The sequence below is a fragment of the Hevea brasiliensis genome, chromosome 15, assembly GCF_030052815.1.
Source record: "Hevea brasiliensis isolate MT/VB/25A 57/8 chromosome 15, ASM3005281v1, whole genome shotgun sequence".
In the NCBI taxonomy this organism is placed as follows: Eukaryota; Viridiplantae; Streptophyta; class Magnoliopsida; order Malpighiales; family Euphorbiaceae; genus Hevea; species Hevea brasiliensis.
In genome coordinates, this window is record NC_079507.1 from 65755070 (window position 1) to 65859537 (window position 104468).

A 104468-nucleotide genomic window follows, 5' to 3' on the forward strand; every position below is an offset into this window, starting at 1 on the left:
AAGAGAAAAAAAGAGAGTACCAATGAAGAAGAATTCAGTTTATAAAATTCAATTGACACCCTTATTAGGTTGAGAATTCGAGTTATACCAATAGTCTTTCTTAATTAACAATCTATAAACTCCATTGTAATTACTTAATGAGGTTAATAATATATCTAACCTAGACTAGAAGCCTTTCCTCACTTAAAACTTTTATTTAAAAAAAAAAGTGAGTAATTTAAAATTTTTTGTAAATTAAGATTTGCACCTATCACTAGGCTAAGGCTGTGGTGGCAATATATTCAAACTACCATGTAGTGGGTTGTTTATTTTATTATACTAAGAGATTTAAACTTTGAAATTTCTGTTTTATTCATGTACTTTGCATTTGAATGGAAAATTTTATATGTAAATTTGATAATATATAGATTTTTCATCATTAAATTAGTAACTTATCAATTGAATATTTGTCACACCATATACAAATCAAGGATTTTAATTCAGTATCTTCAGATACACTTTTTTTAAAAAAATTATATAAAAAATATAAATGTTATTTTAAAAAATAATAATAATAATAATAAGCAGCCTCCACCGACTGTTCAAAAGTGACGAGGGTGGTTAAGACAGGCCAGACCAATTGGGTCAAGTAAATCGGCCCAGCAAAATTTCACCTTTCGCTCTCGGTGACTGCAGGGCCGCAACATTTGTACTAATTTTATTTTTTTCGTTCATAAAAGAAACACAAAGGATTGTTGGAAAAGATTGCATATAGATGATAAATGAAATTTTTTAGAAATGGAATTCTATTTAATTTTACAAGAAGAGTGGGAACGCAGGACTCAATTTAGACCCCAACAGCTCAAATACATGACCGTTCTAAGAGACTCCTCAGACTTTCTAATCTTGTCATCTCTGGGCTTCTTAGACAATAAGGCAGAAGAAGGTCCAGAGAGCTTCATAGCTTGAGAGTAAGATCTGATATTAGTCTTGGCATGGTGTTGAAACGATCTTAAGGCATAATTCCATCTGCACAATCCTTGATCTTTCATTGCCTCCACTACTCCTATGCTTGCTGCTACTAGCCATGCCCTGCTCGTTGAACTCATCTTTCCTTGTTCTTTTTTAACTAGGAATCTACGTAAGAGTGAGAGATGTTGTTTAGCCCCTAGGAAGAGAGAGATGTGTATATTTCTTGGTGTTTTTTGCTTTGGCTTTGGCTAACTGGATGCGAGAGATCTCTTATATATAGAGAGAGAGTGTTGATCAAGAAAATGACAAAGAAGTTAGTGGTTTGGAAATATAAACCAGCGATGGTTTTACTGATATAAAAGGGAAGCCAATTGTTTTATATTGCCTTTTTGGTAGTGTTTGTTTTTTTTATTGGACCAGCTAATTTGTGACATTGAATCAAGAAAAGGGTGAGACTCTCTAAGAGAGAGAGAGAAAGAAATGGACAAAATGGGAGGTGATAACAAGGAAAATAAACAAACGTAGAAGAGACAAGGTAGATGATGTGGGTTGAGATTAGCTATTATTGTCGTTTAATTTATTGGAGAATGCAAATTAATCGAGCACTAATTGGTATGTATTAACACATGGATGGTCCCTTAATTCTTTGCTCAAGTTGCCTGGGGAGTTAAGGGACTTGTAATCAGTTTGTAAACCCAATTTCATATAAATTTTATTAGCATGGAAAGAAAAATAATGTGCACAAATCAGAAGGGACTTTAGGCCCTAAAATTTACAAAATAATTAAGGGAAACTTTAGACTGTAGTCCCCCCAAAAAATTATATGGTGTCCTGCTGATTCTATAAGGAATAATCTATATAAAATGGTAAGTATAAAAAAATATATAATTTTTTCTCAATTTGAACTTTATAAATTCAGAAATATTAGTAATAAGAGTAAATTACATCAATCTTCACTCAACTTATATATTTATAATTATATTATTTTATTGAATTTTACAAGTATTTTATATATATATATATATATATATATATATATATATATATATATATATATTTATTTATTTGGACTATGGGTGGGTTTGTGAGATATGCCAGTGAAGGTTTCAGTTTAGTTTTAAGGAGTGGTATTTCTAAAAAAGAAGCGCATCGAGTATCATTGAAGGGGGACAAGGACAGGGACAGGAACAGCAGTAGAGAATGGTAGGGTTGGGTTGGATTTGCAAATTGTTGATTGTTCTTATTCTAAAGCTTGTGTATTTTGCCTGCCTGCGACATGAATAAGCTAATGGTTTTCTTATTCTATCCGAGCTCCACTGCCGTCGTTTCACATTAATTTCTTAGATTTCATCTGTCACAAGTTGAAAATTTACGCTGGTTTCCCAATGTATTATAATTCGTAAAACCGTGGATAAGTTTAGTGGCCCGCCTAAGTTTGAGGGACTAAAATATGTTCATATAAAAATTTAATTAAAATAATATATAATATTATATTTATCAAAACTTTTTAATTAAAATAATAATAAAATAAAAATATAACAATACATATAATTTATTAGTATTAATATTTTAAATTGTGTTTATCACTTTTTTTCTACATGAAATGAAATGATAATTAAATTAATATCAAATCACCAAGTAATGTCATTCTCAATTTAAAAAGCCACACGAATTGCCCGCGCAACTATAATTAATAATATATTTCGAATGCCGGGTTAGAAATGAATTTTTATTTAGTAAATTTGATATATAAATAATTTTATTATAATAAAATTTATATAAAATTTATCATAATTAATTATTATAATAAAATTATTGTACATACATTAATTTTATAATTTAATTTTTCTTAATAAAGCTTCTCTTCAAGTTTACAACATTTTCATTTCATTATGAATGGATTCAATTAAGCTTTTGCCATCGCAAACATCAAGATTGACTATTATTTTTATTTTTAGGGATGACAAGTGTTTTGAACTATATTAATTAATTTTCTCCGATTTTGTCTTGATCCTAATATTATGCGAAATAAAAATAAGATGACATTTTATCGTTCTAAATTCCCACAATTTATTTTGATAATAATATATTAATTATATATATAATTAAAATTTTATTGAAAATTTATATTTTTAACTTATTATTTTTTAAATACATAAATTTTTATTTTATAATGATATATTAAAAAAAAAAAAATCTCTGCAGCAAATCGACTCCATCCCACTCTCTGACGGAAAAGTTTCTACTCTAATCTTGATCTTCTATGAGCAGGCATGGGGGGGTGCGATCCCCACCCGCTACCATTCCTAATTATTTTCTTGCCACTTAACGGTGTTCTTGCTTCTTAGCAAGTCATTTGCCAGCTATTACATTGTTGTGCTTGGACGTGCATTCAAATTATTTATTAGCCTTTTCCTTATTCATGTAGTCCTTTAAGCATCGATTCTATATATAGTCCATGCACTCATGCACGGTAATTCAGTTCTGGCGCAAAATCTGCAGCTAAATTGCACAAAATTTCCACTGGTGCCATAATGATGAGGTGGTATAGGCTGTACATTGTAAACAGATATTAGTTCTCCTGGCCATAGTAGACATAATCAACCATTGCCAAAGCAATAAGCTAAAATGCAAACAAAATCTAAGGCTAATCAACTGATCAAAAATACAGATAATATGTTTAATAGCTCAACTAAGTTGAGATATATCAAAATCATCTGGAAATTTGAAAGTGTCAGCAGCTCCAAACTTCCTTCTTTCTTCCCAATCTTCAGCAGATTCATCTTCTTCATCAGTGTTTTCCTCTTCATCATCATTATCATTATTGGGTGAAGCTGGATCATGTATACTTCTGGCTCGGCATGATGTGGTGGCAAGCATAGTCACTTGACCATGATTAGAAATTTCCACAACAACTGTATCATCATCAACTGGGAGTGGTTGTTTCCAAGGCTCCCCATCAATTCTCATGAATGTGTGGTCAGCTGCACCCTTCCGGAACTCAAAACGAGTTCTACTTGCCTATATATAATTGTGAGAAAAAAAAAAAATCACCTTCTCGCAAAAGCAATGTGAGAGAGAGTGTCGCTGTTAAAATGGACTTCAATCACTCGTAAAAAGTCGATTACTACAAAGATTACTCATCGGCACTTATATGTTTCAGAATTACTTTAATCAGTTCAAGACAGATTTGTTAATGTGTATGTACTACAAAGATTCTATATTCCCTTAACCTCACTCTGGACCCATATTATCCCTAACTCAAAAGGACAAGGAAAGAAAACTAAATTTTTGCCAAGAAAATTGAATAGTTCCATTTCATACCTGTGCAAGACGAGTCCCATGTCCATTTGGAGCAAGCAGAACAAGCCCATGCCAAGCATTCCTAAAACCAACAACCTCAATAAGGCTATCATCTACGTAAGGAGGTGTTAAGTCCCGCTGTAAAAGAAAGATTTATCCAGTCATTAAGACAAAAGTATTGATAAGAAACGATCTGATAGGGAATGGAAGACAGCAATCCTAGTCAAGTCATGCAGCCAATGTGTATCCACACATGAGGAATTGAGGACGCATGAACAGAATTTGTGTATTATAAATGTGTCTGTGCATGTGCAGAGACAGAGCGAGAAGGAGAAAAGGAACTAACATCACGCAGTTTCTTCCCACTGGGCTTTCCCCAGGGATTGAGTCCACCTGAAAAACTGGGCAAGTTGAGGCAAACAATGGACCGGATGCTGTATGATAAAGACAAAGTATCAATGCAATGAGGCATCAAATTTTTTTATAGGACTTTGGATTGGTTTATTCGTGTTATATGATTAACAAAATAAGGCAGGAACACAATTAAAGAAAGAACAGGAAGAGAAAAAATACAAACATGAAAAACATATACAACGAACAAAATGCAGAGCAATCATATACGATTTATTTTTGCTACTAAATCCAATAATGATCCTTGGTCCATCTATTGACCAAAAGATAGCGAATTATGCAAAGGCACAGTTTGACAGAATAATTATTCATAGTATTGGAAAGAGGGAATAAAGTAGGTATCTATGATTAGTCTGCATTTTAAGTAGGCTATTGTTCCGGTGATCTGCATACAATTGAAATAAGCATTTTGACACAGTTTACTTTAAGAAAGCTCTACGTTCAAGCTTAATCTATGTAATTAAATTAAACAAGTACAAATGAAGCAGCCATGCATGGAAAAATGCAGTTAACAATCCAAATCAAATTTAAATTTGAATCTAGGACCAGAGTGTTATTGAAAAGTATCAAACTGGAAAGATAACATTCCCAAACCATTACCATGCTCAGCCAGCTACTTAAAAGGCAGTAGCTGAAAATTGTTTTTGATAGTGCATATTTTTAAATATCCCATTCATAAAATATGAAGCCCCATTTGATTCTCCAAAAGAAAATCAAGAGTGTTGTTCCCCTAACTACCACAGAAAACCAATTAAGTTGCACAAGAACTCTGCAGCTCCTTTAATCAAAGCATTCAATTGCACAATTAATACTACCAATTGAAGAGAAAGAAGGTTAAGAAGAAAGTGCACAGCATAAAGACTATTATGTGTCACCTGCTAGGTATGCTGAGGTCCTCCCATTGACCTTTGCTTTTCATGACTTTAACCTTTGTAAGCTGTGCTATGTTCCTGCGTTGGCATCAAGTCAATCTCAAAGACATGCAAAAGCAAATATATAGCCAGTAAATAAGAACACCGGGCAAAATGAACAAAAATTAAAAATGAAGCACCCAATTCTTCAAATGATAACATTTAACAACTTATAGCTTGAGTAAAGTGGAATGGCACAATTCATATTGCTGATCCCATTTATTTGGGATTCGGCTTAGTTAAGTAAGTTTGGCAATGTATACGCTAAACCACCGGATACCTCATGATGGACAAGTGGAGTTGAGGAGATGGGAAAGGGAATTAGGTTTTAGGAAAACAATGTATATATATTAGTGAGAGCTACTTCCTAGAATCTGATATCATTACTATAGTAGGCAGACAGGAAAAGGAAAGCTATCACTGTACTTGTAGAAGAATCTTTCAATCATTTAACAAGAGACTCACCGTGAAGAGGGATGAAAAAGAGAGGCACAAAACCATCCTTGAGTACATCCAAGCTTTAAGTAAGTCCTCTAATGAACCCAGAAGACAAAATAACAGCAATAAGCAATATGATTTGGACAGGGATTTTAATCAAGGAAAATTAGCAGATACACATACAGTACAAAAATTAAGATTAGTACAGTTATGCAATATCAAATTGATAAAAGATCCAAGGGAAAGGTGGAGTAAGGATCATAACTAATAATTACATGTGCTAAAGTTACATACTTATAAGTGCTTTATCTCAGATGTTGGCTATTGCAAGAAAATCAATGTTGCATTCATTGCCACTTGTTGAAGACTAACCGAAAATTGTACATCTTCAAAATGAAAGTTTAACTCACAGTGGCAACTGTTCCTCCTCACCAACACCGTAAACCCCACCCCGCCTCTCCCCCACCACCCCCCCCCCCCCTCCCCTCTTTCCCCTTCTTCTCTCTCTTCCCAACTCACCTTCTAAGGGACTTGGCTGTATAACTAAGATGAGATAAAAGATGAATCCAATGATTGGTTATTGATACTCACACCCAACAAGTAATCAACTGAGATTTCAAAGATATTGGAAAATTCTGAAAGTGATATAACCGATTCTCATCTGAACAAAGAGCAACATGTTAGACAGCAACACTTCTGAAAATGTATGCTGGTGAACCAAGTTTGGAAAATCTAATTCCCTCTCTCGTCTCCTCCAACTCTACTTGTCCATCATGAGATATCTGCCAACAATCCATCTCAATAAATTTGTTGTGACATTGCACCAATTGCTACTAGCCTATGTTCTTTACAATGATTACTACTTTAGCATCCAACATATTACCAGAAACACTGAATGGTTACTCAAAGAGAGAGAATTAACAATGAAGTCATGTTAACTCAATGTGAATAGCTTAAGAATATTACTGCCATTATTTTTTCATTTGGGTAGAGGCATGAATAAAATTAGTAAGAGGATACTTCAAGTAATTATTAACATTGTAGATTCTTTAAATATGTTCAATCCAATTTTCACCAGAATCAACAAAAAGGAGTAAAACAAAGATAATAAAGGGCAAGTTCATGCCAAGTTCTAATCCTGCCCACTATAAATGCATAACATTAAATATGTGGTATGATACCTGATTTACTATTTGGTTTTTAAATTTCTCTGGGTGTAACTTCCTCTCAGAGTGAAATGCGTATGATACTTGAGCATCCATTCCTATAGAAGATAAAACATATCACTCAAGGAAGTTAGCAAGAATAATAAAGCAATACCAGTTGCCACAAGCAAGAATCAATGTCAACTTTTGCTGTTACTGAGGAATGCTAGTGTTAAAAAATAATATTTAATATCTTTGTTTTCTTTTTCAGCATCATAAGCCATATATATATAACTATGGTGAAAACTCTGATGATAAATATAAAAACTTCATCAACTCTTTGTTGTCAAAGAGAGAACTATTTAGCTAAATATTCTTTGTTCTTTCTCTGCCATTTGTCTTAATTTTTTGCATCAAAACTGTAGTAACTAGCCTCAATTCCTATTAGTAATTTCAAGCCCTACCACCACAAAGCTCAGAAACGTGGAACTGCCCAAAGGTGGCTACATCTTTAGGAATTGGTAGCAATAGTAGTTCACAAAGTATGATGTACGTATCAAAACATAAATTGATCATGTGTATGACATGATCTTCTAAATCATAAATAAGGTTTCAAATTCCACAATTGTCCATTGCCACATTGTCATAATAAAGATATCACTGCTGGAGTTAGGGTTCGTGGGCTAAAAATCAAGCTATCTATAACAGTCTCCCTGCAAATACCATTACATTGATGCTTGAAGTTTTTTATATAAGTTGGATTACTGAATCCAATAAGTTTGGACATAAGACCTTATAGGGTTAAACAATGAAGCAATTTACAGTTATGCCCTAAATTATCTAGCATGGGACGATGTAACTATATATAATCTTTTTAAATGTATTAATTAAATAAAAAATCCTATTTTATTTTATTTTTTTTTATTTTTGTCAAATAAAAACTCCTATTTTCCATGATATTTTGATGTTAGTTTTAGATAGTTTCAAATTTTAGTTTTAGATAGTTTCAAATTTCCCTTTCCCAAAACCCACCTTGCCTCAAGGATGAGTGGATAATTATCATTTTTAAATGCAGATGGAAATCTATGAAACGCTTGCATAAATTTCTTACCCATACTGAAATAGTTCCAAAAGCCCCCACGAAAAGTGTGGTAACCCTCCTGATAACAGGCAAAGCAAATTTGAAAATAAGCAGAGAGTTATCCCATGTCAAGCAAAACAAACATCAGAAGGGAAATCAACCAATAGAACAAAGACTAATTGTATGTCAGAAAAGTTAAAAATTGCTATGGAAGTCAACCAATTGTAGAATAACTCGTGGGAAACAAAAGTAGAAGCTATGAGTCTGAGATTTAAGTAACAAGCCTCATGTCATCACAAAAACTGTCAACAAGCAACAATAAAAGTGGACTATATGAGCTCTGAGATTGACATTAACTATTCAATTCTTTTCCTTCCACTAAGAACGAGTTGCAGTTGTTGACTGGCACATAAATCCACTATATATAAATATATCTGTTTTCATTTGAGCCCGATGGCTGATACCATTATAGCAGTGAACATCAAGAACTATTATCTTCTGCTTTTGGAAGTTAAAATTAATGTATAACTTCAAAAAAATAAAAAAACTGCAGATACAGTTACACATGAAATGAAAATAAAAACTCACCATATTTAATGAATCTGATTCAGAGACGCGATGGAACGCATGCAAAGAATGGGGTAGTTCAAGAGGCGCAACAGGGTCACAAGAGCCTTCTTTTGGGCATTTCATTCTCATGATAATATGCCAGCTGTTTGGGAAAAAAAAAATAATCCACATGAAAAATTAAAATCAGAAAGTAGGTTGGAGGCAAGGAGAACAAACATACAAGCAATGAAACTATGTTAGGATAATGAAGAAAAATGGAACTATATAAAAATTCAAGGAAATGAAAGGGATAATAGGTGCAATGTCATTAATCCAAATCTATAAGTCGTTCATTAACTCTTCTACGCGTATAAACTTGCCAGGACCTCAATAATAAATTTGCAACATCATTATACTTAAAGAAAAGAAATTTAACTCAAAGAAAAGAAATTTAACATGTATTAACTGAATCAAACCATTAACCAAAAATTTTTGCCTCATTATTACTATTATTATTTTCCGGCAAAGTTTGTCAAAGTTCATGCCTATACAAAATTTTCACTGATTTTCCATTATGAATTAGCTTTTCGATCAGAATTCACTCAGCCAGAGGATAATAACACATTCCTGCGGGAATAACAAAGTCAAAAAGGTGAGGGGCAAGACAGGTAAAAGAAAATATGGGCCACATACCTCTATGAATAGTTTTACTAACTCCCATGAAGTCACAGAAGAGGAAAATTCTAATGTCCAATTCAATTGTGTCTTAACAGCTAATATCATTATTTCATCAAGTACTGATTGCATATACATCTGCAGTTCAGTTTCTACTTAGCCTCGTGATCCGCTGGTGTGATTGCTTGTGTTTATCTATTTATCAATAAAGGGCCTAGAACATAATTGTTTTCTTACCTGTCGATTTTCATTTCCTTGGCAGCCTTTACTTGTTCCAAAAATGACTCTACAGACAAACGGTCTGTGCCTGGGTTTTTCTTTCCCTGTGAATCAAGATAGATAATATAAATTCTAGCTCAGAATTCAACAATGGCCTCCAGTACTGAACCTCCACAGTTAATGGATTTAACAACTTCAATAAACCAGATATACATGAACAGGAAATTTGGTTCCAGTTCTGTACTAGCTAAATCGCCCAAGTATCAAAACTAAGCTACAAGCATACTGGAGTTTTTATCAGGGCATTGCTATTGACATTAAAATGATTTCTTTCTATGCTATATATTAATTGGATGCGAAGCATGTATGTGTGTGTTCAGTCCAAATAAAAGCAATCCATGATCTACACATTACTGACAGAAATGGCCAGGGTTAATTAGAACAAGAGATTAAAGGGGTAGATATTATCATAAAACGATGTGGTAATAGTCAAGTGCACAAGACAAGATCAGCAAAGCATACCCAACCAAATGAAAATGGGAGGTTATTTCCTGTTCCCAATGGTACTGTAGCAATCGGTGGAGGTTGAGGTAGTTTGAGATCACAAACTACACCAAGGAGCCAACCAGCTGTACCATCTCCACCTGCAACCTGATGATCGGGGTATATATCAGTGAAAGAAATCTGCGTCGCAGTGGGTAAACGGAACAGAAAATGCACGTACATCAAAACGGAAAAAAAATAACGATATGCTAGAATTCGTCATATAACTAATTAACTCACTATAATTCTTAGACGCTTCTCAATTTCAGCCGCCAATTCATCACCATGGTTCTTTAGTGTTTGCAGAGTGGCATAAATTTGATGGAGGACCTTATCAGGAGTCTCTTCTCCAAGATCAATAACCTACAAAAATAAGTCTCCATTAGAAAACATTCGAAAGTATAGAGAAAGGGTACCCAATCCACAATTTAATGCCTAGTCAAAAAATCCAATTCTAGATTCACCTGGTTTTTGTTAAGAAGGTTGCGATACGTAACAAGAAGTTCCCGTCCAAGCTGTCCCCCACTTTTTGAGTTGATGAACACAATAACAGGACAGGAAGGCGTATGAGACTCATTATCGACCTCTGATCCAGGCACAAGAATATACTCTGGAATATAGAAGTCCTTCAATACACTCTCAGATTTTACACCATCCGCGACTGCTTCATGACTGAAGAATTTTTATCCAGCAAACAAAAATATCTATAAAATCAGCTTCACAATTGATAACGCTTCATAAGCAATTAGCAAAAGAGGAAGCAATGTCTCACCCCCTAGACACGAGATGACGAAAGGAATTCTTCAGTTCTTTCAATCTCCCAGAACGAGGCGAAAAGCTATTACGAAGGTCCATTTTCCTCATGAGAATCAACTAACAAATAACAAATATTCCTTGGGTTTTTTCACAGACCAATAGAGCAAAAAATGTGAGATTCCTAGCAAAGACACAGAAATTTATAAAGCTTCAGATTCAGATGAATCATGGAATTATCTAAAGGTCGCAATCGAGCGATTCCAAATGCTTCTTCGAAGAAGATCAGATAATGATTAAGGTCAGACTGTGGAAATAGAGAAAGCAATATAATATTTTGTTTCCGTTGTTTTACCATTTCAACAGAAGCGGGGGCTTCGAAGCGAAGACGGAATGGCTTTCCTCTCTCCTATTTCCCGAGTAAAGCTTAGCGATTCATTTTACCTGCTTCAGCAAACAGACACGAGACGAGAATCTGTAGTTGTTGGTTGTTATTTATTTCGTGTGGGTGACCTCACGGTTTTATGGTGGATTAGGTGAAGGTAACGCTTTTAATCAGGAGAAAAAGTTTCGCTGTTTGAGTCAAAGGAGATCAGGCGGTCAATGATTGTATAGGTTGTGGGTTTTGCAATTGGGTGATGGCCTCTTGACAGAACTGAATTGACATTAGAAATGACGTGGAAGCTTCCCATTTTTGTACGCGTGGAACACTGGGGTTGCCTAGCAAAAGGCCTAAATAACTAAAGTAGGCCGAAATTTCTTCCCTTGGCGCCAACATGAGCAAACTAGCCAGCTTCCCACTGAAGATCATCTACCGTGCTAATTTTCTTTTTAAAAAAATGTAGCAATATGTAAAATTATATTTTATTTTAATTTGCATCGTCATATAGGAATTTTAAATAAATTAATATTTTAAATAAGTTAAGTAATGTGTAGATTACTAATTAGTTAATATTGTAATTATAATTTTAATAAATACACTCTAAACATCCTACAGTTGAAAACTTCATTAAAACTCAACAGTTTTACCCCCCAAAAATGACGCAAATGGGTATTCTTTACAACATGTAGACTATCCATCGAGACTGTTGTCATTCCTAGAAGAGTTTATTTTACTGATGAAGACCTTAAGTACATTACAAAAGGTAAGCTATAGATTCTTCTCTGTTCTCTAATGTCGTTTCTTTGAATACAAGTTACTAACCTTTGATTAGCCAAACGGCGAATCCAAGATATAATTTTAGGTGACAAATTTGCACATGCTAAACGAGAAAAATAAAAATGGAAAAGGGTCAAGACATAAACATCACAAATGGGCCTTGTAATGCAATGATCATTTGCTAAAATGTAATTGGATTGTTTATTTTCTGAAGGAACTTCGATCTATCTATTTTGTATCTAGATGTTCTTGAGGATATATAATGCAATGATCATTTGCAATTAAAAAAAAATCACAAATGGGCCATGATTCATGAATAAAATTAACTCTAAATCCAATTAATTATAAATATGAGTAATAGCCCATGATAATTAAGGTTGGTGTGATAGCAAAGGCTTTCCTTTTGAGTGGGGTAATAACAAAAATGTAATTGAAATTTTATTGTGGCAATGGTAGCAAGTGCCCCATGTATATTTGACCCTGATTGGCCATTTGCAGACCTACTTTCTGAAAATATGGGTTCTACCTTTTTATAATTATGCAGAAATTATTTTATTATATTTAAAGGAGTACTATTTTTTTAGTGTTCACAGTGTAACCAATAATTAACCGTAGGAAGAGATAGGGATGTCAACGGGTAGGATATTCACGAATTTTAGGATATCCGAATCAGAACCCATATAATATATGTTTTACATGAACTCATCTCCAACCCGAATAAAATATATATTATACTACTCAAATCCATTTCAAATTCGATTACTAATACCTGCATATCACCCAAACCCGTTATTTTTTTATGCATTTTTGCTGGAAAAATGAAAAAGAATAGCTTACCCGAACCTAAACCCAAACCTGAACATTGCAAATTCAGTCAATAAACAATATAATACTAAATATTAACCAAAGTTTTCATAATTCAAACAAACATAATACATAAAACATGATAAAAATATCATCCCATTACATGCTAAATGATAATAAATTAAATAAAAAATTATAAAAACAAGAAGTTCAAAATTACAACACTTTTAAAACAACTCATACAACTCATAGAAACACAATCTTAGAACTTCAAAATCTGAAGGCTTGATGAGAATTCCTTCAATACCTTCAAAAATAAATTATAAAAAAAGATTTAGAATATTACACTTTATAAATAAAAAATTATTAACAAAGATTATATTATAATTTAACATATCATTCATCTATTATAATTTAACATGTCATTGAAATGGTTTAGAAATAAGTCCCCAATCTAGATTTCAAACACTGTCCAAAAAGAACTCATGGTATACAAATACATGTTATTAGATTAATGAATGCCAAGAAAAGATTTTCTCCAATTATATAAACTAAAACTTTTGCCTATTATAAAGGCATGCTCAGAACAACCATGTTAACCTATTAATTCTTAACTATTTAGAAAGATCAATGCTGTATGAGAACAACCAATTGCTTAAAGAGATGGAATGTTGCACATAAATTAACTACAACTTTACCGAGAATAAATAGTATACAGTACATAAATACCAACTAGCAAATCAAAATGTGATTATGTCCAATTCAAGTTGAAACATATCAAGATAACATAAATTCTAATCCAAAGTTTTTTTTTTCATAAAAAAAGGCACTGAACAATTGAAATCCACATTTACAAGAAGCTCACCAACCAAAATAAAATTAATGAATATTATGTCAGTATTTGCAACAAACTCACTTACCAGAACAATTTTGTATATTAGCAAACATTGAGCTAGCCTAAAAGTCAATGTTAGTAAAACCTAATCATACACGTTGTACTAGCTTGAAAGTCGATCTAACAATTAAGTCAGAGGGCTTATGGGTTAGGTGGCACAAATAGAGAGGTTGAATAGAGCCAAGACTGAGAGAGAGGGCTTATGGGTTGGGCAATCGGTGTAAGGTGAGAGGTGAGTGAGATCTGGGTTGGGAGATTGGTGTGGGTTTAGCTTGTTAGGTGGCAACTTGGCAGAATGAAAGAGAATAAGAGATGAGAGTGTGATTTGAGTTATTTGTGATCTTGCTTCTTTTGAAACGACGTAGTTTTAAAGTAATAAATAAAATTTTTTTTATTAATTAATCATGATATTAAAACTTAATAAAGATAATCAATGAGTCATGCTTAGCTCTTTAAGTTTATAATATAAAAAGTTTTTAAATTATTTTTACATTAATATAGTTTAATTTATCATAATTATTTAAAAAATTAAATTTTAAATTATTTAATTAAATAAAAATTATTAACAAATATTATATTATAATTTAACATATCATTCATCTATTATAATTTAACATATCATTGATGCATGCATTTATATCATCATTTACGTGTAATTTTTACACATAATTTATTCTTGTTCATAGCTATTATTATAGATATTAACATATATTTAGTCAATTTTATAATTTTTACACTTCTTAGTTTAATTTTTAGAATTTATTTATTTTGTAGGTTAAATTTGGAGAAATTTGGTGTATTTTGATCAGAGTAGCCATTTGGAGGAGATTAGAGTTAAATTGCAAAAATTTTTGAAGTTGAGTAAAAAATGGCCGAGAGCTTCACAACTTGCAGCACAACCGATTTAGCTTATGTCGCAGGTTGTGTTGATCGTCAGATATTCAGGCCGAGAGTTACACAACCCGCGATACAACCGATTCAGCTTATGTCGTTTTTACTGGAAATGGCTGACGTGGCATTTTCGTTACTCTGATTTTATACCTCACTTTCTCTGGAATCTTTCACCTTTTTAACCATTCTAGGGCAGACCCCTAACCCATATAAAACCTCCTTTATCTATTTTCTTTCAATAAGGAGGAAGGGAGGCATTTTTGGCAAGAAAGGAGAGAAAAAGTGAAGCACGTGAAGGCATTTTTGCAGTAGTAGCAGAGGCATTCTACAACTCTCCAGCAGCAGATTCTGCAGTATTCTTCTGGGTTTTTCTATTCCTTAACTTAGATTTCCATTATTTCTTCATTTCTACACTTGGGTTTGTCTTTAAACTATGATTTGTGAGTAGTTATTTGAGATTCTAGAGATGGGTTTGTAAATATTGCTTTGTATTATGATTTTGAACTAATTTAGTCATTTAAATGAGGTTTGTTACATTTTGATTTATTGCTTGTGAGCTTGTTGCCTTGCTTGATGAATGGGCCCTCATTAAGTTAAGTTTTAATCCTTAATAGATGGACTGAAAAGTGAATATTTGGGATAGATAATCTTGCAATAAACTTAGTTTTCTTGGTGTTAGAGATAAGCTAAGAGGATTAAGGGGACTTTCCAAAATCAATTAAAGCTTTAATTGGGTTTTTGTGAGGTTTGAAATACCGTGAAAACAGGGTTTGATTTAATGAAAACCAACTTTGAAATGCTTGAAAAAGGTTTCAAAAATTTAAGAATTGATTTCCCTCAAAATTGCAATTCTCATATGTTTGGCTAAATTAGGGATAAACCACATGCAATCAATATTGAAAATCCAATCTCTAGAATCACTTTAATTTTTATTGAATTTAGATTTAATTCCTCTCAATTTCATAAATAGAAATTTCAAATTAAATTTTGGTAATCTAGTTTAATTAATTTAGTTAATTGTTTGATTTAGTTTAAATTCCTCAAATACCAATTTTAATTTTTAAATTTCATTTTTAATATCTTTAAATTTTGCCATTCTAATTAGCTTATCCTTTTATTTCCAATTTAAGCACAATTCTCTGTGGGATTGATATCATTTTTAAAACTATACTACTGTGACTCGTGCACTTGCGGACACAACACCAATCATTATAAGGGTTTAGATAGTTATGATAAAGTAATGATAAATTGAGAGAAAGATAGAGATTATGATATAGGGAGGGAGTAATAAATTACTAATACATGCAACTATATATATATATATATATATATATATATATATATATATATATATATATATATATATATATATTGATAGGAGAGGAGAGAGAGGATACATATAGAAACTAATTATACATACAGAGATAAAAAGATTGATAGTATAATAGTATTAGTAATATAAGAGAGAGAGAGTAATAATACATTGAGAGAGAGTAACAATAAATTGATAAAGAGAGATAGAGTATTAAGTATAAGATTAATTATAAATATATGGATAATAAGTAAAGAATGAGATAGTGAGAGATTTCATAAAATATTACTTAAAAATATTTAGAGAACTTTTAAAAATTTTATTCATTTAATTTAATTTATCAATGTTGAAATTATATAATGTAAAGTATAGTATGTAAAATTATAAAACCTTTTTATTTAACACTGATAATATAAAATTTGATGTTTAAAAAACATATATATACAATATAATTTTTATACAAAAAAATATGAAGGTTTTATATATACATACACACATATAAACAATTAATGTAAGATGTAGCCTAGTAGTAAACTATGGTCCTTGTACTTTTGGAGGTCTAAGGTTCAAGTCCCACTAAAGGCTCATAGTATTTTCCACTTTCACAGGTAATAAAATTGGATACCTACAGGTACCCTAAATCTGCATAGCTAAATGGGTTTGGTATGAGGGTACCCTAAATTCGTTACCCGATTAGCTAAGCAGGTTTCGATAGCAGGTACCCATGGTGCAGAATCCGAAAATGTAACGGATAATTTTTTTAAACCCGAACCCACCCAAATCCAAATAAAATAAATTCAAACTCGTCCTATTATGGTTTGGACGGGTCGGGTGCTCGCAAAAACCTGCTCGCCTGCCATACGTAAAGAAAAATTATTAGGTGCATTCGGTACATATGCACACTCTCTCTGAAAGTATGGGTCTTGCCTCTCTATAATTATGCACAAACTATTTTATTATATCAAAAGAAATATTATTTTTTAGTATTCTCAGTATATTCAATAATTACCTGTCACAACCCAACCTATGGGCCGGACTGACACTAGGACCTGGGCCGGCATAAAGCCTCCGAGGCTTGTAGTAAGCCTTACTGTTCTTAAACCCATGACCAGGCCCACAATTTAGGCCCAATATGCATATAAAATAATTTAAATTAAATTATTATAATTTTATTTCGGGTCAACTTAACCCAGTAATTATCAGAAACTAAAATTAGGAGAGCCCAGTTCAGCCCTGTTACATAATGTACAAATTATTTAAAACTCATAAAAAAATTTTATTTGTTAATACAAAAACTTAAATTCATGCAGTCCCTGATAGGATTAATGCTACTACTAGTACATGCAGAGTTCTAAATTACAAATTTAGATAATAATAATACAGTTAAGTAATTTTTTTATAACCTGCGAGGAAAGGAGCATGTTATTTTGAAAAATGTTTCCTCTTGTAGTCTAGAAAAATATGGTGAATAGGAGTGAGCGTTTGACTCAGAGAGTAAAATACCAATTTTAAGTACAATTTCTATAGCTATCTAAAGCTAATGCATCCTAAAGAGTGGAATGCAACACTATCAAAATTTTTATACACATCACATCATAATAGCAAAAAAGCAATTTGGAGCACTCACACACCCAACACTATTCAAACAGTACATATATGAGAGTTGATCCCCCTATACAGCTCTCTTAATCCAACCTCTACCAGCGAGTGTCTCTTAAGCCGGACTTTCGCTTAACAAATCAAATGCGGGGTCCCAGCGAGTGTCTCTCAAACCTTATCTATTCTGACTTACCCATAAAGGACCGGGTCCCAGCGAGTGTCTCTCAAGCCGTGTCTACCCGTCCTGTCCATATCCAATACCATACCACATGCACGCCAACGCACGCACACTGCTTCAAATTACCACAAACAACATCCATGGCACTTCATCAATTATGAATGCAATATAAAACCTGTCTAGTGTTTAACTACATAGATACATATTTATAAGCGATGCATGGGCATGCTTGAACATATAATAATATCGAAATTATAATTAAAATTAATATTTTACTCACAGTATATCATATACTACTGTAGAGATTGGGTGAAGAAAGATGATTGACCCTGATTACCTACATAATTTTATTGTGAATTTATTAGTGCTAATTCCAATAAAAATAAATTTAAAGAGGCAAATGCATTCTAATTTATGCCGAAAATTCGGCAGAATTTCCTCTATACCTAAGACTTACCCAACCTGTAAAAAGATTCAAATAACACTTATAAATATCAGTTTCTACAATCACATCTCATTAACATTATATGGCCTCTCTGGGCCCTCCAAATCAGACAATAGTCATAAACTTAAAAAATTACGTTTTAGTCCCTATAATTAACATTTCATAAAAATTCACTCAGACAAGCTCTAAAAATTCTAAAATTTTGCCCCGTAGTCCTTAATAATATTATAAGACTATTGCAAAATGAATCATAATTTTCTGATCATCCACGAATATTTTATGAATTTTATTCTAAATTAGTATTAGTCGAAAATGAGCAACTTGGAGTTTGGGTTTACCTATGCCAATTTTGACACCTGAAACGTGTCCAAAACGTTTGAAAATGCTAGGATTGACTATAATATCAACCGCGTTCTGAGACGGGCTACCGGGCAGTCGGATCTGGCTGAAAATGCGGTCCCGGTGCCGGTGAGCTATCCTTGATCCGATTGTACCTAAATTAATTTCAAATTTTGTTAATAATTATCATAAAATTATTTTTAAATTGGAGGAATCGAAAAAGTTTAAAAATCTCACCAAGCAATCAGGACTGTCTGATTATCGCCTTTTTCAAACGGTGTCCGATCGGAGCGGGACTGGTCCTATCTCGAAGATTTCGCTATCCTGAGTCCATCGGTGGTCTTGGATTTTTGATTCAACAGTCGGATCGCCGAGAAAATGGCCGGAAAGCCATTGTCCAATTTTTCTCTCTCCTCTTTCTCTCTCTTTGAAACTCGCCGGAAACCTCAATGGAACAGAGCACCGCCAATCGAGATGGGAAGCCCGTGGTCCCAGGAGTCGAGCGCCACCCTCCCCATTCCGGTAGGCCGCCGAAAACGGTTAGAAAATGGCCTAGATCTCTCTCTCTCTCTCTCTCTCTCTCTCTCTCTCTCTCTCTCTTCTTTTCCTTCCCTTTCTTCTCTCTCTCTCTCTCTTCCTCCCTGTCACCTGCTGCGTGGCTGCCACTGCCTGATGTGGTCTTGAGGTGGGGGAGTCCCATTGGTGCCTCGCTAGTGCTGGTGTTGGCTGGCTGGCCGGAAAACGAGAGGGAGAAGGTGAGGGGGAGGGGTGACGCGAGAGAGGAGAGAGAGGGGGGGGGGTGCTGCTAAGTTTTTAAGTTTTTTTTTAACTTTTAATTTTATTAAAATCCCTAAACTTTTCTTATTTGTTCACGTAGATCCCTAATCTCTCTTTAATACATTTAAATTGATAATAATAACAATGTTAATAATAATGATAATAATAATTAAATTAATGACCACTAAATCAATTGTTAATAATATAAAATAATATTTTATTAAACATTTAATATGGATGTTTAAAACTAGTCATATAAATAAATAATAATAATAATGAAAATAATAATAATACATGTAAAAATAATACCCATTTAACACAAATTACCATTGTAAAAATATTAATTTAAATTTATGAGTAAAATATCAATAAATTATTAGCTCAATAAAAGAGAATTTATAAAAATATATTTATTAGGAAATTTGGGTTGTTACATTACCCATTTTGTAGTACTAACATATGAGTTTCTTGGTCTTGTAGTTTTATCATGCCACATCTCATACAAGTTTTGTGGGTGGCAATATACTTTGTTATTTTCTTCCTAATTCAATAAAATAACTTTGCTTATAAGAAAAAAGCGAAGGAAATCACAGTGTTTATTATTGTTTTGTGTTTGATTAAATCGTTTTGATATTACGCATAGGTTTAGTTTAGCTAGAAAACATGGGATTTTTTTTCCTTATTAATCAAGGTTCAATTCCATTAAAATGAGACTTAATTTTGATGTATAAAAGCTGATTTAGAAATACTCTGATTGTAAGCATAAAAAAATATTATTATTATTTTCTATGCCAATTTATACATTTGCAGTATTAGGATTATATTAAACTATTAATTTTAATTTAATTATCAAATTCAGCGAACAAGAAACTTATTTAAAGGTGAACTCGATTTAGGCTTCAACTTAAAATAATAAATATAAATCAAATTTGAACACCATAATGCTTGACACGATTATAATCCCACCTAACTGAAAATAAATAGAAATTGACATATAGAAAAAAGTGGAAGCTAATTAATACATACTTGAATATCCTTTACTGGAATAGTATGGTATGGCTTTCCTGTGCTTCTGCGATAAACATGGCTACATATTAACGTATATATTTTTGGTTAACAAACAAAGCAGCCGTGCTATATAGTTCTATTTTCATTTTCTTTTTTTGAGCATTTTACTATAGAGTTTGACTAGAAGATGATTAGCTTTCAGCCTTCTCTTATCTCCAGAATTCAATATTTAATAATTAGCCACAAATATGGAATAAAACTACAGATCTTATATATGTCATCCTATACGATGGCATAGTGCCCCATTTGAAGCTGTAAGCTTTAATAAACAATTCGTCAATTCCATTGCATCACTGAAGGTTTCTCTCTTTGGAAACTTCTTGAAATCGTGATTGAATCGATCCAAGTGTCCTTTCTTCTTTGTTTAGCAAAATTACTAGCTAACAAAAAAAAAAAAAAAAACAAATGGGTTGGAAGCATTCAGTTCTATATATGTTTTATAATTCATAAGTTTTAATTTGTGAATATACATATAAAACATATTCAAAAGACACTCAGAATCAAAGTCTTGAATATTATATCATAAAATCACTTCAAATTAAGCCAATCATATGAGTCATATGCAGATAACTAACAACATTAAAAATGATTTCATGGTTTCTGTCTATTAATATTATAAGCTCTAAAAAAAAATTGATAGATGATTTCTTCATGCATAAGATAACATTTGAGATATATAGTTCGTGAAGCTACTGCACACATCATCATATAATTACAGAATTTAATAATGTTTTAGGTAGACTACCAAAATTGTGTACACTATTGAGACAAGCTAGCTTTAGAGTGACTGAATTGTTAGAATATTTCTGCAACAAAAAAATCTCATTAATTTAATGCAAATTAAGTGCTTACCGCATTGAGTATAAGATGTGATTTCTTCAATAAATTGTAAGTTTATGCTGAATCTTGTTTAGGAACCTCATTACCATAATTAGTATGAGGAATTATGCCTTTACCCAATTCTAAGGCTTAGATATTCTTAGAAAATTCTGGCATTTACCAAACATAATAACATGATGCTGAGAGAGTATGGTATAGATTTTCTTTTTTCATTACTATTATTCTTTATTATTATTGGTGTTACAGATCTTGTTTTAAGACATAAGATAAATCTTTATTTGATTTGGATTCCAAGATTGGTAAATTCTCATATTAAGTTTAATTCTAAACTATTTTAACGTTGCTTAGGTCTAATCGTCAAATTAGACTTTCAAAAAATAAGAATGATTACAAAGAGCAAATCCACTTGATTATTAGGGTAATTTGTCAGTTTAGATGCTTCTTTTATATAGCAAGTGGCAAAACAAAAAAAATAATGATTACAAAGAGAACAAAATCACTTGATTATTAGGGTAATTTGTCAGTTTAGATGCTTCTTTTATATAGCAAGTGGATTATTGAAATTAATTTTCTTTTTTTGGATTCAAGATTGGTAATTTCGATTTTCATTATTATTATATTATATTATTATTATTGTTGTGATCTTGTTTTAAGACATAAGATAAATCTTTATTTGATTTGGATTCCAAGATTGGTAAATTCTCATATTAAGTTTAATCAAATTAGACTTTCAAAAAATAAGAATGATTACAAAGAGCAAATCCACTTGATTATTAGGGTAATTTGTCAGTTTAGATGCTTCTTTTATATAGCAAGTGGATTATTGAAATTAATTTACCTGGTATTAAAGTAAATTTTGCAAACATATTATGCTATTTAGAGAATTATCTTATGGAAATTGATGTGATCTCGAAAATAATGGGTGAGAAATTAAGGTCAACAAGCAAATGAGGCATAGAGTAGGATTATTCAAGATTCCATTACTCTTGGTAAGCCACTCATTTGATATATAAGCTTAAAAAATTGATGCAAAGGGTATCAATTATCAAAGGTGGAAATTTCCTATGTCATTAGTAGGGGTGAGCATTCAGTTCAAAACGAACCGAATTGGATCTAACTGTTAAAATCGGATTAATCAAAATCATAAATTTTACAAACTGAACTAAACCGAATAACTAAGAAAACTGAACTAAATCGAACCACACTGATTCGATTCCGTTTGGTTCGATTCAGCCAATTTCTCATTCAACGATTCCAATTTCCACATTCAACGTCACAGACATCACAAACACAAATACCAATTATACAGATTCAATTTATTCTAAAATTTATAGTTTCAAGAACAAAAAATTTCAACAAATAACAACTATATAGATTTACATTTGCAATTTCATAATACAATCAACATAAAAATTGAATCTAAATTAACAAAAAAAAATTTTATACCAAATTTCAATAAACAAACCCTAAACATAACAATTAAAAATTCAAATCAACAAACCCCAAACATACCCAAAAAATTCATTGAAAAAGAATTAACTTGTGTACAGATTGATGTTCAAAACCCAAAAAAGTAAAATCAAGATTGTCCTTTGAATACCCAAATCATCAAATTCAAAAGACATTTGCCCTTTTAGGATTTGAGGATGAAGACTGAAGATGAAGCTCATGCATGAAGACCGAATGGTATTGTCACGTGGTTATGGTGCTGCATGCGAAGGAGAAGAAGAAGAAGAAGAAAGAAGTATGAGATGGTCGCATGGCTTGGTGATGGTGATGGTGATGGCGTGAGAAGAAGAAGAAAGAAGAAGGTGATAGTGACTGTGTTGTGATTTACGGAAAGAAGAAAGGTAGAGGCGGCTGGAATGGGAAAGAAGGAAAAGAGGTTGATTAGGGTTTATTAAACTATTATATATAGACTGCCCCAAACGCGACATTTTAAGGAGAAGAAAAAAAATTGATTCGGTTCTATTTTTGTAAATTTTTCACTCCAATAATTGAACTGAACCAAAAAATAAAAAATATTTAAAACTTAAAATCGAACCTAACCATCTAAATTAAAAATTGAATCGATTGAACCAAATTGACTAGATTCGATTCGATTTGAACCAAATATTACATAGCCCTAGTCATTAGAAAGGGAAATAAACAAATAAAATAAAAATGATTGCATCATTATTCACGACAAAACCTTAGAGTATATATCTGTTAATGATATAAATATTATTTGACAAAACACCCTTGTGTTATTGGTAGTCACTTAATATGGGCATATGTTGGCTCTGACTAGTTATACATGAAGATATGTGTTAGTTAAAATAGGATCCGTTATCCTAAGTAAATAGGGATAAAATCCTATATTTATTTAATTGTTCTTAATAAATTCAAGTTCTTGGCTAAGACAGATAAATTCAGTCAGAAAAGAGTTTTTGACAGGATAGTCTTATTAATCAAGAATTGGAATTAAAAGAAGGAAATATGATTCTAAGTATAAGAGTTTGACATGAAACCATGAAGCTAGCTGGAATCAGGATTTGGTAACTAAGAAATTTTAGTACATGGTACATATGATCAAGGTTCATGAATTAGAAAATTAATTCAGAACTAATTGGGCAGTCATAGCAAATTATATTAGATGTCAACTATAACTTATGAGAATTCAAATGAAAAGAGAATTTCATTTGAGTCTGGAATGGTTCCAATAAAATTAAGAAGTTAATATTATTCTCATTACCAATTAGTAATGAACCTAGTAAGTCACATACATAAGAGCAACATAATCAAAGTAATAATTAATTAAATTAATTAATTGAATTAATAAATTTATTTTACAATTAGATTGCAAAGTTACTAGCATGACTTGAAACTAAATTTATTTATGGAAGTATTCAAGTTAATATTTAAAGTATTAAATATAAACTTGATTAAATTTGCCATGAAGGTAGAAAATCAAAAATTGATTTGTTTGACTTTTCAAAGTTTGAAATTTTGACTTGGTCAAATGCTTATATGACAAAGGTTGACTTGGTCATAAATGGGAGGAAAATTTAATTAATTAAGGGTTAATTAATTAAATTAATTGGTATTTAGAATATTAATTAAACAAGTTTAATTATCTTAATTAAAATTAAGAGCTTGACATGTGGACCAATGAGAATTAGAAAACTAAATTGTTTAGTCAATCAAAGTTGTCATATTAATTTTAATTACGAAAATTAAAGCATAAATATAAAAAGAGAAGGAGACAAAGTTGTCATATTCCTCCTTCATTAGGTCGAATTCCTTCCTCCATCGAAGAGGAGTTTCTATCTTCTTCCTAGCCAAATTCAAGATATTTAAGTGTTAAATACTTGAATTAAAAGCTTGAGAAAAGGTTTCTCATCACTTCCATAATCAAGAAAGAACTCCTCCTTCTTCCATTCTCTATTTGGCTGAATCATAGGAGAGGAGATTCAAGGAGCTTTACTTGGAGCAAGGTATCTTGATCAAGGGGCTTGTGTGGACAAGCTAGAGAGCAAACATTTGGGGGCTTCACTACCCAGATTAGGTGGTTAAAATGTGATTCTGCCTCTATTGGGTGGGTTTTTCTCCAAAACCCTAACTTGATAAATTTGAGAATTTTTTTTCCTTATGGCAAATTGAATATGTTAGCAATTGATTAGGACCTAAATTGTCATGAACCAACCTATGGGTCAGACTAGCACTAGGACTTGGGCTAGCCTAAAGCCCCCGAAGCCTATAGTAAGCCTAACTATTCCTTAACCTAATCCTAAGGCCTATATTGAGCCCAATTTCAAGAAATCAACTAGAAAAAATACGACCATAACATAGATCACCTAACAGGGAGTTTTTGACTCACCCGACCTGTAAACACAATATATATCAATTTAGGGAGCTCAGCTCACCCTCCACATACTCATCATGTCATAAAATCAAATGAGAGCTCAGCTCTCTCATTCAATCCAATCATACATGCATTTAATAGATTTACAGATCTAATATAGTATTATATTACAGACCCAAATCAAATAAGATACTTCTAACACATGCGGAGTTCTAGAATTTAGTAAAGTTTTACAAAACATAATAGATATTACTAAATGACCTGCGAATAAGAGAGGCAGGTTAGAACTCAACAAGAAATCTCCTGTATCCTGGAAAAATAAGGTGAACAGGAGTGAGCGCTCGACTCAGAGAGTAAAATACTGATTTTAAGTATAATTTTTATAGCTATCTAAGGCTAGTGCACCCTAAAGGATGGAATGCAACACCTTCAAAGATTTCATACAAGTCACATCACAGACAACAAGAAGGTAATTTGAAGCACTCACACACCCATATATTATTCAAACAATATATATATATATATATATATATATATATATATATATATATATATGAGAGCTGATCCCCTAAACAGCTCTCTTAAATCTAACCTCTGCCAATGAGTATATCTCAAGCTAGACTTTCTCTTAATAGTCCAAATGCGGGAGCCAATGAGATCAACTCAAGCCGTGCTTACCCGATCTTAACCACAATAGGATTGGGTCCCCGCAAGTCAAGCTCCAGCCGCATCTATCCGTCCAGTCCATATTCAATATCACACACCACATGCATGCCAACACACGCACACTGCTCCAAATTACTATAAAACAACATCCATAATATTTTATCAAATAAAGATACAATATAAAATGCGCCTAGTATTTAACTACATAAATATATATTTATAAGTGATGCATGGGCATACCCGAATATATAATAATATTGAAATTATAGTTAAAATCAATATTTTACTCACAGATGTAAATCGAGGTCAATGTGGTGGCTGGGTGGAGAAGGAAGATTCTCCCGACTCACCTGACAATTACATTACATTTATTTAATATAATTGACTCAATATAAGTTTAAAAAGAACCAAAGACATCCTAAGTTGTGCCGAAAATCCGACAGAGTTCCACCTATACCTAGGACCTACCCAACCTGCAAAAAGGCTCAAAAATACACTTCTATATCCATAAAGTCATACAACCATATCTCAATCACATCAAATGGCCCATCCAAACAGTCAACAATCACAATTTTAAAAAATTATAATTTAGTCCCTATAATTAGTCCTTTTTGCAAAAACTACCAAAATGAGCTCTAAAAATTCTAAAATTTTTCCTCGCGGTCCTTAGCAATATTACTAAGCTAATACAAAAGGAATTATAATTTTTTAACTATTTATGAATATTTTATGAAATTTTATTCTAAACCTAGCATTATAAAATTGAAGAAACTTGGAGTTTGGATTTACCCATGCCAATTATGACGCTTGGAATCCGTTAGAAAATGGTGGGATAGCCTATAACTTTGACCTGGTTTCGAAGTGATTCAGGTAGCTTATCTGCTAAGCCCAAAATTATAAATCTGGGCGATGATCGAATTGCCATGAAATGAATGTACCTACACAAAGCCCACAACACCAAGGGTTAGACTAAAATATTTATATTTACATATAAAATAATTATTTGAAAATTATGGGTGTTACATTCTCCCCTCCTTATAGAAAATTCGTTCTTGAATTTTATATAAGACAGAATAAAGAATTACAAGATTACACAGTGGACAAGTATGGGTACTTGTTGCGCATTTCCTGCTCTGACTCCTAGGTACACTCTTCTACCGATTGGCTCCTCCACAAAACTTTAACCATAGGGATCTGTTTTGACCATAGCTGCCTCATCTAAAAGTCCACTATGGCTATTGGCTACTCTTCGAATGTTAGGTTTTTCTTCAACTCCACTGTATCGGGTTGTAACACATGGGAAGGATCAAGTATGTACTTCCTAAGCATGGAAATGTGGAATACTGGGTGGACCTGAGAAAGGCTTGGTGGTAACTCCAATTGGTCAGCAACTATTCAAACTTTATCAATGACCTCAAAAGGTCCTATGTATCTAGGTGGCAGCTTGCCTTCCTTCCCAAACCTCATGACTCCTTTCATTAGGGAGACCTTTAGGAATACATAATCATCCACTGCAAACTTTACATCCTTTCGCCTAGGATTCGTATAGCTCTTTTGCTTGCTGTAGTATCCTAGTTATCATCGTCATTTCACAGCGAAACTCATACCTCAAACCACCCCTTAATCTTTTTCTGACATTTTCAGTACTCACTATACCTCCACTGTGTTTGACTTGATATCTCATAACTTCCATCAGCTTTGGTGCTTACCTCTCCGTCATTGTGCCCTAGCGTATCTCTTAGTGACTTCAGTCCCCATACCTCTGTTTCAACAATCTCTACTTCCTACAGACATGACTTATATTCTTTATTCTATAGTATTGTATGAGATGCTTTCCCGTAGCACCTATCATAGGTATCTTGTTTGATATCTTTACTTGTCCTATGGCTCCATTGGTCAACACCTATGCATCTTCTCATTCCGATGATACTTCGAATTCCCAATTTACTTGTGTAATTACTAAGGTTCTCAAATCAACCCCTGTCCATCTTATGTAACTAGTTATGTAGAGCTTTATCCAAGTGTTGAGCGTTTATATTCTATCTATTGATAGTAAAAAGTGGGCTGGGCCTCTTCTCTAATTTAACAAAAGTCTACGTATTCCTAAGCCATCCAGTCAAAACAACTTATCATATCCTAATCCTTTTCTGAAAAGAGAGTTACTTACCTTCTGCTTGAAATTTCTTAATATTTGACGTGCTTCCTGACGCATTGGTACTTAAATTGAGGCTCCATTATTCTTTTATCTTACCATTTCACCATAATTTGTTTTAAACATCCCTTAGTGTGTCCCTAGCGTACTTATTCCTTTTTATTCTCATCATCGTAACCAACTCTACTGAGCTTTTCACCTATCCTTTGGATCTTATCTTTTTCTTTTTTTTTTCTTTTTTTTTTTCTATTTCTGCTAGTGCTGATATCTTTCCAACTTATTGTACTTATTCTTTAACCTTTGTCCTCTCTCACCCTTATGCCTTTCCTTTAAGGATATCCATCCCAACAACTACTTTGACTTTCTTTTTATCTCTTAGTCCTATCTTGATTACTAGTTCCATTACTTTTGGGATTCTAACCTTACGATTGGCTTCTATTAGTACATCTTTCACATTATGTAACACTTGTAATTGACCCTAGAAAATTCTTTTTGTGCCTTCTTTCCTAACTTAACTATTAGAACATTATCATTCCCTACTATCCTTTATAGGAAATTGCTCATCATAGTTAGATAGGAGCCCTTAAAACTAAAAGTTGCAGCTGAACTAACATGATTGTGGGAAATGTGTGCTAGGCTATAATTTCGGTCAAGATATTTCACGTGTTTATTCTCCTTAATACAACCACACATACTGCCCACGACTCTTTAGACTTCAACCTTAAAGTTACCCATCAGTAACAATTTCATCCACTAAAACTTATTCACAACTAGCTCTTCCTCTAGCTTATAGTTCAGAAGGTTGCGAGCCCTGGTGACTAACTCGATTTAATTCCTGTCACTACTCTGATTGTCCTTTCATACATAACATCAGGTACACGCTTATCATCATTTTCTTTTTAAGAAGAATGTGTACAGACTGGTGCCTATCAGGTTCTTAAATACTAGGTCATCACAACATTATTTCCCTTGCTTATGTAGACTTTTGGAGCCACATGTACGATCTAAACTTGAAGAGAAGGAGAAATCTCCTCCTATTGACATCAACACACTATTCATGTCTCTTGGCCTTCTCCCTGAAATTTCATCATCTCTATATAAGATATCAACTACAGTAATCCTTCTATTGTACCACTGATTTGCCTAATATATCATCTTAAGATTTTCTATCTCCCCTTGTACTCCATTTCTACCTTTTTATGCCTACCTTAACTCTTTTGCATCCCTATATTTTACTATATTCAAGAAGATACCTCTCACTAATAAACTCTTTCAAAATGGATTCCAATCATGCTTACTGTCATAACTCTTATTCTTGTACTTCTCAGTGACCTATGACTGTCACTCATACATATCTCTTTCTACTCTATCTCTTTTTGTCATTCTGTCACTCATTTTCATTCATGTTTTCTTATAAAGTGATCCTATTGGTCATACTAAAAATGCTTAACTAATCCTTGATCGCAGACCCCATAATTGCTATCTCACCACCTCTACTCAGGTTCTGAGCCTATGTGCTATTTTCCACCATCCTTTTTGTTCGTCATGCCTATTTGAACAGTTAGGTTTACTTTTATTTAAATTACTACTTATTAATTCACTCCTTTGCCTGATAGGACAGTTTAAGATACCATTGCACATCTTATAAATTTTACTTGCTCTGGTTGCATTCCTCAACTAACTTTCCTAATACTATTAGAAGTCTAAATGGACTTATCCCATTGCTACCTACTCCATCTTGGAAATAGGAATGGACGGAGTTTGATCTATATCCTGTAACTCTAAACCCTATGTTTTGGCTCCTGACACTGCTCGAACTATGACCTACTCTAAGTTCTACACTTTTGGATTCTATATCATGACAGTTATACTCACTCATGTACCCTCGTTCTAGGTTTTCTAATATTACTTTTTAGTTCATCCTATTTACCTTGCTCAGGATGACACTTTATATAACTTATATCACACTTTGATCTTCCTGGCCTTGTCCTATTTTTGGCTATTTGGTTTGCTCTTTAATTCATCTCTTTTATCTTACCCAAAGTAGAACTTAACTATTTTATTCTTTAGTGCTACTCTCTTTCTTTATCTGACTATCATGTGAGGAACTTATATCCCTTCACTGTCTCTATCAAGTTATTAACACCTTGATGTTACTCAAAATTGGTGCTTTAATCACTCTGGTTGATACTTCCACTGTCATTCGAATTTCTCTCCTGTTGCATCTAAAACCAACTATCCAAATTTTTATTTCTATATTTCCTTTTATCTACTGATATTTTATGACTTATTTTCGCTGACTTGCAGTCATTGTCCTTTCCTCTGTTTAACTCTAAACTACTCTCTAATACCTTAAGGAGGGAATTTACAGTATCCTTTTTTTTTTCCCTTACTACTTTAAAGCTTTGCATCCATCATGATCCGATCTCTTATGATCTTTACAACGAAAATTGTACTCTCCCTAAAGGGATACCGAAGCCACCATTTCCTATCACACTACAGTCCCATTTAGGACATCATTCCATAGATCATTATATTAGTAGTACTCTTCTGTCTCTCCTCAGAAAATATTACCATACTCTACAGTATAACTGACTGCAAGAGAGTTACTACCTCAACCCCATTACCACAACTATATAAAGCTGTCTACTCTCTTTTTATATTGTCAACCTTCTTAGAATGTCATTTCGCAGGCTACAAATATTATTCATAAACTCCAATCTCCTTTAGGGAGTAGAGTCGTACTTACGCTCCAATGTCACACGAAAGAGGTGCTATCTTCATTAAACTTTAGGCAATACGTCCACTGTAATGCCAACACTGCCAACGATCTCATGCCGGAGATTAGATGATCCCACCAAGTAGGTGTCACCATTACACTACAATCATGTTAAAAACCTCTAGTCTTGTGCCACTTATGCTCTAACTCTGCGCTCAAAGTAGGATAACTGAGTCACTGACTTTAGTTATCACCCAACTGCGACCTTTGGTGTTCAATCTCTAGGGTCTTAAACCCTGACTAGGAGTTTTCCTAACTCCTATACAAAAATAAAACTCTATCTTGACATAACTGTACTAAAACAGAGGTTGTTTACAAACACCCTAATCATGGTGCACCACGAGGAAGCACGTAGCTTTACACAATAATCTCATGTTAGTACTGTAATCTGCAGCTTATAGCACAAACATCGAGAATATTATATAGTTACTACGGTACGTCCCATATACCAGAATTCTCGATCTTCTTATCTCTCTTGAACTCATTAATACTATACACTTACTCTAACTAGGCTATCCACTGATGACTGTTAGCAGTGGTACCCTCACTCCCATCTAGGGCAACTATGCTGTCATAACTCACCTTTAAATACTAGTACCTTGCACTAGATAGGCACATCATTAGCTTTATACTAACAAAAACATAGCATTTTTTTTGGAGTACGTATTCCCATGGCAGACCTCAACACGTCTGCTAACTCTACTTCACATCTCTATGTACTCCACGAAAAATCAAGACACTAACTGAAGTACTCTTATATTACCCAAGGTATAACACAGAAGCTAGAAACAAGGAGTTATAGAAGAAGATGAAATAGGATTCTATACTCCGCATGTGAACTCCTAACCAAACTCTTCTTAACCCTTAGATATGTACTTCCCATGAATCTGGAGCCTAAGCTCCGATACCATAATTGTCACGACCCAACCTATGGGTTAGACCAGCATTAGGACCTGGGCTAGCCTAAAGCCCTAGAAGCCAGTAGTAAGCCTAACTATTCCTTAACCCAATCCTATGCCTATATTGAATCCTGTTTTAAGAAATCAACTAGACAGAGTTTGACCATAACATGGACCACCCAACGGGGAGTTTTTGACTCACTCGACCTGTAAACACAATATATATCAATTTAGGGACCTCAGCTCACCTTCCACATACTCATCATGTCATAAAATTAAATGGGAGCTCAGCTCCCTCATTCAATCCAATCATACATGCATTTAATAGATTTACAGATCCAACACGGTATTATATTACAGACCCAAATTAAATAAAATACTTCTAGTACATGCGGAGTTCTAGAATTTAGTAAAGTTTTACAAAACATAATAGATATTAAAAAATGACCTGCGAATGAGAGAGGCAGATTAGAACTCAATAAGAAATCTCCTATTTCTTGGAAAAATAAGGTGAACAGGAGTGAGCGCTCGACTCAAAGAGTAAAATACTGATTTTAAGTACAATTTCTATAGCTATCTAAGGCTAGTGCACCCTAAGGGATAGAATGCAATACCTTCAAAGATTTCATACAAGTCACATCACAGACAACAAGAAGGTAATTTGGAGCACTCACACACCCATATAATGTTTAAACAATATGTATATATGGGAGCTCATCTCCTAAATAGCTCTCTTAAATTCAACATTTGCCAGCGAGTATATCTCGAGCCGGAGTTTCTCTTAATAGTCCCAATGAGGGGGCCAGCGAGATCAACTCGAGCCGTGCCTACCCCATCTTAACCACAATAAGATCGGGTCCCAGGGAGTCAAGCTCCAGCCACGTTTACCCGTCCTGTCCATATCTAATATCACACACCACATGCACGCCAACACACACACACTGCTCCAAATTACCATAAAATAATATCCATAACATTTCATCAAATAAAGATGCAATATAAAAAGTGCCTAGTATTTAACTACATAAATATATATTTATAAGTGTTGCATGAGCATACCTGAATATATAATAATATTGAAATTATAGTTAAAATCAATATTTTACTCACAGACGTAAACCGAGGTCAATGTGATGGCTGGGCGGAGGAGGAAGACTGTTCCGGCTTACCTGACAATTACATTATATTTATTTAATATAATTGACTCAATATAAGCTTAAAAAGAACTAAAGATATCCTAAGTTGTGCTGAAAATCCGACAGAGTTTCCTTTATACCTAGAACCTACTCAACCTGTAAAATAGCTCAAAAATACACTTCTATATCCACAAGTCATACAACCATATCTCAATCACATCACATGGCCCCTCCTGGGCCCATCCAAACAGTCAACAACCACAATTTTGAAAAATTACAATTTAATCCCTACAACTAATCCTTTTTGCAAAAACTACCAAAATGAGCTCTAAAAATTCTAAAATTTTGCCCTACGGTCTTTAGCAATATTACTAAGCTAATACAAAAGGAATTATAATTTTCTAACTACCCATAAATATTTTATGAAATTTTATTCTAAACCTAGCACTATAAAATTAAAGAAACTCGGAGTTCGAGTTTACCTATACCAATTCTGAAGCTTGGAACGCGTCCGGGGCATTTGAAAATGGTGGGATAGCCTATAACTTTGACTTGGTTCCAAAGTGATTCAGGCAGCTTATCTGCTCAACCCGAAATTGTAAGTCCGGATGATCGTCGAATTACCACGAAATGAAAGTACCTACGCAAAGCCCACAACACTAGGGGTTAGACTAAAATATTTATATTTACATATAAAATAATTATTTGAAAATTAGGGGTGTTATATAAACTAAGTGATTTGCAATAGTATAAAATATTTATGCGTGTTGCATGAAACTTAGGGTTTTGAAAATTTTTCAAATTGCTAACCAAGCACCTATTAGTGAATTGTTCTAAAGTTTGGTGTAAATTTCCTTCTCTATATAGTTCTATTTTCCTTATCTTTTTTTCAGCATTTTATTACAGAGTTTGACTAGAAGATGATTAGCTTTCAGCCTTCTCTTATCTCCAGAATTCAATATTTAATAATTAGCCACAAATATTGAATAAAACTACAGATCTTATATATGTCATCCTATACGATGGCATAGTGCCCCATTTGAAGCTGGAAGCTTTAATAAACAATTCGTCAATTCCATTGCATCACTGAAGGTTTCTCTCTTTGGAAACTTCTTGAAATCTTGATTGAATCGATCCAAGTGTCCTTTCTTCTTTGTTTAGCAAAATTGCTAGCTAACAAAAAAAAAAAACCAAGTGGGTTGGAAGCATTCAGTTCTATATATGTTTTATAATTCATAAGTTTTAATTTGTGAATATACATATAAAACATATTCAAAAGACACTCAGAATCAAAGTCTAGAATATTATATCATAAAATCACTTCAAATTAAGCCAATCATATGAGTCATATGCAGATAACTAACAACATTAAAAATGATTTCATGGTTTCTGTCTATTAATATTATAAGCTCTAAAAAAAATTGATAGATGATTTCTCCATGCATAAGATAACATTTGAGATATATAGTTCGTGAAGCTACTGCACACATCATCATATAATTACAGAATTTAATAATGTTTTAGGTAGACTACCAAAATTGTGTACACTATTGAGACAAGCTAGCTTTAGAGTGACTGAATTGTTAGAATATTTCCGCAACAAACAAATCCCATTAATTTAGTGCAAATTAAGTGCTTACCGCATTGAGTATAAGATGTGATTTCTTCAATAAATTGTAAGTTTATGCTGAACCTTATTTAGGAACCTCATTACCATAATTAATATGTGGAATTATGCCTTTACCCTATTCTAAGGCTTAGATATTCTTAGAAAATTCTGGCATTTACCAAACAGAATAACATGATGCTGAGAATATGGTATAGATTTTCTTTTTTTATTACTATTATTCTTTATTATTATTGGTGTTACAGATCTTGTTTTAAGACATAAGATAAATCTTTATTTGATTTGGATTCCAAGATTGGTAAATTCTCATATTAAGTTTAATTCTAAACTATTTTAACATTGCTCAGGTCTAATCGTCAAATCAGACTTTCAAAAAATAAGAATGATTACAAAGAGCAAATCCACTTGATTATTAGGGTAATTTGTCAGTTTAGATGCTTCTTATATATGGCAAGTGGATTATTGAAATTAATTTACCTGGTATTAAAGTAAATTTTGCAAACATATTATGCTATTTAGAGAATTATCTTATGGAAATTGATGTGATCTCGAAAATAATGGGTGAGAAATTAAGGTCAACAAGCAAATGAGGCATAGAGTAGGATAATTCAAGATTCCATTAGTCTTGGTAAGCCACTCATTTGATATATAAGCTTAAATAATTGATGCAAAGGGTATCAATTATCAAAGCTGGAAATTTCCTGTGTCATTAGAAAGGGAAATAAACAAATAAAATAAAAATGATTGCATCATTATTCACGACAAAACCTTAGAGTATATCTCTGTTAATGATATAAATATTATTTGACCAAACACCCTCGTGTTATTGGTGGTCACTTAACCCACAGAGTTATCTGGAAGGTGAAAGAGATTGTGGGATTGTTACAGGTTAATACAAAACTTATTCTTGGGAACGCTCTGTCTGGCCACTCACACATCTCCTCCATGCATGGAAAACCTTGGATATCTATCTTTCAACAAATTAATTTTTACGCATAAGATAATCAAAGTTTGCTTTTTTCCATGAATTACTCACTAGTGAAAAACGTGGCTACATAATTTTAAAATGATCGATTTTGTTATGGCTGACCTTAATTTTAACTGTTTGTGGGATTTTCCAAGATAAACCCTACTATTGTATTCTCAATGATTTGATGATGATTGAAATAATTATAGGGTGGTGGACCAACCCTAATTTTAGTTTGAAGATTTTGAAGAGTTCAGAATTTAATATCTGAAATTTCTTTATTTCAGACAATGAACTTTTTCTAAATAACTAAATCAAGGTTTATAGCAGACTTGATGATTAGATAAGTTTCTTTCTGAAGCTTGCAGACAATATATATTTTTTTTCATGTAAATATTTAAGCTTGAAATTTGACAATTATAGGTGTTCCATGCATGTTTGAATAAGATCTGGCAATTAAGGCCTCATGATGTTATTTTGCATGCTATAATGTTTCAAACTTATCCCAAACTTTCTTTTCGCAAGAAAATTATATATACCAAACATTGAAATACCTATATACATCGCTAAAAAAAAACCTATATGTACGTAATATTCATAGGATAAAGATGGTGGGACTAAAACAATATGCTACTATCTAAATCATCAATCAGATGTAACTTGGAAATGACTACTAATTCATTGGGTATCCACTGAATTGTGAAACAATTATAAAAGTATTTTGGGTATCAAATAATTTTCTTAATTATATATGTAATTTACTGCATGTATGTTCACCACAGTTAATTCACTGTACTTGAATTATATGAATGAATGAGCTATTTACCCATCAAATTAATTAATTAATTTAATACTATAACTCAATCATTTATATTATACTCTTTTACTATGTTTATTTTCAATGTAGAATTTCCCTAACAAATTTCGAGAGCGATTCAATTTCAAAACATGGTCATGCATGGTAGTCTAATGGCTGACTATGAAAGGCAATAGCACGTCTCTAGCATGTGCAATTTAAGAAGTTGCATTTCCCCTACCCCAAAAAAGTCATTTGTCATAATAAATTGAGTGAACAGAGCTCACAGTGGTCAATCCGCAGCCTCTTTTTTCCGTTTGGATAGAACAGCTGCAAAAGCAATCTAGCTAGCCACAGCTGCCTGCCAATTCTTTACTGTACTGTTGGCTGTGAGAAGGTTGAAAATGAATTAGACATGAGTCTATAAAGGGAAATTCAGCTTTAATTTGCTATTGTCAATTCAAATATTCCAAAGGTGTAAAGTTAGGTTTTTCTTTAAATTGTACGTGGTGCCTTCTCCAAGATAACCCTGGAAAATAATGCATGAATTTATTAATTAACCTGGAAAATAAAGGAAAGGAAATGAAAGCCCCCCACCTTTTTTGGGCAAAAATAATGTATGATTTGATTATGGATACGCTATATTTCTAACATTTCTATGTCAATTAATTAATTGTAATTTGCCAACAATCAGAAATCAGAATTAGACCATCATTTTTTTTAGTAAAGAATTGAAAAAGTGTGAACTCGAACTTAAATTTGTCAGGTGAGTAATCAAATCATGCTAAATAATAATTTTTTTTTAATCAGAGTTAATTTTTTTTAAAAAATTAATTATTAATTAACCTCAAAAATCTTCTTAATTATTGTCTTTATTTATCACTTCCACCATGCTGCCACAAATTTAAATTTAAAATCGTTTAATGATTTTTCTTATTTTGAGATAATTAAAGATAGTATAATAGATTAACTTTCATATATTATAATAAATCTAATTTTCAATTTGGTCAAATATAAATTATTCATACAGAAAGAAATATTTAAATAATTAAGATAATTTGAATATTATAGAAAGAAACCAAGAAAAGTTTGTGGTGCCACTTCCATGTATAATTCTAGTGGAAGATTGCTTCCCATTTTGAGATTAATTAATTAATTACAAAAAAAAAATTAACCAACTAATTAAGATATGGATGAACTGAATTGAGGTCGGATTGGATGAGCTAGCCATGCACATTGCTGCATGTAGGGCCGGTCATGAAACCGAAGTAGTGGTTTAATTATAAGCCTATGACAGAATTGAATCAAAGGGCTTTCACTTTCACTTTTAATTTCAATTTGATTTAGTTTTAATCAAATTTAATTATTATTATTTTGAATCCAAACTATGCCACGTCTAGCTGCAATGTGGTGATCCTGTAACACAGTCAAAGCCTCAATCCAAAATACTGCAACAGAAGGTAACGTGGCAGCGGCAGTGACAGCTGCTGCCTACCCTTAAAATCTAAGAGCGTAGCCCCACAGACAGGGATTTGTTTTTTCTTACACACAGCCGCTGTAGAACATGAGACATAGAGATCCAACATCCACTCCTAGTCTTGAATTCTGCAGCAGTCAATGGCTGCCACGTTAATGATCAAGGGTATTTTTGTAAATGTGTAGGTGACTAAATTTGTCTTCCTACATGAACAGGATACGTATGCTTTGTAAACGAAGGGCGGCACCAAACCTAATTGACTTGCCTTACTTGCTTAGCTTGCTCGAATTTCCCTGCTATATATATTCACTCTCATATGCTCTTACGTACCCAACTTTCCATTACTGTAATTAATAAACCTTTCTATTTTCTCTTTGTCTCATATTTACATCATGGGCAAATCTGCTTGCTGTGACAAAAATGGATTAAAGAAAGGTCCTTGGACTGCTGAGGAAGATCAGAAGTTGATAGATTATATTCAGAAACATGGGCATGGCAGGTGGCGAACCCTCCCAAAGAATGCAGGTTTTTTTTTTTTTTTGGGCCTTTTTATTGGTTTATGATATAGAATTGTTAGCTGTAAGAGAATTTAAGTAAGTTTTGTATTCATCTTGTGTTAAACAGAACTTAAAAGATGTGGGAAGAGTTGTAGACTTCGCTGGACTAATTACCTGAGACCTGACATCAAAAGAGGGAAGTTTTCTATTGAGGAAGAAGAGGCCATCATACAATTGCATAGTATATTGGGAAATAAGTGAGTTCTTCTTTCTATTTTTCTTGGTTTTTGGCTTGAAAAAATAATAGTCTCAATAATGGATTACCTACTTCATAGACTAATGATTTTTTTTCATTTTAGATATTTGAAATGTATCTAGCTGATATATAGGCTTATTCATGTCAATGCTATTGCAAGGACTGGTAATTGAGAACGATTAATATATTATATATCTGTTAATGGACTTATAGACTAGTAGTCGAGTGTCTTGACATGTAGGGTAGGAGGTCACGGAAGAAGATATGTTGGTGTCTAAATTTTCTTCTGTTCACTTTCTTTTAGGTGGTCTGCTATTGCTTCTCGCTTGCCTGGAAGAACTGATAACGAGATCAAGAATTTCTGGAATACCCACATCAAGAAGAGGCTACTGAGAATGGGAATTGATCCTGTGACCCATAAGCCACGCCTGGATCTTCTTCAACTCTACTCCGTTCTCAATTCATCTCTTTGCAACTTATCTCATCAGATTAATCTTTCAAATTTGCTTGGGATTGAATCCATATTGAATCCAAATCTAGCCACTTCTCTCCTGTCAACTCAAAGCAACAGCCAAGATATCATTCCTAAAAATTTTCAAGAAAACCAACTTGACAGTTCCTATGTTCAAAACCAATTCCAGAGCGTACAGCCAAACCAAATTCAAGCCTGCATAGACTCAAGTACCCAATTTATGAATGAAACCCAACTCTTGCAAGCCAATTTGGAGCAACTTTCCACCAGCCAAACCAATTTCAACTGTCAAAATTCTTTACAAGGTTTATGGCAAGAAACTGGAAAATATCCTAATATGGGAGAGAGCTTGATGCCAAACTGTGCATATCATGAGATCAGTAACCAAGCCATGATGAAATGTTCATTTGAAAATCTATCAAATTTGGGTTTTAACTCATCAATGATATCTACACCTTCATCGAGCACGACTCCATTGCAGTCTTCGTCAACAACGTATGTCAATGGTGGCACAGAAGACGAAAGGGATAGCAACTGTAGCAACATTTTAATGTTTGATATTCCAAGTAGCTTGGATGTCAATGGGCTCTTGTAATTAAGTTTAATTAAGTAGCTAGATGTTTGCCTTTTATAAATTTCTTAATCATCAGATTTTTTTTTTTTTTTTTGAGATTTTGATTATTGAATGTGAATACTTGATGTATGGAATGGTAGCATGCTATATATATATATATTTTTTTAATGATAAAATATCAAAGAAATTGAATAAATTATACAATATATCAAAAATATGTCTCTAACCAAGTATCAAATAGCAAAATTATCGAACAAAAAACGTAATTAATTAGATGCCAATACTGGATTATTTCGTTTTCCATGGAGAATCCGTCTGTGCCAAGGGTAATGTAGGGAGTTTCCATATCTTTATGTGACTCAACCCATCAACCCCATGCATTTGCCATCTCAGGTGTTTTCAGTTTTTCTCCTCGTGAAACCAACTCTGATACTGATGCCCTTGCGAAACAGGGTCATTGCAGTGGCAAAATCAAAAATTGACATTAGGGGGTAAAAATTTTATTTATTTTTTTAATTTATAATTTTTTTCCTAATCACTTTCGATTGGAGTTAAAAAAAAAATAACTTCTAAATTTTAAAAACTTCTTTTCATAAAATATACATCAATAATTTTATTTTTACTGATGATGTTAACTTAAAATTTTATTACTTTACCATTTAAATTATAAAGTATTACTTTATAAGTTCATAATTTATACATGAATATAATTACTAAAATAAAATATAAGTTGTTAAAAATTAATAAAAATTTTCATCAAAATTTTCATCCGTCTATACTTAAATATCAAAGTTAATAAAAATCTTATAAATGAAATTATCAATTTTAATTATGAAATAAAATGAAAAGGAAAAAAAAATAAAGAATAGTATTAGAGAATAGATATAAAAAAAAATTGAGTTTTAAGTCTTGAGGTCTTGAGCTTGTAGGGTATGTATATAAGTATAAATAATTATGATTTATTATCTTAATGGACTAAAATATTTATTTAGTTATTAAGAGTTTAAATCATGAAATAAGTTAGATTAAGCTTTGACAATAATTAAATTTAAATATTAAAAAGAAAAAAATTTGAGTTAAAATATGAGTGTAGTTAGGGGACAGAATAAATCCACACAAAAAATAATATTTATAAGCTCTTAAATTTTGCTGGGGGACGGTAGCCCTGCTTGCCAACCCTAGTTCCGCCATTGGTCATCTGCGTAACGAAGACTTCATTGCATTCCTTTAATCTGCTGTGTGTCTCGAAGAACCTGACTGCTTTTATCTGCTCTGCTTAATCTGGAGTGGCCCGTAGTTGTATGGGCCGTGTTGTGTTTACTCTGGCCTGTTGTGTTTTGGGAGATGTTAGCTCAACTGGCTGAGTCGGTTGGGTTTGACCGTTTCTTCTACAATTGTTCAAAGGTGGTTAAAATTCAAAAAGCATCACCCTGAAAGAAAAAAAAAAAAATCCATTTTATTGAAGGATGAGAAAATTATTAAAAAAAAATTAATTAATAATATAATATATATAAAAAATACAATCATTTGTATAAAATATAAACCCATAAAACACCATCAAACATACAAAAGATTTAACATTTAAATTTGTAGTCATACTCTAAAAATTTTTACTAGATTTTTCATTAAAATTCTCAACACTGTCATTCTCATCTCAAAAATAAAATCTATTTCTACCAAAATTGTCATCTAAAATCAGTTTTAACATCTTTCAACATTAATCTTAAAGTTGAGGTTTTTGGTGCTTTAAGCAGAAAAAGCTCTCACTTTCACTGAATGTGCTTCACTTGACACGTGTAAAAATACTTTCTTTTTTGTCACTGTGCTTTTGTGCTTTAGCGAGAGCTTGTCGTTTTTTACTGCAAATGTCTGCTGTGCTGCGTACTTGCTAGTTCGAGTCGGATCATGATTCTTTAAGCTAATGGCTACTGAGTTGATGACTTTGTGTGCTTCCTCGCAAATAATTGATGTAGTATTGAGGGTTTATCTATGTCATCCTTGTGTTCATATTATTGAGGGTTTGTTGGAACTGCCTTGTGGGATGATTGATACAATTTATTGTATTTTGACGGGCTTCAGAGAGTATCGTGGTTTATATATGTTAAGGTTTTTTACTAAGCATGCCTCTCTATAAATTAGTAATTTGGAAAGATACGATGGTTTATGTTAGTTTTTTTTTAATTAATAAAATTATTTTATTTATCAAAGAAATCAACCCCATTTATTTCTCTTGCTCCCTTTTTTTTATTATGATAAAATATAAAATGCATGGATAATTTTATATAAAATAGTTTATATAAAATGATAAATTAATAAATATATATATATATATAATCACTAATTTACTATATAATTACTCATTTATTACCTCTTATATCATTCTTCTCTAACTAAAACCTTATCTCCTATATTTTCTCAGCCAAATTTCCATTTTATTTTTTTATTTTTTATTTTTTTACATTTTCTTGATAACCAAACAAAGTTCTAGTCCTTATTCTTATATTAGACTTTGCGCAAAAATTATAAATTTTTATAGTGATGGAGATTGGAGGAGAAATGAAATTTTTATCAAGTTAAAAATGAGAGAGAAGATATATGATAGAGAGGGTTAAGGGAGAAAAAGGAAACATATGCATGGAATATTGTCCTTTCAAGGATTTGATTTGAAAAAGTAAAACACCGAGGACAAACGAAGATATGATATCAAGGTGATTTATTTCTCAAATAAACTCATAATTTTCTTTTTTTTAAAAAAAAAAAACCTTCATTAATATTAATTCATTAACAATGTAGACTCCTATGAAAGAAAAAATCTAACCACACAATTCAAAAACAAAAGCAACAATGTCTGTGCACCAACATTCCAATAAAATCATATGCAAATTTCATTCAACCGCTAAGGACCAAAACGAAGTTTCCTCACGTCCAACACTTCATGTTTCACTCTTTTTTTTTTTTTTTTTTTATAAAGCCAAATCTTAAAATTTCCTGATTGTAAAATGAAATTGAAAATGAAATCACGTATGTAATGTAAGAGAGAGAGAGAGAGAGAGAGTATGCAAAGCACAAACTCGCCATGAGCAAGGCAATGTTCTACAGCCAAATTTAGAAAGAAAATACAACATTCAATCTATGTCATTTTTTTTTTTTTTTTTGACGAATGGAACATAAAATGGCAATTTTGATATGTGATGTTGCAGACTGACTAGTCAAAGGGTTGAGGATTGCTATTTAAGAACCACAGAGGTCACAACACTAACTGACTGCTAAGAAGAAACTCAATCACTCTGCTATTAGATGTTTTCCTATCTAACAATGAAGATAGCATGCAAATTCTAGCTATCAAACCTCTCAAAAAAGTACGAATACCCCATATCCTTGGGAGGGTTTACAGAAGCTCCAACCTTGTTGTCTTTGAAAATAACCCATCTTCCATCCTTCAAGACGTGAACAACATAATGGCCGCACTGCGTAGAAGTTCCAATATGGCTCACTATTCCAAAGAGCCTGTACCCTGCAATAAATTTACATAACCGACCATATTAATTTAATATGAACAGCAACGGGATTTTGTGTGAACAGTTAAAGAAGGGATTTCATAGAAAAGGAATATGTAATTCACCATTCTAAGAAACACAACAAACAGAATAGACAAAGTTTGGTCATTTATGACAAACTGTTATAGTCTGTTTTAAACTTACAGGAAAAAAAAAAAAAATTGTCACAATGAACGAATTTGCATTCATTATTAAGCAATCAATATCTTAACACCAAGGCAAACTAGGTTAGTGCCTATTCTTTAGTTATGTTCACATAGAACCAGAAAATGAAAAGACACACAGAACCAATTTTATGAAAATATATATTTTACATGACAACAATAAGTTCCAATTTTATCAGTGGCACTTTGAATAGGTACTAAGAGCAATCACAATTCACAGAATAGGAGAACTAATCCCAGCGGGAATATAAAACCATGCCTAAGAAATACTAATATAAAGTCAAAATAATATCTTGCATTTTTTTCCCCTAAAATAAGAGGTTCTAAAGTCTTTAACCAGCAGTCTCACATCATGTCTGAATAAAAACAGTTAAAATGAAGTAGAAATCCGTATGTCACTAAAAATTATTTTAGCAATCCTCTTAACTGTATGCAACAGCCAACTATATAGTTTTGCACACTTTTAGCCTGCTTAATCTTGGTTGGGGCCAAACAGAAACTTTTGGAAAGGGAAACTAACCAAACAAAGCCAAATGGAAAGTGATTCAAGCAAGATTAGCCAGTAAACATTAAAAGTTCATCTCATTAAATAAAGAGGAAAGTAAAATCATCCAAAGAAGAATGGATATCACAAGCATATGTTTAAAGACGATACAATCAAATATAGGGTCAACAGAATTACTCCCTCCTCCATCAGGTAGTCCAGTATCATCAAGGGTTGGTGTGATGCTTGATGTGGTGGCGTCCATATCAGATGAAACAGAAGCATCAGCATCGTTGAATATCCAATCTGTTGCTTTCTCAATGTCCCCACCCTGTGAAAATTTACACATTCTAAAAACAATTAAAAAAAAAATTGAAGATACTTTATCTATAGCACAATACAGTCAACTGTAGTGTAATCCCTTTTATGTCCAAAAGAACAAGCAGGTATAGAATCTTTACCGATGCCTTCAGTGCTTTTCGAGCTATTTCTTCTTGAAAGCCAAATGAGATCAAGGTGTCAATTTTTGATTGGTCAACAACTTCAGTATGTTGTGCCTCTTGACAAATAGGAACATCTATGTCTGAAAGAGGACATACCCATATTAATTTACGACACATTATTACTACACAGCCCACACCACACTCTTGAAGATGAATGTCAATAACAGGAAATTGATTTCCAAAGCAATGAAACCTCTTGTCAAGTAACGGGTATAAATACCTGGATCATCCATGTGAGAAAGTAACCAATTCATTGCCTCTTCTACTCCATTGTTCAAGGTATTTATAGCAGCTTTCTCACAATGAAGATGGTTGAAACCCATTGAGACGAGCTGGGAAACAATATCCTCATTAGCCAGAAGCTTATTTGATTTGACCCCACCCTCAGGAACTGTCCAGTAAATAACACACAGAAAGAAAATCAATATAAATCCCTCCTTGAAAAGAAGATTAAAACGATAATAGATTAACACATAACATCATATAAAAGGAGAACAATATAAGCACATACATAGCGCACATCATAGACAATACCTAAACAGTCCACAATACAATTCAGAGACTCATAAAATTTTATATTATGAAAATGAAAATCGCAAGGAGATGCTGAAAAGGGCAGATTTTCAATCCCAGAGAATTGATGCCACCTGTGGAAAAGCTCCAGTCTCCCAGAGTCTAAAGATCCCCAGCAGCAACAAGAATGCACCAGAATAACTCACAAATGCCAATTCATGTGAAAGGTCTCACACTGCATTGAACATAATCAGCGCAGCTGATGCAAGTTTTGCAATCAACTAAAAAGCTCAAACAAGGTTTTGGATGTTATAATGGTAACTGAGATATGCCACAATCTTAGCAGTGCTGATCTGCTGGATGAGACCAATATCAAAATGAATGACAAAAAGGAAGTCAGACTACTTATTCTACTGCAACTATAAAATCCCACCAAAAGTACAGTGGTTGTCAGATCATAGAAGAAAGAACAGAACATCAGGGAGTCATCACAGTTGCACTTAGCACATATTCTCGTCATGACCAGAGGATCAAATTGATGGTCCTGGTGACTGGTGAGATATGCACCAGTTGCACTCATAAGTCATAGCACATGATCTCATCATGACCAGAGGATCAAATTGATGGTCATGGTGACGTATACACCAGTGAAAATAAAATAATTTCATAAAAGTTCCATCATAAAACAAGAACTATACATTAGTGAAATGTCCCACATATGCACAGGCTCCATCCTTCACACCCCCTCCCCCTAACCAACAAAATAAACTCTCTCTCTCTCTCTCTGCCATATCAATGGTTGCTGCATAGACAACCATGGCTTAATATTATTCTATAATTTGAGTTAATTATCATACAAAACATAATTATGGACCTAAGAACTTTTTTTAGTCTATTTTGAATAGAAATAACCAACAAATTCAGCAATTCTAGAGGGCAACATACCACCATCTGGCAACAATTCCTCCCCTGGTTGAAGACCTCTGCTTCGCATGTGATTGATATCTATGATATCAGGAACATCTATATACACATCTGGATAGGAAAATGGATGAACAAGAACAGCAAATCAATACAGTACCAATTTAGGACAACCAATGAACAGCAAGGAAAACAATAAGGGCACAACATTGGTTACCAAGCTTTTTCGGCACCCAGCCCTCCTCCATCAAAAATTTCCGCATATGCAACACCAAATAATCAGGGAATGAAGTTAGGCCAGCAGTCCTGCAGGGGTTGTTAAATGCACATCAGTTTACCCCCAGACCCTCTTATAAAGTGTGTTTTCCATACCTTTTTCTTATTGAATTTACAATAGGGAGAGGAAAACAAAACCCCATAGCAATTTAACCAAGTGGAGCCTCAGAAACATCATAGAGCTTACTTTTTTGCAGTTGTCTTAGCCTTCAAGGCAGTGCTATAAAATTCCTGTATCTGCTCCAGAGCTGAAAAGCTGGCAAGGCATGCCTCTAGGGGTACCCTTGGGCATACAATTTCCTCACTGGATCTGTTTGAAGTAAATATGCTAAGCAAAAACTCTGATGACTAATATAGGACAAAACAAAACAATTGCACTTACATAACTTTCCCTTCTGAAACCTCTCTTGCTTTCAATTTTTGGAACGCTTCATGTTCCTCTAAATTCCCAAATACTTAAATCACCACATAAAATTAAAGAAATATGTTCCAGAAAAGAAAAGAGAATTAATAAATATACCTTTATTGTTAGCTTCATGTAATGAAATATTCAAAGAAAGAATATAGTCCAGCCTCCTATTATAAGTAACCTTTCCAGATGGACACAAGATACGTTCCTCAATACCAAACTTAAAACTCCTTGAGGGGTCCATTGTAGGTTTCCCACCATTCACACGTTCAACTTGATCAAGAAAATGTAGGAAGAATTCCAATGCATCCTATATAAAAGTTGATGTCAAATATTTGCCAAAGCGGTTCCATGAGATAATAATGATTGCATGTTACATATCCCTACCAAACTAATGCCTTCAGAACTTTGCCATAACTGTGCCAGTACCATCTACACATTCCCAAACATTTAATTACTTAAACCTAAATTCCATTAAAATGGAAATCACCCTCTCTTTCTTAACTACCATAAGCAGTATCTTTAGGCCACAGCATCAAATGGCATAGTTCCTTCCTGGAGGTTTAACACCTTTTTCTAGGAACTACAAAAATTAAATATCAGGAAATTTAAATGTGCCCATTTTTTTTTCATTTTTCCAATCCATCGCATGCATTGATATAAATATAGTGTCAAATAAAACCATCAGATTAATAAATTATATTATGTCTTTTATTCCTCTCATTTTTATTTAATGGAAAAGGAAACATAAATATTTGGTGGGGAGCAGGGAAGAAAAGAAAGAAAATTTCAAGTTGGATATCTTCTATATAGCTTAATCCTTTAGGCATTTCATTTATTTTTATCCGACTTTTAAAAGTGATTCACATATATAACAAGCAACCAAATTATGAGTTTATGCTGGAAAAAAAGTTTTAGTATTATAGTGAATGTACCTGTTGCCTCAGAAAAAAACTCAGGATGACTGGCAGCAATAACTGCCTTGAACATTCGAGGAGGTATTCCTTTCCTGTTTCTAATGCTTGCAGAAAATGGACCCAAAGAAGGGGGAAAAAGAACATCAAATAAGGTAAAGAAAAGAATATTCGATTTAAAAAAAAAATGTAAATCTATATTATATATAAAAGTATGAATGAGTGTGTGTGTGTGTGTGTGTGTGTGTGTAAAAGACTTGCAATAGAGATGAAAATGTGAATTTCAATGGTTAAACCCAGGTAATTACAAAAAGACTAAAGTTTCCAATAAAAATCATATTAGATTATTCATCACAAACCCCCATCATGCTATTGAAGGATCGCCAAGAATGAATTACAGAGCCAGCAACTGGACAAAGAATTCAAACAGAAAGCTTACAGAGTTTGTTGAGGTTGCAGCATTTGCATTATCATCTTTCTGGATGACAAATAAGAAAAATGTAAGCTAATCTTAAAAAAGAAAGCATAGTTATAAAGGACATCAAATTGCTCCAATTCCATACCTCCAGGGCCGGAACCGATTATTTACCAGATAGCATACCATGTGCCAGCCTGCTTCTGCCATTTGAAAACACAAGCCATAAGGATTTACATGATTGATGCATATCACCTTGTTTCTTACCAATACAACTGGATAATTTACTGTATTATGTATTAAGAAATTGAAGGGGAAAAAATAAAATACAGAAGAATATAAAAGCTACCTGTACAGAACAGAATGAGAAAATAAAAGTCACAACAGTACAGGAAAATGTTTGGGGGGAGAAAAAAAGGTTCTTGTTTTTAACAAAGAATATGTACAAAAATTAGGCAATTTATATGCACCGACAGGACTTAATCTTGGTCACACGATTAGAGATTTATGGAAAAGAATTGGTTTTGCAATTAACAAAATTAACCAAACATGATCATCACTAAGTACTTTGCATAAGAAACATTAACAAAATCAATGTGCACATCACTTACAACTGCTTATTAAAGTCCACAGTTGGATCAGCAGGAGCCATCTCAAATGCCGTTTTTAAGCTCTGGTTCATGTAGTATCTAATAAGCATGATCACAAGCATAAATGAGCAGATATAAATAAACAGTCACTGATCTCCAAGCTACACATGCACATAATTACAAATACAACACAAATGCTTATGCACATGCGTATGCATATATTTACATGCATGTGCATGTAACCTAAAGCATTTCTAGGCATATGCATAAAAAAAAAAAACTAACCGTGAGTAGAAAGAGCATGTTGAGAACACAACTTGCATTGTTGCCGCCATGTAGCAACTGTAAGAAAACAAAATTAGGAAAAAAGAGAGCAATTAATAAAAGCATCGTTCACACCCTACACAGACCAATATTACCTGTTTCCAAGATTCACAAGTCCTGTATAACCTGGTCCAAAAATTGGTTCCAGTTCCTCTCCACTTTCTTGAATTCGGTTCCAATCAAAGTTGATATTCTGGTCAAGCTCCCTTTCAGCAGTTGTCATTTCAGTCTGAGAACAAGAATGTTATGCTAAATTTTCAGTAAAACATCCTAACACGATGAATCAGCACAAAAAAAAATATTTACAAAGTCCTACTCAAGAAGAGGATAAAGCTTTAGAAATTTCATAAATATATTTAAAAATTTAACATAGATTAAGGAGGGAAAAAAGACAACACGGGCAAAATTTTTTGTATTTCAAATGTAGCCACCACAACAATTTTAACTTTCATTTATAGCTTCATATTTTAATGTTGGCTTCCCTCGGTAGGGGACTAGGGGTGCGCATTGGTTGGTTCAGTTCATTCTAAAACCAACAAAAACAAAAATAACTGAACTGAATGATGGCACAAACTTAACTGAACCGAACCTAAATAGGGAATATAACCGAACCAAACCAAACCAAAATGCAAACTGAACCAGTTCAGTTTGATTAATTGGTTTTGGCTTTTTTTTTTCTACTGCACAAACAAATTAAAAAATAAGATTAACCCATGCAATGCTACTGAAAATGCACCAAGTACCTGACATGATAGCTGGCACCACAAATACTATATTTAAAAATGTGCCACAAAAAAAAATTACAGAATGACTGACGTTCTGTAATGATGAAAAATCAATGCCAAAAAATGCCAGATGTTGTGCTAAAAGTGGATCCAAAACACTATCATCCTCTGGATAAGAGAAAACATCTGAGCTGCCACAATAAGCAACTCATGGTAAGTTCTGAGAACACATACTACAAGTTCCCCAGAGAGAGCTAAAAAAGAAATATTAAATCATCAAAGGCTTGTTTAGCTTTAATCCCTTTTCTTCAAGTTGAAAAGATCACACATCCATGAAAACATATTGAAAGGGAAGAGCAATCAAACTTCCAAGATTTTCTCAGCTCCATCGTGACATCGCCAATCTCAAAACATTGATTTTGTGTTTTGTTTATTTTCTCATTTAATTTCTAAGTGTCATCTTTTTCTCTCTATGTTCAAGAAGAGGATTTTCCTCCCTTTAATTAATTGCAAATTTGTAACACCATAAAATGGGTATAAAAATTATCATCACAATATAAGAATAATTGTTGAACTCTATTTCTCTACAAATTTCATTTCCTAGTTAATTCATCTTCACGATATTTTAGCAAGTGTGCTCAATGATTATTATTTGTTAGATAGCTATCAATTAACTCTTCATACCGCCCAAACTCCACTGCCTGCTTGTCTTTTTATTCCTTCTTTCAGACAATTAAAGACAAAATAACTAATGAACAGAGATCAAACTTCAAGCTTATTACATGGAGAACTATAAATGTTTTTCATGAGGCAAATCATCATTCAAACGGGCTAAACAAAATCTATACCCTCTCAAAGATGATGGACTAATATTTATAAGCTGTCAAAGACTTCTGAATAGATCAAACTTATATTGAAAAGATTCCCTTTTTCTCAAGCTCCATAAATAGGTGTGCAATACTGTCTAAATATAAAATGGCGCACACCCATTCATTTGTGTTATATTGTTCAATGCATATCACAATCACTTTGGCCCAGGTCCCAGCTGATACTATGGTGGAGAATCAACTCATTAACCATGCAGCTATTTTTAGCAAATTGAAAGATGCATATAAGCATTTATCAATATAAAGTAATACTATAAACTGATCATAATATATTCTAGCATAAACAATTACATATCTTCTTAACATTTTTTAAGGCTCAAAACTTCTCACATCATGCATTCACAATTCAATTCATGTAATCCAAAAAATTCATTGCATTTTTTACCATTAGCACAACAGTAAATAATTATTAAATATTTTGCAAAATTCCATTTCTTCCTAATGCAAGGTGGCATTACCTGCTGCTTCCAGATCAGCAGTAATTGTCCCAAGTTTTACGGCTAGAGGATAACTTGTCTCCTTGTAGTGCTCAATGGCATGGTTATTGCCACCACTGATATCCCAATTTCTATGTCCGCAAAGTATCATTCCATCAGTAACATTCAACCACAAATTCTCCTTTTTCTCACACTTTGAGCATTTCCACCCAGATGGAGGAACAATAACACCATTGTCAATCTGTTGTAGATTCATTGCATATGCACTAATTTGCTTCTTATCAGTTGTCCAAGCAGCAAGTTGTTCTTTTCGCTCTGCACCTTCAGCCATCAAGATGGCATCAACTGCCAGGCTTACCTGTATTCAAAAGAAATAAAAATCGTATTGAAGTATTCTTTTGTGTTTTGAAATTTTTTCAAATTAAAAAGTTTAAAATAAACAAATAAAGTATAAACTAACCTTCTCTGGCAACTCTACAGAAGGAAAAGGAAAAGCAACATAGTCAGGTAATATCACTATACTGTGAGTTTCTTCATATTTAGGTTCATTGTTGTCAAATCCTCCATCAACACCTACAAAACAGAAAATGCATGTTAAAAATATTTCTCAGCTAATGATTACTGGAAAGTGGCATATATATATATATGTCACTAGTAAAGAGCAGCAGAGAATATTCTTGGGGTTTACATATAAGCAAAATAAGGGTGCAGGGGGTTTGGGGGATAGACAAGATGATAAGTAAATTATATACTCGATAGAGTTTCCTTTTTATTGCAGCAATTTTTTGCAGCATCACGTGAGCAAAGTAGGGACTTGTGATCATCAAAGTCCATGCACACGGAGGAACCACAACTAACCAAAAAACCCAAGTTAATGGGCTATGGGCCTTTTCATATACACACCTCTAATAATCATTTTCTATATGGTGTGTAGAAAGCCAAACTCACACAATCAATCATCCCATGCAATTTTAACTAGTGATGTTTGATTGATTGATTGATTGATTGAGAGAGAGAGAGAGAGAGAGAGAGAGAGAGATTGTTGAAATACAAGAACCAAACTCCATCATAAATAGGAAAATCTGTCAAATACCATAATGATTCATCAAAACACAAGCACAGATCATAATCAATATTTAACAACCTATAGCCAACAAAGTCGGTTTTTTTGAAGGCCTATCTTCAGGAACCAACTTCTTTGTTTGCTTTATTAGCAAATAAACAGAGTTTCCAGTCTTCTCATAGTTCCAACGGACACAATCCTTCCCAAATGCAAGAAATGTGTTCATGTCAACAAATAGCCCACCTTCCGACCTCTGCAATTTATTACAATAACACCCAGCAAGTCAGTGATTACATTGCATGAGAATGAAAGTATGAAAGGACGTTACATTGAAAGTAGATCACGGAAGAAAAAGAAAAAAAAAAAAAAAAAGTAAGTCAGCAGTCTTTATCAGCAGTCTTTACTGCTTCTTTCAACATACCAGGAAACTATCTACAATTTGAATTCAGCCAGTTACTTATCTGCTACATTTATCTCAAATCAAAACACCTAATGTATGCATTATAGTAGCGCTATTTATTATATGATAATCCTATCACATATTTGGCCAACAACAACAATAGAATAAATAGTAATAACATCACCAATCAATACCTTCTATCCAGCTTTAGCGAAAACATAGTGAAACTTAGCTAAGAAAAATAACAGAATGGAACCCAATACACCATACTTTATTGCTTTGTGACAAACCTTGAATTCGTCATTTCCCACTTCTCAGAAATCAGTAATGCTGAACAATTAGATTTCAATAATCCATACACTTTCCTCTTTACTAATACAAAAAAAAAGGTAGGACGATTACCGGAGTGTCAAATGAAATGCAGCATTCATGCTTATAGATGCGATTGGTGGGTTCGGGAATCCGAACCCGACAGAGATTGGATCGGAACAGGTCCATAGGGTTTATCTCTGAAAAACACCAATAATTGTTGTGGTGTTTGGCTTGAAAGAGTTATAGAGAGACAGAGAGAATGGCTGCAGACACAGAGGAATTATGCTTTGGCAAAACCGAAAGGAGAAGCAGAATGTGGGGGAGGGGTGAGGCCAATCGCAGCCGAGAGAAGGCTGTTTTCCAGGTAAGTCTGGGGTGTTTACTACTGTCAAGGTCCAAGCAGGGTTCAATTCTCTGCGACTCCTAAAATTTCGCTCCTCCACATTATTTTTATAAATTTAAATAATTTCTACAATAATTTAATAAAATATTATTTAAATATATAATACAAAATAATATATTTGTGTTAAAATTTAAACACTCAATTAGAATCATAATTCACCCTAATTAAATGTTATAATACTTAAATTTGACTCAATTCGTATTAGATTTACTATATTTGAAATAATTTAATTAAAATTATTATCAATTTGAATTTTTGGTGAGTCTAATTTAAAAAATTTAATTTTTTTTTTCGTTTATGAAATATTTAGATAATTAAGTGCTTTATTCAGAAATGTCATTATTGTAATATCATTTTTAAGATGAAAAAAGTGAAAAAAAATAAGATCGGGTCTCACTAATTATTTATTCTAAAATAATTAACTTTTATAACGAGAAGAAAGATTATTACCTTTCGTTATGTAGCCTACTCATTATTATTTGATCCATTTGATCTCTATTGAATAAAAAATATATATTTTTTATTTTTTATAATATTTTTTTATTTTAATAATTTAATTGTGTAAGTATAACACATTTTATAAATTTAAGAAATATACTAAATAAATATATTAAAAAATAAAAATATATGATTTTATGACTAATAAATAAAATATAAATATGTCTTAAAAAGTAATGTAAATCATTTTAAAATTGTATAAGCAAAATTGTACATTATATCAAATTTCACATTAAAATTATTTTTTTAAGAGAGTTTCATTTTTAATATATTAAGGAATATGAGATGAGCAAAGTTTGAATATAACCAAATCTAAATATTATTTAATAAGAATAATATTTAAGACATGATATTTACCTAATGGTTAAAATTTATTTAAATAATATTCATAGATTATTTAAATTTTATTTTAAATTAATACATATTTATTATAAAAATTTATTTCTTATATAATTCACGTTATTTTTCTAAAATTAATTATATTTTTCGTTGATGGTTAAACTAATTTCATTTTATTAATAACCATTTAAATAGTAGAAGTCATTCTCATTTTATGAAAAAAATAAAATATTAAAAAATAAAGCAAGAATAAAAAGCACCAAAGAACATATGAATTTAAAGATCGGCGGAAGGAAATGAATCAATGATAGAAACTGGTAATGCCTTATAAAGCAAAAGTCCGAGTCAAAGTCGTCTCCGGTCAACAAAATAAATGGAAAAGTTATCGGCTCCCGAACGGCACGATCAAGCGCTTACTTTTTTTTTCTTAGTAATTTCAAACAATCACTCTTCACTGTTGAGTATTTAGCATTTGTGTTGTATGCTTATTCACGGAGCAAACAAAGCGGCAAAAGGCACCAACGGCCATTAAAAATGGACCTTCCCACTCCTTATATAAACACATAACACAAACACCACTCTTTCCGAATTCGTTTTCTCAGATTTCCCCACTATTTTCTCGCCCAACAAACGCTCCCTAAATCCCCGCCAATACACACATCCGCTCCAACCGCCGGCGTCCATCCCTTTTCTCTATTTAATAGGAAGACTGCCATGCATTGTACTAAGACCCATAATACCAACACCAACTAGGAAGATCAAGAATCTGATGATAGAATAAACAAAGGTAACAAGTTTACTTACGTTCTAGACCGGTGGTTGTGGATGGCTGGGAGCTTTGTAAATGGTGCCAGGGGAAATTCAAATTCCGTTGTCAATTATATTAAGATGGAACATAAAGATGGAGTGGTGTTTCCCCGCTTCTACACGGCTTTACCAACATCAACAGCATCCTCGTTCTCGTCAACACCGGAGAAAGATGCCGCCGGTAACCGGAAAAAGAAAAGTAAGAGGAAGTTCTTGCGTGCAGTTAAGGCTGTACTCTTCGAGATATCATTTGTGAGTTTTTTTTTTTTTTTTTCAATATATGCAGTTTATATGTATAAATATTGTTGTTGAGCTGTGATTTAGAGATCGATTGGTGCTCGGTTTTTGAATTTTTGGGTGTTGCATACTGATCATGCCTTGTTATTTGACAGGCTAAGAAGATCAAGAAAAAAGTGTTTCCAAGGAAGACGAAGCAGTCTAATGTTGATCCATCAGCAAAAGTTGAAAAGCATTTGAACCATGTGAAGGGAAACTCATCGTTTCAAAAATTTTCCAAGAAAAATGACGGAACAAGCGTAACTTTTGCTCCTTCTATGAATTCTTCTGCTTGGTCTTCACGCAATTCGCCAACGAATTCAACGAATTCCAATCCATTCGGGGACAATAGACTTCCATTTGAATCATATAGTTCATTTGAGACCCAAAAGAAGCAAGACATGGAACAAGAGAATAATGGAAAAGGGAATTATAGTTCCAATACAGGGTTGTTCTTGCTTCTCGTGACTCTCTCGGTTCTGGTCTGCTGGGGCAAGGTATATGCTATCTTGTGGACTTCGACATGGCTTTTCTTTGTCCCTAACTTGAATGCACGGAATAAATTACTGAGAAGTAAGGCTAATTCTCGATCCATGGATTTAGCGGAGTAAGAGAAGAAGATCTTTATGGAAGGGTTGCTGGACACGAACCGCAGCCGTGCTCCATAGCCCTTGTGAGTTGAGACAAGCTAATACTATAGGATTTTGCTCTGCCAAAAGACGTAGGAGGTTTAAATAATTTTGTAGTTTTTCTGCTGTCTTCAAGTGTATATAGGTAAAAATATTCATGCAGGTTTTTTTTTTTTTTTTTTAATTTATTGGAATATATGGCTAGTTGCAGACATGCATTAATGCAAAGCTAAAGGCTCATTGCTTTTGTAATTTGTTTTTTTTGCCAAAAATTTTGTGCTGGCATCAATTTTCACAATAGTGTGTACTAATTTTGACAAGTACACGAAAACAGAGAAAATCATACATATGAACTTTTCAAAGCAATGATTATGTAAGTTTCTCTCTTGTAGTTTAGAAATTGTTGAATCGACTTAATAATCTATTGATAAAATGTTTAGCTTTGTCATAGTTAAAAAGGAAAATTTTGAGCTTGAACTCTTACCCATCAAATGAAATTTGTGGTTTGCCAAAGATCTCAGGTGAGTAATGCCTTCTTTTAGCCATTCATTTGTCTGGTAATTTCTGAGTCTTATCAAATTTGTGGTTTTTAATTAGGAGTTCATTCTCCTAGATCATTAATCAAGCTTTGTGTCATCCTTGGCTAGTATTTGCAGCGTCAGGAGCCTTAGGATTCAGGAAATCAAGTGGAGATTAAAAAAGTTATCATCATTTAGCTAGGCAAGCACTCACTTAAAAAAATTTGAAGTCTTGACTACTATGATTCATGTGATCAGTTGGTACGGCATCTGAATATTTTTCGCTTCAAATTGTATTAATACAATGCAACATTTTTCACCAGAGACTCTCCAACCCAGATTGAGCTTTTGCACACTCTTTTGCTTATATCTTCCACTTACCACTGAAATTTGATATATTTATTCAACTGTCAAAAAAAAAATTATGGAATCAATAACATTATCATTAAAAAAGTTCCAGATGTGTATTTTAAAAAATCTGACTTTTTTCTTAAGTTACATATTGAAGTGTTCTATACTATAATAATTCAAGAATTATAGTTCGATTAAAATAAAAATTTCTAGGATTAAAGTTTCATATAATTTAAAGAATTAAGATTAAAAAATTTATTATAATTTAAATTTATTAATAAATCTCATAAACTAAAATTGTTAATTTAAAATACGTAACGATGACTCCACTACTTGAGGTTGAGGAAATTTGTATACTATTAACCCAAAAATCAATAGGGAAAAACACCCATCTTGGAAGCCCTCGTTGCTATTCAAGTGAGCAAAAACCCGGAGCCGCTAAACCCTTGCACGAGAATGAAAAACACTCTTCGGTAGCTAATTGCTAACCACATCCTTCATCCATGGTCACCAAGTTCTTCCTCAGACCCAACTCTGTTCCCCTTACCGTCGTCTCCCCAACCCATTTGTTCCTCTTCCCTAAACCCCTTCTCTCCAAGTTCACCATTAGTTCTCTTTTTTCGACAGCTACTCAGGCAATAATCCCAAACCCAAAAGCCCTCCCCTATGGACCCTCTCTTCTCAAAGGAAAAATCCCATTTCAATACTCACAACAACAGCAGCAACAAGAGCAATACTGCCAATCCCAATTTGGTATAAAACTGCTTAATGTGGACAAACAAAGCCAGGACGATGATAAACAAGAGGACCATAATGATGGTGATAACATAATGGACGAGGAAAAATTCACTCGGGTCTTTGACATAGCTGCGCTTCGACTCCCTGCCAAAGATTGTTTTGCTCTGGAGAGCAGACTTCGTGGCCATTTATTGAATTGGCCGCGGATTCGCAACATTGCTAGAGTGCCTGGAGATGAAGTGGAAGAAGAGCTCGTGCCTTTCTTGGGAGCCACCCAAAATGGGAACACAGATGAGGAAGGAAATTTTGATGCATTGAATCGAAGGATCTACGGGAGAGCCGAGGGAGATGGTGAAGAATTAAGTCCTGTTTTGTATCGGGAAAGATTAGCAAAGGAGTTCAATTCAAGGGGGTTTGTTAAGTTCAGGAATTTAGCTAAGATTTCGAGGCCGCCAAGGAAGAAGAGAAAGGGAGGAGAAGGAGAGGAGACGATGAAAGAGAGAAATAAGAGGAAGGGGAGAGATGAATTTTATATGGTGGAGGTCGTGGAAGAGGATGGCGGAGAGGATTGGAAAGGGTTATTGGGGGATGAGTTTAAGGGAAGAAGCAAATGGAGGGGTTCAACAAGGTTGTTGCTTTTGGATGAGAGCTACGCAGATAAGGGAGTGGAGGATTTGCCTCAGGCTATCAAGGTGGCTAATCCAAATGCCTTTGGAACTTTGTGATTCAATTTCATGTTTTTTTTATTTTTTATTTTTATTTTTTTATCTTAATAGCATTTGTATTGCTCTTGTTTGTGCCTTAGGTGTTATATTGTTTCTTGTCATAATTCAGTAATGTCAGTCCCTTTTCTTATCCAATTGGCTGTCCGAAAAGTTCACTTTTTGTTATTATACTTCAATGTTGCTTCATTAGTTGATTTTGGTGTATTATAGTTAGGTAGCATTTCTGTTGTTCTACTTAATACTTTGTGTGTTTTACAAAAATGTAGGATGATAATCAATAATGTGATTATATTTTCTTACATTGTTGAAAAGAAAAGATAGGTGGTTCAATGATTTGTTTAGAAAATTGTCTTTATTGATTGTCTTATATACACCCTTGCCTTGCTTTCCATGATCTCTGATCTTTCCTTTAGTGTTTTTTGTGATGCTCTGCAGGCTCTGTAAGGTAGTTAAATGTTGTTCCTTTAGTTATCTGGGTAAAGTATTGTCAACAAACTTGTAAGGATGTGATTGGCTATCATACAGTAATTCACATGTTGCCCTGCTTTTAGCTGGAGAGTCGAGGCCTTCTATTACTTGAAAATTCTGTATGAATAAGTAATTTTTCTATACTATATTCACTTTGCCAATAATATTAAAGTGGCTGATGCTCTTTCCCTATCTTTTATTGTGCACCATGTTGGTGTAGGAAACACTGGGATTGGTATCATCCTATACCTTATAGCCTTAATTGCAGTTGCCCCATGGAGCTTAGTCTGAATGACCACATCATCAATGCTCCTTTATATAAGTGATCATGATAAGCTTCATTGTTATATCTTTTTGCATTACAGCTAACGTGATCATCCTGTTCTTCAGGTGGCTTTAAAAGAATCTATGAGAGAAAACTCAACTTCTACCTTTGAGCTTATTAGATGCAAGCTGATTTTGTTTTATGATTACTGGCAGATGAATGAGGTATTTCTCGCCAAACTACTAGTACCCTTTTCTTGTGTGTCTGCCCATTTGTTTTGACTGTTCATATTTACCTCTACACTAGAGGAGGTAGATTGATTCTTTCAAGTGAATTTTGAACTCATCAAGCTGATACTATATTGTCCTTTGATGAGAGAGTAGCAAGGTTCTGTAAGTTTCTCAGAAACTTCAAATTTCCTCATATTTATGCAGCTCTTGTGGGCCTTCAAATGAACTGAGTTATTAACAAAGACTTTGGGCTTGTTTTGGCTGGTTTATATGAAAATAAAGCAAGTTTAGAGATCTCTTTTGGGGTTGTTTATCTTTATTCTTGGTTTGATATAGGCTTGTGAACAGGATCAACAGGAACCTGATAACAAAATTTTGTATATTATACTACTGTTTAATTTTTGTTTGTATGATTTTTTACCTGTTTATTTTTAATCATTTATCTAAAAGGTATATTTTTAAGTAATTAAGGCTATCTTTAATTTGAAGTTCAAATTATGATGTTAAATGATCGAAACTTGAGCATGCATGCTTAAGGAAGTTGGAGTCAAGGTCAAGCTGACTTAAGCTTGAGCAGAGTCTGAACATTGTTTGAATAAAGCTGCTTGAATTGGAGAGATCCATTCATAAGCTGCAGCACTACACACTAATCCTTACCTAACTTCTTTTCATTGCCATTGCCAGGTCGGTTGTTGTAAAGGTGTTCAATAAATCACACCTGTAAACTATGGGGTCTTGTTGCTTTGAGAATTGCTGAAAGTTGCAAAATGACTGTGACTTCTAATAACTTTTGCAGGTCTTGGAGGGCTTGCTACCACAAGGTATGATTGTTCCATCAGCTTTCGAAACAATTGGGCACATTGCACACCTGAACCTGAGAGATGAGCATCTTCCCTACAAGAATCTTATAGCAAAGGTGCTTATTTCTTGATATTTGTAATTTTTACCATCTTGAAAATATACTGTAGAACTGAAAAGCATGTATATAAGTTGTTTAATAATGGATGTATTATTCTTTTACAGGTAGTTTTGGATAAAAACAAGCCAAAGATACAAACTGTTGTAAATAAGATTGATGCCATACACAATGATTATAGAACAATGCAGCTTGAGGTTTTAGCTGGAAATTGCTCCCTTGTCACCATGGTAGTTGAGAATGGATTAAGATTCCAGGTTGATTTAGCAAAAGTGTATGTATGCTTTGCTCGCAACCTACTTTGGAATTCAACTGAAATATTCTGATGATTTGTTCTTATGTTATGTATCAACCAGATGAGGGTGCTTCTCTCTCTCTCTCTTGTTTAGTTTTAAGTTGGAACCTCCAACATGCATCCTGCAGTTGATGCTGTTTAGTAACTATCATTCTTTTGAAGTTCAGGTGGACCCATCGTTAGTGGTACTTCAACAAATTTTGTTTGTGATTTATAGCCCCCAAAAGTCATTTTATAGGGTTTTTTTTTGTGGATTTTAGTTAGTTTTACATCATAAAATCCAAGTGCTCTAACCACATAATTATTCAACCTCTTAAAACAGTGGCTGTACTGTAGAGGTCCACCCCTTAGGCGCCTAAAATGCTCTGTTTAATTTCTCATGTGGATATCTAAAGTTTCTTTTGCAACCACTGATGCCTTCTGATTTATTTTATCAATTTCTCAATACATAGAATGTATCCTGGATTGCCCATTTTATAGAATTATCTGATGCACGTCTCATGTTAAACTAAGGGTGAAACTGAGAGTGGACTGTGGAGTAAAAAAAAGGAAATAAGTGGACTTAGGTATATTCCTTTGTGCAGGTATTGGAATTCAAGGCTTGCAACTGAAAGACAAAGGCTTCTGAATGGCTTTACACGCAGTGATGTTGTTTGTATGTTGAATGTTCACCTTATTTGAGTTCATACGCATGCAGATTTCTATTGTTAAGCATCTATCTAGAGTTTTCAGCTTATGGATTGTCATATTTGATCACTAGATTAGTCCCCTGAGCCCTCGTGCCCTCCACAAATAACAGCATTATCATTTGAAAGACCTTTTTATGGTTGTTCTCCAAAGCCATGCCAGTTATTTGGACAGTGGCTCTATTAATGTGCTCACTTGTTTCTTTTTATGATCTGCTATTGAAGTACTGAATTGTTTCTTTTTGATAATATTTTTCGATTGATAGGTGATGTTTTTTCTGGTGTTGGTCCGATAGCTTTATCTGCTGCCAAGATAGTGAAACGAGTATATGCCAATGATTTGAACCCTCATGCAGTTGATTATCTGGAGAGAAATAGTGTTCTCAACAAGCTTGAGAGGAAGATTAAAGTATGATGGAGTGTCTCAGAAGTAAAAAGTTGGTGTAATCATCTCTTAACAATTCTGCTTTATGTTAAGGATCTTGTGTTGTCATTTTATAGGTCTTTAATATGGATGGAAGGAGGTTCATTAATGCTGTGTTCTCAAGTGAGAAAGCTCAGACCATTACACAGGTGGTTATGAATTTGCCAAATGATGCATCAGAATATCTAGGTGTGTTATATTCTCTTAATTCAACTCTTTCTTTTGTTCTTTTTAGCAACATTTAGATTCTAAGGTTGATCAAATAATGTAGTAATCTCGATTCAAGTAGAACATATACTTCCAATTTCCATTTCATGCTTTATTGTTATTAGGACTCATGAATGTTCTGGTGTTTTGTTATTTTTGTTTTGGACATCAAGAGTTGCATGAATTGTGAGAGAGAGATATATGCACCAATAATTTCTTTATTTTGTCTTGATTAGAACGTTTGGTTTCAAAGCAAGATTCAAGAAACTCAAGTTTCTTGTATAACCTATGGTAGGAAAGTTGTACTGTCAGACATTACTAATTCTATCATTCACATAGGTGAATGGGAGAATGACCAGGATAGCTGTAGCCTAGAAACCTGACAGTTTCTTAAGAACAAATTTGAGAACTCTCTCTCACTATATTGTTGCCTCTATTGGCAGATGTGTTTAGGGGAATATTCAAAGATAACCACAAGAAGAGAGAATTTACTTTGCCAATGATCCATGTTTATGGATTCTCCAAAGCACGAGATCCAGAATTTGACTTTCATGAGGTATATAGCCTAAATCTTCTAAGGAATTTTTATATTTCTTTTTCCCTGATGGCAAGCTGAACTTAGTATACACATTCTGTTTACATCTCTCTTCTGCCCCTGATCTTCTGTTGTTTTTTTCCCCTTTATTTTTCTGAATTTGTTTTCTGATCAATGTAAATGTAGAGGATAAGAATTGCATTGACAGAGGTGGCAGTTGATGTAGAAATGCGTAGGGTACGCCTGGTTGCACCTGGAAAATGGATGTTGTGTGCATCATTTAGGCTTCCTGAGAGTGTAGCATTTGCAAATACTATGTTAAGTAAATAAGTCAAGTTCATTGCTATGAATCATTTTTGTCCAAATATATAACATGGCTCTGTCAGTTGTTATAGCATAATCAATTCGGATTCAGTGCTAGCATCTTACCATGAACTCAGTTTTGATTTAATTAACTTACAACCTCTAAGAATATTTGGGTGAACCTATGGACCAAAAATTGGCAGTCTTGTTTTACACGTGCGGCTGTGCCAATGTATACAAGATTGTCATCATACATGATATATGGTTTTGATGGTTTATTAAAACTGCAACAATTTACCTCAGAATTTGGAGTAGTACTGTACATTTTCCTCAAATTCCCAAATTTATTGAATTGCTATTCCTGTATGCTTGCTTGTTTCAAATTATCAATTCAGATTGAACATGGTTGGTATCTTCAATAACTCGGCTCCAAAGAGTGAATGCTTTTATTTCTTTTTCCTTTCTTTCTTTTGATTAATTGTATCAAGTGTCCAAGAGAGATATTTGCTGTAAAATTTCCACTTGAAAAGGGTACACATTTTACCCAAATCATGGATCCATCTTGCTGTTCACGAATGCCATGCTTCAAATACAAAATATTCAGTAGCCCTGCTCCATAATTGTGCAAGATCATACATGTACAAGATTTCCTGCAGAACCCAAGTGCATCTCTTTGAAGAATATGTTTCTTTCAAAGCCAGTAAGGAGGCATCAATTGGCTTTTGCCCTTTCTCTGCTTAGAAAACAAGGATTATACATGAGAACAGATCAATTAAGCTTAAGGGAGATCGCTTATTTTCTTTTTCATTGGTGAGTTGCATTGCAATTTGCAAGTATCCTTTGTTCTATGCGCTAGACATCTGAGAGACATAATTTGCTTTGATGTCTGAGTCTTTATTTTGTACTGTCTTTTTTTTTTTTTTTCAGTCCCAACTCAACTAACAAATGACAGCGACCTCTTCATGGATCAAATACACAGAAGTGTACATAAATGCTAGAGAAACATGAATATTTGATGCACAGATCTGTCCTCTTTGGACGGCCCAGATCTATTCCCTCAAACGTTTGCATGCCCATTGATTTTGTCCCTTCAGAAACAGATCTTTCTGCAAGACACGTTGCCCTGACTGGCTATGTCATATGGAGTTCTATTTAGGACTAAGGTCTGGGACAAGATGGTCTATGTGGGGTTGATGGGTAAGGGCAAAAATGGCAGGAGAAGGCAGAGAAACAGTCGGAGGAAAAAAGAAAGCAAATCTCAGTTCAGATTGAGATCTAAATAATTACATGCATCTGTGTGGTCCTTAATTGAGTTTCATTTGGGGATGGAGAGATGTGAGAGGATCTTTGGCTATTTTGTCCTAAAATGGTTAGATCTTTCACAAGTTGCATAAAGCCAAAACTAACAGTTACTTTAACTTCAGGCTTTCTTGGGGCAACCTCCAGGAAACCAATGGAAAACATCAATGCTTGCCGCCTACCTCACTCTCTCTCTCTCATTTATATAACAAAACCCTTTCTCCACCAAAACATGCCCATTAATGGAAATGGTTTTCCAATTATCATCTGCATAATTAAGCTATAAATGGCCAAGTGATGGGGGAAAGGAGAAATTGCAAGTGTGGAAAGTTCTCAACAGAGAAGGCTAACTATGTTTACATCAACAAGTTGCATATGCCTCCTTTTCATATTTCTTATTTTAGAAGCAAAGCAAGGGCTTTTTTTCCTAGTTATACCACACAACTTGTAGCTGGCTTACGAATTCAATATCTTAAGAGTTGCAGATTTTTAATATCACAGCTTGAAATTGGTGGCATATTGAAATCTTATGATTTTATTAAAGAACTCTCTGAGTTTTAATTTATAAGTTATAGTCATTAGTATATTATTACATAGAGCTACGTAAAAGTGTGCTATAAATAGAGTAAATAAAAAATAAAATGATCATAAAAATACTAATAAATAAAGTTTAATTAGTAATTGTGAAACTGATCCCCAGTCCCCGCTCATCATCATGGAAGAAAAACTGCATGTAGCAATTGGCATGTACATAACACGCATTCACAATAATAATGCGCAAATCCCAATGTATTCCATGCAGGGCACAATCTGCTTCTCAGAACCCGAGAATCCACCGTGTCTGCCTATACCCAGCAAGGCAGTAAACCCTTACACGTGTTCCTTCGCACGTGCCAACTATCCCCTCCCCAGCCGCCTCCTCTTCTCCTTCTCAGTTCTCGTCTCAGTACCACCAAATATAATCCCATGCATACATTTACGCCGCTAGCACTAGCATCCCAAAAGGTTTCCGCAGGACCACAAAATCAAACCATCATTGTTTTCGGTCTGTGATGATCGACTAATGGCCAATGGGCTTCATGGCCTCCAAAATCTAAATGCAGTGGAGGAAAAAAAAAAAAAGGAATCAAAGATCACTATCATACGTGGCGAGACGTGATTGGCCGTTATGACTTGGGAGGACGGCGGCAGTAAGTACACCCTACCACCACTACATGCGTTTTCATGGCGATTAAGATCTTCTCCCAGACCCATGTTTCAGCACTTGTTCGTTTAGTCACGCGGTTTAGAGTTTTTTTTTTTGGGAACCCAAAATGCAAAACTACTTTCATAATTTACATTTCGCATGTTGTCAATGATTTGGACACCCTCCCCACAAAATTCAAAAAAAAAAAAAAAAAATTTACCGTTAGAATATTTTCTTAGAAACATATTATGTATGCCACAATGTTTTGTTTTTTAATTTTCACTATATATGTGTGAATTAGACTTAGTAATGTGATGTCTTTGGACTTAGTTCGATTTCAAAGTATGTGAATCTATAAATTAATGTTTATATACAATAAAATTAGTAAGTTTTAATTCATTAATATTAAAATTTTTGCCAACACAATTATTGTACTGTTACTCCTCCATTAACATGGAGGAATAATAGCTGTTTCAAGTGTGGCATAAGTTTGTTGGATACAATTATTTATGGTATATGGGGTTGAGATCCTTGGTTCTTTAATTACGTACATCAATCTCGTCTCTCTATGGCATGTTAATTAATTTGTAGCTCATGATGAGAACGTGCTTAAAGATTGATAATTTGAAGTGGGTATACCAAGTAGTAATGAAAGACATATTCTAAATATATAGGTCGACATTTTGGATTGCAATTAGCATCTAAAAGACCCTTTATTAAGTGTACTGTTCTATTAAGTAAATACAGGTAGGTAGATGATTGTTTATTTGTATACATATAACAAAATCCACATATAAAAAAAATAAAATATATGAAATTCGTATATTTTTATCTTGTGTTTATGATAGATAAATTTAGATAAATTTTCGGCGTTAAATTATTTATGCTTGTAAGAGGGTGCATAATTTGCTATTCTATTAACAAACAGATTATGCAATAAGGCAATGAAATTTGGAATTCAATCTAAATTAGGATATATGATAAGAAAAAGTGTGTTAGAATTCATCAAATTAATGATTAAAAAAAAATACATATGGCTGTAGAATACCTTTTCTGGTGCAGATGGTGCATGTGGTGGTATCTATATATGCTGTGAAAGGATTCTGTGGATGTTAATGATAACTATATGCTGGTAATCATTTCCATTAAAAGATTGGGATGCAGTGTGAAAATCAAGCATATCTGCTCACTTACTTGCTAATTTGGCTTCCTGTTCTTTGATAGCTCGGGCTTCATGCATGTGTTTTGACACATTCTTCCATTACCATTTTGTAAGTGCTTCTTCCTTACATTAGTGCATGCAAGCGTGTTCAATCTACCATCTGTGTTGTGTAATTTAAAATTCGATAAGTATGAATAGAATAATAAATTCAGTGATTAGTTTGTAAAAAATTTAGTCAGATATATGAGTTGTACATTTAAATTTAAGTCGATACTTAAGGGATAAGAGTGTTGAACCACTTATATTAAACACCCATCCATTAATAGTGTATATGTAAATTTATATATATATAAAATAAAAAATTATAATTATGTTGCAAATTTCATTTTCTTAATTTCCTTGTATTTAAAAGAAATTAAAATAATATAAAAACTTAATTGGTTGAAAGAATATAGATAGGTAGGTTACCATATTAGAATGTACCACATGGAGTCAGCTTTTTGATGTTTCCAAATGTGAAGAAGGCATCATTGCAACCCTAGCTATACCATAGCCAGATTCATATATTCAAGACCAAATCTTACTCTCTATGATTGCCCATAAACTCCACTCCCTCTTCTTTTTAATGCTTCATCTCCAAACACCCCTTTGATCATCACAAGATCACCACCATTGAAGTGACAGTATCCTGCAAAACATCAACTAATCTATTAGTTTTTCTCTTCTTTCTCTTCCACATAAGCAAGAAAAATATATATATTTTTTTACCGCAAAAATTAAAAAAAGAGCCCTAATCAGAATTTCCCATTTTGAACCAAACTGACACTGTGCTACAATACAAATCTGCTTTCTTGTTTTTACATTTTCCCCACAAGATAATACCGCTCATGCCTCCGACCGTGCCTGGTACAATTGGCTAATTATCTCAGATCGTAACACGTGTCAATGGGCCCAGGAGAAAAACAAATTTCCTCTTGTAGGGCCGTGTACTACAATCTTCAGTGGACAGTTCACTTCAATTTGGGGAGTGCAATGCACGAGCAGTAACTGAGAATCGGATTACTCATTTGGCATTGTGTATTGAAAAGCAAAGGAGCTATTTCCACGATTATTTCGCTGTTTCCAGGGAGGCGCTTTTATGGAGGAGGAAATGTCACTGACCACAGTATATCTGGAAATAGCAATCACCTGTGACTGAACCATGGCCTCATGGCTTTTCGCCCAGGCTCATAACAGGTGCTTGTGCTAGTGCTAGCTTAACCGCTTAACCCACTTCTTTCCTCCTCCTCCTCCTCCTCCCCTCCTCCCTCCCTCTCTCTCTCTCCACAAGATATATATATATATATATATATATATATATATATATATATATATATAGAAACATAGAGATAGGGTAAAAAGCACCATTTGTCTCTCATCAATCTCTAAAAATCCCAAGCTCTGTTCAAAACCAAACTCTTCTCTGTCTCTTTCTCTCCGAAAGGATCAGCCCAGACTTCAATGGCTGCTTCACTTCCATTCTTCCTCATGGAGCAAAACCAAGGACCCACCAAAATCAACATTGAATCAGGTTCTTCCAAATCGGAGCCTGCAAGTAACCGTGGCAGAAAGCCCAACAAAGGTCCACCAGCTTGCAAGAAGCAACCCCAAAGAGGTATGGGTGTAGCTAAGCTAGAGAACCTAAGGTTCCAAGAACGATTGAAGCAGATGAAGGAAACCCAACTCGAGTCTTTTAATGTTCAATCCGCTCAGTCTATAGTGCCCGATCCGATTCACAGTGTTCCGATAAGTAAGCTGGCAGTTATGGTGTACCCATGTTTAATGGTGGTGGGTTTTGGGTTTTGACCAGGGTCTACTGGTTAAACGGATTGGGAATGGTGGGTTTGCTGAGTTGGAAATGATAGTCCTGGTTCGGTCAGTTCTTGGTGAATCCGTTTTTAGAGCTCCAGATATGAGTGTTCGTGGTGGGACTACTGCTGCTGTGTTAGGGACCTCGAAAGAGCTCTCTTCAATGCCAAAGCTGATGCAGCATCACGAGCACAGTCCCTCTGATGTCTGCTTTAAGGTTTGTGTTTGAGGCTTTTCTTCTTATTCTTCTTCTTCCTCTCGGGAGGCGATGGGCGCTCAATGAAATGAGTCCTTTCTGTTTGTTTCCGCAGAAATTATATATAAAAAAGAAAATGGAAGGAAAACAACATTAATTTTGTGTTGCTCAAGCCTCAAACTTAACCATGTCATATTCACTATTGCCGTATTCTCGATTGAGTCTGAGAGATCTCTGTTCTCCCATATTTTTAAATACCTTTTCCAATCCTTATGTCTATATTGCTCCTTTTTGTACAATTTTTTTTGGATATACTCGTGTGTCAGATTCCTCTGGTGCCTGCCTAATTAATGTTTGACAGTTTCAGTGGTTTCTGTTTGGCTTCCCAGAAAGTGAGGAAAGTATAATAAAATAAAAGTTTTGAGTTTTCATTCTTCTTTCCTAAATAGATCTCAATTCTTAAACAAAGTAAGCCACATGGGTGGTTTTACGTACCAGACTGATCACTTGAGGGTTCTTTCATGTCCCGAATGAAAAAGCCTCAGCATTTCTGGTTAAGTTATTATGTCTTTTATCTATATATTCTTCATGGATATATAGATTTTATCGTTATAATATTTGCTATCAATTGCTAATGTAAATCAATATTTGTCGCAGAAGAAGAGATTCAATGAGGAGAATATAGGATATAATAACGGAATGAGAGAAAAGTTTGCAGAGATATCATCAACAATCAATGGTTCTGATTTTCTGGGACTGAATCCTGAAAATCACATCGACCTTAATGATCAAATGGGGGGATTTAGTACCAGAGCTGCAAGAAGTGCCTTGTACGCCAGTCATAACGACAGTGAGGTAAATATAATAGCCCAAGCAAATAATTTTTATTTTCTCTTTGCGACTTTCACTGATGAATGTTAATTAATTTGTTTGGTTTATGTGGGTTTTGCAGGGTGTAGAGGTAGTGGCAATCCACAGGAAGGGAAACCCAACGAGTGGAAGTGTGTTGATGGAATATGAGTTTTTCCCAGGAAAAAAAAGTGGGAAAAGCAGTACGCGTTTCGAGGAAATGGAATTTCCTGCAGAAGCTTCAGTTGCATTAGCGGGAGGTGGTGAAGCTTCCTGTGTTACAACTTCTGATTACAGTGGTTGCAGTGCATCTAATGCTGCTTCTAATTCTGTTGATTTGTCCCTCAAGCTTTCATATTAGAGACAAAGAGCAATGTCTGTTTTGGTGCTTTTTGATATCCGTGTCACTGTGTGTGTGTGATTACCCTATACCCTATAAACCCAAACCTTTTGTCTTCCATTTTGTCCTGGAACTGATACACCTACCAAAGGGGTGCACCATATATGCTTTCTCTCTTCAAGATTGTCAGAACTGCTTAGCTTTTTGTAGTCTTACCATTGTTTCGCTTATAATCTATATCTTACTCTTCTAAATCTCTATTAATTATTTATCACTAAGCTAGAGTTACTCTTATCAAGTGTTCATAGAATCTACAGGATGAGTAGCTATCTATATAGATATCATATTTATGTAAATATTTCCAGATCCGACAAGTAACAAAACTTTTGGCTACCCATGTTTGGTGCTGTACCAGTAACAAATATACGAAAAGAATTTTTAGCTGGATGCATCAAATTAATGTTGTTTTTCTTGTTTGTACATACTTTTGAAATGCTGTAACTGTAATCTTGCCCCATAGCATTAATCACAGTAACTATATAGTACTCTGCTACTTGCCTTGTACTATGCTTATCAAAAGAAAAAAAAAAAATCACTCTGCGTATAGCTTGTCATGCATTAGGTTGTTTAAACCTAATATCAGCATAAAAATAAGATAGCAAACATGAAAATTTATTATGAAGATGAGAAATAATAATAATATAACAAGAAATTAATCTGTACTACCTTACGTAGAAACAACTCTTTGCCTTTATATATATATATATATATATATATACACTTCAAGAGCTTTTGGTGTGTGGCACAAACCACAAACTCTCCGTCACTTCGTTTTTGGGTAGAATTTAAATAGACAGAAGGATTTGTGGTTTCTGTTATAGAACAAACACATCTAGTGGGGCTGAAACACAGAGAGCATCTCTCTTACTGTTTATGGGAGTCAAGCAAACTTTTATGGAGGCTTTAAGAACGTGAAAGATAGATAAAAAGCATGGCCGTAAAGACAAAGTTAAAATGTAAACCCTTGTTTCTTAACAGACATACTGGTGACTAGTAGCTGTGTAACAATGCTAGAAATTAGCTACTGATGAGAACTTCATTACAGATTATATATATATATATATATATATACTATATATATATATGTATATCTATATATATATAAGTAGATATCTCTGTGGGCACAGTATAGTACTATACTACCAGCTAGGTGGTATGCTGTGAGAGAAATGAGTAGTCTGTGTGTTTTTGTTGGTGGCATTTTTTAGAGAAAGGCTGTGTAGGCTTTTTCTAATTCTAGTTTATTAGTTTGTTTGTTTGTTGCCTCTGTTTCAACCTCAGTTTTGTGTTTATTCTTATATTTCTTGTTCATTGCCTCTCTCTTTTTCTCTCTCTCATATTTGTGTTCTTTGTTATTTCCACATTTTTTTTGGCAGGTATTGGCTGCTTAGAACTCTCTTTTGTGATTCTTCTGTTATCGGTGATGATCTCTTTGTTGATGATATGAACATATTTTTATGGAATTATATACATTGTATCTAAAGTATCTCCTAGATCTATGCAGTCCGTTACCCATATTTGCCAACCTGCTCCTAAAATCATAATTTTTAGAGCTCTAAATTTTAAAGAGCTGAATGACTTGGAATGTAGAGATGCTCTGGAAAGGAAATAGAATCCTGGAATTGACATATTGATCAATCTGCAAGCTTGGAGACGTGAGGGGCAAGAAACGAACCTGGCAAAATTCGAGAAGAAACGTAAAAAGCCCACGCGCGATAGATGGGCAAAGCCGTGATATTTGAGAATGCTATAGGCAATCCACGACGTATGAAAATAGAAAATATGTATGAAAAGTATATGATATATAAATAAATATGATGAAATAATTATAAAATGATAAACAAATTAAAAATGAAAATTATAAAAAAATAAATTGTTAAAAAAAAAAATATGAATAAATAAGAAGTGAAGAAAAAAAGAATAATCAAATTATTAAAAAAAAAAAATTATAATTAAATGGAAAAAAATTTTTAAAATGAAAGCTTTTAAATTATTAATGCAATTAATAATTAAAAAATTTTTAAGATAATTAGAGTAAATTTCACTAAATGTCTCAAATATTTTAATAAAATAGGAATATATTTTAAAGATAATTAATATATTATCAAAATTAAAATTAAAATTTATTTAATAAATTATGTATTTAATATTATTTAAAAATAATTAAAAGTTTAAAAATTAAAATATAAATAAAGTAGATAAAATAAGTAATAAATTTTTGTGGAATTAGTAATTAGTTTGGGTGTGTTTAGTTGAGGAGAAGTGAATAGACTGGGCTAAAATTGTCCATCTTTTCGAATAGTTTGGGCACCTCTAAAAAACAAAGGGATGTCTCCTTTCCTTTGTGCTACTTCTTTTGTCTCATCCTTTGACTCTTCTTCCTCTTGCTACTTTCCTCTCGCCGCCTTGTTCCTCATTTTCTCTTACCCGATCCCGACCTTTTTCCTTCCAAAAACTTTTCCTTTCAAAAACCTTTCTCAAAAAAACCCACCATCACGCCACCCTCTGCCCACCATCGCCACCCACCTTCCTCCACTTGCCACTCCCACCCCACGCCCTCACCACGCCGCCACCCCACTCCACCCGCTCGCCCTACCGCCACGTTAGCTCGCCGGCTCTCCTCTCCAGCTGTCCGTGGCTGCCTGCGCTTCCTCCCCGCGCCCCGTCGTGCTGTCATCCCGTCCTCCACCGCAGGTCATCCTCTCATCCACGTCCCCTCCCAGCCTCGTCCCACTACCTTTGCCTCACCAGCTAAAAGGAGCCCTTCACAAACCCTCTCCACCACAAACAGCCTGACCTCAATGATCAGTTCCTCGAAGAGCACAGCAGAAGGCATCGTCAAAAACAGAGCAAAAGAGCGGCTGCGCAAGGGCAGCTTCGGAATGATTAAATCCTCGAAAGTGGCTCGGGAGTTGTGACCCTATGAAATGGAATGAAAGATCCCTTAGGGTGGAGACATAGTGAAAGGACCATGATCATGGGAGGAGAGGGTGTGCTGTGTTTGGTGCATTGTGTTGTGCAGGGGTGGGAGCTCGCGGGGGAGGGGGGGCGCTAGGGTGAGGAAGCGGTGGTGGTGGTTGCGCAGTGTGAAGTTGCGTGTGTGCATGCGTGCTGGGTGCTATGGTCCCAGATATCCCGCAAATGACAAGTGACGCTGAAATGGTGAAGGCAGAACGTTAACGGTAACGAACGTGCCTTTGGAGGAGGAAGACGAGAAGGACACCAACCTAAATTTTTAGATTTTAATTTTTTAAATTTTAAATGTTAATTGTTTTGGGCTTTCTGATTATTTTCTATTATTTCTTTCTTGATTTTAGCTAGTTGATTGCGTCTGCTTATAATCTTTTTTGCTTTTTTTGATGATGCTGTTATTGTTGGTTTTTTTAGATTTTTGGTGGATTGTTGTTGGGTTTTGATTGATGCTGATTTTTGTCTGTGGAGAGGATGTTGATAATGTTAGAAAATGATGAATGCGTCATGGAGAATGAGAGTGTTGCATCTGATAATGTCGTGCATCTTGTTGACATGATAATTAATTAGTGCAACAAACTTGGTTTTCTGTTTGATTTTCTTGCTGTGATCATTGTTGAAATTCATCAAGACGAGTCAGTCTAAAAAAAGGAATTACTAAAATGCAAATTGGTCTCTTCAATTACGGTCATGTGAGGCAAGCTTCCAAAACTTCTAAGAAAGTTGTCTTATTGTTCATGCTCCAAAATTCTTTCTTGATTGCTTTAAGTTTGCTCATATCTGCTTGGTAGGATTGGCAGTATTAATAATTTTGATTGCAGATCTTGTTGATTGCTATGTACTTGTTGTTGGTTCTTTAAATGTGCATTTTTTGAATATGGATGGAGGAAAGTGGGTGCCCATGGAAAATTATAAAATTGATGGAGTGCGCATTGTATCTGCCCCTATGAAAACTAATTAAGAAAATTGAGAATTGATCATGAAAAAAAGTTGGAATGCTTGAGGTTTCTTATGTTGTATAATGTCATGGTATTGGAGTTATGGCACAAATGTGGCCTAATCTGTCCTTTGTCATCCACAAAATGGGCTCATCTTGTGTGATTTGTCACTATATCATCTATAAAATCGGTGTGTGATTACTATCTGTTTCAATGGTTATCTGATGAATGGTGCTTGATCGAAGATTGTTACCAAGAACAGTGCTAGTAGTGTCTAACCTTTTTGTTCTACTTCCTTTCCTTTTAGTCTTTTCTAATTCTCCTTTCTTATATTAAACTATACTAAATCCAGAAATATTCATGTCAGCTCAGATCTGACTCAGATCTTTATCTTTTTTATGGAACCGTTATTTCCATTGGCTTTTACAATCTAGATTTTTCTCTTTTTTTTTCTCTTTTTTAGGAATACTAATCGCACTTGCAAGTTTATTCTTCGTTTATTCTTCTTTTTTTTATTTTTTTTCCTATTCTGATCTCTAGACACTATGTACAATTAAATGATGTGTTCTTTTGTTTTATACATGTTAATTTATAACAACACATGTGATATGGTGTGATTATTTTTGAGACATTTGAGACACTTGTCTTATTATAGAGAAAAGGATAGAAGCTAGTCTGGTAAGCTAGTGAAGAAATTCAATGTGTTAGGTGTCATGATGAGATGAGGCCTATTATGGTAAACAGAGTAATGATGACATATATAAGGATTTCATATATTGGCATGTTATATTGGCTAATATGACCAAATATAATGTGTTTGACTGAAATATGGAAACAGTACAGCGCATATGAAATATAATGGCAGGTAATTAACATTATATTATCTTCATCATAATGTCAAACAAATTTTAATTAGTTGACTTTATTGTGTGTTTAAATTTTTTTTTTTCAATTTTTTTTAATTGTGTATAGGGTATTATTTGTATTGTAGTCATTTCTCAGGTATTGTTCTGTTTGTTTTTTTTCTGCTTTTCAGAGTTTGTTTAATGTTGCTGCTTTTTTTTGTTTGTTTAATGTTGTTAGTACAATTGTTAGATTATCTGGCTTTGATGATCTTTTGTCTTCAATCTGTATCAATATGTTTGATCTTTTGCTGCCTCATTCTATCTTCTGCCATTCTGATTAGGGATATGTGCTGTTTTTCTATGTTTCATGCTTTAACTCCTTTGCTCTATAACTCTGTGGCTCAATCATTTTTTTTTTCTTTTTCATTTTTGTCTCATTGTTTGTCTCTTTGTTGTTGTGTGTGTTGTATATTGATGTGTTGTATTCCTGCTCTTAATGCCTTTTGTTCAATTTTCCTTGCCTCAATGTGTCAATGGAACCTAATTTTGTGAAATTTAATTTTGAAACTTACCTTTGGAGAATTGCTTTAGATTTTTCAAAATTTTTTTGGCATTTTATGTCATAAATAAATTAATACTTCTCCTCTTCCTAGTCTCAAAAATAAGAGATTCTGAAAACAAACTAGAAAAAGAAAAATGAAAGCGAAATGCATGCCAATGGCATTCATAATATAATAATATAACACAATAATGTTATATGAAATTTCTTTTCATTTCATTGCGTAGATTTGGAGTCTGAGTCTTGGCATCTATTGTAGCGTACTCTTAGCAGCTTGCTGTTGCCGTATGCTCTTCATAGCCCAAAAATCTCAGCTCTTTCTTTTCTTTGCATTTGAGTGTTGCATTTGTTCTTGGAGTGATGTTCTCTTGCTTGTCTTTTTTTGTTTCTTTTTTTTTCAGTTTATATATGCTTACTTTTCATCATAATATTTTCTCATCCATCCATGGCACATCATTAATTGCTATAATTGCATTTCTCCCCTTATTAGATCCACTATGCACCTAGGCTATTGTTTTATCTTATAGATAATGCAGCCGCCAATCAGCGTGCGTCAAGTGTGCATGCTAAGAGAGTGCGGGCTGTGTTTTGTTTGGACTATCTGCAATTCTTACAAAATTGAAGAATGTGATATGTTTCTCCCTATGTTTCAGTTCCCATGGTTCCCAAAATATAGAGAGAGCTTGCAGTGATATGTGTTGTATGTGATGAATGGATTTTCAGATTTTCTGCTATGCCTTTTTAGAAAAGATGCTTTTACTGGATTGTGATGTACATCATTTTTTTTCTTGAAGGATGCATGTGCTCAGCTTCTTATGCTACCAGGGACACATTCTTCCATTACCATTTTGTAAGTGCTTCTTCCTTACATTAGTGCATGCAAGCGTGTTCAATCTACCATCTGTATTGTGTAATTTAAAATTCGATAAGTATGAATAGAATAATAAATTCAGTGATTAGTTTGTAAAAAATTTAGTCAGATATATGAGTTGTACATTTAAATTTAAGTCGATGCTTAAGGGATAAGAGTGTTGAACCACTTATATTAAACACCCATCCATTAATAGTGTATATGTAAATTTATATATATATATAATAAAAAAATATAATTATGTTGCAAATTTCATTTTCTTAATTTCCTTGTATTTAAAAGAAATTAAAATAATATAAAAATTTAATTGGTTGAAAGAATATAGATAGGTAGGTTACCATATTAGAATGTACCACATGGAGTCAGCTTTTTGATGTTTCCAAATGTGAAGAAGGCATCATTGCAACCCTAGCTATACCATAGCCAGATTCATATATTCAAGACCAAATCTTACTCTCTATGATTGCCCATAAACTCCACTCCCTCTTCTTTTTAATGCTTCATCTCCAAACACCCCTTTGATCATCACAAGATCACCACCATTGAAGTGACAGTATCCTGCAAAACATCAACTAATCTATTAGTTTTTCTCTTCTTTCTCTTCCACATAAGCAAGAAAAATATATATATTTTTTTACCGCAAAAATTAAAAAAAGAGCCCTAATCAGAATTTCCCATTTTGAACCAAACTGACACTGTGCTACAATACAAATCTGCTTCTCGTTTTTACATTTTCCCCACAAGATAATACCGCTCATGCCTCCGACCGTGCCTGGTACAATTGGCTAATTATCTCAGATCGTAACACGTGTCAATGGGCCCAGGAGAAAAACAAATTTCCTCTTGTAGGGCCGTGTACTACAATCTTCAGTGGACAGTTCACTTCAATTTGGGGAGTGCAATGCACGAGCAGTAACTGAGAATCGGGTTACTCATTTGGCATTGTGTATTGAAAAGCAAAGGAGCTATTTCCACGATTATTTCGCTGTTTCCAGGGAGGCGCTTTTATGGAGGAGGAAATGTCACTGACCACAGTATATCTGGAAATAGCAATCACCTGTGACTGAACCATGGCCTCATGGCTTTTCGCCCAGGCTCATAACAGGTGCTTGTGCTAGTGCTAGCTTAACCGCTTAACCCACTTCTTTCCTCCTCCTCCTCCTCCTCCCCTCCTCCCTCCCTCTCTCTCTCTCTCTCTCTCCACAAGATATATATATATATATATATATATATATATATATATAGAAACATAGAGATAGGGTAAAAAGCACCATTTGTCTCTCATCAATCTCTAAAAATCCCAAGCTCTGTTCAAAACCAAACTCTTCTCTGTCTCTTTCTCTCCGAAAGGATCAGCCCAGACTTCAATGGCTGCTTCACTTCCATTCTTCCTCATGGAGCAAAACCAAGGACCCACCAAAATCAACATTGAATCAGGTTCTTCCAAATCGGAGCCTGCAAGTAACCGTGGCAGAAAGCCCAACAAAGGTCCACCAGCTTGCAAGAAGCAACCCCAAAGAGGTATGGGTGTAGCTAAGCTAGAGAACCTAAGGTTCCAAGAACGATTGAAGCAGATGAAGGAAACCCAACTCGAGTCTTTTAATGTTCAATCCGCTCAGTCTATAGTGCCCGATCCGATTCACAGTGTTCCGATTCAGTTTGGCCAAGTAAGCTATGGTGTACCCATGTTTAATGGTGGTGGGTTTTTGGGTTTTGACCAGGGTCTACTGGTTAAACGGATTGGGAATGGTGGGTTTGCTGAGTTGAATGATAGTCCTGGTTCGGGTCAGTTCTTGGTGAATCCGTACGTTTTTAGAGCTCCAGATATGAGTGTTCGTGGTGGGACTACTGCTGCTGTGTTAGGGACCTCGAAAGAGCTCTCTTCAATGCCAAAGCTGATGCAGCATCACGAGCACAGTCCCTCTGATGTCTGCTTTAAGGTTTGTGTTTGAGGCTTTTCTTCTTATTCTTCTTCTTCCTCTCGGGAGGCGATGGGCGCTCAATGAAATGAGTCCTTTCTGTTTGTTTCCGCAGAAATTATATATAAAAAAGAAAATGGAAGGAAAACAACATTAATTTTGTGTTGCTCAAGCCTCAAACTTAACCATGTCATATTCACTATTGCCGTATTCTCGATTGAGTCTGAGAGATCTCTGTTCTCCCATATTTTTAAATACCTTTTCCAATCCTTATGTCTATATTGCTCCTTTTTGTACAATTTTTTTTGGGTATACTCGTGTGTCAGATTCCTCTGGTGCCTGCCTAATTAATGATTGACAGTTTCAGTGGTTTCTGTTTGGCTTCCAAGAAAGTGAGGAAAGTATAATAAAATAAAAGTTTTGAGTTTTCATTCTTCTTTCCTAAATAGATCTCAATTCTTAAACAAAGTAAGCCACATGGGTGGTTTTACGTACCAGACTGATCACTTGAGGGTTCTTTCATGTCCCGAATGAAAAAGCCTCAGCATTTCTGGTTAAGTTATTATGTCTTTTATCTATATATTCTTCATGGATATATAGATTTTATCGTTATAATATTTGCTATCAATTGCTAATGTAAATCAATATTTGTCGCAGAAGAAGAGATTCAATGAGGAGAATATAGGATATAATAACGGAATGAGAGAAAAGTTTGCAGAGATATCATCAACAATCAATGGTTCTGATTTTCTGGGACTGAATCCTGAAAATCACATCGACCTTAATGATCAAATGGGGGGATTTAGTACCAGAGCTGCAAGAAGTGCCTTGTACGCCAGTCATAACGACAGTGAGGTAAATATAATAGCCCAAGCAAATAATTTTTATTTTCTCTTTGCGACTTTCACTGATGAATGTTAATTAATTTGTTTGGTTTATGTGGGTTTTGCAGGGTGTAGAGGTAGTGGCAATCCACAGGAAGGGAAACCCAACGAGTGGAAGTGTGTTGATGGAATATGAGTTTTTCCCAGGAAAAAAAAGTGGGAAAAGCAGTACGCGTTTCGAGGAAATGGAATTTCCTGCAGAAGCTTCAGTTGCATTAGCGGGAGGTGGTGAAGCTTCCTGTGTTACAACTTCTGATTACAGTGGTTGCAGTGCATCTAATGCTGCTTCTAATTCTGTTGATTTGTCCCTCAAGCTTTCATATTAGAGACAAAGAGCAATGTCTGTTTTGGTGCTTTTAGATATCCGTGTCACTGTGTGTGTGTGATTACCCTATACCCTATAAACCCAAACCTTTTGTCTTCCATTTTGTCCTGGAACTGATACACCTACCAAAGGGGTGCACCATATATGCTTTCTCTCTTCAAGATTGTCAGAACTGCTTAGCTTTTTTATGATCTTACCATTGTTTCGCTTATAATCTATATCTTACTCTTCTAAATCTCTATTAATTATTTATCACTAGCTAGGTTACTCTTATCAAGTGTTCATAGATCTACAGGGATGAGTAGCTATCTATATAGATATCATATTTATGTAAATATTTCAGATCCAAACGAAGTAACAAAACTTTTTGGCTACCCATGTTGGTGCTGTACCAGTACAACAAACATATACGAAAGAATTTTTAGCTGGATGCATCAAATTAATGTTGTTTTTCTTGTTTGTACATGCTTTGAAATGCTGTAACTTGTAATCTTGCCCCATAAGCATTAATCACGGTAACTATGTAACTAACTCTTACTAACAGCCTTGTACTATGCTTATCAAAAGAAAAAAAAAAAAATCCTCCATAGCGTATAGCTTGTCATGCATTGGGTTGTTTAAACCACTAATATCAGCATGAAATAAGATGGCAAACATGAAAATTCAATATGAAGATGGGAAATAATAATAATATAACAAGAAATTAATCTGTGCTACCTTACGTGAAAACAACTCTTCTGCCTTTATATATATATATATATATATATATACACTTCCAAGGAGCTTTTGGTGTGTGAAGCTGAAAACCCTAGAAACTCTCCGTCACTTCGTTTTTGGGTAGAATTTAAATAGGCAGAAGGATTTGTGGTTTCTGTTATAGAACAAGCTTACATCTGTTAAGGGCTGAAACACAAGAAGAGCATCTCTGTATTACTGTTTATGGGAGTCAAGCAAACTTTTATGGAGAGCTTTAAAGAACGTGAAAAAGATAGATAAAAAGCATGGCCGTAAAGACAAGTTAAAATGTAACCCTTGTTTCTTAACAGACATACTGGTGACTGGCTGGCTGGCCAGCCAACGGCTGCTAGGGGTGGCTACTGATGAGAGCACAGTACAGATTATATATATATATATATATATATATATCCTGCAGGGCACAGCATACTATACAACACACAGTAGTACTAACCTGCAATAAGTATGTATATGCAGAGAGAGAGAGAAACTGGTAGTCTGTGTTAGTCTCAGAATAGTATAAGTAGAAAGGCTGTGTGGAAGCTTTTTCTAATTTCGTTTTTATTGGTGGGTTGTTTCCTGATCAGTGATCAACCCTTGCCCTATACTTACGATCACTGATCAGCTTCATTGCCTCTCTCTCTCTCTCTCTCTCTCTCTCTCTCTCTCTCTCATACATCCCATGTTTGTTGTTATTTTATTTTATTTTTATTGGCAGTAGAACTCTACTTTCTGGAATCTTTTGTTCTTTCTTTGTATCGGTGATGATGATGTGAACATGTATATGAACATTTTCCTACCTTGTATGCATCCGTTCTCCTAGCTCTATGGTGATTGAAGACTGCCGTTACTGCAAAAGTTTCAACCATACCCTAAAATCTAAATTTTTTAAGAGCTGCATGCATGGATCCTGCTCTATATTTCCTATATAGAGATGCTCTGGAATTGACATATTGATCAATCTGCAAAACTGCGAGGACTGAATAGAAAACTTTTGAGCACAAAAAAGGATGAAGAAACGTGAACGGCAGGATTCGAACCTGCGCGGGCAAAGCCCACATGATTTCTAGTCATGCCCGATAACCACTCCGGCACGTCCACTTTTAAGCGACGTATGGCCTTAGAAGAAATATATAGAATAGTATTGATGTGAAACAGTGACCGAACTACAAATTCAATTGAAGAAATCCAAATTAAAATCTGTAATTTGTAAAAATAATATACATAAATAAATATAAATTGATAAAAAAAAAAGAAGGATAGACGAGGTAAAGGTAAAAAATTATAGAAAAAATGGATTTCTTCTTGTCAACAGAACTATGAAAATGAGTAATGCAATTATTTTAAAAAATTTTTAAGATTAGAGAGTGAAATTGTTAATATGCTCTCAAAATTTTTAAAAATTTCAGGGCCAATGCCCTCCTTGGCTCTGGCTTCGTCTATAATGCAAAAGCGAGAGATTTAATATATTATTAAAATTAAAATTTATCAAAAAAATAATTAAAATTAAAAATTCGGAAAATATATTATTTATATATTTAAATAAGTACATAAATTTATTTGTAAAGATTAAAATGAGGATGGTGTGCTCAGTTTGTGGAGCAGATAATTGACTAATTAGTAATTGCATGATAAAAGTGAATAGTTTGGGCTAAGGTCCCACTAAGGGAAGTGGAGGCCCAACCCAAATAAAAAACAAACCGATGTTTCCATCCCTTTGGTGGGTTTCTTTTGTCTTTATAACTTACTCTCGCCGCTCTTGTTCTCTCCTGCCTACCGAAATCGCCACCATTTTCTCTGCAATTATTATCTCTTTTTCTCCGTCTTTACCTTTCCTTTCAAAAATGAATCCTCAGCAAAACCCTGTAGATCCCGACCACCCTCAGCTTCCCACCATCAAGATGCACCACCCTTCCTCCCCTTGCCACTCCCACCACCACCACCACCTCGCCGCCACCCCTACCCCCACCGCCGGCGCTCGCCGCAAGATTGGCGTGGCTGTCGACCTCTCCGATGAGAGTGCCTACGCTGTCCGCTGGGCCGTCCACCACTATATCCGTCCAGGTGATGCTGTCATCCTCCTCCACGTCAGCCCTACCTCCGTCCTTTTCGGTGCTGACTGGGGTCCACTTCCCCTTCCCAGCCCCACACAAACCCCTACGCATTCCTCTCAGCCTGACCTCAATAAAGACGGTTCCAATTCATCTCATGAAGAGCACAGCAATGGCAATAGTCAAAAAGAGCGGCAGCTTGAGGATGATTTCGACGCCTTTACATCCTCGAAAGTGGCTGATCTCGCGAAGCCGCTGAAGGAAGCACAGATCCCTTATAAGATCCACATAGTAAAGGACCATGACATGAAGGAGAGACTGTGTTTGGAGGTGGAGAGGTTGGGGTTAAGTGCGGTGATCATGGGGAGTAGAGGGTTTGGAGCTGCTAAACGAGGAAGCGATGGGAGGTTGGGTAGTGTGAGTGATTACTGTGTGCATCATTGCGTGTGTCCGGTGGTGGTGGTTAGATATCCAGATGACAAGGACGCTGGTGGAAATGGTGAAGGCGAGGCCATAGTTAACGTTAACGTGCCTGTGGAGGAGGAAGACGAGAAGGACACCAACCGCAAAGGTTAGATTTGGCTATTTTTTAAATCATAAATGTTAAAGGTTTTGGTTTTGATTTTGCATTATATTCTAGGTTTGCTGTAGACCTTCTGATTATGATTGGCAGTCTTGTTTCTGTCTTTATTATGAGCTTGGATTTGTCATATGATTATTTAAGGTTTTGAAAATCTTGTTGGTTTCTAGTTGGATGCTGAGATTGGTGGTTGGTCTGTGGATGTTTTGATGAGGCTGTTGAAAATGATGAATGCGTCAAATGATGGAGAGAGTGTTGATACGAACTATAATAATCGTGCATCTTGTTGACATGATAATTAATTAGTGCAACAAACTTGGTTTTCTGGAGATGCTGCTTATGATCATGAAAGATGTTTCATATCAGCAAGACGAGTCATACTAAAATGAGGATTGTTATCTTTGCAAATTGGTCTAATTGCATTGGTCATGTAAGGCAATATAGATGAAACACGAAAGTTCATGTTATTGTATTCATTCCTAGACCTTTTCTTAGCGTTTCAAGTTGCCTACTTCTCTGCCAAAACAGTTAATGGATATTACTAATAGCTTTGGCAGAGGATGCTTATTTGATTGCTTACTGCCTGTGGTAACTTTGTTGGTCTTGTTTATTGAATCTATATGGAGAAGTGGGAAAATGTTTCCTTGCAATTGATGGAAAGTGCATGGTGTCTGCCCTAATGCAAAACTAAGGAAAGGAATATTAAATTAATTGATCATAGAAAAGTTGGAAAAATGCTCAAAGGGCTTCATTGGATGGTTGCCTATGGTATTGGGTTTATGTTGGGATTGATGATGTGAAAATTAAAAAACTTGAGCACAAAATGGGCCTCATCTTGTCCTTTGTCATGGTTAATTACTTATAAATCCTATGTGATCCTATCTGTTCAGTAAACCTTATGGGGTGAAATGGATCGTATATTGTTAACAAGAAGAGTGCTAGATCTGTCATGCTTAGTGACCTAACACAATTGTGGTATAGTGAACTAGTTTTCCTTTCTTCTACTTCCCTTTAACTCTTTCATGTCAGCAAATATAATAAATGCTGACTAGCTCAGATCTGACTCAGATCTTTTGGTGCCTTTGGAACTGTAATTGAACCGAATTCCGTTTTATTTCATGCATCTTCTCTTCTTTTTTTTTCCCCAATCTAGAGGAGTATCACTAATGTTGCTTCTTGCAAGTTTATTCTTCTTTACTTATGCATTTTTTTTTTCTAAAATACGTCTCAGGACTATATAGACAATGATGTGAATCAAGAGTTTCTGGTTCCTGTTTAATTTTAACACGTGTTCAACATCAACATGTGATATAAGGCACTTGCATTTGAGACACTTGGAATATTTATCTTAATGGACAGACAGCTAGCTGGTAAGCTAGTGAAGAAATTCAATGTGGATAGGTCATAGATAAAGGATGAGGCCAATTAGTTGAAACAGGTAATGTGTGGAACATCTTCAAGGATTTCATATGTTAGCATGTTATATTGGCTAAGCACCAAATATAATGTGGTTTGACTGAAATATGGAAACAGTACAGCGCATATGAAATGCAATAGATTATGTTGGCAGGTGATTAACATTATAAATTCTTCCAAAATTTACATCGTTAATTGCAATCTGGTTATTGGACTTTTTTATTAGGTGTTTTTCAATTGTGTTTAGGGTAGTATTTGAGCATTTGACATTTTAGTTTGATTCAAGGTATTGTTCCTTACTTCCTTAGCATCTCTGTGTAATTTCTTGACTGCTTTTTTTAAGAGTTTGTTTAATGTTGTTGCAACAATTGTTAGATTGTCTGGCTTAGTTAGCTTGTTGATGAACATATCAAAATGTATGCCTGATCTATTGCTCTGGAAAGTGTTCAATCTGTACTCTGCCCATTCTATCTAATACATTTTGATTTAGGGATGTGTGCTGTTTATTGCGACCCTCATGCTTCTCAACTCTGGCTGAAAAGGAGATAAATTGTCATATCATTTTTTTTTACTCTTCTTTTGTCTCTCTGATTGTAATATTGTTGTTTGATGGTGTGTTGTATATGGCAATATTATTTTGACCTGTTCTCCTTGCCTCTTATAAATAATTGAACTGCAATTTGTGTAACAATAAGGTCATGGGAACCTAATTTTGTTGAAATCCTTGTCAGAAATGCTGCTTTGGCATTCATATTGGAATTTTTTAAATGTATTTTAGTCATAATGGGCCAATACTCTCCACTCTTCTCACAAACAAAATAAGAGATTCTGAGCGGAGACGAAGAAAGTAAAAATGAAAAACCAGATGCATAATCTTGGCATTCATAATGGGTTTACATAAACTTGCATGTTAAATGACATCAATTTTTTCTCATTTGACAGATGCGTAGTCTGAGCATTGGAATCTATGGTTAGCTCCTCTTCATAGCCGGTATGCTGGCTGTTGCTTGAAATCTCATAGCTTCTTCTTAAAGATCTTTTCCCTTCTTTGCATTTGAGTGTGGAGTGATGTTCTTCCGCTTGTCTTTGCATTTGCTTGTCTTTTTGTTTTCAGTTTGGATAGCTTTATACTATTCATGCTTTTGCACATAATATTTTCTCATCCATCCATGGCAAACATGTAATTGCTTGTATTTAATGCATTTCTCCCTATATAGATCCAATTATGCACCTAGGCTGTTTTTTTATCTTATAGATAATGTAGCAGTCGTCAATCGACGGAGATTAGGTGTGGCATGCTAAGAGGGACACGGTGTTGTTTTGTTGGACTATCTGCAAAATTGAAGGTTGTAGAATGCTCCATATGTTTCTCCCTTGTCAACGGTTCCCATGTATGAAACTAGAGAGAGCTTGCAGTGATATTTGTGTAGCTGATGAATGTAAGGTTTTCAGATTTTCTGCTATGCCTTTAGAAAAGATGCTTTTACTGGATTGTGATGTACATCATTTTTCTCTTGAAGATTGCATCTCTCCAAGTTTATCTGCCGTTTTTAGAAATTTGTTTAACCATTCCTTTTAAAACTGAGGATTGTTTCCATCTGGATGTTGGGTGTGGAATGGCATGATAGTCTGTTTCACCCCTGCTGCGGCTCCAAAGGGAAACAAAGGTGCAAATTACTTGCTAACAACTTTCTTAAGTAATTTTGGTTATTATGGTTAGTCAATGGCTTTACACTTGAATAATTATAGTTTTTCATTCTATGCTAGTCTTTAACATTTTAGTTTACACTCAAAAAGTTTCTGAAATTTAAAATTTTAATAATGTTTTTTACTCAAAATTTAAATAGCAAAAAATTTTTGTAACTTGTGAAATAGAAATAATTGAAATGTATAATATATCCAATTTTTTTTTTCTGGGTTTTAATATTGCCAATTAGCTTATAGGGGATGTGCTTCAAGGTGAATTATATTTTACATATTGAACAGGAAGAAAATTTATGAAAATATTATTTAAGTTCCTGGAGTGGTAAATTTCTTTTAAATGTGATGTTAATATTGATATTGATATTAAAATAATTAAATACAATTAATAAATAAAAAATAAACAAAATAAAATTTTGAAATTCAGTGGTTTTCTTCCACTTCGGAAGTGTGATTGTTTAGTTAAAAGATGGGAGAGAGGGGATATTACTTTTTATGTACATTGGGAGTATTTTATAATTTCTTGGCTAAAGAATTAAAACATAGCAATGCAAAATATTCAAAATCAATAGCTATAAGCAGTCGGAAAAAAATAGTGGCTGGGTAAGCCAGCAAAGCAATGTTCCGGAGCAAACATCCTTTATTTTTGAGTCTTTGACGTGTTTTGATAGAGTTCGTTGGAGTACCTCTTTGCATATTTGAATTAGCTGGTGATCAGAAGCAATAATGAATTTTGATTCAGTTTTAATAAATTTTCTAATGTTCAAAAGAAATAAATCAATAAAAAATTTAAATCTTAATATTTACTCTCTATCCTAACATGTAAATTACTTGTTTATAACATCAAATAAAATAAACTAAACAGATATCTTAAGCTTATCAATACTTGCTTTTCTTATAAATAAAATTACTTTATGATAAAATTCAAAATTATTATTTGTATGAGACGACAATTGATTGTGTGTTGAAATTGATTTTTTTTTTCAAAAAAAGAAAATAAATTCTCTAATAATTCATACTGATGCATAGCTTATTTAATCAAATGTTAAATTAGTTAATAGATTATACACCAATTCTAAATTTAATTGAGTGATGTGATCATATTATAATGGTAACATTTTAGAAAGAATTCTTGTATTACATGTAGACAAGACAATGTGAATGATGGCTTCTCTAAGAAGAGGCTTCATTCAACAAAATGGATTGAGCCGAATCCTTCACATAAACATCACCATCTGATTATCAAGTAATGCCGCTTTTCAACTTACCAATTATTCATCCCTACCATCTCGAGGGTGGCCTCTGTCTCATAATCCGATCCAATTTTTTAATTTTTTAAATACATGTTAAATTTATATTAGAATAAATTTAATTATCATTAAATTAAATATTTATATGAAAATATGTATAGAACTAATTAAATTATATATATAAAGTGCATGAATGTATGTATAAAAATTTAATCTAACGATGGATACACTCATTTTCATAGAAGTTCTAATTCTCTATAAATAATTTTTTTTTTTACAAAAGTTAGAACTAAAATTGAACCCTTTAGTTCCGCGATCATGATTATTCCATTCTTAATTTCAATTTTTTTATTCTCAAAATTAAAACTATATTTTTTTATGTAGAATACTATATATTATAATTCAATAGATTTTTCCATTAATAAAATAAATTTAATTTTTATAATATCTTTTTTTTTTGTCACGATCCGATTCTACGGGCCGAATCGACACTACGACCTGGATCAGCATAAAGTTCTCGAGGCCCGTAGTAAATCTTATTGTTCCAAAATCCATGACTAGAGCCAAAAACTGAGGCTCAATATGTGAATAAAATATAATAGAATATTACATTTTACTCGGGTCAACCCATCCCGAGAACCTGTAACACCCCAAATTTTATTATTTATGAGTATTTTTGATATTTTAATTTTATTTAAATTTTAGGAATTTTTTTGAGATTTTAAAATATAAACTTTGATGATTTTTAAAAATTAATTTAAAGACCACGTGGCAAAACTAAAAATATATTTGATTTTCGAAGTTTTCTGAAATTTTTCCCTCTCTTTTCTCTTTCTTTTCTCTCTCCAAGATTTGCATTAAATGAGCAGTGCTTAAATAGGATTAAAAATCCATAAAATATAGAAAATTACGATTCTTTAAAGTTTTATAATTTTTAGAGCTTGTTTGATCAATAATAAGGACTAAATTGAAATTTTGTGTATTGTGATGGATGATTGATTTTCTTTTTCTTTATTTGTATTATTAAATAAATGTAATATGATTGAGTAAAATATTAATTTTAATTGTAATTTCGATATTATAATATGTTTATCATGCACATGCATCACTTATATGAATATATTTATTTAGTTAAACTATAGTCACGATTTATGTTGCATTATGCCATGGATGTTGTTGTGGTAATTATATGTTATGATTGATACTACAGGTGTGTGAGTGCTCCAAATTACCTTTTGATGTTATGATGTGAAAATGTTGTGTATGTTGCATTTCACTTAGTTATAGAGATTATAGTTAAGATTGATATTTTACGAGGATATTTTGTTAGGTTAACCTACTTTTCTACCTGTTGTTTATCAATATTGTGTAATTTTAATTACTCGATTTATTTGAATTAATATTTTTATCATGTTGGAAAACTTAAATATGTTATGCATGTTAATGGATTGTATTTATTTTATGTTGATGAGTATGTGGAGGAATTGAGTATTTATTGTGTTTACAGTCGGGTGAGTCAAAGAAATTGGGCCTAAATGGGCCTTAGAGTTGGGTTAATGAATAGTAAAAGTTGTCTAAAGTGTTGGGAAAAGTCTAATAGGAGTCACATGCGGAAAAATAGGGTCCATATTCATATATTGTGTATAAATATGAGTCTAGAATTTTGTGGGCTAGGTCCCATGGACGAACCATCGATATGATGGCCAAAGATATGGTCCACCGAAGATTGATAGAATGTAGCAATGGATGAATGAGAGACTATGAAGGTGAAAAGATTCTTTTGATGTGGTGGTTGATCGAGCGCACAGATTGAGATTAGCAAGAGGACATTCGGACCTTGTTTGAAAATGTTCCTCATTTGTCTCCGTGTTTGCCATGAGGTTGGGTAGAAACCCTACAACTTTAGAGTGCCCTTTAGTGACAACATAGAAGTAGACATGGTATTATGGTAGTGGATGGAAAGATCCTCATGTAATCATGGGGATGAACAAAAGGTGTATTTCCACATACCGTGTGGAAGAGTTTAGTTTTGATGGTGGCGTGGCTCCATATAATTTGAATTAGTGCTAGAAAAATGTTGAGGCGTGGATGCCAAGGGTATTTGGCATTAGTGAGAGATACAATGGAAAATGTTAGAATTTATGGATGTCTTCGCATTGATGTTATATATCCATGCCACGATGGCACCAGAGAATTGAAAGAGTTGAAGGAGCAAGCTTTTGGACAAGGGTTTCAGCACTTCACTTTATTTGTGAGAAAGAAGGATGGGTCATTGAGGTTGTGTATCGACTGACAGACGGTGAACAAGGTGAAGAACAAGTATCCACTTCGATCGATGATTTGTTTGATAGCTAGATTCTTTTCAAGATATACCATCAATTGAGAATCGGGAATGAGACAAGATATGGTCATTATGAGTTCTTGGTGATGTCTTTTGGACTCACTAATGCACCGACCTTCATGGACTTGATGTGTTCAAGCCATTTTATTCATAGATGACATTAGGAAGAACACGTGTGGCACTTGAGGATGGTGTTGAAATGTGAATTTTGGCTAGAAAGCATCTCATTCTTGGGACACGTGGTTTAGTGGATCCCAAGAAAAAGATTTCTAACTAAGTTGACCAGAAGAATGTTCCATTCATTTGGACAAATGATCGTGAGGTGAGTTTAGTGGTGAAGGATAGTTGGCCTAGGTGTGTTTTGATGCAGAATGGAAAGGTAGTGGCTTATGCTACCCATGATTTGGAAATGGTAGTCTTTGCACTTAAAAAGATATACACCGACCACAAGAGTTTAAAGTACATCTTCCAACAGAGGATTTAAACTTGAGACAGAGGAGATGGATGGAGCTGACTATGATTGCACCATCGGAAGGCCAATGTTGTGGCAGATGCCTAAAATCTTCCGGCGCACATTTGTCAGAGAAAAGACCATTGATTGAAGTACATGAGTTGATGGATCAAGGTCTAATCCTAGATCTTGATGAGGGTATTGTTGGCTCACTTTGAGTTAGAGTTTCCCCACGAGAGACCAACAATTGATGAAGATCATAGAGAAGGTGGTGAGTTTGGATTTGCCAATGATGGCGCCTAGTGCAAGGTTCTAGGATATGTGGATGTGGACAATCTGAGAAATGAAATCATGCAAGAGGCACACTACACACTTAGTTCCACCAAGATGTACCATGATGTGAAAGATAGCTATTGGTGGAATGGCATGAAGAGAGACATCGCAGACTTTGTGTCCAAGTGCTTGACTTGTCGAAGGTGAAGTTTGAACACTGGAAGTGGGAAATGATCACTATGGATTTTGTATATGACTCGATATGGGTAATTGAAGACTACATACTGTGGCACAAGATGGCATGGAGTTCCGCCCATAAAAGACATGCTTCGCATGAGTGTCTTGGATTTTGTTGGCACCCTATGAGGCATTATATGGAAGAAAGTGTAGGTCTCGTGCATGATGGTAGTTCCTTTATGTATTCTGAAGGTTTCTCCAATGAAGGAAGTCATGAGATTTGGAAAGAAGGGCAAGTTGGCACCTCGGTATATCGGACCTTAGCTACCACCCAACCTTTCTCACGTTCATCGTGTTTCACATCTCCATGCTCGGAAATACATTCTGATCCTTCTCATGTATTAGGATGTGATAGAGCTAAAAGAGAACTTGACATTTGAGGAGCAGCCATAGTGGACTACCAAGGAGATCCAAGCAGATCCCTATGGTTAAGGTTTTGTGGAGGAAGAGTGCATTACTTGTTCAATGCATAATCATGTGTTTTATTTGTGTAAAAAAGAATGTAACACCCCAAATTTTATTATTTATGAGTATTTTTGATATTTTAATTTTATTTAAATTTTAGGAATTTTTTGAGATTTTTCTGATTTTAAAAAAAATATAAACTTTGATGATTTTTAAAAATTAATTTAAAGACCACGTGGCAAGACTAAAAATATATTTGGAGTCATTTTAATTTTTGAATTTTTGGACCTCGTTCCGGCGCAGTAAAAATTCAAAATTTTGTATCGAATCAAACCGGCTCCCTTTCCTTTTTCTTCTCGTCGTCCCTCTCTTTTCTCTTTCTTTTCTCTCTCCTCCGGTCTTGTGTCTAAAATCATCTAGAGCTTTCCATAGACACCAAAATCCATTGAAGATTTTAGCCCATTGACATAAATTTGGAACCGCAGGTGTAATTTTGAGCATTAAATGAGCTTAGAAAATGAAAAATTTATGAGGTATCCTCGATTAAAAGTCTAACCTAGTTTTTACGTAATTTTCTAGTACTTAAATAGGATTAAAAATCCATAAAATATTCGTGGTAGCTTAGAAAATTACGATTCTTTTGCAATAGCTTAGTAATATTGCTAAGGACCAAAGTTTTATAATTTTTAGAGCTTGTTTGGGCGTTTTTGCAAAAATGATCAATAATAAGGACTAAATTGAAATTTTATTGTGATGGATGATTGATTTGATGGGTGATATGATTGGATGTATGGATTGTGAGTATAGAAGTGCAATTGGTCTTTTCTTTATTTGTATTGAGTCGATTGTATTAAATAAATGTAATATGATTGTTTCTTCCTCCGCCCACGGTAATTTGTCAAGTCCGTGAGTAAAATATTAATTTTAATTGTAATTTCGATATTATTATATGTTCAAGATGCCCATGCATCACTTATATGCATATATTTATTTAGTTAAACTCTAGGCACGATTTATGTTGCATTCATAATAATATGCCATGGATGTTGTTGTGGTAATTTGGTGATGTGGTGTGGACTATGGATAGGACCTCGATTTGGTTATTAAGTGGAAGTCCGAGCTTGAGTAATTCGGCACCAAAGTTGGATTTAAGAGAATATGTTATGATTGATACTACAGGTGTGTGAGTGCTCCAAATTACCTTTTGATGTTATGATGTGAAAATGTTGTGTATGTTGCATTTCACTTGCATTAGTTATAGTTATAGAGATTATAGTTAAGATTGATATTTTACTTCAAAAATTTAGGATATTTAGTTGTTTATCAATATTGTGTAATTTTAATTACTCCTAGAATTTCATTTATTTGAATTTAATATTTTTATCATGTTGGACTGTAAACTTAAATATGTTATGCATGTTGATGGATTGGATGAGGAGCTCCCATTTATTTTATGTTGATGAGTATGTGGAGGGTGAAGGCTCCCCAATTGAGTATTTATTGTGTTTAGCGGCTCGTGAGTCAAAATGGAAAGTCCATTTTTGTTTTCTTGAAATTGGGCCCAAATGGGCCTTAGAGTTGGGTTAATGAATAGTTAAGGCTTACTACGGGCCTCGGGGCTTTAGGTCCTAGTGCCCATAGGTTGGGTCGTGACAGAACCATTAAAAAACTAAAGTCAGGGAAGCCCAGCTCAACTCTTATGCCACCATTTGTAAATATTTTAAATATCATAAAAATTTGCATTTAATAAAATACCAAAACTTAAATTTATATAGTACTTAATAAGATTATTACTACTGCTAATACATGTTGAGTTTTAGATTATAAATTTTAAAAATAATAATACAAATAAATAACTGCTAATAAACCTGTGAGAAAGGAAGCAGATTATTCTGAAAAAGAACTCCTCCCGTAGCTTGAAAAAATATGGTGAACAGGAGTGAGCATTCGACCAATAGAGTAAGATATTGATTTTAAATATAATTTCAATAACTATCTAAAGTTAATGCATCTCTAAAAATGAAATGCAGCATATATCATCACATTCAACCAAGTTCAAATAATATTCGCGCAAAAAATAATTTGGAGCACTCACACACCCGTGTATCACATCAATCATATATATATATGGAAGCCGATCTCCTACATAGCTCTCTTAATTTCAACCTTTACCAGCGAGATCAACTTGAGCCGGACTTTCTTTTAATAATCCAAATGCAGGGGTCAATGAGATTAACTCAAAGCCGTACTCACCCCGACTTTCACAAAAAGGACCGAGCCCCAAGCGAGACTAGCTCAAGCCAATTTGTCTGTCCTACCCATATCCATTACACTATACCACACGCACGCCAACACATGCACACAGCTCCAAATTACTCTAAGGTGACATCCACATCCATTTTTGCAAATAAGAAAATGCAACATAAAGCGTGCCTAATATTTAGCTACATACATATATTTATATGTGATGCATAAGCATGCCTTGAATATATAATAATATTGAAATTATAAATAAAATTAATATCTATTCACAAATTAACTACAGGTCACTGCGGTGACTGGGCGGAGGAAGAAAGCTGACCCGACTCACCTAAACATTATATCAAAAATTTTATCAATATTTATTTAAAACAAAACTTTAAAAAGTCAAAGGACAGCCTAAGTTTTACCGAAAATCCTGCAGAGTTCCCCCTATACCTAAGACTTACCAACCTACAAAGTAGTCCAAATAATACTTCAAATATCACAAACCTCAAGCTCACATATTAGCAACATCATATGGCCTCTCCTGGGCTCTTCAAACCAGACCAAACTCATACAATCCGATAATTTAATTATAAGGTTTAAAACTGATATTTTTCAAAAACCATCCAAACTAACTTTAAAAATTCTATAAACTTGCCCTATAGTCCTTCACAATATTATAAGGCTGTTGCAAAAGGAATCATAATTTTTTGATCACCCACGAATATTTTATGAATTTTATTATAAACCCGATATTAAGCAAAAATTGAGCAACTTGGAGTTCGAGTTTACCCTTGCCAAATTTGACACTTGGAACGTATCCGAAACTTCTGAAAATGCTAGGATCGACTATAAACACGACCCATTTCCGGAACAACCCACCGGACACCCAGACCGGGTCAAAAACTCAGTCTCGAGGCCAATGAGCTATCACCTATCCGATCGCACCTAAATTAAGCTAAAAAATTATTAATAATTATCATAAAATTATTTTTAATTTTTAAAAATCTAAAAAGTTATTTGGACCTTCCGATGATCGTCTTTTTCAAATGTTTTTCGATCGGAGCAGGGCTGGTCCCATCTTAAAGATTTCATTGCCTTGAGTCCACCGGTGGTCTCGGATTTCCGATCCAACAATCGAATCGCCGGAAAAGTGGTCGAAAATTGGTGAAACCCATTTGATTTTTCCCCAACTTTCCCTCACCGGATTTTCTCTCTTCGGCCACCATTGGAGGCGCGGCTGGTCGAAAATGAAAGCTGGCTGTGTGAGGAAGCCATAGCCACCCAAGGCCAGAAGTGTGGTCACCAAAAACGGCCACCAAAGTGGGCACGTTGCGCGGCCCTCTCTCTCTCTCTCTCTCTCTCTCTCTCTCTCTCTCTCCTCGTTTCTCCTCTCTCGCAGCCCATTGTTGCTGCTGGCCGGTGCCTGGAGGTTGTCTACAGGTGGGAGAGGCTCACCGGGGTCTCATCGGCTCTGGTGTTGGTCAGTCAAAGGTGACACGAGGGGGAGAAAGTGAGGGGGAGAGAGTGACACGGAGAGAGAGAGAGAGGGGGGAGTTTTCTGGGTTTTTTTTATATTATATAATAATATAAACTTAAAATATCTCATCTCTAAAATAATATAAAATTAACTCAAATAACTATAAATAAAATACAATTAAAATTTTCATTTAATATATTTAACTAAATGAAATAATTAAACTAAATTTAATTTAATATAATAATAAATAAGGCCTTTAAATTTAGTCTTGATATGAAATAACAAAAAAATAATAATAATAATAATAATAATCATCATCAAGTTAGTAACAATTTCATCAACCCCAAAAGATCAAGATTAAAAATAATGAAATAATATGATTTGATAATTGATTTATCATAAATTTATAAAATCAACTATTTCAATTAAAAATTTGACTATTAAATAATTTATTAAATATGTTTAAAAGTAATATTAAAACATAAAAATGGAAGTTTTACAATAATAATAAAAAATTATAATTAATATTAAAAATAATATTAAAATATTATATATAAAAATATAAAATTTATATTTTAAAATTAGGGTTATTACATTTTTTATTTCAATTCTTTATGATTCAATTTCGGAGAACCATAAATCATATACACCTAACTAAAACTCATAATTTCAAGAGGAGAAAAAATTGGTCAAATTATTCATCCAATTCCAATGACTCACAAGTTCCAAACAACTTGACAGTTGACATTTTCTTAAGAAAGAAACACAGTGGACTTCCAACGGTGGCCAATGTTTCAACATTTTATTTCATCCACACAAATATTACTCGTATTCTTGTCATCGTTTGGACCTCAATTCTCGACAGGTTCCACCGGATGAGTTCATTAGATCATATCAACTTATCTGAACTGTAGTTTTTTTTTTTTTAATTGACATTTAATTAATCTTTTGGACCTTCCCAAGATGCTTAATCGATGAACAAACAATAATGGAGGAGCCCAATCCCTCGCTTTTTCCTTGATCATTTGGTTGTTTGATCTTATCAAAGCAACCCTACATAATAATTCTCATTCAATTTTATACCCAACAGGAAAAAAAAATCTTCCATAACAGTGAAGTGAAAATAAGAAATCAGATTAAAGCAGCCTAAAATATCATAACAAGAGAGGAGAGAAAAAAAATTAAATAAAGAAATGAAGTCCTACCAGAAGCACATGGAGTAACGCAAGTGGACATCTTTTCAGCAATATTTTATACTAAATTTCAGTGGGGTTTTGTTTTCTATCAACCATACACTCCATTTCCATGTCCATTGCGTGCTGCCACGAAAACCACATATTCTTAAAACCTAAAAATTTTGGTCCATTCAGTAACTCCCATCCTCCTCACACGTTTACTACTCCCCCTATGGCTTACATTCGTCCCACCCACATAACTATACAATGCCACACATAGTTTGTTTTTTTCATTCAAATATGGCAACTATGACATAGTGTGGATTATACCATTCCATATGTGTCAAAGCTACAACATATTCGCATTTTGTGGTGCAAGTGAAATTAGCATTTGGTTATATAGGCCCTCATGGCCTTTATTGCTTTGACACATGCCATTCCCATTACAACTTCTTGAGAAGATGCAGAGTCATGCTTTCTCAATGCATTGCACACAATTTAGATATTAATAGCTTTAAAAAATAAACTGAGAATTTTTTCAATGTTCCAAAAATGTAGTAGAACGCATTCACGCGATATCAACCAGATACCCTCTCAGTTACACACGATTTCACACAAAGATAGTGTATTTATAAAAGGAAAAATAACAACTTGGATTAGCTTATAATAATAGCAAAACGAATACTAATTAATACCAGCATTACTTAAAACTAATCACGAAATGCATGATTATCAAATGGGGAAACAAAGAGTTAGTTGGATTGAAATCAGCGGCTGTGATCTCCGCTCAATCTGCTAATCGCAAGAATGGTTGCAGATGTACTTTCTCTGTTTGATACCGTATCACTTTGGAGTCTGTTGAGGGAGTCAATAATGGCGGTTGATCTTGACTCTGCTTGACCAGGATCGTCTTCTACTTCACCGCCTACACCTCCACCGCTTGTTCTTGCTTGCTTCAATGGTCTATATGAAGCCATTGAATCCCCTTCATCGTTGCTTAGTCTTCCACGGCCCGTATGACAAGAGGAACATCCATTCTCATCCTGCATTCGTTTCAGGTCATCATTAATTTTGAATAATTGCATAATTTATATAAAAATGAAAAATTATCAGAAAAGCAATGAAAATTTATTACAATTTTATATCCTAGATCCACCACCTCTTCAGAAAATGCAATTCAAGAACAGCAAAATCGAAAACGACAAAAAACATATAGCAAGAAATAACAGCACATACATCAGAATCAATATCAGCACTATTCTCTCGCATCCGCTTCAACGCCGCCGCACTTGCACCCAAAAATCTACTCGAAATCTCCTCTTCGCTACTCGAGGAACTCGCCGCCGGAGGTGAAGGAGATGTAACCGACCACGGCACCACCTGATTTTCCCCATCTTCATCCTCCTCTTCCTCTTCGTCTTCCTCCTCATCATCCTGCTCATCGTCCTCATCATCATAATCATCACTATCATCTAAAAATTCATCTTCCTGCTCATTTCCTCCGTGGCTCTCGTCACGATCCACACCTACTTCACCTTTCTTTCCGTTATGCAAGGAAAAACAAGATTCACAAATGGAAACAGTAGGCCCAAGCTTAGGACCGGAGGCTTTCCACGGCGTCGGAGATTGACAAACTTGGCAAAGAAGGGTTCTGCAATGCTTAGCCACAAGAAAATTAGCACAGTGAACCTTCTCATCGCAGTCCCAACACAAGCTAGCTTGGTCTGATTCGCAATACATTCTCGCAGTACCACCACATAGCTCGCACCCTTTCATGTCTCTCTCTCACTCGGTTCTCTGCCCCTTCTTTTTTTTCTTTTGGGGTTTCAAGACTCTGTTTCAGAAGAAGGAGAGGGAGAGGAAGAGGAAAGGTAAAAGCTGCAGAGATTTATGCAAACCACCCTAAAATTCCCCATATAATTACGTGATATTTTTTATGCTTATGAATGGTGGGCTTTCAGTGGAGGTCTTTTTGGGAAATAACTTATTAAATAAATAAAAATCTTAGCGGCCGCGTGCCTGCTTTGCTTCGTGCTTTCCGTTTGCTTTAGCTTCCTTCGAAATGACTCTGCTTTGAAGAATTCAAAATTCCCTACGCTAGAGACCACGTTTACAAATAACAATACTCCACTAAATACCTGTCACTTTCCTTCCGTCTGAAATTTGTGTGTCTATATGTGTACATTGTTGCAGTGGATAGAAGCTCTGGCTTTATCTGATGAATTAAATATAAAACGGTTTTTTTGGTGCCACGCGGCCCATGAATTATGGCAGCAGTGTTTTGCGGACTTTCAGCAGCATTTACTTTGTGGATTAAAAAATAATAAGAAATATTTATCAATGTTTGAAGTGATGATGTGTCGCAAGACTGTTGGGCTGCAGATTCCGTTCTACCCTACATGGACAAATTTGGTCCACAACTGAAGCTAGCCCACGTGATCACCACATGACTTTTCCGTCTCCCTATTACGTGTCATGCGGGACCCTCTGGTACGTTTATCCATGCTTCCGCTTCCCAATCAAATCTCGCTATCCCTTGATCAGTGTTATTTGAAGGGATCATAATAAATTAATTCAAAAAAAAATTTAATATATTATTTTTTCCTTAAATTGATAATTTCAGATTTTTAAAAAATATTGTTTAATATAATCAGCATAAAATTTTTAGATTAACCATTTTTTTTTCTCTTCTTAGTTTTTTTTATAATTTATATATAATGGTGTGAAAGAAAATTAACTAAAGAAGTAAATAAAAAAAGTTTTTCCATGCAATGCACGTTTAAAACTTAAAAAATAGGAATGGAGTAATCTAATCCCAGGTTTTATTGATTCAAAATCAATTTGCCTAATGGTGGATGGATATGTTTTTTTTTTTTTTTAATATTTGGAAAATTTTTTAAAATATATTTTTGTTTGTTTGAATAAAAAAATAGGAGAGGTCCCGGGGAAAGAAGAAAAGTATGGGCCAGAAAGCAGAAGGTGATTTTATCGGACGTGGTGCAAGCCGGAACCATCACCCTGTCTGATGACGTTGATCCAATTTGGATAATATTATCATATTGTTTTTCCTTAATAATGATATAAAATTTGGATATATTGTGATGACTTGGCAAGTGGTCACGTGAAATGTCCTAGGTGGCAGGGAAATCAAGGTTGTTTTGTTGATATTGGAGCCAGTGGCGTGGCAAGAAGTGAGAGGAAGAGAGCGAAAAAAAAAACATATTGTAAATTGAATAAGGGTTAATTTGTCTCGTGTGTTTTTTGGTAGTTTAATTTAATTTATTTTTAATTTTTAATTTAATTTAATTTATAAAATTTAATTTTTATTTAAATTAATTTAATTGATTAATATGTATTTTTTTAATATTTATTTTTTAATATTAAAATATTAATTTTATATTATATAATTATTTAAATAAAAATAAAAAAATATTATGTTTATTATTTAATATTATTAATTAAACTATAAATATAAAAAACATTTTTATATTTTTATATAATTAATTAAAATTAAAAATTATTACTATAATTAATTTTAATTATTTAAATAAAAAAATATAATTTTATATTTCATACTTTCAATTGAAAATTACAAAATTATAATTAAATAAAATTAAAATATAAAAATATTATTTTTTATTTCCATATTATTAATTAATATTAAAAATATAAAAATAATTAATTATAATTAAATAATTAAAATTAAAAATAATTAACTAAACTATTAATATTAAAAAATAATTAACTTTAAAAATATTTAAAAAAATTAAAAAAAAAGGACTACCTCGTACATCAAAATAATAAATGAGTTACATTTTTTAAAATTTAAATTAAATTAAATATAAATTAAAAATTAAAATTAAACTGAAAAGGAGGAGGGAAAATTAGACTTTATTCTTATTATAGATTCGATAAGGTTCGTCGAACGAGGACTTCTCCCGTTTGAGAAGGGTATGGAATTGAAAAAGAACTCAAATGGAGATGGCTGGATAGATAAAGAGAGAGCGACGGATGGATTATAGTGATGCGTGGTGCAAAGGCCCACACCCACGCGTAGGCGCCTAGACCCATAAGCCGCAATTACGTCCGTTGAAACTCTAGCTTTCTGTGGGAACAATAATTGTGCTTCAAAACACATTTTTGATATGGTTGTTAAAATTATTATTAAATAAATTTATTTTTAAATATATTAATTAAAAAATATTAAAAATAATTTAAAATTAAATTTAATAAATTTTAATTATAAAAATAATAAAATAAAAATTTTAAATTATTTTTTTAATAACATTTAAAATAATATTTTTATTAAAAAAATAATTTTAACCTTTCAAATTCAATACTAAACAATTACTCAACCTCTTCCTTTCATTGATTGCATCCCAAATTTTTTTTTTTTTAATTTTTATAAACCAAATAATTTGAGAGAGCAAAGGAAAAACTAATAAAAGTATCTCTTAGGGGTGTAAATAAACCGAGCAGCTCGTGAGTTATTAGATGTTTGACTCGATAAAAATTAGGTTCGGTTCGACTTGATTTTTAAACTAGCCAAACTCGAGCTCAAATTTTAAATTTGTTTAATAAATGAGCCAAGCTCGAGCTCGAACTCAGCAGTATTTGGCTCAAGCTTGAGTTCGAACTCGGCTCGTATATAAGTTCGCGAGCTGGCTTGTTGAACATGTTCGCGAGCTGGCTCGTTGAACAGGTTCGTGAGCTAGCTCGTTTACAAAAATATTTATATTAATTATTACAATTTTATAATATTATAAATATATTTATTTTATTTATAATTATTTTTAAAATAATATATTCTTTAAAAATATGATATAAACAATATATAAAATATATTTATAATTATATAGTTATTCATGCTTTAGATTTAAAAAAAAAAAGTTAATTTTTATATGAGAATAAATTTAGAATATTGGATAATAAATACATAAAAATTATTGTGAACTATTTTATCTATATTAAATTACTAAAAAATTTAAAATTACATACTTTTTGTGCTAGTGTGATTTGAAATATGAAACATATCTCTCTCTCTCTTTTCATTCTCTATTAAAATTTTAAAATTTTAAAACATTAAGTTTCAAAATTAACATTAATATATCTAACCATTATTATTACTTTCTTTCTATATGTAGGCTCACTTTCAATCTCTTTATTAGTTTTTTTATGTGAATTTTAAACTTTTAAGTGATTAATATTCAATTTTAATACTGAACTATTTATCCATTATCGTTATTCTTCTCTCTCTCTAAGCGCTTTCTCTTTATGCATACTTTAAAATTTTATCTCTTCTAAATCTTTTTCTACTTAATATTATCCACTTATTCCCTAAAAATTAAATTATTAATATATTAAATTTAAATTATAATACTATTGAGTTTAGTTAAGAGTCATAAAATTAGATTATGTGTGTGTGTGTGTATATATATACATATATACATTTATGTAATTGAGTTTATTATAATTGTCATTAATATATTGATATCATATAATGTATTGTATTTATATTACATAGCAATCTTTTTAATTAAATCATAATACTATTGAGTTTAGTTAGGTGTCATGAGATTAGATTGTGTGTGTGTATACATACACATGTAATTGAGTTGATTATAATTATAATTAATATATTGATATCATATAATATCTTGAATTTGTATCATATGGTAATCTTTTTAATTAAATCATAATTCTATTGAGTTTAGTTAAGACCCATGAAATTACATTAAGCATGTGTATAATGTAAATATGATTTTTAATTAAATTTAAACCTTAAAATTTTATAAACGTAATAATAAATATGATAAAATTTTAATTATACATTATATTGTGCCATTAGGCTTTTATTGTAGCAAATTATTTATATAAAATAAAAGTAAGTTAAATTTTAAAAATAAAAAGTTAATAAATTAAAAAAAAAAACAAAAATCGGATGTGGGGGGTTGAGTGGCTTCCCTTAACTTAAAGCCACTCACACCCCTTCTCCCCCACACCACCCCCGTCCCTCCCCCCCCTTGGGCTCATTAGTATTTTTTTTTTCAATTCTAAATTTATTTTAATTAATATTAAATATATTTTAATTATAATTAATTTAATTTTTAATTTATTTTTATTTAAATTAAATTTTATTTTAATATAATAACATTAACGAGCTTGAGTCGAGCTCAAATTCGAGCTTGAGTTTAGTTTATAAAAGAGCCTAGCTCGAGTTTGGTTCATTATAAATGAGTTTGATACGAGCCGAGCTCGAGCTTTAATATTAAAGCTTGAATCGAGCTTGAGCCGAACTTGAGCCTGAAAAAAAATATAACGAGCCGAGCTTGAATTATTCAAAGCTCGGCTCGGCTCAGTTCCTTTACACCCCTAGTATCTCTCACTAAATAGTAATAAAAAAATTATTTACTCAATATAAACAAATATAAAACAATTAAAGAAAATGTAAGGTTTTAAATAGTAGAACAGATAGTAGAACAGAACACAAGATAGGCATAGAGAATAATAGAAGATATCATAGAAGGAGATCAATTAGGAAGAAACAGGATAGGAGGAGAATCAGGGTTGGTACGTGGAATGTTGGATCACTTACAGAAAAATTAATGGAGCTTGTGGATACCTTAGAAAGGATAAGGGTGAATATTGCTTGCATTTAGGAGACTAAATGGGTAGGAGAGAAAAGCAAAGAAGTGGGTAATTCATGATATAAATTGTAATTTACCGAAAAGGAGAGGAACAAGAACGGAGTGGGCATAATCATAGACAGAACATTGAAAGATGCTGTAATAGCTATGAAAAAAGTAGGAGATAGAATTATACTAGTAAAGCTAGTACTAGAAGGAGAAACAATAAATGTAGTTAGTGCTTATGCTCCATAAATAGGACTAGATTGTGAGAATAAACAAAGGTTTTGAGAAGATATAGATGATCTAACGCAAAGCATACTGAATGAGGAGAATGTTCTTATCGATGGAGATTTGAACGGACATATAGGAAGTGATAGGCAAGGTTATGAGAATGTTCATGGAGGTTTTGGTTTTGGTAACTGAAATGAGGAGGGAAAAAGCATCCTGGACTTTGCCATGGTGTATGACCTTATACTAGCAAATATCTACTTTATAAAAAGGGAGTCACATTTAGTGACTTTCAAAAGTAGACAACATAGAAGCCAAATTAACTTCCTTTTAACCAGGAAGACAAATAAAGCTCTATACAAGGATTGTAAGGTTATTCTAGGAGAGGCTTTAGAAAGTCAATATCGGTTAGTGGTATTGGATGCCAAGTTTAGGAACAATTCAAGTAAGGCTAGAAGAAATATTGTAGCTCGAACAAAGTGGTGGGAGTTCAAAGGAGTAAAGCAAGTGAAGTTCAAAAATGAGCTTCTCGAGTCCGAAGCATAAAAGCTAGATGTGAAAGCCAATGGTATGAGGATGCAGATAGCATCAAAGATTAGAGAAGTAGCTAAAAAAGTACTTGGAGAGTATAGAGGACATAGACCACCCTCAAAAGAGAGATGGTGATAGAATGAGAAAGTATAAAAGGCATTGAAGAGAAAGAGGGAATGGTATAACAAATTACCTAAGTGTGATAATAATGAGGCTTATGAACAGTACAGTATAGCAAAGAAAGAGGCAAAAAAAAGCGGTTAGTCAAGTAAGAGCGCAGACCTTTGAAAAGTTATATGAGAAACTTAGAACTAAAGAAGGGAAGAAAGATATTTATAGATTAGCAAAGAGGAGAGAAAAGAAATATCAAGATCTCAATCAAGTTAAGTGCATTAAGGACAAAGAAGGGAAAGTGTTGATGAAAAATGAGGACATTAAAGAAAGATAGAGAAATTATTTTGATGATCTAATTAATAATAGTCAAAGTAGTAATAGCGTGAATATAGACTACAGAGTAATAAAAAAAAATGTGAATTACACTAGAAGGATTAGATCTTTAGAAGTAAAAAAAACACTTAAGAGAATGAAAGTAGGTAAAGCCTGTGGACCCAATGGAATACCAATTGAAGTGTGAAAGTGTTTAGGAGATGTGAGAGTGATATGATTAACTAAATTATTTAAAAAGATTCTAAACTCAAAGAAAATGCTTGATGAATAGAGGAGGAGTATTTTAATACCTATTTTAAAAAATAAGGGAGACATACAGAGTTGCTCAAACTATAGGAGAATTAAACTCATGAGCCATATTATAAAGTTATAGGAGAGAGTTGTGAAACATCGACTATGTCATGACACTTCTATCTCTCTCAATTAATTTGGCTTCATGCCTAGTTGGTCAATTATGAAAGCGATATTTCTCATTAAAAGGTTGATGGAGAAATATAGAGATGTAAAGAAAGATCTATATATGATTTTTATTGATTTGAAGAAGGCTTGTGATAGTGTTTCAAGAGATGTCTTATGGAGAGTATTAGAACAAAATAGGTATCTATTAGGTACATACAAGTGTTGAAAGATATGTATGAAGGAGCAACTACTATGGTGCACACAATGAGAGGGGACACAAGAGGTTTTTCTATTTCAGTTGAATTACACCAAGGTTCAGCTGTGAGCCCTTATCTTTTTACATTAGTTCTAGATGAATTCACAAAACATATACAAGAGAGTATCCCTTGGTGTATAATATTTGCAGATGATATAGTTCTGATAGATGAGATGGGAGAATGAGTCAATAGAAAGCTATAGCTTTGGATAAGTACTTTAGAGTCAAAGAGCTTTAAGTTACGTAAAACGAAGACAGAATATATGCATTGCAAGTTCAGTGAAGGCCGAACTGGTGATAGGGAAGGAGTTAGTTTGGATGGAGTGGTATTGGCCCAAAGTAATCACTTCAAATATCTCAGCTCATTCTTTCAAGTAGATGGGGGATGTGAAGAGGATGTTAATCATAGAATTAAAGCCAGATGATTGAAGTGGAGACGTGCCATGGGAGTTTTATGTGATCACAAGATTCCTAATAAGTTGAAAGGAAAATTTTACTGTACAGCCATACGATCGGCCATGTTATATGGTAGTGAGTGTTGGACAATGAAGGAGCTGTATGTGTCTAAGATAAGAGTTGCGGAGATGAGAATATTAAGGTGGATGAGTGGTCATACTAGACTAGATAAAGTTCGTAATGAGAGTATTAGAGAAAAGGTAAGAGTGGTGCTAATTGAGGATAATGAGAGAAGGGAGATTGAGGTAGTTTGATCATGTGAAGCATAGAGACACGGAGACTTCAGTTAGACAAATAGAGCACATTGGGTTAGAGGATAGAAAGAACAGAAGGAATAGACCTAAACTAACTTTGAGAAGATTAGTATAACATGACCTAGAAGCATTATACATTTCTGAGGATTTAACCCAAAATCGTTAAGAGTGGAGAAAGAGAATCCATATAGCTGACTCCAAATAAATTTTTGGGATAAAGTTTAGTTGAGTTGAGTTGTAAAGTTTTAGATATTTTTTAATCATTAAATTTATTTTAATTAACAATATTCAAAGTTAAATTTAATTTTAGTTGCTATTTTTTCAATTGAACAAATCAAAATCTTCACTTTATTCCAGGAGCAGAGTCAAAAAAATTATTTTTGATAGGGCCAACATTATTAATGCTGCCAGTAATCTTTTTGATCATGACCTAGACGACAACGTAAACCTACAATGAGAAAAAGTGATGAGGTAGATGGCCTTCTAGTGGGCCACTCCGACGCTCAAGTCAGTGATTTCGATCTTTTCAGTGAAAGATTAAAGAATTCTTTTGTAATGGAGAGTAATAGAGATAGTAAGTCTATCTGGGTCTCCCTTTTGACCGGTATTTATAGGCTTTTAAAAGAAATAGTCATTACTCTATTTAAGGAGTAAGGTTTTGATCACTGTTTTGGGCGATCAAAACTATTGTTCGGTCCTTATTTTTTGTTTGGCTTATTAAGTCTCTGTTTAGATTTGCCACG

At 33.6% G+C, this 104468-nt stretch overlaps 9 protein-coding genes, 1 non-coding gene and 1 pseudogene across 17 annotated transcripts; 6 read left to right on the forward strand and 5 right to left on the reverse strand.

The window, feature by feature from the left end:
- Nucleotides 1-751: 751 nt before the first annotated feature.
- LOC110643762 (uncharacterized) lies at nucleotides 752-1216 on the reverse strand. Its single transcript, XM_021796240.2, has one exon. The coding sequence runs from the start codon at nucleotides 1086-1088 to the stop codon at nucleotides 822-824; it is 267 nt and encodes an 88-aa protein (XP_021651932.2). The 5' UTR covers nucleotides 1089-1216; the 3' UTR covers nucleotides 752-821.
- Nucleotides 1217-3478: 2262 nt separating this feature from the next.
- LOC110651804 (diacylglycerol kinase 5) lies at nucleotides 3479-11497 on the reverse strand. 2 transcript variants are annotated; one of them, XM_021807224.2, is made up of 14 exons: nucleotides 11335-11497; nucleotides 10999-11163; nucleotides 10691-10898; nucleotides 10467-10589; nucleotides 10206-10334; nucleotides 9702-9787; nucleotides 8829-8952; nucleotides 8271-8319; nucleotides 7196-7278; nucleotides 6042-6109; nucleotides 5541-5615; nucleotides 4601-4688; nucleotides 4276-4392; nucleotides 3479-3972 (listed from the first exon to the last, which is right to left on the reverse strand). In XM_021807224.2, exons 2-14 carry the CDS (start codon nucleotides 11088-11090, stop codon nucleotides 3640-3642), a joined length of 1575 nt encoding a protein of 524 aa, XP_021662916.1. In that variant the 5' UTR covers nucleotides 11091-11163; nucleotides 11335-11497; the 3' UTR covers nucleotides 3479-3639. The 2 variants fall into 2 exon arrangements, with proteins under 2 accessions (XP_021662916.1, XP_021662917.1); XM_021807225.2 differs by lacking the exon at nucleotides 11335-11497 and having other exon boundaries at nucleotides 10999-11313.
- A 26423-nt stretch (nucleotides 11498-37920) lies between these two features.
- On the forward strand, nucleotides 37921-39557 carry LOC110653355 (transcription factor MYB102). The gene is made up of 3 exons (XM_021808946.2): nucleotides 37921-38154; nucleotides 38254-38383; nucleotides 38687-39557. Exons 1-3 carry the CDS (start codon nucleotides 38022-38024, stop codon nucleotides 39447-39449), a joined length of 1026 nt encoding a protein of 341 aa, XP_021664638.1. The 5' UTR covers nucleotides 37921-38021; the 3' UTR covers nucleotides 39450-39557.
- A 2926-nt stretch (nucleotides 39558-42483) lies between these two features.
- On the reverse strand, nucleotides 42484-52750 carry LOC110653356 (ubiquitin carboxyl-terminal hydrolase 14-like; annotated as a pseudogene).
- Nucleotides 52751-53992: 1242 nt separating this feature from the next.
- On the forward strand, nucleotides 53993-55701 carry LOC110653132 (uncharacterized). 2 transcript variants are annotated; one of them, XM_058136396.1, is made up of 2 exons: nucleotides 53993-54568; nucleotides 54762-55701. In XM_058136396.1, exons 1-2 carry the CDS (start codon nucleotides 54407-54409, stop codon nucleotides 55254-55256), a joined length of 657 nt encoding a protein of 218 aa, XP_057992379.1. In that variant the 5' UTR covers nucleotides 53993-54406; the 3' UTR covers nucleotides 55257-55701. The 2 variants fall into 2 exon arrangements, with proteins under 2 accessions (XP_057992379.1, XP_021664427.1); XM_021808735.2 differs by having other exon boundaries at nucleotides 53993-54621; nucleotides 54762-55694.
- Nucleotides 55702-56487: 786 nt separating this feature from the next.
- On the forward strand, nucleotides 56488-63751 carry LOC110653357 (tRNA (guanine(37)-N1)-methyltransferase 1). Of its 3 annotated transcripts, XR_002494557.2 has the most exons (10): nucleotides 56488-57573; nucleotides 58465-58563; nucleotides 59366-59485; nucleotides 59593-59759; nucleotides 60365-60435; nucleotides 60733-60875; nucleotides 60968-61079; nucleotides 61541-61653; nucleotides 62592-62745; nucleotides 62863-63751. XR_002494557.2 is itself a non-coding variant. In XM_058136206.1 (9 exons), exons 1-9 carry the CDS (start codon nucleotides 56647-56649, stop codon nucleotides 62610-62612), a joined length of 1773 nt encoding a protein of 590 aa, XP_057992189.1. In that variant the 5' UTR covers nucleotides 56488-56646; the 3' UTR covers nucleotides 62613-62832. The 3 variants fall into 3 exon arrangements, 2 of the variants coding, with proteins under 2 accessions (XP_057992189.1, XP_021664639.2); XM_058136206.1 differs by lacking the exon at nucleotides 62863-63751 and having other exon boundaries at nucleotides 62592-62832; XM_021808947.2 differs by lacking the exons at nucleotides 62592-62745; nucleotides 62863-63751 and adding an exon at nucleotides 61819-62060.
- A 3331-nt stretch (nucleotides 63752-67082) lies between these two features.
- LOC110653293 (uncharacterized) lies at nucleotides 67083-68884 on the forward strand. The gene is made up of 4 exons (XM_058137153.1): nucleotides 67083-67319; nucleotides 67432-67647; nucleotides 68284-68481; nucleotides 68579-68884. Exons 1-4 carry the CDS (start codon nucleotides 67083-67085, stop codon nucleotides 68834-68836), a joined length of 909 nt encoding a protein of 302 aa, XP_057993136.1. The 3' UTR covers nucleotides 68837-68884.
- A 7365-nt stretch (nucleotides 68885-76249) lies between these two features.
- Nucleotides 76250-78457, forward strand: LOC131173805 (protein SPOROCYTELESS-like). Its single transcript, XM_058136282.1, has 3 exons — nucleotides 76250-76998; nucleotides 77635-77832; nucleotides 77930-78457. Exons 1-3 carry the CDS (start codon nucleotides 76426-76428, stop codon nucleotides 78185-78187), a joined length of 1029 nt encoding a protein of 342 aa, XP_057992265.1. The 5' UTR covers nucleotides 76250-76425; the 3' UTR covers nucleotides 78188-78457.
- A 1483-nt stretch (nucleotides 78458-79940) lies between these two features.
- TRNAS-AGA (transfer RNA serine (anticodon AGA)) lies at nucleotides 79941-80022 on the reverse strand. The gene has a single exon. It is a non-coding gene; the product is annotated as a tRNA-Ser (tRNA).
- A 587-nt stretch (nucleotides 80023-80609) lies between these two features.
- On the forward strand, nucleotides 80610-84508 carry LOC110653359 (universal stress protein PHOS32). 4 transcript variants are annotated; one of them, XR_009144106.1, is made up of 4 exons: nucleotides 80610-81543; nucleotides 82784-82990; nucleotides 83911-83959; nucleotides 84224-84508. XR_009144106.1 is itself a non-coding variant. In XM_021808952.2 (3 exons), the coding sequence occupies exons 1-2, from the start codon at nucleotides 80625-80627 to the stop codon at nucleotides 83916-83918; spliced, it is 927 nt and encodes a 308-aa protein (XP_021664644.2). In that variant the 5' UTR covers nucleotides 80610-80624; the 3' UTR covers nucleotides 83919-83959; nucleotides 84224-84508. The 4 variants fall into 4 exon arrangements, 2 of the variants coding, with proteins under 2 accessions (XP_021664644.2, XP_021664642.2); XR_009144107.1 differs by lacking the exons at nucleotides 82784-82990; nucleotides 84224-84508 and adding an exon at nucleotides 84043-84120 and having other exon boundaries at nucleotides 83911-84007; XM_021808952.2 differs by lacking the exon at nucleotides 82784-82990.
- A 10625-nt stretch (nucleotides 84509-95133) lies between these two features.
- LOC110653360 (uncharacterized) lies at nucleotides 95134-96491 on the reverse strand. Its single transcript, XM_021808953.2, has 2 exons — nucleotides 95762-96491; nucleotides 95134-95568 (listed from the first exon to the last, which is right to left on the reverse strand). Exons 1-2 carry the CDS (start codon nucleotides 96299-96301, stop codon nucleotides 95293-95295), a joined length of 816 nt encoding a protein of 271 aa, XP_021664645.2. The 5' UTR covers nucleotides 96302-96491; the 3' UTR covers nucleotides 95134-95292.
- Between the last annotated feature and the right edge of the window lie 7977 nt (nucleotides 96492-104468).

Bases quoted from the DNA above. Each gene is read 5' to 3' on its own strand.
- LOC110643762 (XM_021796240.2), bottom strand. From the start codon at position 1,088: ATGAGTTCAACGAGCAGGGCATGGCTAGTAGCAGCAAGCATAGGAGTA.
- LOC110651804 (XM_021807224.2), bottom strand. From the start codon at position 11,090: ATGAGGAAAATGGACCTTCGTAATAGCTTTTCGCCTCGTTCTGGGAGA. The intron at 10,590-10,690 runs GTGAATCTAGAA...TTATTTTTGTAG, and splicing joins ACCTTCTTAACAAAAACCAG to GTTATTGATCTTGGAGAAGA. The intron at 5,616-6,041 runs GTGAGTCTCTTG...ATGCCAACGCAG, and splicing joins CTTTTTCATCCCTCTTCACG to GAACATAGCACAGCTTACAA.
- LOC110653355 (XM_021808946.2), top strand. From the start codon at position 38,022: ATGGGCAAATCTGCTTGCTGTGACAAAAATGGATTAAAGAAAGGTCCT. The intron at 38,155-38,253 runs GTTTTTTTTTTT...TGTGTTAAACAG, and splicing joins AACCCTCCCAAAGAATGCAG to AACTTAAAAGATGTGGGAAG. The intron at 38,384-38,686 runs GTGAGTTCTTCT...ACTTTCTTTTAG, and splicing joins CATAGTATATTGGGAAATAA to GTGGTCTGCTATTGCTTCTC.
- LOC110653132 (XM_021808735.2), top strand. From the start codon at position 54,388: ATGGCTGGGAGCTTTGTAAATGGTGCCAGGGGAAATTCAAATTCCGTT. The intron at 54,622-54,761 runs GTGAGTTTTTTT...GTTATTTGACAG, and splicing joins TACTCTTCGAGATATCATTT to GCTAAGAAGATCAAGAAAAA.
- LOC110653357 (XM_021808947.2), top strand. From the start codon at position 56,647: ATGGTCACCAAGTTCTTCCTCAGACCCAACTCTGTTCCCCTTACCGTC. The intron at 59,486-59,592 runs GTGCTTATTTCT...ATTCTTTTACAG, and splicing joins ACAAGAATCTTATAGCAAAG to GTAGTTTTGGATAAAAACAA. The intron at 60,436-60,732 runs GTATGTTGAATG...TTCGATTGATAG, and splicing joins TACACGCAGTGATGTTGTTT to GTGATGTTTTTTCTGGTGTT.
- LOC110653293 (XM_058137153.1), top strand. From the start codon at position 67,083: ATGGCTGCTTCACTTCCATTCTTCCTCATGGAGCAAAACCAAGGACCC. The intron at 67,320-67,431 runs GTTCAATCCGCT...GGTTTTGACCAG, and splicing joins CCCAACTCGAGTCTTTTAAT to GGTCTACTGGTTAAACGGAT. The intron at 67,648-68,283 runs GTTTGTGTTTGA...TATTTGTCGCAG, and splicing joins CCTCTGATGTCTGCTTTAAG to AAGAAGAGATTCAATGAGGA.
- LOC131173805 (XM_058136282.1), top strand. From the start codon at position 76,426: ATGGCTGCTTCACTTCCATTCTTCCTCATGGAGCAAAACCAAGGACCC. The intron at 76,999-77,634 runs GTTTGTGTTTGA...TATTTGTCGCAG, and splicing joins CCTCTGATGTCTGCTTTAAG to AAGAAGAGATTCAATGAGGA. The intron at 77,833-77,929 runs GTAAATATAATA...TGGGTTTTGCAG, and splicing joins CCAGTCATAACGACAGTGAG to GGTGTAGAGGTAGTGGCAAT.
- LOC110653359 (XM_021808950.2), top strand. From the start codon at position 80,625: ATGTTTCCATCCCTTTGGTGGGTTTCTTTTGTCTTTATAACTTACTCT. The intron at 81,544-84,223 runs GTTAGATTTGGC...TTTATCTTATAG, and splicing joins GAAGGACACCAACCGCAAAG to ATAATGTAGCAGTCGTCAAT.
- LOC110653360 (XM_021808953.2), bottom strand. From the start codon at position 96,301: ATGAAAGGGTGCGAGCTATGTGGTGGTACTGCGAGAATGTATTGCGAA. The intron at 95,569-95,761 runs GTATGTGCTGTT...AAACGAATGCAG, and splicing joins GTGCTGATATTGATTCTGAT to GATGAGAATGGATGTTCCTC.